The sequence below is a fragment of the Ambystoma mexicanum genome, chromosome 6q (genome assembly GCF_040938575.1).
Source record: "Ambystoma mexicanum isolate Mex_15411 chromosome 6q, UKY_AmexF1_1, whole genome shotgun sequence".
NCBI lineage: Eukaryota > Metazoa > Chordata > Amphibia > Caudata > Ambystomatidae > Ambystoma > Ambystoma mexicanum.
The window spans coordinates 1285622005-1285766183 of record NC_090937.1 but is presented as its reverse complement, the minus strand read 5'-3'; the positions used below and the strand labels follow the sequence as shown (position 1 = coordinate 1285766183).

Genomic DNA, 144179 nt, shown 5'->3' with positions numbered 1-144179 from the left:
CTGGTCTTTTATTCCACACCTCCTCATGTTATCCCACGGTGAAAAGACCTTTAATTCTCAATGGATCTTAATCCATCTAATCATATTTTGCATGGAGTTTACTTCTGCCCCTTCTCAGAATAATACATATGTGGGCCCTTATTGCATACATTTTGCACAGATGCAAGTGCAAATGTGCAAGGTAGTATTAGGTCAGATAGTGTCCTAGTGAAAACAACCTAGACATACAATGATTATTTTGCACTAGGGCAATGTTTACTCCAGTGCAAATGGCACATTATTATCACTAAGTCAAACATTGATCTGGTGTAAAAACACTTTGAAAGAATGCAGATTTGCATAAGGGAAACGCTTCCTCTAGTACATGTTCCAGTACAACATTTATTTAAGGAGGCCTCTGCAATTTGTAGACCAGAATGCCTCATATAGATTCTATGATGCAATCGGGCAGTACACCATGCTCTCCACCATCCTCCTCGGAGGACGTTGAAGACTAAGGTCCTGATTTACAAAATAATTTTACAATGGCACAAACCCACGTGTGTTGCCATCCATCGACAGGGGTACACCCACCCCCTTACCCTATTTCAGTTTTGGTGTTGTAAGACTCCTTTTAGGACGTTATTCCTTGCACCAACCTGAGCTGATGTCAACGATACATTCGGGTGTGATAAACCATCCAGTTGTAAGTCAATGCGCTTTAGAAACAGGTAACATTGCATACGTGCTAATTTGCTAATTTAGTAAGCAAAAACTCGATGAGAAAAGCTGGTTCTTCTTTCAAAGCTAAATTCTTCTATCACAGGACCTGCAACCAATCATGTGGGACTTGATTTCTATCACGGAAAAATATGCACCTTTCAGTGAAGAGAGTCAACTGTAGACAGCCAAGCATAACAAACCAAAGGTATCTCGTCCACGGGGTCACTAACTAGCTATATGAAAATGTGTATCCAATAAGGTCAATCTATTCTTTAAAAAGATATAAAGCAAATGACAGCAATTTAATGTGTACTCTTCAGGGGTAATATTAAGTTTAATCAAGAAATGGGCAATTTCAGAACACACAGCTGTGCCATGCATGTCATGAGCCCGACTCTCATCAAACTGCATTGGTTCCCGCTTCAAGCACGTATCATATTCAAATCCTGCTGTATCATCTATAAGGCCATTGGTCTGAAGGCCCCAAGCTACGTCACTGAGAAACTCAGCATCCCCGGAGGCATATGATCCACTAGAAGTAAGGACATGTGAAGGCTTGAACTCCGACAGTGCAGGAAGGAAAGAAGAACAAGACAGGCCTTCTCTGTCTAGGCCCCCAGACTCTGGAACCTCCTCAATGTCAACAACACACTCTCCCCCTCACTTCTATATTTCAGGAAGGAAAACAAGACATTCCTCATCAGGAAATAGCTTCTCCCTAACTCCTAAGTCCACACACTCACGACTCCCCACCTTACATGTTACAGGGAGATCTACTCCTCCCTGTTTCCTCCCTAGTCCTCCCTGTTTCCTCCCTAGGTTGCTTGTCAATCTCTTGCTGCCAAATTGGCTGATCTCCCCTTCCCCAATGTTATCTCCCCATCCCTTGTATCTCTGCTCCCCTTACCATGTCCTTGCCCCATGACTTGTAAAGGGCTCAGCTGCTTCACAAAGCTAGGTCCACACTCAAGAAATACCCTAATAATAATAAATCATAATCAGAATTGCACATGTGTGACAATCATGTGCTTCATATTCTTAAGAATCTCTTGCACATCTCTGATTTGCAACTAACATGTTTTATGAGAATATGGCCTAAAAGTTCTGGCAACACAGAAATGCAGGGCAGCTGGACATGACAATGCTCTAGACCATCCACCAGAATACCCCCATTGTTGAGATAATGGGGAATATGGAGTAACTGGAAACTTTTTGTAACCCACGAAAAAATTTTGTGTGGGACTCGACTGCTGAAATTAGTTCAGGAGGCAGCCCAACTAACTTTCTTAAAGTGGAAAACCAAAACAATCTGTGGTACAGTTTGCTCCCCCAGTCTGGCATGCTGTATGAATCGCAGTCTCCATAAGAATACGGGGGGCCATTGCAGACCAGATGGTTGATGCCTATGTTCTTATCTTGGTAGTGATGAAGAACAACTGAAATTCTGGCCTGTCAAGCAGTCAGTCTGACCAGCTGTTATTGTTTGGTTACGTGTTGAAAGCTTAATCTGCTCCCATAGCCTGCATTGTGAATAGCTGACTAGCACTGTTGGGTCTGTGAGCAGCTAATTAGCTCTGTTGGGTCTATTGTGTTACATCAAAGGAGATGCCTCAACAGCACACAAATGAGGGCTTACTTTCATAAAAATTAATGTGCATTGTATCACTGAAGACTATGGCAGGAGGAAGCATTCAGCTTATCATCTGAAGAACATTCTTCAGATAATTACTTGTTTCTAGGTCAGTTACGGTAATGCAGACCGGAACACCAAGAAAGGATGTGGTGAATTTTACTGTGACAGCAAATGTTCACAATCGAGCAACTCTCTTATCAAATGTTCTCAAGCACTTAAGTATGTTGCACAAGTTAACATTTAGTTTTACCTTCTCCCCTTTCTTTCTGGTCCCAACTAGCAGAGCCACTGTCTTGCTCAATAGCTAGAAGCTCTCTCTCAATAAATGTAGTTCTAACACGTGACATAGAGTATGAAACACCTTTGGACAGTTCACTGAACTCTGTTCTTATTTTAATGCAATGTTTTACCATAGAAGGACAATTTATCTTCCTCTACCGGCCAGCATTATACTTTGCCCTACCAGAAGGAGCACACATCTATAATTATAGTACACAGGGCCCATGTGGGGCAGGAGTTAGAGATACATCGTGTGTGCTAATTCTTCACCACTGTCTAAGCCCTACTACTCCACTTATAAACTGGAGTGTCTGCACAAACTATTTGGGTAAACCAGCAAGCAGTGCCATTATCTATATCCTAGCACCTCCATCACAAACTATTGTTCGTGCCTCTATATAATTTTTTTGACAAACCAGCAGAGCCACTATTCCATGTTTAATGGACTTTCCTAGTCTTCCATGTCTCCCTTTTTTAAGACCACCTTTGCCCCATCGCTCACAAGTAGTTAGGGAAGTGCTTGAGCATGTGCAACCACCACTGTCATAGAATCAGTATCCCCTTACTGACTGAAGACAGGCAACTCTCACAGTTCCTCATCAATGTGCATCTCCTTTCCTGTCTAAATAGTGCCACACCCTGAATTCTACAACCACCAACAGGTGGCACTGCTATTGGTGGGTGGTAAAGTTACCCTTCTAGATGATGCCAGTTGATCAGGCTGTGCTGGTCGAGGTACACAGGATCAAGAAGATGTTTGGGCTAGCCCACAGTTGAGTGCCTGGGCGTCACTTAATAGAGCATGCCCAGCAATGAGCTGGAGTGTCATCCAACACTCCAGTGCTACCATTATCAGTTCTGGAAGAGGTTGCTGCAGGAGCAGGATCTGTGCCACCTGATGTGTGTTCCTGTAACACAATCCTGTTCCACAGGGTTCAGTGGTGGATCATCTAGGAGGTGGGTAGGTTGATCCTGTTTGGGCTAAGCAGATGCACTGCCTTCTAGCACAGGTTGCATATTACACTGTCTGCCTCCCTGTCCTGACAGTCACAACATCCAGCATGCTGAATTAGTGCCAGAACATGTCAGATATGCAGTGCTGTCATGGGCATGCAATGATGCAGTGACTCCAGTCTCCTCCTGGTCCATCTGATGGGCCCCATCTCTGGCTCCTCTACCTTGTGCTCTTCAGTCTCCTGTTGCGCCAACCAGCATCTGCTCTCCCATATCCCGATTGTCATCCTGCTCTCCCTGCAGCTGCTGGGGTCCAACCTCACCTAGAGCAAGACGAATACAGTTGTCCACATTATGCAACAGTTGTGTGAACGTGTCTGCAGTTACCACATCCTTATCCTCATTGGTATGAACATTCCCCCCTGCATCTCACTAACATCTTAAACCATTGAGTCTCCATCTAAAATAAATGCCACAATGCTTAAGGTGTCAATTTGCAAAACAAAAAACAATTAATTGCCTACAAGGAGATTCACACAAGACACAATGAGAAAGGGTAGTCAGAGCACACACACAGTAGGCAAGGTAATTTATTAATAAATGTTTCAGACAAAGGCTTCGCACAGGAATGGAAAGGTGGTAGGAAAAATGTTTTGGTTTTGTAGAAGTTTATGTTGACACAAAGGGAAAGTACAAGAGAAACATTTTTCTTTTAAAGTTTTTGTGGTGAGGAAAAGGTTCGAAAGAAGCTACAAGGGGAACTTTAGAAAAATAAGTTATATGGGAGAAAAGGTAAAAAGTGAATATTAGTTGGAGACCTTAAAATGCACACAAACATAATAAGGGTATAAAACATGTACACCAAACACCAAAAATATCAACATTTAACATGCAGCATATATATTGTGTAATAACGCTTATGGTTCTCTATGAATAATAACTGCAATTTAAAAACTGGACCTGCAACTTCATACCTAAATGATTTAGACCATTAAATGTTAGGTGCCAAAAGTGTAAGCAAATTTTAAAAATGATCAAATTTAGATCATATCATATTCCCTGAGACTACTGACTACAATTGAAATGGAAAAGAAAACACCGGCAAAGTCCTGAACCTGATTAATTCTAACATCATCTCCTTCAACATCAAAGGTTGAAGCATCCCGTGACAATGATTAATGTGATGAAACAGAGCCATCCACATTTGTAACTATGTCAAATGCACCAGCCACCATGTTAGCTTTGTAAGAAGTGCGACCGTCACTGTCAAGGTGCAACACACATGAGTAACCTTCAAGGATATGAAATTTACTATAACACGCTGAGACACAAAATGCAGGAGGGAAACACATCAGAAAAAAGTCAGGTAAGAACATAAGACAGCATGAAGAAAGAATTAGTAGATGAATGCGACAAGGACATGTGGTTAATATTAATTATTTGATGCCTGGGTCTTTCCTCTCATTGCAGGCACACAGGTCAGCAATTTTGAAGGTACCAGTGGCAGTGATGTAGCGCCTCAACATGCTGTGCCTATCAACGCAGCAGAAGACCCCGCAACACCAAGCACCTCTTCTGCCAATCATGCACTCCATGCATCAGTGAGTCACCGCAAACCCTCAACCAAAAAGACAGGATTAAAGGTGTTCCCCGAAGCAGCTGCCACCTCTACCGGCATTGTCACCACCATAGGAATCTCTGCACTGGCCACTACCATGAAGTTGCCTGACCCCACATCTGCTGCTGCACCTCAGTTACAAATCTGTCAATTCCCTTCCTGGTTGTACCATCCGTAACCTCAAATACACCAGCAGTGTCACTGGCGCAATTCAAGCAGGAATACCACTGGTGACCACTACGACCAGGCACCCTTTATCAGTCTCCAGCATAGGCTCTTTTGTCACCCATCAGTGGTGGTGCTGGAGTTGACCTGCCCTCGCCTAGGCCACCTCCTCCAGGCCTTGGTTCTCCTGTGATCAGTCCTCCCCAATCCCATGTTGCTGATGATGGTGATGATGCTTCAGAATGTGACGATGCAGCAATGTTTGAGAGTGATGGTACACCCACCACCTAGCCTGTTCACACAACTGTTGCCCTGAGTCCCAGTGATGCCTCTGCTGGTATCTGGGAGAGGCTCACAGGCATGGAGGAGTGGCACGAGAGGATGCACAGGCAATGTGGAATGCTGTGCAAGGGATCAATAGGAGAATAGCCAGGAAAATGGCACAACAGTTCCCGACACCTATCTGAGGCTACAGTGGCAAATACTGTAGTTGGCCAGACGGTGCAGTAGCTTGCTGAGGCACTGTCAGCCGGGAAGGAGAATATTCAGAGAGCACTATTCCTCATGATACAACACATGCTTGGCCTGGAGTCAGCCAGTTCACCTATGTTACCCCCACAGAAAGGTCACAAACAGGAGATCATTGTGCTACTCACACACCAAAGGTGCCTTCAGACTAAGAGAAACACCATAACAAATAATTACCCTACTCCAAGAAGACATTGGGTATTGAGGGAGGTAGGAGGACATAGGTGTTGGGGATTGAAGGAGGTGGGAGGGCATGGGTTTTGGGGATTGAGGGAGATGGTAGGGCTAGGGTTTTGGGGATTGAGAGAGGTGAGAGTGAATGGATGTTGGTTTTTTAGTGAGGTGGGAGGCCATGGGTGTTTGCACTGTACAAAATAAATCCCATGTATACTTTCACATGCATGGACAATAATATTTGAGTGAGAGTGAACTCTTTCATATGTGGCTATGTACAAATGAGTGGCCTTGATGCAGTGAAATGTGTCTAAAAGAAATTGTCTATGAGTTCCTGCCACACCAGAGGACCATCCCTACCTACAACATGCTCACTTTCTGGCAGTACTTCACCAGCATCATGTTTGTTATTGTCCTCTGGAGGAGGCATGTCCACATCTGTGTGGGAGCGGGACATATCGCCTGATGCACATGCACATGGCACATACTGCAAACATTTTCCCCACCTTCTATAGCCTCTACATTAAGGACCTTGCGATTAGGAGAAAACACCGGAAATGTCCCTTCAGTAGGCAGAATGTCCACTCGATGCACAGCCTGGTCCCGATGTGTGCCTCATTGTAGGCCACCTCCTGTGCTGCACGTGGATTGTGCACATTTGTCATCAGCCACGGAAGCTGTGGGTATCCAGAGGAAGCCGTAAGGGCAGGGTCACAGGTGTCAGTAAACATGAGGATGTGTTGCATTTTTGCATGGCATGTTTATGAACACTCTCTTGATGAAGCTAGGGAGCATTGGAGAACGACATGGTTGTACATCCCTACATTACTTGATGTTTCATGTTCTACGGGGTACGCACAAAATGTCACTTTGGGATTTCCTGTTCACCCATCTCTCAACAACCAGTTGTAACATTCATGCCTTGTGACAGGTTTAGCAATGGACATGTTGTCTGTGGATGGCCCTGTGCTGTGCTTTTATGCAGGTGCCCTGAGGGTTGTATGGCTGTCAGAGTGCATTCATATGGTTTCACCCTTCCTCTTCTTATGGAATGACATTCATGGTTTACAGCATACATGACATCACTGTCTGGTAGTGTTTTGTTATCATTGTGCAGCTTTAAACTGTGTCATTGCGTGTATAGGTATGGTTTCCGTATGCATTGTGGTATCTCTTATACTCTCTTAGTAGATTACTTACTTGCTGGAGCAATATGCTTTTCTGTCATGCTACTGCATGGTCCTGCAGGTTGGTATCTGCAATGTGTTGGGTGAGAGGCAGTTCCTGACTGCATAGGGCATGCCATTATTAGTCATTGGAAGGCTCCCCCCACCTTCACAAAACATTGCACCCGTGATGCAAGTTTGTGATGTGGGATGGCACTTGTGCTTACCTAGTAGCTATGTCAATTGCCCTTAGTGGCTCTCCACAGGATCATGGCATAGTGGGTGGAACCAGGACAGTGGGTACAGCAGTATGTGATGGTTAGGTCAGCATTACAGTTCAACTGTACATTCAGTGAATGGTACTGCTCTCTGATGCTGTATATCTCTTCTACTCCCGGGGGGAGGGGTGGGGCACCGAGGCCACATGAGTGCAGTCTAGGGCTGCTATTATGTTTGGCACTTGGGCTGTCGAGTACAATCATGCCTTGGTGGCATTTATCTGTGCTGGAGTGGTGAGCTGGGAGATGTGCTGAAGTGCATGCCGTAAGGGTGTATCAGCACCTTTCGAAGCACAATTGAAAATCTGGACTGTGACATGCCATGCAGCATGCCCGCAGTGTGCTGTTAAGTGCCTGTGGCTAGGGAATGAGCACCAACATGAGCTTGAGCAGCAGCGATAAGGCAGTTTGGATGCGAATCGTGCTCTGCTGTCATCCAGGATCAGGTACAGTAGCTCAGCAATGGTCTTCCTGTTGAGCTGGCACAGAGTAATGAGCCGTTAATGCCTAGGGTGATGGCCTGATGCAGGGAATGGGTGCTCGCCTTGCACAGCATCCCCTTTGCCTCTCCCCACCATGTGGTCTGTGGTACTGTTCCTGCCTGTGCACTTCAATGTACAGCAGGAGTGTTGGATTTCCAAGTTGGCAACTGTTTGTGGCAGCAAGGTGTAGGAAAGTGTGTTTGGGGGAGGAGTGGGCCTAATTAACCCTTTCGGAGTCCATTGGGTTTATGTCTATCACCTGTATGCATTTATCACCACCTTTTAGGTGGAGCTAACTGTACTATGTTTTTGGCTAAATTTACTGCTGATTTTTGGCTGTACATCAGCGGTATTTCCGCTAGTAATAAGATGGAATTACCATTTTTTATTTCTGGTGCTAATTTCGCTGGCTGAATTAACACTGGGTCTAGTTTTCAGCAATAATTTGGCCAGTGCTAATTCCGGAGGTGCTAATTCTGCTGGTGGAATTAGCACCCATATTCTGAAATGCCAAATTTGGCAGAGTGGTAAAAGTGGTGGTAATTTAATTACTGCCACTTTCTCCACTTACTGCTATACTCGTAATGTGGCCCAATGAACTCCATTGACTCTGGTTGAATAATATTGAGGGGATTACAGACCAAGAAGGTCAGCTCAAAATTGTGGCGCGGAAGCGCTTTGGTCAAGGCCAAGTAACGCCTTATAAGATTCTTATAAGTAGCTTATCAGAATTTATGAGAAACTAAGTTTGAAGTGGGATTTATGTAAGATATTGTAAGATTCTGATAATATAAATATTTTAGTTTATATTTTTATGTTGTTTATGATCAAAAGTATATATGGTAAAAACCCTATCACATGTTTCTACTATCATAATGTCTAATCTATGTTAAATACACCACTTATATTTTCATGGAACAAGAGAGATACATTGAAGATGCTATCTAAGTGTGTGACATCAAAAGAAGTTTATCTACTTCTAACCTAACGTAATATGCTGCTGTAGTCATAACCAATGACTTGGCTGCTAGCACATGCACCCAGAACTGATCCGTTTATATCTGAGAATGCTTACAGACAAACGTCATGTATCTTGCCAAAAACACATTTTCAATGTTTCCACAAAGAAATAAACCATGTTGAGGCATTTCTAGTTCGATATGACATAGTGAGCATATTCTAGATTCATGCATGATGTTATGCCAAGTGCCATTATGTGAGGATGTAGGAAGCACATTGTCTTGCTCAGACAGGATTTTCATGTAAAGGCTGCTGCAAGCTATTTTCCACAAGGCTAGCTCGGATCAGATAGCTTCTATGGGAACCGACCCAAAAAGACCAAGTGCCGGGTGCTACGTTTACTCTCTATTTGGTAAGCCAGGCAACATGCTTCTCTGGGAACCTTTCTAAATCTTAAAGTATACCTGGGATAATACTACACTTATAAATCTTCAAAATGCCCTTGATGGAGAAGCCACTCTTAGAGACAATGTAACTTTTAATGGTTCTGAACTTTGTCAGTGCCTTAGGGACCATGTTATTTTCCAAGCACTCTTGACTAGGATTCCTGTTGAGGGTGGCACCAAGATAAACATAAGATCTTACACCCTCAATCGGCATGCCCACGAGCTTCCAGATGAAGTTGTTGATATTCTTTTTTCTGCATCCATGATCAGTATTTTCTTTTTAAGTTTAACTTAAAGCTAGTCTCTTTCGAGTAGTGATACAGTGCTTGTAGGGTTCTCTGAAGGCCGAGAGGGTGTCAGTCCATGATGACAATATCATCTGCATACGAGAGCCACGAGATATGATGGGTATCAATGTCCGGGGGAAGTTATTACAAATCTGTAGAGCATCATGCTTGTAAGATACATGTAGGTTATATAACAAGGGTGCAGAGACATACCCCTGTTTGAGACCATGGTTAGTTGCATTGGTGGAGGAAAGAAGGCCTAGATGATTAAGTCAGATGGAAACAATGGTATCTTGGTATATCTGCTTAATAAGGTGAAGTAAAGAAGGATCAAGTCCCCACTTTCCAACTTCTGCGAATAACGCCATCGAAGCTCCCCGATAATCAATGGAACAGAGATACAGCCTCGTACCCACATTGGCTAAAGTTGATCAAATAAGGTATTGCAGGGACCATATATTATGGAATTTTCAAGAACCCATGCATTCAATGTTTCTAATAAAAGAAGAGTTGGTTATGGTCAACAATCAGTTATTCGATGGGTCCTCAGGCGCATCCTTTTTATAAACCAGAATTAGGATTGATTTGTTTCCAGCTTACTGGTATATAACCTTCTTGGGCCACTTTAACAAAAACAAATTGCAATAAATTCGCCAATAAATCCAGCAATTATTAAAACAGATTTTTTTATTTGTAATATGATATGGTTGTACACAGCAACCTTTCATATGCAGTACACAAGTTCATAACAAGACCAAAAACTATCACCAATCAATTAATTCAAAAATCAATATGAAGAAAAAACACACATCAACAGAATAAAATAAGAGAATTAAAATTACCATTCTAAAGTGACCAAATCCAATTTACATAAAAATGTTAAGACTGCAATAGTCAAAGAAGGGTCATGCCGACTGGAAAGTCCATTCCAAAAATCCTCTGTTAATAACCACTCGGGATTCGACACAAATGTACCCAAATATTGCAGTCTGTCATTCGGTACCGCTGCGCACTCAATTAATAAGTGCTTCAGGGACTGAATCACTCTGATTGGTTCACACAGAGGACAAATGTTTGAAATGTCATTATTGGATGATTACACTGATGGTACTTCTGCTGTTGCTAAAATATTAAGTCTAACTCATAAAAACATAGGCATTCAATATGCATTTGGAAACTTGCAAAGGTATGGCAGCATAATCCCCAATTTTGTATGAACTTTAAAAAACTCTGATATAGGGAATAGCTTTGCATCCCCTCTATGGTAGCTATCCAAATGGCTCAGAACAAAAGTTTTTTGGAGAGAGTAGGGGAATCCATCAGTACAGCCCTAGCCTAATTACTATTGGCTAAGATCCCGTCAGCAAAGTATCTAAATTCCTTGACCTTGTATGACTTATCACAGCTCATAATCTCATTTAATTCTAAGAAAAATCTAAGAAAAGAGATGCTCCAGGAGGAACATCTTCAAAACCTGCGATAGAAAGAGAGCACCTTCCAATGATAAATAATAAATAATAATAAATAATGATACCACCCTCTGAATTGAAAGAGAAGGTGGAAGATTCAGGGAATTTTTCCAGATCACCCTTCAATTCAATTCCAATCAAAGATTCTCATCAGGAGGTTATTTCCAAGGTATCCATAGAATAGTTCAAAAATAAAAAACTTAATGGTACATATGTTCGAATTTCGGCTGTATGAAAATTACATAAAATTGAACATTTTGAACAAATCTACTTTTCGGTGTGATTTAAGCAAACAAGGGGCAAGAGCTTGTGGGGGCTTCCCCTACACCCTTGTACACTGTAATCGCATCACAGTAGTCAGTGACGGCGTTTCCCATGCACATAAGTGAAGGGAACTGGTTTCGCAGAGGGATGGCGGAGGTGGCTGCACACAGTGAGTGTGCCGCCCGGAGGTAAGTAAGAGGTTGGGGGCAGCGGGTTGTTGGAACTGTCATTCTAATAACTTTGTTTTTTTCTCCTTTGTCGTTTCATATTCGATCATTTCATGGACATCCTATTTCCAAACCATTTAAACTCAAGAAGTGGAAGAATGGTAAAGCTACAATATTTGTTGTTAATCTTCTTCATACAGTGCTTGTTTATCACAATATTTGCAATGCTATCCGGCCCTGGTGCCTGAGATTGTTTGAGCCTTTGTATGATGTCTAGAATATCTGCCATAATTATGGTATACACGTTTGGTGTCTACAGGTTCTTGCAATTTACTGCCAGAGGCTCAGGAGGGTCTGGAGGATAGTGCAAAGTTCTGATGTTATTTACTCACATCGCCTCTGGAATGGGCTTCATTTCTTTGGGACCCACCCCAGTCATGTGTTTATGATGCAGATGCCAAATCTTTTTTATCATCATTAGAATGGAGAGCACCAAAAACCAGTTGCCATTTGGTGTTCTGAGTGGAATATCTATGTGAGGTGATCCAGTTTTTGAAATGAGTATGACATTTGGCTACCATAGTGATCATTTTAGATGGGGTATGTGAGAATTTAAGCTTAATCCATCTAATGGAAAATTTGAATTCATCATCATATAGAGTATTAGAATCAATTTTAGATGTAATAATCCCCTTCTTGAGCCCGGATCCTGCAACAAATAGTTTGTTGCTCTCCTCCTGCATAGAATACACATTCAACCTGTTCACATCACCAAATGATATGAAATTTCTTAACAGCTGCTTATTAAATTTCTCTATATTCACCTCACTCCACACAATACTATTTCCCTATGCATATACCTCACTTTTAGCAGGCAGATACAGAGACTCACCACTGCCAATGGTGCCAATGGTGAATCTCAGTATGGAGTGATCACTAAGATCATTAGGCAGGGTCTCAAAAATGGCAATGCATTCCCGCATAAATGGTGCTGCAAAGCTGTACTATATCCTGCTAAAGACCCTGCCATTTGACCAGGTGTACTTTGAGTAGGGACTTTCCATATCAGTATGGTTAAGAAATTCGAGCCCATATCCCTCCAAAAAGGAGAGCCATGCAGCACCTGTGAATATCAGAGTGGTGATAGCTCCCATATGTGATGGAAAATCTTCTACCATTGCAACCTAGGGAAGTTACATTAATAAGTGCTTCCACCCTCTGTGGCATATGTATTCTCCAACTCTTTTTTTCTAAATCACAATAAGAATTAAGATCACCAAAGACGATGAATTGAGTCTTGGGATATTGCCAATTCCATTCAGCAAGGATCTAAGCTATGTAATTCATAATGGAAGAAGTCTTGTACCCGCCTGGGCGATAATAAACATTATTGACAAGAGGCATTGGATGACAATGATTCAAAAACGACAAAATACTGCACATAACACATTGGGGCACATAAACCAAGGCAAATATTCTGATAGCGCAATATGGATTTGGCTCCAATGATAAATTCACCGGAAGGTCTGCCAATACGTTTTCTCGCAGCATATCTACATATTATATTATATCCATCAAACGGAAGTGCAAGCATGTCAGAGTTATCAAGAATACTGTTACCCAAGGTATTATTTATGAAAGAACGAAAGCCTCTAGTGTTCCACTCAACAAAATTAAAAGTAGAAAGGGCATGGCTATGAAAAGGTCAATGATGTTTACTCAACAAGGCTGATGGTAAACAAGACCAATCGGACCCTGCCTCAATTGATCATGCTCCAAAGGTACTCCAGTTTGATGTACCGTACTTCCATGTACATCCATAGTGATTTTTAAATTGCTTAATGCTTGTCTTGGCCATGTTGTCAAAATGTCGGCTGGAATACTATGCTGGTTAGGAATGGTCATTTCAAACCGCATCTTTAAGAAATCTGGGAAAAAATTCATAGTTGGTTAACAAACACAGCTGAAACAAAATGGACCAATGCCAAGTTACTCATGCTGTTAAGAGTCAGTAGTTCCACTAGGGCAAGATAATTTGTGCTGATGGTACACATTCTCTCTGCATAAAAAAGTACAATCATCTGTTGCAAATAATTTGATAATTTTGATCGATCATCTTCCATTATCATTCATTATTAGGTGCAGATCTGAAGAGTTTTTATTCCAACTATCTCAAGGGTGCTGCATGTAAACTATATTAGCTTTGGGTTTGGCACTCAAAGTTCCCTACAACGCTGCCTGACTCTTCACTGTGAATATTATTGGACAGGTTGTGAACCAAGAGAGACATGGGAGACTAATCTCCAGCAGATTCAAGGGATACAATAGAATCTTCCCTAGCTATAGTGGCTCTGGTTTGATGTGCCCGGGGTCCAATGTGCCTGTAGGGTTCTTTTTCCCAGGACAATTGCACTTTCTCTTGGGAGCCAAAGTTCGTTTTGCAAGGACCCCGTTTATCGTTGGCCTTAGAAGCTGTTTCCAAGGACTTTCTTCTTTCGTCTGAATTTGTTTTCCGGATGCCATTGCGTATCGTAAAGGTAGTATCATTCTGGTCATCATTAACATCTGCAACATTACTGGGCACTAAAGTAGTTAGTGCCATATCCCGATCCATGATGTCACTTACAGCTTTCTCAGAATGTACAGATTCCACTTGCATCTCATCTTCCGTTGACTGCTTGTTTTTGTTGCTAATAGAAGATTTGAGACTATTAGAATAAGGCCTGTATTTTCCATTGAGTGTGCTGTTATTTAAAATAGTATCTGCAATTTTTCCAACAGTTCTGCAAAGCTCCTTAGAAATATCAGTGTACAGGTTAAACAATGCTTTAAGTATTATAAGCATGGAGCTCGTCCCTTTCGAGGCATCAGAGGATTCAGATATGCTGGTATTATGAGCGTCATTGAAGGAGTCATCTGCTATTTTTCCCAGATCCAAGGATTCGGACAGATCAAAGCCTATGATCTTGCTAGAAGCTTCCGTACATGGTATAGGTGAGACCCGTAAAGGGAATCCAGTATATTCACGTTGCAGGCTGAAACACATCTTCAACAGGGACATTTTTGAAGTTTAGAAACGCAAAGTAAGGACACCACATAGCTCAGGACTGCACTTGCCAGTGCAATTTGCCACACACAATCTTAGAATATCCTTGTTAGAAAATCAATAAGAAATTGCGATGGGCCATTTTTCATGATCAAAATTGAAGAGGGTTGGAATTAAAGATTGATAGAGCAGCCCACATAAGCACTGATAACTCAATCAGCACCTGGGAAAGTCACCTTGCCGGCCTCGGTTGCTTGTTAGCCAAGTAAAGTAACAGCGCAGTTTGGGCTTCATCAGGAGTTGGGCAGAGCTGTAAAAATGCAGCAGTAACGCTAATACCACTGCATTACCACTCCAACCAATTCCCAGTTGGGGGAAACTCTGATCATTCACCTCCAGCTCCGAGCTGGAGGTGAATGTGCTGACTTTCCAACCATTTTCGGCGCAATTAGCACTGCAGTATTTGTGCTGAAAATGCCCCATTGAGTCCCATGGACTTAATAAAATGGTGATTTACCACAGTACCCCAACTTGTGATCCAGCGCTAATAGAGTCGGAACAAGTTGTGCTAAAGCTAATTGTGTTGGCTGGTATCCCAGCGGATTTACCGCCAGGATTACCTCCCACGCATGCTTAGGCCGCTTCTGTGCATTTCATGTAAGGAGTCACTATGTATATTAAGGTGAGGCACAGCACAGCGCTAATTGCTATTTGGAAGAGTTATGCAATTTTATCAACAGTCAGTACAATCTTTCTCTTCCCCTTTCTGTACTCAGGACCCCTTGTTACTATGGAAGGAAAAGGAAGAGGTTGGCAAGCTTTTTTCAGCCCAAAATGAAGAATGCTTTGCACTGCTTTCATGATGAACAGACCATAAAACAATCATTCGTGATGACTGGATCATTAACCCACTTCCCCTCGGGCTGAGCATGCAGCATTTGGAAGCACCAGAGTGCAGCTGGGGGCACCTGTCTAGATGCAGTAAAACATTGGAGACACACCAAACACTTCATCAACATTTCATCTGCTGAGGACTGAAGCTAATAGCACCATAAAACAACTAAAAGCAGTTTTTTAATGTTTATAGAACAGTTGATCAAGCATGGCGTTCTCTGTTTAGTTGGAACAAATTCAGTCTTTATAAAATGCTCTAAAGTGCTTTCCTATATCTGCTTTTAATAAACCCTTCAGCGTTAAAATGGACTGTAACCTGCAATATATTTTACTGATACCAGCCTCTGCCAAAAGTAATTCAACTGACTGTGCCTTCCACTGTATACCACAGTACTAAAATGCCTGCCAAATGCCTGCCAAAAATCATCAAATGATGTACTGTACAACAGCTCTAAAATGAATCATGTCACATTAATGGGCAATTACAATTGTTCACAGTTACCCGTTAAACATCCGCTACATTGCAATATTCGTTCATGGAAAACTTTGTCTTCTTAACAATAGATTCAAATCTTTATTTTGTATGTCAGTTTTTGAGCATCAAAATGTATTTTTCACTTACGTCAAGTATTAGAAACATGTGAATCCTGCCTAATTTAACAAAGACATGAGAGCAATACAAATGAATCATGCTATTACAATACACTGTACACAAACAACTGGTTTGAAGATACTAGCTCCGAGGTCTTTAGCAGCCATATTAAAGTTTTTGGCACAAACGGCTGCGTCCGATTTTTTCCGCCTGTTTTTGATAAACCAGTACTGGGGCATGATGAAGCAGTGTGCAAAAATAGGAAGAAAGTCTGCATGGAGCAGAACAAGTGCGCAAGCACAGATTCAGGTAATAGTTGTGGGGTTTTCTAAGTGCATGTGTTGTGCAGTGTATTAACGCAGTCTGAATTAATGTGTGCTTTAGGATTGGATAATATGACAAACCTTGTTTTATGATGGCGCTGGCGGGTTGCTCTTAACCATTGGTTGTAGCCATGAGTTACTTTAGTTGCTGGATATTTGAAATAATGGAGAAAGAACTCCAGTCTTGTTGTCATCAAAAAGGGTTTAAAGTTGTAAAACACATAGATCGCAGGCCTAGCAAGGGATGCTAGGTACAGGATTTGGCTACTCTTTTCACCTGTACCTAGCATGCCTTGCTAGCCCTGTGATATATGTGTGTTACAACATTATACCCTTTTTGATGAGAACAAATCAGGAGTTGTTAAGAACCACCCGCCAGCGCCATCATAAAACAAGGTTTGTCATATTATCCAGTAACTAACCCTTTGGGAACGTTGGAGTTTTGGTTCTCCAACAAACCATGTGCTAGGACGCAGGTCTTATAATAGCTACCAACTAACTCCTTCCGTTAGCGCAGGGGACAGCCATCCTTCCAACTCCAACCAACTGAACGTGCTTTAGGATTGGGCTTGCGTGGTATTATGAGTGCATGATTTGTAAGTTTGTTGTTATGAGTCGATGCAATGGAGCCTTGTATAAAGGGGTGTATTGGTATTGCGGTATAGGAAAGGCACAATATTGTAAGATAGTCACAGACTTCACAACTTTTAGATACTCGCGGGTGATCCGCGAGTCAGGCAACCCACGCGTATGCACTCACACATACAGGCATACTAAGAACACACGCCGGAGACGTGCGATGGCTCCGGTCTCCGGCTGCAACTGCCGGGCACCGCCTTTATTCTTTTACCGCGCATGCGCGAGCTCCTTGAGCCTCGCGCATGCGCACTACGTGTACGTAGTACACAACACTCCTCCCTTTTCCCCAGAAACAGAACAGTTCAACATGAACACAACATTAACACAAAACTTGCTTGTCATCATGAACAGGATATGTCCTCGCCTTGTATGCTAGGGAGCCGGGTCCATGATGAAGTCCCTGAACCTCTGAGGTATTCTTCGCCCTGCCCTGCTCGGGTATCGTGGCGACGTCTCCTCAGGAACTTCTGGCGCCGGCATGTCAGCTACTGGAGGGCCCTCTGCCGGTTCTGGCACACTTTCTTGTGCCGGAGCACGATCCGCCGTCGCATCATCCTCTGCTGTCTGGATGCGCTTGAAGAAAGACACATTCCGTGTAATCGTGCCTCTGGCATTGGCTGCAGTGATCATGGTGCCCTTTACATGAGTTACACCTAGCGGTTGGGTCTCGTATGTTGTCGATAATTTACCCTCCGACCTTCGGTTTCGTACTAAGACAGTGTCCCCTACTGCTAATTGCTTCTCGGGTAACCGTCTCCGTATCGTTTCTCTCTCGTTCCTGGCCACTCTTTCCAACTGCACCTGCTCGTTGTTTATCACGCCAGGTTCTCGCCCTTCGGTCTCGGGTATGAGCCCTCGCGGTATTCTTCTGAAGAGTGCCTCGGCCGGGGCAACTCCCGTGGATCGGTGCGGGGTTGTCCGATACTCCCGGAGAAATTCAAACAGGTTCCTTCGGAGGTCTTCCCCTCCATTTTCGGAAATCCGAAAGACCTTGTTTAGGGTGCGCATGAAGCGCTCTACCTCACCGTTAGCCCTTGGCCATAACGGGGTGACTTTCCGATGCTTTATCCCCTTTTCTTCGCAGTATCGTGCAAAAACTTGCCCCTGGAAGGGTGACCCATTGTCCGAACACAACTCCACCGGAAAACCATGGGTGGCAAAGATCTTGTCCAGTGCTGCGATGGTGTGATCGCTGGCCGTGGATTCTACAAGTTCCACCTCCGGGTACCGTGACCACTGGTCGGTCACAACCAGGAAGTACAGTCCTCGACCGGTGGAGCCGAAGTCGGCATGGACCGTCCCCCAGGGTAGTTCACTTCTCGCCATGGATTGCACTGGCGGCCCTCTGTCAGCTGGGCTGGTGGCTTGGCATGGGATGCACGCCCTCACAAACTCTTCGACTCTTTTCTCTAAGTCCGGGAACCAGACCTTCAGTCGGAGACGTGCCTTCATCCTGGTCATTCCCTGGTGTCCATTGTGAGCCAAGTGAAGGACCTTCCCGATGAGAGATCTGGGGATCACAATCCTGTGTCCTCTCAACAGTAGTCCGTCGGTCGTCACGGACAGATCATGACGTGCACTCCACAAGGCCTGCAGGTCCTTTTGCACTTCCACGTTTCTCCTGGCGTTGTTCAAGAGGAGGTCCTTCCAGGCGCCTGATGTTACTGCTTCTTTCGCCCTCAGAAACGCCTCGTCAGAGTTGGACTCATTGGCGATCGCTTCCCTTGATAGTGCCACAGGTAGTGCCGATTCAACAACCAGATGAATGGAGTCCGCGCAACTCGCAACTTCTGTGGTCACCCCTGACTGCCCTGAACAGGGATGGCGGGACAGGTAGTCAGCGGGGTTGTGGGTCCCTGGGCGGTAGATTAGTTTAACCCCATATTCCATGAGGGATAACATCCATCTTTCGATCCTCGGTGGTGGTTTGGACGATGCCCCAGCCAGGATGGGCAGTAGTGGTTTGTGGTCTGTCACAACGACGACTGGCTTCCCCAGGATGTACAAACGGAAATGCTTGCAGCCCCATAATATTGCGAGGGCCTCCCGTTCAATTTGGGAATACCTCCTCTCGGTGCTGGTTAGTGCCTTGCTGGCATACGCGATGGGTCTCATCGCTCCCTGTTGATCTGCCTGTAAGAGAACTGCCCCCAGCCCCACGGGACTGGCATCCACCACTATCTCCGATTCCCGGGTTGGGTTAAAGTATGCCATGGTATCAAGTTCGGACAGGGCTTCTTTGATGGCCGTGAACGCCCTTTGTTCTTTTCCAGTCCATGCCCAAGCCACGTCCTTCCTGGTGAGGGCACGCAACGGTTCGGAGATGGAGGCCAAGTCCCGGATGAACCGACCGCAATACGTCACCATGCCTAAAAAACTGCGAACTTCCGCCGGGGACGTGGGTGACGAAGCCTCTCTGATGTCCTTCACCTTCCTCGGATCAGGGGAAATGCCTCCTGCGTGAAAAATGAATCCAAAGAACTCCAGGCTGTCCCTCATAAACTCGCACTTCTCCTGGTGCAGCGTTAGGCCAAGGTCGTGCAATCTGCGAAAAGTGTCTTCCAGGCGCTTGATGTGTTCCGCTTCTGACCTGGCGAATACAAGGATGTCATCCGACATGTTTATGACCCCTTTTAGCCCCGACAGGGCCCCTCTGATGGAGTTTTGAAAAACCTCAGCCGCGGAGGATATCCCAAAACTGAGCCTCTTGTATTGGTATAGTCCTTCATGGGTTGTGAAGGTCGTTATATACCTGGACTCCGGGTGGAGTTCCAGCTGGTGGTACCCGGCTCTTAAGTCCAGCTTGGAGAAGACTCTAGCTCCTTGGAGCTCGCCCACAATGTCGTCCAGAGTTGGTGTGATGTGACGCTCCCTTTTTATCGCCAAATTGGGCAGTCGCATGTCAACACAAATTCGCACCGCCTCCGGTTGCTTTGGCTTTGGGGCGACAACGATCGGGGAAACCCAGGGCGTCGGCCCTTCAACCTTCTCGATAATGTCCCGTTCTATTAGGAGTTGAAGTTCCTTTTCCACCTGGGCCCTCAGGTGAAAAGGGATGCGGCGATGCTTTAGCGCCGTTGGCCTGACCGACTTGTCGATGTGGAGCCGCACAGGATCAGCCTTAAGTTTCCCTATCCCTCTGAAGAGTTCATGAAAACGTGCCAGTAGGCCATTCAGGTCCGACAGATATACAGCAAATGTGAAGTGCACCAAGTTAAGCGCTTCCGATGCTGCACAGCTCAGCAATGAATGCGGGCTCACACTTGTGACGAAGAATCTCGCCTTGATGCTGTTCCCGCCGTGGGACACCGGGGCTATGAACACTCCTTGGATAGGTAGGGGTTCATCCTCGCCAAACGCATATATTTGGGCTCTTGATTGAGAGAGTTTCGGTGGGCCCGCAAGGGCCTTATAGTGTCTGTCCGCGAGCACACACACCGATGCCCCCGTGTCGATGAGGACTGGGGTGGGGACTTCTCCAATATTCACGGTGCATGTGGGTTTTCGTCTAGTTCCGGGGCCACTTGCAATGCTGGAGATACAGAAAATTTCACCTTCTTCTTCCTCTTCCTCTTCTTCGGCGATGTTCATGTCCTGTATCTCTTGTTCCAGAGAAGATACGCCCTTCACATTACGGGCACCATACCTCATGAACCTCTCTGGTCCCCTGTTGGCTGCCACGGGCACAGTGGCCCTACACATCCTGGCATAGTGTCCGGGGGCCCCACATCTGCCACACGTCCTCGACTTAGCTGGGCACTCACCCCTGTGAGGGAGATCGTACCCACAGTCCGAGCAAGATTGAGACGAGTGCGATCTCGTGGTCCTTTCCTCCGTCTTTGGTGTCCATCTGGCCTTTCCCGGCATGAAACGCCTGACAGCGAGCGCTTCTTCCTCCCCTTTTGGGGTGCTGGCCGCGTCCATCTTTGATCCTCTGGCCTCCGCCAGTTCGTGCGCCCTTCCCATGTCTAGGATCTGCCGGAGGGTTAGTCCAGGTTCTCTGAGGACTTGCCTCCTGAGTTTGCCAGAGCAGCATCCTTGCAGTAGTTGGTTTCTGACCATTTCCTCCTCATCGGCCCACCTGCAGGAGCTCGCCAGACGTCTCAGACGGGCACAGAACTGGTCTAACGATTCTTCGCTGCGTTGTCTTTCCGCCCCCATAACGAATCTGTCAAAATCGACATTCGCAAGTGGTAGGAAGTGATCCCTTAACGCTTGCTTAACTGCGTCATACGTTGCCACCGGAATGTCGAGGGAGTCGTATATCTTCTGGACCTCCGTGCCTGCCGAGTACATCATGATGGCAATTTTCGCCTCATCCTCTGTTTCCCCTGAGGCCCTGAACATCATTTCTAGTCTTTTAACCCATGTGAGCCGTTTGGGGCCGAGTTTAGATGGTGGGCCTGTCGTGTCGAACTCGGGCATGGGCGCTAGGGTGGTGCGTACCCTGCGTGTTTCTGGGGCGGCGGCACCCTCTTCATCACCCATCTCCCTGGGTACTCACGGTAAGGTCTTGACAGAAGATTGGTGATCCGACTCCTGGCTGTAACAAGGATCACCTGTGTTGTCCTTTGTCACTTCTTTTATCACAGCCCTGCTCCTGCTGGGCTGTGAAGTGTCCAAAAATTGTTCTATGTGGTTGCTGGTGACTCACAGATGGCGCACGAGCACCCAGAACGGGCCGCTACCACTGTGAGTGACGACTTCACTCAAGCGCTCAAAATGGCCGCCGGCTGTTTTCGAGCGGTCCGCGACTGCTTCGCGCTCCGTTCGTTCCTGCGGTGGCGTTGGAACGAGGTCGTGGTTCGTATTTCCGCCTCGTCGCCAGTTTTAGATACTCGCGGGTGATCCGCGAGTCAGGCAACCCACGCGTATGCACTCACACATACAGGCATACTAAGAACACACGCCGGAGACGTGCGATGGCTCCGGTCTCCGGCTGCAACTGCCGGGCACCGCCTTTATTCTTTTACCGCGCATGCGCGAGCTCCTTGAGCCTCGCGCATGCGCACTACGTGTACGTAGTACACAACAACAACTACATATTGCATGTTATTTATGGCCATCTTATATACTACTACTAACACCAACTGGTATCGCCATCAGCCAATGTATGTCAAGGTATTTTCACCATATGCCCAGGGGCTTCCTCAGATGCCAGACATCGCCATGATATTCTGATGTTATGCCCATAAATGCCAACCATACACATGCATTCTTAATGACACACCACACACTCACTTCCAGAAACGTCCCCACACACATGCAGGCTCATTCTGACAAATTCCGTCTCGCACAATATTTATCTCTCTGTCTCTCTCTTTCACACACCATCACACGCATACAGTCATTAGCACGTGTACATTGCGCTCATGAACTGACTTATTCTCACAGACTCACACGTTCATCATCCTGAGTTCACACATAGAGGCATGCACAAAATTAACACACCATGAAGCATGCATAGAAGGATACATTGCCAATCATGATTGTAAACACAAGTGAGAAAGCCATTCATAGGCACATACCACTATGCATTAACACACAGCACTAACACACACCTTTTCACTAACATATGCTAACAACCATGCAGTATGGCTATTTAATGGTGGCTGAGTGTGTTAGTTCATGCATCTATGTGTGCAAATGTTTGCCTGCATGTTTGCCATATGTGTGTGTTTGTATGTGCATGTTTGCATCTGCATGTGTAGACATAACAAACCTCTTTCTAGTGACTTCTATAACAGGAAAAGTCAAAGCCTCAAGGCAGGGATCATACTGTAGGAGAAAAGACAGAGCTGGAAAATAATTGTTCTGGATGGAAACAAAACTATATGGAGATTAATCGAGCAACTGATGAACACCAAGAAATTACCAACTGCCTTAGGTAGACTAGTAGTTGCGGTATTGGTGGTTGCAATTCAATGAAGCTAAACGCCAGTTCAACATTACACGATCGTGGAATAACCATCGAGCGCCAGTTTACAGAAACCTTGTGCTGGTGCATGCACAATTATGCACATTATTAATTATATTAATTAGCTCTAAGGCAAAACTCGCTGTAGTGCAGAAACCTATTCAGCATGCACCGTGATGATATCTTCACATGTATTTATGGGGGTGGGGGAGGGTGGGGGCATGCTGGCACTGATCTGTGACATTCATCTGACCTGTTAGACAGATGGATGTGACAACTACACCAGGAATAAACTATGCACAGCCTCGTGGCCGTTTGGTCTCTACTGCTCTTTTCCTGCATTTAAAGGAATGTATCTCTGTCACAGTGTGCTCTGGTCCAAAATAGATCTGCTGCAAATAGGGCATACCTATAACTGAGCGTGATTCTGCATTTTGACTCAGAAATCTTTCTTTTTTTGTTTATTGTTTTTATTCATATTCAAGGCATAATATAGTATTTGATAATAGTAGCCCATCACAACCGTTCGGAACCATACCTTAAAACAGGATCTAAAAGAAAGGAAGGGTAGAAAGACAAATACGGGGGGAGGGAGATATATAACCAACTAAATCACTGCAAATTATACATCAAATTACTGTCAGAATCATATACCAACATTCTTGAAATCAGATTAGAGGAAATTGATTGCTTAACATACTACATATTGCAAACATGACATATTATGTTCTGGTGTATCTAAATAACTAATAAAGACACACCATTTCTTATCATATTTGGCCAGTAGAGTTGGTGTATTTGTGGCAGGTACTTTTCCATTCTATGAATGGTACAAATGTTATTCCACCATCCCAAAATTGAAATTCTTTTCAGTCCTTTCAATTAGAAGTAATAAAACGTGATGCAAGTAATATAAATAAGTCAAAAATCATGTATAATGAAGTAATCTTCAAGGAAGTAAATACCAGACGTCCTTATAATATATTGGCAAGTGCTAGTGGGATGGAGATTGTAAATATATGCTGCTTGTGTATGTGTGTAGAACCGCAGGGACCTCACGTCACAAGGGTCTGCTGCTCTATGCAGCTTAATGACTTCTCTATTGTCCTTAAGGTATGCTTTGGTTTGATAAGTCAGAGATTTCTGAAGAAAATCTATATTGTCCAGTTGCTTCTAAAGGTCCTTGAGGTCATGAAGTGAGGGACCCACGGCTCTAAGTACTTCTGAAATACACAAGAACTTCACTGATCCAGCAAGTAGACCAAATGTCTCTCTCTGTGGTTCCATTTTATAACCAATTGGACAATATAGAGATTTTCTTTTAAAACCTCTCACCAAACCAAAGCATACCCCAAGTAAACTAGAGAAGCCATTAAGGTCATTCATAACCGTCCTTTTCAACCACAGTCTAATATATTGGTCACATTGGATATTACAGCATTATACCCAAATATCCCACAGGAGGAGGCTCTTGAAGTGGCTGAAGAGTCACTCAACTCATGTGACATGTCACATACAGTACTGACTGAGTTAATGATTGGTAGGAATGTCTTTATGTTTGGTCAAACACGTTTTCTCCATAGGAGAAGAGCAAGGGCTGCTAGCCAATCTATATACAGCAGCGTTTGAAGAAAAATGTGTTTAACACCATCATAATTTCATTCAATAAATTGTTCGTTGACATCGTTATATTGATGACCTGGTTAAACAGTTTCAACTCGAATTTAGAATTTACCATGCACCTTAACACACATGAGATCCCCTTCATTAGACCTTACAGTTCGACATGCCAACAACACACTACATACAACCTTATGTAAAAAAAAACATGGATAGAAACACTCTTCTCTACTACTCAAGTCAACATCCCAAACATCTAAGAGATGATCTACTGTGCAGCCAGTTTCTAGGATTATGCCTAACTGTACTCTTCAGTCTGACTACCAAGAGAAAGCCAATGAGCTTGTTTCCTAATTCCTGGAAAGGGATACCCATTGCGTCTTCTGAAAAGAACAGCCAAACGAGTTTGGTACATAGATAGAGACAGACTGTTCAGTTCCACCCAAACTACCTACGCCACATCAATTTGTGCATAAATTACAACATTTTCCAGATGCACTCCTGCCTTGAAACAACGTGTCTGTAGATATTGAGTGAAAACTGGAACTGTTAACACTGTCAGAGTCTCAACTACTCTTTGCCCTCAAGAGAAGCAACAAACTAAAGGACAAATTAGTAAGTTTTTCACACCAAGATAGAAGTCTAACACACAATATCATCAACTCATTGGGGTGTACAACAACGGTCCATAAGGGACATTGTCAATGTGGCCCCTGCTCCTCTTGTCATCTCCCTCCCCAAGAGTACACAATGCTATCAAAAACATTGGCGCATGAAACAATATACCACATGCCAAACCAAAAACACTGTGTATGTCATCATTTGCTATAGTACATAGGCATGACAACCAGAACTATTTGAACACACATTACAGAACACAGATCCAAAATCCAAAATCAACCGATTTTTTCCGCCTGTTTTTGATAAACCAGTACTGGGGCATGATGAAGCAGTGTGCAAAAATAGGAAGAAAGTCTGCATGGAGCAGAACAAGTGCGCAAGCACAGATTCAGGTAATAGTTGTGGGCTTTTCTAAGTGCATGTGTTGTGCAGTGTATTAACGCAGTCTGAATTAATGTGTGCTTTAGGATTGGATAATATGACAAACCTTGTCTTATGATGGCGCTGGCGGGTTGTTCTTAACCATTGGTTATAGCCATGAGTTACTTTAGTTGCTGGATATTTGAAATAATGGAGAAAGAACTCCAGTCTTGTTGTCCCAGGAACCACTTGTCAAACATTACCAAGAATATGCCCACAATTAAAACGTTCTTAGTTGGTTTATCATTTAAACCATGCACCCAGACACATAATTTCTCTGCAACTAACAGATTATTTAAGTTGGAACAAAATTGGATACACAAACTCATTACATCCACCACGGATCTTAACAAACAGAGTCACTAGGCAATGCTGCTCTGGCGATACTGAACCATACTGCAGCCAGACTGATTTTCTTCACATGCCCTGATTACAACATAGCATTCACAAACACATGCTTCAACAACAACTATGAGTGTTGTGATTGCTATATTTAAACCAACGTGGCTATAGGTGTGCATTCTTCACAGGTGCTTACGTTAGCCAGGCACCCTATAAGCTTCTATGAGGTCTTACACCATTGCTTTCAAGAGGGCTGCCCTATTAGCGGTATTGTCTTACACAGCCTGGATGGACTAATGCTTTGTTAAGGCCTCATTAGCATCCAATAGGCCTTCTACCATTCCATCCTAGATGGCTGCTCTGTTTGCAGTACTTCCATACATAGCCCTGATGAGTACTGTTGCAATGCCTCATTAGCACCTTCAGAGGCCATACAACACTCCTCCAAGATGGTGACCACATTTGCGACAATTCCCCATACACAGTCTGGATGGACCAATGTCGTACACATTGTGACGAACTTGCATTCACTTATAAAGCTTGTGGAATCACATGACCCTCACGCGGTCAGAACCGAATTTCATGATGATAGCGGTATATGCAAGACTATCCATACGATAAGGTATTGTCTCTCAGCACAATAGAAGTAGTGGTTAGTGCACACCTATGTATATAAATCTCCTACAAAGTAAGATAACAATTATGAAAAGAATGTAGGTGCAGGGGAGGAAAACTGACCCTGACACGAGATCACAATACTAAAATGTGAAAGAAAAGTGTCCTGTCTATGGACTCTCCCATCCCCCACACACTTGGATGCTGGTAAACAGCCAGATTTGTAAAGGAAAGTATATTTGTCACATTCAAAATTCAATAAAATGGTAAAGTACAAATAATACAATTAGTGAAGGCAATTTGTTTACTTCTATTTCTTGTGAAGGCCATACAATCTGGGTTGTGCTCAACACGTTTTGGAGTAAGCACCCCTTCTTCAAGAGCAAAACATACTGTAAAAAATCCAAAACAAACTTCAAGAACACACATTCTAATTCATGTACAACACTTACAACGTTTCAAGTAAAAGTATATGAATAATACTAAATCTCAATGTTGTACAACAATCTTGTTCAATCATCACTCGCATTCCCTTATTCTAGATACTACAGAGAGTACAGGAAATTCCACTGATATACCAAAGAATCAACAGGTTGTGACCCTGTGATTATCCAAAAGGATTTGTCTAATTCAACATCATACCATTGACTCCTCAATCTTGAAGCATGCCTAAGCCATGCACCTTGTGAATAGCCATATTTAAAACCTGACTAGCAGGGACCTACCTGGAAATGCCTACAATATGATGGATTGAATAAACACTTCTACTAAAGTGTGGTAAAGAAGAAAAATAATAGTGGCTAAAGTTAAACAGAAGTAGTGCAGAAAACTAGGACATGTATGTACAAATCAGCAAAAACGTTAACTGAAGCTACTTGTGTTCAGCTTAAAGGGTCTTGGTTTAGAAAAAACAGCGCAGCCTTCCTCAGAACATAATATGTAGGGAAGGAAGCACCTTCTATTCATTGTTGATGGATGGTCTGGTCAGTGTAATGTAGAAACACTCTCTGTAATAACATAACATTTTCATAAATCAAACTCAGATTCTGATACTATTTAAAGTTAAAGTTAAAAGTGCCCCATTCACTACAGATGGGGTGAGACTTGGTAAGTACCTGTTCAGTGGTCTTGGTGAGTATATTGATTGTTGAAATTGCAACCACCAGCTGTATCATTGGGATAATCTAATTTAATGGAATCACAGTTCTATGAGACGCATATCAGCTACCTAGGGTTGGTTTCTATATGGTGTGCAGGTAAAGTATCCTAAATACAAGCAGACGGATGGGTCATTTGTGGTAATACAATAGTTAGAACTCTATAGTTCGTAAGTGCATGAATACAAGTATGTTATAGAATGCGCAGAAGTGACATTAGGAACCATTGTGTACCGAGAAACACTGCAACACGTTTGGCGGACCTATTGTAGTAATGTACTTCAGAATGTATAGAGGGGCATAGGTACTCCCACGCGCCTTGAGGTAGTGCCATCTACCATAGTTCATGATGATTTTTTTATATCATGGGGCCGGAATTGTGTTTCCAGCTATTAGTGTTGTATGTGAGTATGGCCTAATGAGACATTGGCAATTATGTTTCCTCTACATTTATAGTGTCATAGACCTTGTTAAGGTCTGTGTATTGGTCCACAGTTGGATGAACTGGATATATCAAATCGAACCAAATCACAGGTCGGTGGACTGCGCAGAAGGCATGTGAATTTTTTATCACATGAATCGGCAGTGACTGTGAGTGTACTTGGTTTTTTATTGGTTTTTAAGTGGAATTTAGCGTGGATGGTTGTTTTACTCTTACCCACCTTGGTTGATTATAGGAAGACTTAGTGGTGTCTTTGTTTAATCCACAGGATGCCTATAGTATAATAGATTCCTGTGGAGGATTGATTCCGACATTCTACTTGCTTACCCTAGAGTTGGAACTTGGGGGTGAGTAGACCCTGGTGACTCTATGGTTTAGAAACACTTTTGTGACAATATAAGTCACTGCTTAAAAGAAATAGGGATGACACAATTTTGATGAATGTTTATGTATGTCTTTTTTAGAGTGAACATTGGCCTATACCTTTCCAAAAAGGGCAGAGTAGTTAGCCTGTGCCCAACGTCCTGAAGAAGGTCTTTTGTGACTGAAACACATGTCGACGACTTGCTGTGTGCAATCTGGACTAACAAAATACCAGATACCTGACACCTGATATTATGGACCGGGTCATCAATAGATGCAAAAGCGAAAGGAGACTGTATTAATAGTAGAAGTTTACACTGTCTTGATAAGCCAAACTGGTTTTATTCATGATTGTTTGAATGTGGTAGTATGGGACTACGAGTGATTGTTTGAGATACGAATGCTAAACTGATGGAATGAATTTATTGCTTTTATGGTTTTATATCATACATACATTAATTATGTGAAATCAGTATTGATTAAAATGTATGTTTGAGTAAAGATTCTATGTGTCATCCTGTTCCACTGGTTCACCCTTCTCTAATATAATGATTGTCAAAGGGGAAGGAGTCTGTTGACTGACCGGATGAGATTATAAAACACACTCCTCATTATGAGTATGCCGTTCCAGTAACAACGGTGATACCAGACCGGCATACTCACTGTTCTGTGTTCAGGGGCCTTTCTGCCCACCAGGTATCACCTGGCAGGCGGAAAGGCACCCATTTGCAGACCTTGACAGATGCACCGGTACTGTATGCAACAGTGCTGGTGAATCCGTCCTCTCCATTCCCATTGAGTACAATTGGACTCGAATTTGGAATGGTGAGTAATTTCTTCCAGCGCCTGAATATCAGGAATTACCAGGACCGCTGGGGCTGTAAGGCCCCGGTAATTCCCCATTGCCAGGTGCTGGAAAAAAATGACTCCGGTGGCAGCCATGCCGTTATTACCAGCATGGCTACCGCCAGGTCGTAATGATGCCCACTGTAAGTGCAGAGGTTCAAAAACGTCCTGGCGGACGGCATGCTGAGTTCGAGGAGACGGGCGACAGACTGAGGAAGCAGAGATCCTGGCATCCAAGTCGTGTCCTTCTTGTTGGCTGCCCGGGTGTGCTGAGGTCACAATATATCGGGAGAAAGGATGGTTATAACACAGAAAGGATGGTTATTCAAGAGATAGTAGCACAGGAATCTCGCCAACTTCCAAGGTGAATCTAGCCAGTTATAAGTGAGGTGGATGCCTGAATGTATGCGTTTATACTTAGTCAGGGCCAGTAGGTTTCTTTCATGTGTAATGTTACTTGATGTGAAATGAACTCCGCTTTGAAAATTCAGAAAAAGTGTTTGTTTTGCAGGCAATTTTTTTTTCATTCCGTTTCTTTTTCTCAAACTGCGTCTGCTGCCAAGTGCATCGGAGTAAAAGGTTGGCGATAAGATAAAAACCAAGGGTGTCTATTGATGAATGCAAATTGTATCATGTAGTATAATCTAGATCAGGGTTGTCCAACCTTTTTGAATGTGGGGCCGAAGCATTCACTTTTTGTCACCCAGAGGGCCGGCGAGCCAAAAGTGAACACCCTGACCCAAAGCAGTATATTCAAAAGCGATGGTGTGTGACCTTTGACACAATAGCATCACAGGCATAGCCATGCAGTCCCAAAGATAGCTTTTGGTGTCGGGGGCAGTGATCAAAGGTTAGTTTCTTGTGATTTCTTCCAGTGTGTATGTGTTGATATTTCTCGTAAATAGTGGGGGCGACCGAGCATAGCGAGAGAGCTATAACAATCTAGGGAGGGTTTATGGGGTCTCCCCCCCCCCAAGACTTTTTTCCCAAATATGGGGCTGAAATTGGGCATTTTACCGCAGGAAAAGTGACCAAAAAGCCATAAGTTTACAATCAGTTGTAAAGGGGAACATGTACATTCCATGTCAATAAAAGCAGACAAGAACATTGTAGAACACAACACATTTTAATGATCAATGTGTCCACAGTGTAAGACAGCACTGTCACTGATGTAACACATTGATATGCTGGTTGTGCCCAAAATATGCCTCTGTAGCAACATGTCTATGCTGGATGTTCCCAATTTAGGCCAGCATTGCCCTCTACAAAGCATGATTGATGCTGCCTAAGCATGTGCAGTGTGCCCAATACATATGCCAGCTTATCTCTGTAATACACATTCATTACTTCTGTGGTAATGAAAGAAGCATAATCCAATTCCAGGGGGCACCTGAGGCAGTAAAAGTCCTCCACCATGGCCCGGTTTATTGGTCGGACCCAACATTGCAGAAATAAATTAATTAATCATGTTCACGGACCCGACAAAAATTGAACAAATAAATAAATCGGGCAGAGGAGCCGATTTATGAATTTCCCAGGGGGTGCCCAAATATAGGAAGTGACATAACTAGCACTTATATGACCGCATTTGCACGTAGTCGCCAACTTGGTGCAAGGGGAACGGGGGGTGCAGAACGGTGGAAACATTGGGTCGCATGTATTGCATATACTAAAGGCAAGTAAGAAGGAGGTTTAAGCCTTCCAGTTGCATTCCAGTAGGCCAATACTGCCCCTACTCCACCCCTCTATAACCATCCAGGTTGTAGTAGCTCTCAAAAGGCAGAGCAACAGAACTAGGATAGGAGAACGAAATTACATCCCATGCTGTGAGTGTGCCAAACCTCAGAGCAAAGACTGTGCGTGCGCCTTGGAGCACAATCTCACTAATTTGGTGCAAATCATGCATGTGGGTGCATGGGAATGCCATGCGTGTGTGTGGACTGCATACCCCGGATCACTTGCTCACTTCTTCACTGTGAAACTCTGTCAAAGGCAGTACTGTCCCAATGGTGAGAAGTGTCATATTTTCACATTAACTATGCTTAAGCACTTTGGATTATTGAATAGGACTGCTACATTAGGAGTAATTCCATCCCTTTAAATATATTAGCTCTTGTATAACCACAACAGTGTTGATTTATTCTGAAGATGCTGAAGATGATGTTAGACTTGCTCAATAGTTCTGGTTCTGTATCATTAAATGTACTTCAGATCTTCAGAGTCTCGGGAGGATAGCTCAGGGGCAACATGCTCGCCTTGGAAGCAAGACGACAAGGAGCAACACAGGTTCGATCCCTCTGGGTATATTATACCTCTACATCTGTGAACCCCTCTTGCCACCATGTCTCTTGCCAAGAGGGGTGCACAGAGGGGTGCACAGATGTACAAATACACCCAACCGAAAACGATTTTTAGAAATTGAGGGACAGACTTGCTTTGCATCTGTGCCTCCATTTCTAAAAATCGTTTTGGGTTGGGTGTACCTCTACATCTGCGCACCCCTCTTTCCAAGAGGGGTGCACAGATGTACAAATACACCCAACCCAAAACGATTTTTTAGAAATTGGGGGACAGACTTGCTTTGCATCTATGCCTCCATTTCTAAAAATCGTTTTGGGTTGGGTGTACTTCTACATCTGTGCACCCCTCTTGCCAAGCGGGGTGCACAGATGTACAAATACATCCAACCCAAAACGATTTTTAGAAATTGGGGGACAGACTTGCTTTGCATCTATGCCTCCATTTCTAAAAATCGTTTTGGGTTGGGTGTACTTCTACATCTGTGCACCCCTCTTGCCAAGCGGGGTGCACAGATGTACAAATACATCCAACCCAAAACGATTTTTAGAAATTGGGGGACAGACTTGCTTTGCATCTATGCCTCCATTTCTAAAAATCGTTTTGGTTTGGGTGTACCTTTACATCCGTGCACATAGAACCAAAACGATTTTTAGAAATTGAGGGACAGATGCAAAACAAGAGCATCTTGCTTTGCATCCGTCCCACAATTTTTAAACATTGTGTTTTACCCGGCTTTTACCCAGGCCACCAGAGAGAGACACGGTATGGATGGAACAAAGGACCATCCATACTGCGTCTCTTCTCTCCGTCCTGGGGGGATGGTGGGGGCCGGTGCACCCGCATACTCTGCGCCCCTGAAACCGGGACCTGACAAACATTGAACAAATAAATAAATAAACTGGGCCGTGGCCTGTTACTGCCTCTGGTGCCCCCCCCCCCACTTTTAGGGGGCAGCAGAGGCAGTAACAGTCCTCCACCACGGCCCGGTTTATTTCTTTATTTGTTCAATGTTGTCTGTACAGCTTCGCGGGCCACATGGAATGGCTTGGAGGGCTGCATTGTGGCCCGCGGGCCGTATGTTGGACAACCTTGATCTAGATGTTCTCTTTTGTACCCAAGTTTATACTACATGACATGTTTTCTGAATAGATCCAAATAACAGTGTATATAAAAGCTTTTTTAAAACTAAGTGAGACTAGGTTGAGTTTTCTGTGCATAAATGCGCTCACTGGCACAGAGAGTGTGAGGTTACAGGGAAGGGCCCCCATTTACTGCAGGTGGTAATTAGTTTTACCAAACGTGGTAAAAAATCTTGAAGTCAATTTTGGTGTTCATAGTACGGAAGTTTAAAAGTGTGTGATGCATGTGTATCCGATGACTCATTCATAATGAAAAATGTTTTGTGGTTTGGCTACTAGAGCATAGGAAGGGCCCCCATTTACTGCAGGTGGTAATTAGTTTTACCACACGTGGTAAAAAATCTTGAAGTCAATTTTGGTGTTCATAGTACGGAAGTTTAAAAGTGTGTGATGCATGTGTATCAAATGACTCATTCATAATGAAAAATGTTTTGTGGTTTGGCTACTAGAGCATAGCTCAGCATCATAGATAAGTTATTGAGGGAAAACAGTAACACTGTCAAATATAAGTGTAATAAGTCTGGTAACTTTTACTTTGGGAGGTCCAAGCATGAACTACAGGCTTAAGGGTATATTCTAAGGGGAGCATTCACACTCTAAATAGGGAAGACACCCATGTGTTACAATAAAATATACCACAATTTTACCACAATAACAAAATGCCACAAAATTAGGTGCATCTCCTCCAGACAATATCTCTAACATATTTTGGTGTGTTGGTCTGTGGGAACTTTAAAGCAGTTACTGGGCATGGCAGTGCTTTAGGCACAGCCATTTTGTGCACTCAAACAGGAATTTATTATGTGAAGTGATAGTGCAGAATTGTGCGCAGTGTCACCATGTCTCAAGTTGGAGCGATTTTTCTGAGCTGGCGAACTACCTTGATGCAAAACACTATGCCCATTGGGTGTGGTCATCAGAAAATGCTATTTTATGGAGGCACCATGGAGAAGTGCAGAAGGAACCATTGCAGGGCATTTTTGAAGAAGGGAGCATTGTACAAGTTTGGCTGCTGAGACTTTTTAGAGATGCAGACTGGAATGGGGAAAAGGATTGCATAATACGATTGTGCGCTAAATTATGGTTTCTTCTAAACTGTTCTTTATAAATGCAGGGGAATGATTCTGAAGTAATTAATATGTTGAAGGGCAATTTGAATGATGTAGTTGCATAAATAAAGTGCCTAAAATCGGAATTAGAGCAATCTAACACATTAATGCAGTCTAGAGGCAGTTATATGGATAATCAGTTAGCTCAGAATGAAAAACAATTTAAGCAGAGTGAACAAGAATTGATACACTTAAAAGGGGTCTGAGATGCAATAAGACAAGACAAGGATGATACAATTTTAGAACTGCAAACACTTAAAAAGAATAATATTGAGAAAGATAAGGAATTTTATGCTATAGAACAAGAAATGGTTAAAATGTTGGAGGAGAATGCCAAGAAAGACAGAGAATTTGACCAGTGTCAAATGCAAATAAGAGAACTGCAGGCCGTGATCAATACAATTAGTGATGAAAACACTATCTTTTGTGAGGAGGCAGAACAACTTCATAGGCAATGCAAGGATTTGAAACAGCAAATATTTAGTTTTAAAATTCAGGAAAAACGACAAGGCACTACATGTAATGAAGTTAAGATTAACCCCAGCTTTGTCTGAGGGAACAGTGTACCAATAGCTATCCCTGTGGCTAGCCCTGATTATAGCCAGTTGGGAGGGTTTGATTCACCCACCGGTGGTTACAGTCAGTCATGCCCAACAGAGAAAAGGAAGGAACGACAGAATGCATCAAGTAAACCTATCAAAATCATGTAATCAGTTAAAGCTTTGATTAAACCATTCAAAAAGGCAGGTGATTGTTGCATGGAAGATCATTTAGAGACATTCCATGATTTTTGCATTTATTTACAGCGCACATCACCCATAGGTGTCTAGGCACTAGTTTCATTGTGGATGGGTAGGTTATTTATAACAAATGTTTTCCCCCAAGCGTGGGTCCGGGATTCAAACATGTGTTTGCTCAGCGTGGTCTTGCTTCCAAGAACCTCACGTTGCCACAGAGCTATCCTCCCGTCCCAATATATTTAAAGTTCTCCAGATACCTAGGGAAAAGTATAGAAAGTACTAACGTTTTTATTATAAAAATAAAATGCAATACAAAAAAATAAGTGGGCCTGGAGAGGACTGTTGCTAGTGGTGGAGGCTAATGTGGTGCAGAGGGAGGACTATGGCTGTCAATGTCCCAGTGCAGGAACATGTAGACCAGGTGACTAGGCTGGAAAGAGGAAGGGTTTGTTTTGGGGCAGGTGGGAAGATAGGGAGTAAACAGGGAGATGCTCCCTGTTGCCTCCCGCATAAAATAGAAGACAAAATGTGCCACGCCATTTACATGCACATGTGATGTCATGGTGGTGGCACGAGTTATGGTGGCTTAGCTTACCATAACTGGTGAATTTCAGGGGTTTTTCGGTTTTACATGGAACCATAACGTCCCTTTAACAACGTTTTTTTCACTGAATTTCATAGGTTTTTAGTAGCACAACTTAACCATAAGGTTAGGCTAGGATAGAAGAATATTCCACCACCCAATCATGCAGGTCCGTCAAGTCTAATCCCAACAAAAGGAAACTCGTCACTGAAGACAACAGCAATTTCTCTACCACAATTGAGCGCAGATGAACGTACATGACGTCCATATCGTCTTCTCCCGTAAACTCAATTATGGAGCAGTGTAAGGAACTCATGGTGGCAACAGTAAAGACAGACACAAGTGATCACAGTTCAAGGGTGTTTACTAAACTGTAAATGTAAAGTGGAAAAACCTAAATCTAAGATGGTAGCAAGCGTCGACCATCAAATGAAAAATAAGGCAGTCCTTGTGGCGTTGTGTCAAAATAAAAGGGCCTATACTAAGAAAAAACAATTCCTTACTCCAGCATGTGATTGCCAGCTGTCTCCCTCACCACGTTTTCAGCACTGGACAAGGTGGGACCTTGGAACACAGCACTCGCTCATGCTTTCTCAGCACAAGCTGACAGTTAGTTCCTGCTATCAGGTTCTTCTATGGATAAGTCTTTTTTCAACAAAAAACATACCTTGTCTACGAGGGCCTGATGATTTCAACAACAAACAAACAAAAAGTTCCTTTGCAAATGGACTTTGGGTGAGGACTTTTCACCCTTGGATTTTCGTCTTAACGTCTTTTTAAATAGTGCTTCAGACTTCATCCCTTATTGTCGGCTTCCCTCTGCCGGGTTCACGCTATACTGTTCCTATTTATTTATTTATTTATTTATTTATTTATTTATTTCATTTATAAAGTGCACATAAACCCTCGGTCATCGCAGGGCTGTTACAAATCAGTTACATACACATGAAAGTCAAGATATACAGATGTTCAATTAGTTGAACAGCCAGGTTTTTAGGGCCTTTCTGAATGCCCAGTAGGATAGTTCAGCTCTTAGGCAAGGTGGTAGCAAATTCCATTGTCTGCTCTGTAAATGCGTTTAGAGCTTTTCCTTAACACCGCCCTCTCCTTATCTAAGGATAACATTTCCAGTTGCAATGAATCCGGATTTCATGAAGCACTTTGCCTTTTGCAGCACACTCTCTTTGCTTATCAGTTTGGGCTTCATTGCATCTGAACCAAAATGATATGAAGCGCATTCAACATGGTTCTTTTTACAGGAATTCAAAGCAAGCAATAATGTTCTAATATGTTCACGAAGCCAATCGGATTGATGAATGGAACTGGTGCTGGTGGAAAGCAGTATACATTGAGGACTGCAGAGACTACTACACATTCATATGAAATAATGCCTTTCAATGTAAAAACAAAATGTCTGTCAATCAAAGTGATGGTTTGGACAGACATATCACGAATATTTCTCTAGTTCTCTTCGTTTGCTGTTGTTTCCCATTCATGCTCGCCTGACATAATTCATTTCCTCATGAATGGTCCATGTGTCACTAGACTGGCAACACCATTAATTCGGGAGTGGTGCTATGAACTCGGATGGCTTGCTTTTGTGAACTACATTTTGTATTTAGAATTAATCCCGGATCTCCCGTGGGAATTGTACAAGACAAATTGGAAGTTAATTTTAGATATATTAGTATGCACAGGATCTGTTCCATGAGCATCGTTATTATACCTCTACTGGAGATGGAAAGGAAGTGCTGTAATGTATTACACTTATACGCAATCATGGGCTGTGTATAAACGTCAGAAAAGCAAAAAATACAGGCGTATGTTTACATCATCAAAATGTAGTCGTAGAAAGCGGTGCTTCATCTCTGAAGCTATGTGCTGTAGAGTTCGGTTAGCAGTGCTGTGCTAAATGCATGGGATGTTTGTATTAACATTTATTTATTTATTCTGTTATTAACAGATTTCGTTAAGGTAGGCATGAATAAGTGCAGGCGCTTCAGCATGCAAAGGTACCATTGAAGACGACGGATTCCATTGTTTTGTGAACTCTGCATTCAATACACAGAGTCGAGTCAGTGTCCTGCTACCAATATTGGTTCTACACTAGGGACGCATTAGATAGAGAGTTGGCTGGATTTATTGTACTAATCAGATGATAGGCTGGTGATACGAGCTATGATCCATGGAGTATGGGCAGAGGATTCTTACACCAGATAACCAAGGTCTATTTCAACAGGAAGTTAATTGTGTTATTCCTGAACCAATGATAATTATGTTCTGATCGCAATTAGGAAATTATTTGTGTTATTCCAAAATCTGGCCCCATGCAATTGATGAAACCCTTGGATTAATCAGGAAGGAGTCACTGGAGCATTTAATACAGAGAAAGGATAACATTGTCGTTTGCCATTTTCTTCTGCTTTTTTTAGACCACGCTTGCTCCAGAAGGCCATATGGTGAATACATATGTCCTTGAAGTGAATCCTTTCTCATGGTATCCAGTGGATGGTCTTTGAGGCTGGTGCCATATGTTCCTGTTTCTTGATGTTATAGCAGACACTAGCTTCAATGTTTTGGAGTCTTTGTCTTTTTTTAGAATTTGTAACATTGAGGTTGCTCAATACGCTGTGTTGCTATGGGCTAGAGAGTATACATGATCTTACAAATTCTATTAAATGGCAAGAACTAAGTAGTTGGAAAACCTAACTTTTTTCTATGAGACTTCGATTTTTAAAATGTATCTGACTGGTGAAGCAATGCAAAGGACGCAGTTGAATCAAGATTACCTTATCCTATCAGCGTCTGATTCCTCAGATTTCTCTGTTTCCTTCTCATTCTTGGCAGCCTCATGAGGAGCAGCAGTCACAAAGGCAATGGGGTCCTCCATGAAAGACTTGACCTTATCTGTCAGTGGAAAGTTGTGGTTGTTGTCCACGGTCAGAAACAGAACCCCCTTGTATCAATTGATAGCTGAATGTAGTGCAGATGTAATGGTCGGATAAAAATCTACTGGCAGAAACTAGCAAATCTAGTGAATGTAGTGCAGATGTAATGGCGGGATAACCAATCTACTGGCGTAAACTAGCAAATCTATGAAGACGTTCCAAAAAATGGACTTGCAAGGATTCTTCTTTGATGTGCAGCACTGCATGCTAGTAGATCCTGCCATTATCATACAGCAGTTGGATGACCAGCCAGAAGTAAAATGGGGGGATGCTCAGAATATTTAGCAGAGTGGCTTCAGTGGCGCCCTCTTTTATCTGCAGTTTTCAAGAGCTGCATATCTCTCAAGATATCCAGGGTCCCTCTGGAGAGCCTGGTGGTGATGCCCAAACCATAGAAGAAAGACGTCTTCTCAAATCCTAGCCTGGGGTGTGAGTAGATGCAGGTTCATTACAGGCAACGGTTGCGCCTTTATGAGCTGAAGCAGGCACCTTATTGGCCAGCAGCATGCCCCTGAGTTCTGTTAAGCAGATGCCTAGGTTTTTGCTTTTTTTCACTGGTGGCAGAGCATTGTACAGTGATTGTGCCAACTTTAATTGAAGATTGTTTATAATGGCTCTTCTGTCTTTGATCCAGAAAGTCTGAGACATCTTTTTGTCAAAGCTGGATCTTGGTGTCATCAGCTTAAATCTGGAACTGAAGGTTGAATAATTCAATAATTTAAGCCACTGGAAAGAAGCACGGCTAGAGAGGATCTCTGAGTGACCCCACACATGACTCATGATGTGTTAGAAGGCCCAGATCTCTTACTGAATTGTCAACGTTGTCAAAGACAGCAGGTAGTTCGAGGAGCAGTAGTGCTGTGGCATGGTCCTCATGAGAAGGCAGTGACATGATCCTCACTATTTTAGAATAGCAGGAAACAAAGATATTGAGAACAAGTTTGTTTTCTAAATGTGTGTCTAACCATTGCACACCGCTTCACATTGTTTCTCGCATCAATGTATGTGTGCAAAACACATCTCTCGTTGATTAGGTTATTTTTTGTACCACATTGTCCTTTTGTGGAAATTTCATTAATAACAAATATGAAGTTATAATTAATGGCTTTTAGGATTGCTGTATATATCATAGTTTCTGTGCCATCTGGAATATGAATTGAACATTTTAAATGTTCAATTTCGATGTGAAAGGTTTATAACAAAACTGTGTTACGTTAAATAAATAATGATAAACCAGAAGAGTCAGTAGCTACGACAAAAATATTGCCTGTCCTGTTTTAATTTGCTAAAGCACCTTCAATGAAATTCTTTTCATGTTCTTACCTAGACCTACCTAAATCTATTCCTTATGACAGCCTCCTGTGCACAACTGATTCCTATTAATGCTATTTTTGTCAGATTCATTTCTCCTAAAGGGATCGAAATGACGCTGTTGGTTGTGGACAGTTTTTCAGGACGCCACATTAACTTAATTTTGCTTGGAAGTGGCTGGTTTTAAATTGTACAGAACTTGGCACAGCCCTTCAGGTCTGCGAGCAGCCTTTTCAACCAAAGTTCAATAGTAGCATGTTTTGCAATGTCTTGCACTTTGCCCTGGGGAGAGAGGCATTTAGGAGTGATACCAAATATTTGTAGCAAGTGTGAACTTTTTGATCCGGGAAGCTGTGAATGGGTCACCAGGCTGCTTTGGTTCTGTTGATTTTAGTCACTATATCATGAGTTGTGCAGCACTTACAGATTTTAATGTTTTGAACAGGAGTGTAAGCGCAGGGGTGCGATTTGGGTAAACAATGAAACTTTCAAATTTTCGATGTTAAAAGTGTGATTTTTTCACTGGTTTTGAAATGAAGAATGATTGAAGGTGTTCACAATTTTGATGACATACAATCGGATTCATGGCAGGGTCCATTATATAATGGTTGATTATTAAAATTCAAAAGAGCAGTTAGACACTTTCAAATTTCATGTGGTGGAGTGTTTATTCTTATCTAGTTTCATCACTGCATTATATCTGTTCACATGCAATTTACAGATAGGTCTGTGTGCCTCTTTGATAGATTTTCCAAAGTCTGTTCCTCTCATTTCAGATTAGCCAATTTTATAGATTACCATCTGTTGGTCACTATCAGACAGATGTCCCTTTCCTCTTTCATAGGGGCCTGCTCCTGTCTAATCTTCTCTAGCCTACCAGAAATATGAGCCATTTTCTCTGCAACTAATATATAGCATGGTGACTAAAATACTAAGCATTCAGTTACAGACAATGGGCCTCATTCCGGGTTTGGAGCTAAACATGGAGTAATTAGCTCCATGGTTGCCTCCGAAACCGTCCCAAATCCGGCATGGTGAATGGAGTAATTACCGGTCCATTCCAGGGTTGGAGGGACCGATAATTCCCCATTCACCTTTTGCCCTTCCCCATTCCCATTTCTGCCCCATAGGGCTCAATGGGAATGGGGAAGTAGGCAATTACGGCACCGTAAATTACGGTACTGTAATTACCTCCGAAGTACCTTTGCGGGTCCCGTACTTAACTCCTGCTAAAAGCAGGAGGTAAGGAAGGAACCGCAAAGGGACCTCGGAATACGGAGGTAAGGGATTACCGGCATCGGCACCCTTAGCGGTGCCAGTAATTCCTTACCTCCAACCTCAGAATGAATATCATCCGGTCTTCCAATAAATAAAGGGTCTGTCTCTGCAGCCAGTATTTGGCCTAGCCAATAAAAGGTGGCAGAGCCAAGTACAGTCTCTTATGGAAGGGTTGATTATGGTAATCTAATACCCTGCCTGCTTCAAAAACATCTAATGCTGTTTTTCTCTCACTGATAAGAACATTGAATCCCATTCATGTGGTGCACGGTGGTCACTGTGATGTGGTAGAGTTACGGGAAAAGAGTGAATGGTGTAGCACTCTGCCTTCAGGGTTTTGAAAGCTTACTAAGGATTGTCTTCTCGCACGCAGTCTACATCAGCAGCCCTTTTTGTATAAATTGGTGTTTCTGCATTGTGTATTCAGCAGCACAGGGATAGGAAGGAGGATCTACTTATTCACAAACACAGTGTGAGGCGTGACTTCAAGAGCAGTTGTCAAAGTTTGTGCCGCAGTGAACAAGCAAACTAGCGTACAAGTAAGAATTCGTGGGGAGAAGCCAGTGAACCATTCCGGACAATTTGTTTGTGGGAAACAAATCAGTCAGACACTCAGAAGTGGCGATAGGCGGACGTGAAAGGTAAGGAGGGGGGCTGGGGTTAGTTGTGTGTGTGTTGTGGTATGTATGTGTGAGCGTGATTGGGGGTAGGAGGGTGGGGAGGAGGGAGAATGGGACAGAGAGCGTAGAAGACAAGGTAAGTAGTGGGGGGACAGCAGGGATAATGGGGGTTGTGGCAGTGTCCCTGGCATAGAAGGAGGATGGTGAGTACGGGGCACACAAGGGAAATGATGTTTCCCCACAGCGCTGAGATTGGACATGGTCAACCAGGATTCTATCAAGTCAGCCTGTGGGGAAACATCGTAGAACCTAGTAAACACCTCTAAACCAGATGAGGCACCTTCTGTCTTAAGCTACGTTACACCATATTTCCCCTCATAATAATATACACAGTGGCAATATGAGACTTGATAACACCGGGAAACCTGTGATTGTAATAATTGACTATGAGAATCGGGGAAGGGGAAAGATGTGTCCAGTTAATGGAAGAAATACCTGAAATTCCTTGTCAGATTGTATGACAATATTAGTATGGAAGTCAAACTCCGCTCTACCCTTTTAAAATCAAGTCTATAATGCACTAGACTCATGGGGCCCAGTCACTAAATCCTCAGAGTTAAACTTTCAAAGTCCATCACTTGTCAATGATGCATTGCTGAGTAAGGCTTCTATTGTGGAGGATGTACCTAAATCAAATATGCATTTAGACAATTCAGTGGCATTTGTAGAAGGTCTGCAAGAACCACCTAATACGAACAGAGAGCTGTTATACAAAAGTCTGACACAGCCACGCCAGTCAACTCAGGCAATCATTGGAGTGTATGCAAGTGCTGCCTTTGATTTAAAATCCTAAAAAGCTTGTGCCCAACACCAAATAAAAGTGTTTGAATAGTAAACACAGATCAAGAATATTCCTGTGGCAAATTCAATAATGACTCTTCATGGGTAAGTGAAGTCTTCATGAAGTGACATTCCCACATTTAAGCAGAAAATGTCTAAAGACCCTGCAGCAGAATGTAAGATTGTGGCATTTTACCCTATCTCAACAAGGATAAGCCACCTAATAAGGACAAAGCAGAAGCAATAAAAGAAGTTGAATGCGTGAAGGCTCACAGCTCCTGTGCTAAGGAGAACCTTGAGAAAGGAAAAGCTGTCCATCTTTATGTACACAAAGGAACGACAGATGCCTCTGGGACATCTAGAGCCACCAGAGTAAACATAATCCAGTCTGACCTCTCCAGGTCAGCAGCATTGAATTGCATGGACTTCAGTAGACGCCTGGTGAATGCCCTGGGTGATGCCACAAGATTTGGGAAGTATTAAACCGATAAAAAAAGTTTGGACTTTCCTCAAGGAAACTGATAATTGGCTTTGAAAAGATTTTAAAGTATCTGAGTTTATAGTTTAAAATCGCTCAAACATTTTTGCATTTTTTGTGATGAAACCATATTTGCGTCCTTCGGAGTATAACTATATAATGATATACTTCAGGTTGAATTTGTGGACACGAGAGTGGATTTTGTAGTTCTGCATATGGATTTTGTAGTTCTGCATATGAATTCCAAAGTGGGTTTTAATGAAGTTAGGACAGGTATAGAGGCCTTTTTGTCATTGATGCATTTCCTTATAATCCATTAGCAGATTCCCCGGTTGTTAAGCACAGAATCCGTGGACTAGAAAATATGTTCATAATATTCTAATATTATGATTCAATCATAAAATGTAAATGTATTGTAGGAGAAAAGGGAAAAAGAAAGCATTATTTGTTTGGAAACGTCGCTTCTACCCAAAAAATGTATGGAGAGTGGTCATGATTTGTCTTGTAAGCGTGAGGGGGCCTTCCATGAGCAAGCATGTTATTTAGTAAACATTACATTTAAGTCTTATCCCTGGAATTCAAGAGGCCACACACATGCTTTAAATTGTCAGTCTTCATTTACTGACTTATGTACTTTTAACTTAATCGTTTGTCTTTTAGAAACGGCTTGTCTATATGGCTATTCCATTTTTCTGAAGAAAGAAGCGAAAGCTTCTGAAGGTCATCCCGGTGGAAGGTTAATAATAAAAGTTGATAACTCCTTAGGTGCCATGGAGTATAGGTGTGACTTGGCATCTGGAAGTGCTCTGATATGGTTCTTTCTTGAGACATTGGCTCAAAGACCAATAACATCTTACTTGTGTATATATATCGGAACCCTAAACACACCGATGAACACAGATTGTTACAAGTTTTAAGGGGGATTTAAGTCCCCTGCCTCAACAACACAATCTGAACCAGGTTGAGTGTACCAGGAAGACCAAATTGCTTTTGTACTGATGATAATCTAATGGCAATCTATGCAAGCGAGAAGAATAGTCTAGGAGATTACTTTGAAATGTACCTGTAGGTATCCCCAGCCATCTGACTTGGCAGCAGTATCACAGCTATGTGTAAATGCTTCTTTGATACAATTGTGTTTTCTTGCTGTGCCTAATTTGCAGCAGCATAGCATAACAGAAATAGTAATACCCATGTGTTAGTTCAAGAGATCTTTCTGAAAAAGAAAAAATATCGTAGAGCAAATAGGAATTTGGTGAGACAATTTTTACTTCTCTCAGTCACTATGAAATTTCCGAACAAAAATGAAAGCAACAACATACAAACTCGCTAAAAAATTCGTAAAAGTTTACTTGGTCTATGGAACAGTCAAACTATTTAAGAATAATATGGAAGAAAAAAATCAGCAGATCTTAGGAAATGTATGAATGTCATTGATGTTGACCAGCCACATTTCCAAAGAAATGCAATTTCTGTGTGCTCTTGGGCAGCCCACATTCCCAAGCATACGGGGGTGTTGTAGGGACAGAATAGCATATCAAATGTATAGAGCTATCCTCCTGGGAGGGCCCACCTTCAGCATCTGACATTGAAAACAGTATGCATACATTGAAAAGATCCAGAGCAGTTAACGTGGATGGGCTTTCACGTGTCACCTTGAAAGGGAAGCCTAAACTTGGAATAATATAAAAATCGATACATGCAATAAATGCTCAGAGAAATACTTTTGAAGTTTCTATCTAGATCTACCTAAATCTACTCCCTCAGCTTTTATAGCAGCATCCTGTGCACAACAAGCCTGAGCTCAATTGATGCTATTTTTGTGCAAACCACACAGAAACACTTTTCCAAAACACCTGATAATAACCAATCACATTTGATTTGTTAAATAATTCAAAATATTCAGCATTTCAATTCATGTCTCAATAGTTTTCCTCAGCTTCTGATGAGCAACGCAACATAAACTTTTTGTGTAACACATGCCGATGAGAATTGACAAAGATAACTGCATTATCGGCAGGTGAAGGGGATGAGCTGTCCTCTTGAGCAGAGAAGATCCCAAGGACTTGGGTAAAGCACAGATGCACAATGCTCAGGAGACCAAGACATGGAATAGAGACGCTGAAATAACTTCAAACTCTACCACAGATTCTTATGTGGTTTATCTGATAAACGTATTAGTAACAAAGTAGAAACTGGCATAGGAGCGGACGCTGAACAAGACAGCTTCAGACACCCCACTCTCTGAGCATTTCTCCCTCCTCTGTGTTTGACCTTATATAGATATTCATTACATTGAGGTCTATGCATGATGCAAGGAATTTAGGAATTTGCAGCTCGGGTTAAGGAGAATTCTGCCAGCGTTACAGTAATCTTCAATGGGTCTCCACGTACAAGCTATTAATTCAAGCTAGGCTGTGTAAGCACCTGTCAGTCTAAACCAAACCAGCACATCTGTGTGTAGCCATTATAAATGAATTTCCAACTTCTGTCAAGACTCTGAAGCAGAGCCATCCCCTACTAGGCTGTAGATTAAGCATTATGTGCTGGGTTCAAAGTGATCGTGCATTTAATAAGGAGCGAGTGTACAGATATAGGGTTCTGTGTGACAAGCAGGAATCCAACTTATTGCTGATATTTACAAGATGTGCACCTCTAACTAAGCAATCACAGAATAATGCAGCCTAGTCTAGGAGTGACACACTATTTTTGCCATTTTATATTTTGCATCACTGTATACAACATTACATTCTAACATGCACCGGTTCCATTGTTTTCAACATAGATTTTTCCACCAAAATAGACAACTTTCAGGAGGAACAAAAGATACACTGTTAGTATTAAAACAATGGCTAGGGTATATTCCTGACCTAATTTATTGAAGAAACTGAATATCAGAGGAAAGAGCTCACAATTAACAGAAGAATAAGTGAACTCATTGATCGTCAGATACCCAAGTAAAGTGAATTTAACTGTGGAAATTGTACTCACAAATGAATACAGAACAATTTCAAGTACAGTACATGTTATTGTAGGTCTCGCTGCCTCACAAATGACAACCAAGAGATTACAAGTAAAGTGAATTGCATTGTGGGAATAGTATCCTGCTGCCTCACAAAAGAATTTCAAGAGATTACAAGTAAAGTGAAGTGTGGGAATCATTGTCTCCTGCCTCACATAACTTCATGGATATTTGAATTAATGTGAACTGCATTATGGAAGTTATAGTTTGCTGTCTCAAAAGTGACTACAGGGCCTTTTCAAGTAAAGTGAATACCAAAGTTATATCACCATTTTTTGTACTTACATTTTGACACTTTATAAAAAATAAAAGACAGTACAGATTTGCAAAACCATGCTTTGAGGTCCTTGCTGATACTCCTCGTGAATGTTTGCTGCAATCCTGTCCAGCACTTTGTGCTGTAGCCATGATCAGAATTGGTGTCCCACGGTAAGGATTTTAATTTGCACTCTTGCCTCAACAGGAAGCCAGTGGAGCTCAGTGGAGCTCATAAGTAGGCCTTAAAGAAACCTATTGGTGCAATGTGGATAGGGGTCCTGTTTTAGGGGTTTATTTTATTTTACGCTTGCAGGGTTTTTCCCAGTGTTTTCAAAGCATTTTAGAATCTGTTTTTATCAGTGTTTTGCTGTGTGCCCCCTTCAGAAAATCGTGGATAACTGTTTTATTGTTTCATTGTGCGCATAAGTAGAGTAATATCTCTCAGGACTGGCTGCAAGTATAATATATGCCTAGGTATGAGAGATTAACCTTGAAATCCACCCTAATTCAACCATCGCTCAAAGATCATCATCAATCACAGAGTGATGTTGACCTGTTCTGACACTGGTATTGTTATGTTTAAAAGATGGTAGTCTTTGGGAAGTCACAATTGCTTTAGGCAATGCGCAGTAAGATTAAATGGTTTGCCAAGGATCATACACTTTGGTTAAGCAATGTGCTAGAAGCCCCTTGTTTTATGGCTGGTCTCTTGGTGACTGTTGTGATGCATCACAGGACCCCAACTAACCGCATTTAAGCAGCACTGAAAAGGGAAAAAAAATGTGGGTTGCAAAAATAACCTATGCCCATGTACTTTTTCTGCAATGCGAAAATCAAAAGCTGGCACCCTGTATATACGCAACATATCTTAAAGTCAAAGATACAAATGTAGTTCAATTGACAATTGAACACCAGAAGAATAACCTGAGAGACGAAATATTCCAATAAATATGCTGGCAACGTATAAATGGTGCTCACTTTTAAACCAGCAATCTGTTGTGAAATATTCCCTGCAAAACAAAATCCCAATGCGAGACAAGTGCTTGTGGTCTCGTGGGTAACCATCTACACTGGGAACATAACAACCTGCATAAAATCCTGGTAGTCAAATACTTCAGTAAGCTTGCCAACCTAAAAATAATCCAAGGGGTTATGTTCGCCCTCTGAAAATAAGTTACACTGTCCACCCAAATGTATCATTTAATTGTGCCCTGAAAAGCAGCCACAATCAGGGAAAAATAACTGCACCAGTCTCCAGGATTGTAACCTCTCTTGCCACATGCTGGGTAAAAAATCATGACTCAGTTCCCCTTCTCTGGCTTTCAACAATACTCTTCTTTATCAAGATAACTTGAAAAGTAGACATACCATAGTAAAGTACTCACACAAATATCTAAATCCTTATAGAACTATGTTTGGCAAAAAGTGTACAATTGTGGCATAATTGCCTTTTTGTTTTTAAATGCTTTGAAAAAAATGTAATGTGTGAAAGGTTTACCTGTTTGTTTTACAGTGTTTGAGAAATGGAGGGTCCATCTCTCATGTGATGAAAATGTTACATTCTACCAACAAAAAAAACATTTTGGTGTTAAATATGAATATCTGTTAATAATGTAGTTAGTTTAAAACTGTTCTGTGTGATATTTGCTGGGAAGGGGGTGTAGATTTAGGCAACTAACTTGTGCTTTCTGTGTGCTTTCAGAATGATATGTCCATTTACATTTTTCACACGGAAATGTTACGAGCCTCTTGTCCAAAACATAAATGAGCCATCATTTATAAATTGCTCCTAATTTACAAAACCCTCCTTGAAGAAAGACATTGCTAAGCAGCAATTTGGGATCTGCAACTTCTGATGGGCCGCTGGATGTGGGAGGTATAGCGTGCCACAGGGGGTTGGGAGGTGACCGTGACACTGTGGCCTCACGCAAGCCTCATACATGGAAGTTGCACATGGCTTTCCTTTTAAAGCCGTCAGGTAGCCTATACTTTTCACTCCTCCAGACAGATACACATACACAGAGGGTCTGTGGGCACAAACAGAGACACTTAAACATCCATGTTAAACCATTTCTTTTAAATACAAATATTTGTCAGTGGTCAATGAATTGGCAACCGCAAAAATGGCTCAAGTGTGCTCAAATGGTCTAGAATTCCCCAATTGATCACTGATGAATACAAATATTTATTTTTTACACGGAAACGATGTAACATTGAATGTGCAGTGTTTTTTAATAAAATCAGGGGACAGGAGGGGAAGCAATGGGAGAAAGCAAACAAGCATACATGTGGAGGAGTGGGGCCCTTTTCCTATCATCTGCCATGCCCCCTATCCTGCCACCCCTTCATTCTGCAAACATACTCCAATCCTTACTCACACTAAGGCACCACTTGCATAGGGGAAACAGTGTTTCTCAGTTCGAAACCTCGGCGGCACCTCTTAACTCTTTCTTAACCATGTGTTTTTCACTGAATTTCAAGGGTTTTGTTATACTATGGTTTCTTCTGGGTACACTAGCCATGGCCTTCGGCCGTGGCCACTGTACATGTTACACCAATAGGTTTTTTTGCGGTACACTAGCTTATCCCATGGCCATATGCCCACTTTATATGTTGCACCAATATGTTTCTTTGGGGCACACTGTCCATGACCTTCGGCCACGGCCATTGGCCTCAAGTTTCAGCCATGCCCAATGTACGTGTTGCACCAATAGGTTTCTTCGGGGCCCACTAGCCATGGCATTCGGTTGTGGCCGTGGCACGTGTTGCAGATATAGGTTTTTTTGGCGCCCAATTGCTATGGCCTTTGGCCATTGCCAGTGGCCAAGGCATTCAGACGTGGAAACTGTACATGTTGCATCAACAGGTTTCTTTGGGACCCTCTAGCCATGGCCTTTAGCCATGGGCACTGTACATGTTGCACCAATAGGTTTCATATGGCCAATTAATCATGGCCTTTGGCTGTGGATTCTGTACGTGGGGCACCAATAGGTTTCTTTGGGGCCCACTGGCCATGACCTTTGACACAGAGGCCCATTACCCCCTGACGAGGAGATGTGATCACTGCAGGTGTACGTTTTTCTCTCTCTTCCCATTCCCATGAGATTCCCTGGATATTCCCCAGATAATTTCAAAGAACTACACATGCAGTGGCATTGAACTACCCATGCCCGTGGGATTTCCCCGGTATTCCCCCGATAACACTCAACAATCCAAAACTCTTCCCTGTCCTCAAAGGCACTCACCAAGTGCCCCCTCCTCTTTCCATGGCTGTCCCACTGCCCTCAATTACTTATTTGCTCCCTGGCCACCTCCTGTAGTTTGTTGCCATTATTGGGGGAATTTCAGGGGGAATTCTGCAGGAATGGGTTTCAAATACCGGAAATTGAATTACTAGAATCAGCATATTTCCCTGAAATGAAGTATTGTAATTGTTTACTAATACATGAAATTCAAACCACTTGTATGAAGTTACATATTTTTATTTTAAAGTGTATAAGTTGATAAGTACGACAATTATATTCAGTGAATAATCCTGGGTTAAGAAAGAGTTAAGGTGAGTCGATTTAACGCAACAAAACTTCTGAACTTCAGCAATTGCATTTTGAGCAAGTGCACCTTAACTTTGGGCACCCTGTTGCACAGCATTTGAAGATAATGATGACATCACAGATGATATAACTGATGACACCATTGGCTGCATCACCAATTACATTACATCATACCAATTAGATCAATAATTGCATCAAATGTGACATTACTGATTAAATGAGTTAACATGTTTTGATACATATTTTATGTTATTATATTTAACAACAATAACAACATGACATGACACAAAACAAGGATACAGAAGTATGATAAGATTAAGTGTGAAGCAGTCATTTGTAGTACTTATCAACTTACATGCACCAATGTTGTTTGGAGGAGAAAAAAAGTGCATGCACCATTGCTATTTGGTGGAGGAAATAGGATGCAAAGGAAATTAAAGTATAACAAAACACTTGAAATTCAGTGAAAAACTTTAGTTAAGAGACAGTTATGGTGGTTAGATTTAATGCTACAAATACATAGCAACAAAACCTTTCAAATTCACTGAAAAAACCTTAAGTTTGAAAACAGTTAAGGTGAACAATACATTGCAACAAAGCTTTTCAAATTCAGTGAAAAAACGTAGTTAAAGAGACGTTAGGAGAAAATTTATTACAACAAAACCCTTGAAATTCAGCAGACAATTCAGGCAAAGCCACCTTTTATACTCACCCGCTGTTACTCAGCGTATGACCACAATGATGACATAAGAGGTTACATCACTGATAGCATCACTGGTGACATCACTAATTACATCCTATTGGTGCAATATGTACAATGATTATTTAGTTTATTAAACTTTTCATTTGGAAAATCTATTCATGTAATATTACAGTTAGGAGAATTGTACATTTAAATGTGTACATCTATTAGTTTCATAACACTTACTATTACACATGTTCAACTTCTATCTATTCTTATATCTGTTTTTACTGCTACATATACTTATTATAATATGTTTGAAATACCTGAAAACAAATTTGCTGAATCAGGTATTTTCCCTGCAATTAAGTATTGTAATTGCTTACTAAAACATGAAATTCAAACCCTTTGTATTGTTTTACATATTTTTATTTTACATTTTATAGGTTGATAAGAACTACAAATGAATGTTCCACACAAAATCATATGATACTTCTTTATCAGTGTATTGTTCCATGTTATGTTGTTATTATGTATCAAATGTGGTGAACAAAGATATAACGTATATAATCAATAAACATATATGATGTAATTATTGATTTTACCAAATATCTCATGTGTAATGTAATTAGTGACACCATCAGTGATGTCATAAGTGATGTCAAGTGTGATGTAATGAGTGACATCACCAGTGATGCCATCTGTGATGTTATCATTGTGGTCATAGGCTGTGCATCAGTGGGCGCATAGTTTAGGTGGACTCGCTTGATATGCGAGGGCTGAATTTCAGAGGTTTTGTTGCATTAAATCCGATCACCATAACTCTGTCTTAGCTAATGATTTTTCACTGACTTTCATGGGTTTTGTTCTACTATAGTTTCCTCAGGGCCAAATAGCCATGGTCTTCGGATGCGCAAACTGTACATGTTGTACCAATAGGTTTCATTTGGGCACAGAAGCCTTCAGCCAGGGCAAGGGCATTAAAATTATATATATAAGAACAGTATATTGTGAGGTGCCGGCTTTCACATTCATGGGAGTTCGAGAAGCCCACAGATCTAAAATGTATAGTTATACTAAAGTTCAGAATTCCCTAGCAAGATGGCCGACTTGGTACGCCACATTCGCATGCACGCATGTGTGCGGTGTCCAAGGCAACTGAGTGTTTATTTTGGCAACGTGAAGGACAGTTTGGCTTCCCCACTGACTGATCCTGCACGCGGAAGGTACACCACACAGAGCGAGACCGAGGTAAAATGATATGCATGATTAGACTTCGTTAAATTATGAGATTAGAAATGAGGGGCTTTTATTTGTGATGGCCAGTTCAGAATATCTTTACACTTACGTAGCGTGAATAGAAGTCTGAAGTTCTGAATGGATGGCGCACTCATGCACTTCTGTATAATAATTGGAGTTACACTAACGGAGCATTAACAGAAGGCTGAAGTCACAATGTACGGTGTACTCGTGCATATCTTTAAAAAATTGGAGGTATTGACATCTGTGAGCAGACATTACCGTGTGAATGTGGAAGTTATATTTTTCTTAAATGAAGCTGGTATCCTTCGTTTAATTAAAAATCAGAAGGGTGAAGTTCAGAATGTACAGTGCACCCCTGCATATTCTAATAAAATTGGAGGTATTGGTATCCATGTGAAGACACTACCGTGTGAATGCGGAAGTAATTATTCTTTAAAACAAGCTAGTATCCTTATGTTAATAACCAAAATCAGTGGTTGAATATGACACTGATCAGACACCCATCGTCATCTCTCCTAGGTATTTACCTAGTGCGAGGCATGGATTTGTGCCCACCACACCTACCGAAGCTGGACATCGGAGTGTGACAAGCAAAGACCACAGGCAGGATACCTGCGATATAAACACCCAAGTAAACTATGAAAATTAGATGGACCACAGAGTCTTTTGCTTTTTAAACCAAATGGAATAGGACCATTGATTAGGCTATGATAGTGATGTATGTTACTGTTTTTATGTAGGTCACTCAACAGTATGAGCTAGGAAGAGACTGTGTCACAGAAGGACCAGCGAACCTGTTACGCACTGAGGAGCCCGCAAGGCAGAGGACTGCTGGACCAGAAGCGAGGAGGAGCACGGTATGCCAGATCGTCATCCCACTGAGCGAGAAAGGCTATAGCACAGCAAAGGAGCCATACGTCCCGAGAGCTGGAACCAGGCCAAGTACATGCCAAGGTCATTGTGTGAACAAGTGTTTGTTCCCCTGGAGTAAAGAGAGCTCAGGCGTCAGAGGGGCTCTGAGAGTGAGCCCTGAGCTCAAGACTGAAGGAAGGAAATTGTTACAGTGCCATGGGGCAGCTGATCGCTGGACTCCTCATCTTATCTCCACTCTCTTTCCTCTCACATCTTCACCCATTAATGGTGGCACTAGATGGGCTACCCTCAGTCTATGAGAGGCCATCGCTCACTACTACTGGCACTAGCCATGAAGTTACACCTAGACCATTACAGCTCAACCTACTAGAACACTTTTTCCAGCAGCCAGATTAGTAGTAGCTGACATTATGGCTCACCTGTATCAAGACTCTTCTTGGACTACACTGTTTACTATGAACACATACTAGATTGCAACTGGGCTGTCCATAACTACGCAATTACAGCACATCTTCCCCTCCTCCACCCACAGCCCGGATCTACAAGCACAAGGCTGTCACAATCCAACTGGCCCAGAGGAAGGCTTTACATCTGAAAGCCGAAACGTCCCTGTAGCAGGCTCTACCATCAACCTGCTGACAGTTAAATATCCGGGAAGCTTCTTTCAGATGTAGACCAAGGACTGGCCATTACCAAACTTGTGTGCACATCTTTCTTCAACTCCCCCTGTCCACCCTTTATACTAATAAAGTTCTTTCTCCTTCTAGAAATCAATTAAGTTGATGTTTATTTTGGACAGTGAACTTTAAGTACCTCCTATATTAAATACTTTGACATGCTCTAGAATCACTACTAGACAGCAACTGTTCACTCTCTAACTTACACATTTTTAATTGTTGCTTTGTTTGCTCTACCTTTTTCTTATTTACTTTCATAATATTGTTTTCATTGAAGTCCATCAATGCACCGCAAGAATTGTAAGTCAATGAATTTTTTCATGATTTGTTTGAATGTAAGGATTGGTTCCTCTCATGGCAAGGGTAATGTCCTTTCTATGAAAATAATGTACGCCACATAACTCTAAGACTATTGTTTAGTTTTGTTGTGGGTCCTTATGTATATGCATACTGTTTTTATTTTTTTGTTTGCATACTTAAAATATGTGCTACCTTAGTTGTTCTAATATCATTTTATTCTATCTCTACAACATGTAAATAAACACATGAACCTTTTTTGAGAGATTTTTGGGTCCCGAAACAGATTTGTGATTCATTCCAAACCCAGCCTTATTATCTCGCTGCATGTGAGCACTATTAAGAAAACTTGCATGTTGGGTTCTTGGTGATTGTTACTAACACCAATTTAGCTACATTAGAATATTACAACATACTACACTCAAGATATGTTCCAATTATAAATCGGCGGCTACCACACCCCCAGTTATACACAGAAGGACCAGAGCAACTACTTCTTTTTTAATTGAGGAATCACCTTATGAGGTAAGTCATTTCTGGACTTACTTCATAAGTTTAAAATGGAGAATATCATAATACTAGAGAAGTGAGGATAGAAGTGGGCACTAGTGAGCGATTTGATCAACTTTCAATTTTTCTTGATTATTGCATTCAGTTTCTTGATAAATATAAGGTTTGTACCAGGAGCTATCAGACTTAACTGGTCCTATGACACAAGGACTGCATCTAACCTACATAACCAAAAAACCCAGTGAAATTACCTAGTAGTGTTTGATGCTCTTAAAGTGCTCAAATGGTTTTCAAGTGTTTCTTGTTTCTCTCCATTCATTCTCAAACAGATATGTATACATTACTTCCTTTTTAAATCAGACTGTTGTATCATATATTGATGACAGTGTCCCGTCTAAAAAGTTGTAGGAAGTATTTATTCCAAATTCTTCAGCCTCTGGGGGCTGTGATTTTATGGCAGACAAAGACTCCAGGATCTATATTTCACAATTTAGCCAATGCATTTCGGTGGCTAAAGAAGAGGAGTTGGCAATACTAGACACAGTGGATTATAACAAAGAGTGCAAGAGGCAATTAAGGGATATCAACACATATGCTGCATTGGACAGGTATCCGACCAGCCTTATCAAAAAGAATTTGGAAGAACTTTTAACCAAAGCAGAACAACTAGGCTGGATAAAGCATCACACCCGGAAATTCTTAACCAACAATCACCCTCACATACCACATTTTTACATCTTGCCAAAAGTACATAAGGACCCAAACAAATCACCAGGCAGACCCATTATGCCTGGGATCAACAGTATTTTACAACCGCTAGGAAAATATATTGATTTCTTCCTCCAACCACTGGTCCAAAAAACATGTACATACATCAAGGACACGACTCACTTTTTACAACATCTGAATGGAGTCATGTACAATTCTAATAACATATTGTTCAAAGTAGATGTGAGAAGCTTGTAGACTTCAATACCACACGATCTTGGAAGAGAGGCAGTGGAATGGTTTCTGCTGAAAGAAGGCGATATTCCGGCACAAAAGGAATTCATACTGGAACTCCTACAGTTTATAAGAGAAAACTCATACTTTCGATATCAAGAACAATTCTATCTAAAGGTGGCGGGTACCTCTATGGGTGCCACCATAGCACCAGCCTATTCAAACACTTATGCACAAGTTCGAGATGGGCCATGTGTTACAACACCCTACATGGCAAAACCACCTGAAAATATGGATCCGTTATATAGATGATACTTTTGGCATTTGGACTAGTACAGAGAACAAGCTACAAGAATTATTTGAATATTTCAACACAGTCAACCAGAGAATATAGTTCACTTATGAATATTCTAAAACAACAATACATTTCCTGGATGTTAAAATTACAGCTACGGACACAGGATACAGAACCAACATTTATCGAAAAGCTACTGACAGAAACAACTTTCTACACAAACTCAGTTTCCACTAGCCGAGTCTTATCAAAAACTTGCTGCATAGCCAAATGTTGCGTGTGAAAAGAATAGTAAGTGACAGTGAAAACTATGCACAAGAGGTTACAGAGATGGGCAACAAATTCATCAACAGGGGATACTCTGTGGAAGAGGTAAAATAGCCAAAACACGGATGGATCACAGAAGAGAGAGGATCTACTTAAAATCAAGGTTAAACCAGTCACAGAGCAACCATTCGTTTTTTTATCTAAGCAGATTAATAGGATAAAAGGTATCAACAAGAAGAATTGGAGGTATCAACAAGAAGAATTGGAGAACACTCACATGCGACCAGCGAGTAGAACATTTGTTCAGAGACTTTCCCACCTTTGCCTATCAAATGTAAGAAGATTCAATTCAACACTACAGCTAAGTCAATGCCTAGTCTGGGATACTGAATGGAAACCCTTATTGATATATCTTTATGTCCAGTTCATGAGTTTTGGATGACTACCCCTATATAACACCCCCTCTCTTAGAATCCCCCTGACCCCACTGAGCCAAGAAGTAGTTCTGTTTTGCAAGTTTAAATGGTTTATTTGAGAAATAAGACAAAATATAGATACCACGCTTTTATAATAAATTAATAATCGATATCGCCCTTATAAATATAATGTTAATCAACAATGGGTAATCTGACACTAGCACACTTCTTTATAATCAATGAGGAGTTAGTATAGGATGGATCAAGTAGCAAAAATACTTTTATGATTTCAAGGGAAAAGCAATGAGGAATAAAAGGCAGTACAGAAATACTTGAGATGATTTTAGCAAAGATAATATAATCACTTTTTCTCTGGCAATTCACCCCCCTCCCCTATTCAATGTAAGACATGGAAGTAGATGGAAAGAGGAGCACACTGTTCTCAGGAATGCAATCAAATACAATACGAAATTCAGTTCCCCCCCAGCAAGCTTAGAGAAAACCGGTATGAGTTTTAAAACACAGGCCCAAGTGCTTTGAATGTGGTGGCAATGAAGTGAGAAATATGCTGAAAATGCTTTTAATTCCCTTTAGGAGGTTCAGGGTGAGTGAGAGATACTTGGGATGAGTTCAGGCTCACTTTAGCAATGATTCAGAGATGGTGATTAAGAGGCAAACAAATTTTTAGCAAGGAAAGAAATGACTGCTGATGGTTACACGTGGCTGGATTTTTAACCAAATCGCAAATTGCGGTAAAATTCGCAAGTGCGTGAATCGTGATTGCGGAAAAAGTATAAGGAGTAGGAAGTAGATTCTAAGCTTTCAGAGGAAATTTAAACCAAGTTCCTAGCCCAAACGGTTCCACAGATACGGACGATTAAATAAAGGTAGTTTTTCGGATTTTAAGTAAACTCAAAATGACAGGTGACAGCTTTGCAGCTGCAGAATTGACAAATGACAGTTGTGCAGCTTTACAAATGACAGATGACACAATTTCTAGGAGGCTGTTCTACTTAGGTTAAAATAGTTTGGATTAGATTATTTTAACTAAGAGATTGGTTCTGCACAGTTCTGCTAGGTACTCACAATATAAATTTGAAATAGGCCTCGCCACGGATCTGGTCAGGTTTTGGACTGGACTCCGGTTCTGGTCTCGGCACTTCACAGTGATCTGGTGTCTGGGTCTGCGGTTCTGCACGGTCTGGTCTGGTCTGGCACTGGTCTGGTCTGTCCGGATACAGCGGTCTCTGCACGGCTCCTGGATCTCTGCACTGGACCTGGTGAAAGATCTTGGCAAGGGATTCAAGCAGCTCGCCCGGCTGTGAGTAGCTTGCAATGATTTGAGGCCTGCTGCAGAGAACTCAGCTTGTGGTTTTAGGCCTCTGATTTAGGTTCTAAAGTATAAGTTCTAGGTTCTGGAGTATGTAGCTGGAGTCAGTCTGGAACTGGTATCTTCTGGATGTTGTGTGGTCCTGCAAAACGCTCCGCAGCAACTGGATTTGAATGTCTCTACCTGTCCCAGCAGTCTCTTTTTATGTGTTTTGGAAATGGGTGTGTGCCTGGGCCTAGCTAAGCCTGCCCCTCTCTACTTGTCATTGGCCCAATTCTCCCCTCTCCCATGATTGGGGGAAGGAAATGTGAGTCAGAGTGATGCTGTTGGTTTTATGGGTCAGAGGATCCTCCCCCTGGTCAGTTTGCCCACAAATCTATATTTGATTCAAATACATCCTTCCCAGATATACAATTTGTTGAAATTACATGTGCACATTATATATTCCTTATGGTCCATGCTTGTCCGCCTCTGATCTTCCTGGGGGCTTGCATTCAGAAATGGCAACATTTTACGCTTTTTAACTGGTTTTGCAATATCGGACACTTACCCAAAATTACACACATGTGCGCAAGGAGTATGGACATTAATTAATGAAGTGTCAGATTTTTAACATGCAGACATTTGGAGTGAGACCCTATTTTCCGCTAGCAACCCCCCAGATCATACCACCGGGTCCTAAAACCTCTTAAAATGTGGGCAGAAAAATCACAAGAATTATGGTATCATTTAGATAATTGTGACAAGTCTGCACTATGAGTTATACATCTTTTTTTAAAATCATATTCTGGCCAACAGGGGTGTGTCTTCCCAGGTCACATGGTGGAGAAAACAGTCTATCCACTTTCTTTAAGCTCAGCCTGTCCTCAGAGGGGCTGCCCCTCCCCGTTTCTGCCAAGAGGAAGCCACTTTTATGACGCCCCCAATATAACATTTGCCTGAGTACAGGACAGGCCTTTGTTCAACTCCCTGTAGCTGCTCCACCCCTAATCTAATCAGAGAGGTGACAACTCCTTTTGGCAAGGGGAAGAGTGGCTGAGCAGGTTTTAACTCCTGTGGGGGTAGATGTCAGGCAGAATTGGAATCTCTTTAAGCCAGTTTTTAGCTACATGTCATTTTTTTGTTCCCAGTTTAAATCACTTACGATTTTTACATACACATTAAATAATTACTTCCTTCAAGTCATTTCAGAATATAGTTTTACATTGTATCCACCTCTTAGCAAGTCTTTCCTTGGTCTGGTTTTGTTTCATTTGTTCAGTTTTACACAAAAGTCTGGTGGTTTTAAAACGCCGGCTTTCTGATAGTGGTGAGTACTGGTAATGCAACCATTTTTGGGATTTAAGAAAATGAATTCCCCACAGTTCTAGGTTGCTTTTGGCAATCAGCATTGCCATTCTCAATGGTTTCAGGCTACTGTGTGGGTAGCCCAATGGTGGTTTTAGGCAGTGCCCTCCTGTGCTCACAACATAGGCAAAAATGGGTGGCAGCCTATTCTTCATGCATTTCCCTGTGCATTTTCTGGGAAGTTCTGGCCATCATGATGTTTTCCATGCCAGTACTGCACAGTTTTCCTATTCTGGCGTACATGTGGGCTTTTTGGCCATCTTGGATTTTCTAAGCCCACAGCACCAAATGTTGCAGCATGATAGCTCAAACGTGGGTCAGGACACCCAACACAAAGGAGCAGAAACTTCAGGGACAGGTTGGTCAGAATGAAACCCACAACAGAGACGAGGAGAACAGAAGGTATTGGGACATTTCCTTGTCTCAACTGCAGTAATTGTGGGTGTGTACTCAAAGGAGAAACAATCAACCATCCACATACAGGTGAGTGAATCAAATTGCGGAACTATGCAACGTGTGATACTCAGAGCATTAATTACGCAATTTAAGCAATTAAATGTCCTTGTGGACTTTGTGATCTCTAGCTATTCAGCCTTTGCCAGTTGCTACAGCCGTGACCTCTATACATGTTGCATTTTTCCTTGGGGTCTCACCAGCTATGCCCTTCAGCCATAGCCACCGTATATGTTGCACCAATAGCTTTCATGTGCGACCACTAGCGATGGCCACTGGCCATATCACACCATTAACTTATTAGAAAACACTCATTGCCCACTGCCCAGTAGATGTAGGAGCTGCAGATGTTAAAACTTGTTATTTTCTAACTCTTTATTCCCACAATCATTATTTTACAGTGATCATTTCCAGTAATGCTAGAATGGCAGTTTGCCGATTCACGCGATAAAGGAAAAAAATGCTCAGAATTAAAAAGTCTTCCATATCCTCACAGGCACTCAACATGTATCCCCTTCTTTTTTCCAGGTCCCCTCACTCCACTCAATTCCTTTTTCCCACATTAACCCTCTCCCATTACCTCTATCACTCATCGGTCACTGGCGTAACGGGGGCCCCCATCCCCCACAACCCCTGTGGTGTGGGGGGCCCCGCTAGCACATGTCCTGGAGGGGGCCCCACATGGAGAAAAAAAATGAAAAAAAATCTTTGTTCATTTTCTTTTTTTTATCTCTCTTTTTGATTTTGCTCTGTATTCAAAAAGAACTTATTTCTGTAACAGAAACAATTTCTTTATGAAGGCCGAGTGACTACAAAAAGAAACTTTCTTTTTTAAGCCTGAGGGCTCCCCCCACCTAATGACATGGAAGACCCCAGGCTGGAGGCCTCCATGTCATGGGGTGGGTGAGCCTTATGCCTTCAAATAGAAATAGTTTATTTTTGAAGTCACTCTGCCTTCATAAACAAATTATTTCCATTATGGTTCTGTCCTTAACTGAAATAATTTCTTTATGAAGTCAGAGTGACTTCAAAAAGAAACAATTTCTTTTTGAAGTAATAGGGCTCTGCTTAACCCTGTGACGTGTGTGTGTGTGAGTGTATTTTGAAAGGGTGTACACTTAAATGTGTAGATGGCTGCCTGTTTGAGTGTATGGTGCAAGGGTGCACACAAATGTATGGATGGCTGGATGTGCGTGTGTGCGTGTATGGTGGAAGCGTGCACACTTAAATGCATGGGTGGCTGTCTGGGTGTGCCTGCATGGTGAAAGGGAGCATACTTAAATGTATAAGTGAGTGCCTGGGTGTGTGTGCTTCTCTGGTGAAAGGGTGCACACTTAAATGTACGGGTGGCTGCTTGGGTGTGCCTGTATGGTGAAAGGGTGCACACTTAAATGTATGGGTGGATGCCTGTGTGAGTGTATGGTGAAACGGTGATCACTTAAATGTATGGGTGACTGCTTGGGTGTGCCTGTATGGTGAAAGGGTGCACACTTAAATGTATGTATGGCTGGGTGTGCGTGTGTGTATATGGTGAATGGTGTGTGTGCTTGCGTTCAGGGGGCAACAAAACTTACATTTTGGGGGGCTAATCCTTCAATTGGTGGATAGGCACTGACTCCATGGGCGGTGGAGGAGGGGCAAACTTATTTGTGTGGCGGCATCTAACTTCTTTACACATTTTAATTAGACTATTCTAGTGCCACTTCAATGAGCGGTCTCCTGTTCCCTCTCTACCCTTCCAATCACTCCCCTGGCATGCTAGACCCACATCCCGATTTAACTTGCCTAAAAAATGTGTCATTTGAATGCAGGTACTAACCGTGAAATGCTTTACGCTATTAATTGCCGGCCCCTTGTTAACAGCGAAACACGGGTGCCGTTTAACATGTGTCCTGTTCTGTCCGGCAACTGTTCTGAAGGTCAGCCAGGTTGAGTCAACATAGCCCAAAATTTCAGGGGGGAAGTGCTGAAGCCCAGTCAACTCAATGGTGTTATGCCACTACTTGTGTTTAATGCCTTGATTACTTACTGGCAATCGTCATTACTCTAGTCCTATTCTTCCTCATCCCTGTACTTATGTATGAGGCAGTACTTGTGTATGTAGCAATCTGCCTCATACACAAGTACTGGGATGAGGTAGAGGTACATGGAGGTAATGCCTGATTTAGCTACCTGTAATCTTCATTACTCTTCCTCATCTCAGTACATACCTATGAGACAAGGAGTCTCATACATAAGCTCTGGAACAAGCAAGAGGGACATGAAGAAAATTCTGGGCCAAGGAGCTGATTTTGGAGGTTGGGGTAGGGTGTGGGATGCAGAGAGGATGTGTGGGGGGCAAGATTGTGTAATAAATCATAATTGTTGCCTATGTCGAGACTAAGTAGGCATGATATGTGGTATTACTGGCTAGAGATGCATTTTGGTGCAGCCAGTCTGGTCATTCCTCAGTTTGGTATGACTGTTTTTTAACGACTGTTTTGTAACTACGTATTTCTGATAAAGCAGTCCTGCTAAGTGTAATTACCTGGCTAGACTGGCATTTGGGTGCTGCCATCTAGCCGTTTCTTACTGTAGCATTGTATATTTTTCTGGGCAACTGTGATAAAATGATATGATATAAGTCATTTATAACACGCCTGTACACAAGTGTTTCTAGGCACGACAAGACAAGGGAGGGAAGACAGCGGGAGGACAAGACAAACGATCTTACTAGGCCTTGTGTCATTCAGATAGTGCAAGTGCGAGAACGAGAAATGCAAGGTGAAAGGGAGGGGGGAAGTGCAAGGAAGAGGTAAGGGGAAAACAGGGCAGTAATGCTCTGAGTAATTGCAGCCATGGCAGCGCGGCTCTGGGTAGTGCAAGGAGAACAAGGGACTGTAGGGTTACAGTTACAGCCCCTAAGTGCATGGTAGGCCCGGTGGCAGTGCAAGGGTGGCTGATCAAGAAAGAGCCTGGACTCTGTGAGACTCTGATAGTAGCCAAGCAACCAGTCGGTACAGCAGACAGATAGGTCAGCAGGGGAGGGAGAGAGAGAAAGCAGAGGAGAAGAGGAACGTTTTCAGTTGCTTCCGGAACTTCAGGTGGTCTGCTCAAGTTTGAGAGGGGCAGGAAGGCCATTCCAGAGGGAGGCATCTGCAGACGAGAGATCTACCCCCCACTCTCTGCCTGGAGAGGTGTCTAACCCTTAGAGAGTTGGAGGTAGCTGGGAGAAGCGCTCGAGAAGGAAGGTATTTTGGAAGAGAGCGTTTGATGTAGTGTGGGCCCTGACCCCAGAAAGCCTTGGGGACAATGCAAATGGTCTTGAACTTGATCCTTGCAGCCACCGGGAGCCAGTGGAGAGAGAGATTTCAGGCCTGGAGAGATATGATCCCTTAGCTTGAGGCCAAGTATAAGTCTCACAGTCATGTTCTGGACTAGTTTCAGAGGGCGGAGAGTAGAGGAAGGTAGATTGAGAAAAAGGCTGTTGCAGTAGTCCAGCCTAGAGAGAAACAGGGCTCTGGAGACATTGAACCTCTGGGGGAAAGTGAGAAAGTGAAGAGTCCCTTTGAGGAGGTGCAGCTGATAGTCGATGTCCGAAAAGTGAAGAGAGAAAGAGAGAGTGGAGTCAAAGATCACACCAATGTTTTTTGCCTCGCAGGAAGGCGAAGGAAGAGGGTCCAAAGTGGCCGGCCAGAGTGAGAGAGGGAATTCAGGGGCAGGGGATCTCTGTTTTATTGGCCTTAAGGCATAGATCGTTGGAGGCGCATCAATCCTGAATTTGCGGATAGACAGTCAGGAATGAGAGAGAGGAGCCTGAAGAAAAGTTTCATCCACATAACAATGAAAGTTAGAGGAGAAGGTAGAGATCAGGTGGGCCAAAGAGGCCAAGTAGAAGTTGAAAAATCAGGGTGAGAGGATAGATTTAGGACTACAGGTGTTAGCAGTAAACCCACTTGGTAGCAGTCTGTACCACCCAGATGTACCTGGTAGCTGTGGCTGAGCGGTCAGACTTCCATCAAGAAGAGTTAGGCAGTATGCAAAGTATACACAATATGCACTCAGACACAATAGCACAAACAAACACTGACCAGAGCATTGGTATCAAGGTATATAATTATTTATTTAAAAAACACACTGATTGAAACACTCCAGTAATATTATTGTAAATCACTCTCAACACAGTTACTATTATTATATATACATCCCCTATTCCTCATCAGACAAGTCTTAGTTAACACCACTTATTTCCAGACAGAGGTGAGTGCTTAACTATAGATGGCACTCCAATAAGTTAACAAAAAAGGGAGGGAAAAAGGCAGAATGTAGGAAAATACACCACACTAACTCTTAAGCAAGGCAGGAAAGTCAACAGTTACTTGTGAGCCAAAGTTCATAGGACGGGCCCACTCTTGGAGAGAGCAGAGCACAAATGCACCCAAGATCACACAATGACAACAGGCTTAAAAAGTCTTGCAGGGAGTTCAGACAGGTTTTAGTTAGGCTCGGAAAAGTTTAGCCAGGGTGTCCCAGGCTAACCCAGGTTTGAAAGCCGGGGGCTAAATCTACCCCGTACAGTCGGTTGCAAAGGAAGCCAGGCGGAACACGGTACCTTATGTGGAAAGGATCCTCCAGCGGGGGCAGTTGTTCCTGGCAGCGGGTGCAAGTTGCAGCGTCGTCCAGAAGAAGAGAAGATCTCAACGTGGAGGAAAGCTGAAGGTCGTTGCACTGCCAGGGAAGAAACCAGCCGCAGAGTTTTGCGGTTAAAGGTACTACCCTTTGATTTGCGGTAGTGGTAAAACATGGTATCCCGGTTGCCGGGATGCTTGGCACAGGCAAGACGGCCACGAGATGCTCCAGGAAGCGAAAAAGGAAGCAGACTGGTTATCCCCACCTGTCGAAGGAAGAAGACTCTCCGGGCTGGAGATCTCCTCTGTCGTTGGGAAAAGTGGTGAGACGGTTCAGCAGGGCTCCACCGGTGGTGTCATCATAGCAGGTTGGCTCAGCTTCTCCCTCGTCGGATTCTTAGGTCCTGTGGTGACTTCTAAAGTTCCAGTCCCCAAAGCCCTGCTTTTATGCAGCATACCCCCATTCACTCAGCCTAGCTGTCAATCAAACATGCTAAGTGGTGAGCCGGCCGGCTCACCACTTGGGCCAATCACACAAGAGTGCGACTTGAGTTACCAAGGTAACTCAGTCCAGGTGCCTAAACCCCTTCCTATACCCCCTGTGGTACCCAGACAGAGTGGCACCACTTTTGGAGGCTTCTGTGGAGAAGCCCGCCAAAAAGTGGAACAAAGGGCTCAACTTGGGTTGGAGTCACAGAAGCGAACACAAACGCCATTTTAGAACCGAGTTCTGGCAAAAAAATACCAACCGGAGAATTAATATTAAATAAATAAACCGGCGCTATGTTCGAGGCTATAGGAATTAAATAATTAAAGTTGGTAGCTTCGAACAATGGGAAAATCCCATAGGAAAATATTTGCGGTCAAATATAAAAAGTAGTTTCCACTGCCACCAGCCAAAACTTGATCAGGGGGGACGGAGACGTGCCCCCTCGACTAAAAGACCCTGGGGCAATCAAATTGCCCCGACCAGTACGTCCACAATATGATGGTTTGTACTGGTTTCTGTTAATAATTTGGGACTAGTAAAGCCAATGGTGACTTTACATGCCCTGGGAGACAGTAGCCAGTCCCAGGGTATGGAGTCTATAGTGGGGGGTCACTATGACACCCCTATGTTACTGCACTGAGGGTGCTGTGTAACACACAACACAAAAGCACATGAAGCCCTATGGAGTAAAAGACCCCATAGCCCATTAAACACATCTATGGTCAAAGAAACACACTCAAATCATGCTCAAGAGTGAGGGTAAAAGAGTCTCACTCTTGGCAGGAGAAAAAAAAAATAATCCAGCAAAGCTGCTGGGGGACTTACTAGGTTAGGCAATTCAGCCTAAACAGAGAATTCTTCCTAACAACTGTGTCGAAAGTAGAGGAAAGATCAAGGAGGGTTAGGACAGAAGGAATGCTGGAATTAAAGTTAGAGAGCAGATCTTCACGGGTGGTCAGGAAAACAGTTTCCATGCCTCTGGCAGCTCTGTAGCCAGACCGATGGTCATGGAGACAACAGATTCAGTGTGGAGATTAAGCTGGGAGATGGCCAGCTTGTCCAAGAGTTTGCTCAGGAAAGGGGTGATGGAGATTGGGCAATAGTTTGCTGGGCTGGTAGGATCGGCACACGGCTAATTGAGGAGTGGGTGGACAAGGGAGTGCTTAAGCGAAGAGGGGAACGTTCCAGTGGCGAAAGAGTGATTACAGAAATCGGCCAAGGCTGGAGCAAGGGTGTCAATATGGTCCTTGATGGTTCTGGAGGAGCAAGGGAGCACCTTGTTGGACGACACTTTCATAGATCAGAGTTCTATAGAAACCTTGTCAGGTGTTGTCAGATAGAAAGAGGAGAAATGAGGAGGATAGGTAGAGATGGCCAAAGGGGGGCCGAGAGAGGAAAAGTGAGAGTAAGAGGAGATAGAGGACAGGATGTCCTGAGTTTTAGCGGAGAACTGAGGGGTCAGAGCCATACAGAGGGCCTGTGAGGGACCAGGAGAGGTAGAGACTGCAACAAGATTGACCAGTTCCTTGCAGATTTTAAAGAGTTTTGTCCGTGTTGTTAGAGGCCACAGAGACGCGGGCATGAATGTGTGCTCTCTTCTTGATGGGTGTTATTGCTTCGACTGGCATTTTGGTGCAACCAGTCTAGGTATGTCTAAATCTGGCCTGGCATGCTTTACTGTAATGTTATTACGTGTCTACACTGGTCTACATTGTGCAGCCAGTGGAACATGTTTTCAATGTGGCATGGCATTTTTAATAGCAAAGTATTCATGTTCCTGTGCACTGTTGGTGACTTGCATGTATTGAATTGGTGTTACCCTACAAAACAATTGCAAACACTCTGGCTTTTTAGGCAATTCTTCTCAGAAACTGTGCTGTATATTGCATTAAAACACATATTTATATCTTTCTCCTAGTACAGTGTGCGGCATACCCCCTCAGCAGCACGTTCGTGCGTATTGTGTAAGCATGATAATCTAGGCCAGCCCACAGTGTGACACATTCTGTGTTATGCCACTGTCATCGGTTCATGTGACACACATTTTCTTTCGAGCACGTCTTGCAGGTGTGCTGTGTAAATCTCCTGAGATTCTCCAGATACTCCCTAACCCACCTCCAAATCCCCAACTTTACATGGTGTCTTCTTTCCCATTCCTAGTCTCTAGCTTGATGTGATTGCTATTGCTATTTGTATTGATTTTATGCAGGTCTCAAGGAGCATTTCCTTGATCTACATTTGCTTCATGGCATAACTCAATTCCTGATTCTTAGTAGTACTTGGATGATATGATACTTTGTCTAGGACTTTGTTAACACCCAGCACGTCCCTTCTCTGGCCATACACTGGAGGGTACTGAAGTATGTCAAATTCTCTGGTACCGAAATACCATAAAGGTCTCAGCAAAGCACGCTTCCATGTGCCCGGTACTCACCGCTGTTCAGGGACTAGCGGGTCTTCTTGGTCGCAGCAAGTTTCCTCATGGCTGTCCCCTCAATGAGGTCTCTTGGGCGCGCTCCTCTGGACACACTGCCTGACTTCTTGTTGTGCTACAGCACATTCCGCTCATTGCTACTTGAAAGAGCTGGTATGAAGGAGTGAGCAACACACGGTTTTATTAAATATAAGGTAACAATACCAATAGGATCCTAGCTATGAACTTACCAGGCACCAGCTGGCTGGGATGTATGGAACCTCCCAGCATTGTGTGCCAGGGGACTCCAAAAGCTTATATAAAACTTATCAGCAGCAGTAGTCATAGCAGCAATACTATTGCTATTTTTAGTCATTTTAAACGGAATGGTCTGTTGGCAATGTATGTGTACGAGATAATGCTAACTTCACTAATTTGTCATTGCATTAAAATTGGAGATGCGAAATCAGTGACTGGCTCAGTGCGGATTAGCGCCTGTTATGTTCAGGTTAAACACTCATCTGTACAGTAATTCGCTGAGGTGTGGCTCCGGTTCCCAGAACCTGGCTCCAGGATTAGGTGGGCGAAATAAGCGATAGCGGGATAACATGACTAAAAAACAAGGTGGGTGTAGAAACATTTGCTTCAAAATGGGAAAACAATGACAGACGGTTCATATACACTTCGGCACTGCAGGCACAATAAAAAACAGCAATCCTAATTCAATTTTAGATTATCTACCGAAACATTTAGCTCCAGCTAAAAAATTCAATTTGAGAAAGAAACATATGTTTCTTACCAGCTGAACACAGCGTGTTCGTGACAACAGATAATTTTATATTAAACTGTATAAACTGTCAATGTCTGTCAAATATAACAAGCATTGCTAAAGCCAATGTGTATGGATTTGCAAACGTACAAAAAAGGCTTTTTCGGCTACGTGTTTTTTTTTTTTTTTTTTTTACAAATAATGTGTTCTCTGTGTTTTCTTTGCCAATGCTCGTTTAATGTTGTTTTTCACTGTTCTCAATACCTGAGCACAACCTTCAAATCTAGGGATTTAATTTACGAAACTAAAGCATTTACTAATGGTATGTTTTCATGCAATACAAAATTATGAATTTCTCCTTTTGCAACTGTGTTTAAACAGGTTGCATTATTGCCAGTCTCTGGGAGCTGAGTTGACGATGAGGTGAACCAGTGATTGCCTACCGAGGTTACAGTCTTGGTTAACTAAATTTAACAACTTGGACTGAAGCACTTGATAACCATGATTTTGAAAAGGAAATTTGCCCACAGACATTTGGTCTTGTTTACCTCTAGCAGTGGCACGATATGCTAATATGCCAAGGGCAAGCCTTGTACAGTAAGACCACTACGTTTGTGATTGTCGTGGTACACAAGCTTATTAACATAATACTGAATTTAAGTGCTGATTACAACAACCAACTTGTTATGCCCGGCGACCGGTTTTCTTATTGTTGCTTGTAGAGAGTGTCGCATATGTGGGGGACACAGAAGTCAAAGCCTCAGCTCCAATAAGTGTAGCGAGTGTTGAGTCCTCACCAAAAAGCGGAGTCACAAATCAAGTTTGATTATAAACTATTTATTTTGTTCAAATATTACTACTCTCTTTAGGCCGCGTGTTTCGGCACGCCTAGTGCCTTTTTCAAATCAGGACATTTCTTTTAACAAACTTTGCATTGCTTTTTAAAAGTGATTTTAGCATCTCAATGTGTATTCAAAATGAGACAGACAAATAGGAGTGGTGAAGGAGAGGAGTGTTAGGGTTAGAGATACATTTAACAAACAAAATACATAACAATGAAACAGAAAAGAAAAAGGCAAAACAGAAAAAATATATAAGTTCGTTGGTTTGTGCTCTGTGAATACATAATCTGTTCAATGGCATTCTGGTGATTACATATTTGTCCTATCAACTTTCACTATCTTTTTGAGTTCTTAAACCCCACATCATGAGTATAATTTTTAGTCCCAAACCATTTCATTGAATTAATATTTTCATTCTCGAGGTCTTAATATGGATGATGCATATAGATATATCAATACACACTGGGTCCCCATTTGGTTTGCATGAGCAGCAGACAATGTGTGTGCAAAAGGTTCTTGACCTATTAGTCACCCAATTACTATTATTTGAAAACAATCTCAAGCATTCTTATTTACAAAAATAGTCTTGTCTTACCATAAATGTATGTTGCTCTCTCGCATGCTGTTTGCTGTGAATTTAACAGGTTAATTCCTTATCATTGTTATATAACAAGAAAACGTATGATTACATTTTTAGAATTCGTTTTGCTAAGTATTACTTATCTTATTTAAGACCTCGCAGTGCTTCTATTGTCTTGTGTGTTTCATTTATTCGAATTCTACAGGCTGTTAATGTTCCTGGATGCCGTATTTGCAATGAAGACGGGTAGCGCCCTCTCGTATATTGGCAGGCTAATCATATTACCTTGGAAACCTTGTGTACCAATGCTTTAATGCGCGCTGATGTACATGTAAGTTCTATATCTATCCATCCCATGTTGCATATTCCCATGTGAGTTTCATTGTAGTGTTTCTTCACATCTATGGTCTTAAACTCGCTCATTTAAAAAAAAATACACATTCTCCTTTGTATGCCGCGTTCGCAATGGAACATGCAGTGTCTATTTGTATATTTCCATATGAAATCAATATCTATCTTTCCCATATTGTATATTCCCATGTACGTTTCCTCTTGGTGTCTATCCACATCTGCGGTCTTAACCTCGCTCATTTTTGAGAAATACCTTCTCCTCTGTACGCCACATTCATAATGGAGCACACAGTGTCTATTCGTATATTTCAACTGTGTTTAAGCCTTGAAATCCTACTACCTCCTAGTATCTTGATTCCTATCTTTGACTTACCAATCAAGTATCCAGTCCCTCGTGTCGCGCCGGCTCTCCGGATTACGGGAGAATTCCGGCCTAAGTAAATAATGTTTCCTTTGGTTTCCATGGTTTCCTGGCACGGCCGTCTTCACTATCCAGGGACTGACGTTAACAGCCGCCATATTTTGGGAACCACACATCATTCCGACTCATTTTGGGTATACTCTTTCCCAATCTCATGTGCTCATGAAAGCTCTAGGGGAATAGTGAAGTTATGGTTCAAGGTCTGATGCACACTAAAAAATAAAAAATAATAGTATTAAATAGAAAACGAGTAAGTATTGTTAACTTGTGCTTGAACCAAATAATTTTGCATTCAATTCTTGTTCATCCTGAGCATACCGTTAATTGATAATATTCTGTGCTTTCAGGTGACCAAACTGCCTCACAACTTAAGTCTACTCGATTCCTTTTTGAAATGGACCTGCTCTTCATGTATGTGTTAAACCTGCTTGGTTGTCCCTAAAGAGACCCTGTCATAGGGTTATGACCTGTGATCTGCCCATTACATTGTTAGTTTGTTATATCTCATAGTTCCGCTAGTACTGATCATATACCCCATGTAGGCCGAAGACTACCTGTAGAGGAGGTCCCAAGCACGACCCGCATTCCAACCGTCCATTTTGAAGTACCAGGAATGTTCACACTGAAATATGTGACGTATGATGGACAAATAAACCAGCAGAGAGCTGCAGTGGGTCTCTGTCCAATACCTATTAGATGAACAGCACCTGTTGAAGTACCGACACTTAAGAAAACTTGGACAGTAAGTTACCCATTGAGGAAAACTTATTGACAAATGAAACAGAATGAAGAATGTCAGAATGCAATGCCTGAAGAAGCCGAAAAAGTCCTAAAGGAAGACGGATGGTGACGTCACACGAATCGGACTGACGCACATATAGAAGATATGATGACCTGTGAATTACGAAAAGAGATGAAACACCATAGATAAGGGACATCATGAACCTTAAGTAAAATAACAATGTCAAATGTAAGAAGCTTATACCATAAACACGATGAAGATAGTCAGCCAGTTTACACGTGTACGTATGCTTGGAACTGCAAGAAGGCTAAGAAATGTGTGCGGCTTGCTATGCTTAGTAGTAAGATAGATTGCAGCAAGCGCCACCTATACATATCTACCTCAAAAGGAGCATTTTATATAAGTATACTTCCACTATGCACACAAGCAGAATCTACCAAAGGTTACTAAAAGTCTCAGGAAAGGAGCCCCTCAGCACATAACTCGAAAACTAAAGACAGAGAGAAACTCAGACGCATGCAAATCATGGCAAAAATCCATGGTCGTATCAGCTGAAACAGACCAACAGTTGATATAATTCTATAATCCTGTTCAGAGAGTTCAAGTTAAGCTGCAGAAGGCAGGTGGTGGGCAAACCTAAAATCAAATACACAAATTGCATGAAGAATGAGACGATTTGACAGTGTCTGAATCACGTGACCAGCCAAGCAAGAAGAAATGGAACTTTCACACCTATGCGTGGCTGAGTGCCATCGACAGATATCTCAACTTTTCCAGACAGAGATGCAGTCTCGAGGCGAACCACAAAGAAATAATTGACACATGGCCACTGAGGTGATGATTGATTGTAGCAATAATTGGAGAAAGGCTGGGGAAGCAGGCGAGCACCCTGCACCTGGCCGGCTATTCTGTATGTTGCTAAGCTAGTAGAAAAGTGTAAGTGGGGTTGGTGCCAACTCAATCATAGTGGATCAAGTAATCTAGGGTCCTATAGTTAGTAGAACCAATGAGACGTCGTACTTTTAGTGATCGCTACAGTACCCATTTTGAAGGAAGGGCCTAGATGCCTCACCTGACACTGTTCATCCAATCCCCTCACTCCGTTACCATATACAGATATAGTACCTATATTAAAGTTACCTTCCTAGAACCAATAGAATTGCATGCAACTTTTCAAGCGTTACGCGTCAGTGATGACAGGTTTTTAGTATAAATTATGTGTTTTTCATGAAGTTCGTTGGAGTTGTTGAAGCGAGAAGGAAGATCAAGCAATAACTGATGTTCATGAACTCCCCGATTTTTGTACTTGTCATTGAGCGGACTCCCTTTGCCAAACCATTGAGTTGTAATCCTTGATTTGATGCTAGAGTATTAATATGCTTCGTCATCCATCTCACGGGTGCTGCTACTCATCTTAAAGTGCTATTGGAAAACCCCCAACTTTATGGGCTGGTTGGGGTCCTAGTGCACACATGGTAGCAGAGAGAAGGATGGTTTGTCGAGTATCGATTAGATAAGACATCCATTGACCATCGATATAAAGTAACTCTAGGACCTTGGCAATATCACAAGTCCTTTTACCATCCGGCTAAGTAGACCGACAAGCTCCCTGTAGATAGTGGTTAGTTAAGTAAAAACCTTGCAGGTCAAGGTCTGAAGGAACATGTGTTTCACCCACAAACCTCTTCCCAATTCTACGAGCAGCCGATCGAGTGAACAGCAGGAGAGGCATGGACGAAGCCGTTGATCCCGAGGATCCAGAGAGGAAAACATGCGAACGGTGAGTGAAAAAGACTGAACGCTTTGGCAAAAAAGCGCATGCCTTGGAACAAGTAAGCAAAGGTAACGGTGGGAGGCGAGACAAAAATAAAGTTAGAGATAGAGTATAATATATATATATATATTGCTTAAAGTAAAGTCACGCTTCAATCCAGTATTCAATCCTGGAGGTCATGTCGAGGCCTTTCAGGATTTGGTCATTGATGACCTAAAAAACATTAGGAAGCAACGAGAGACTTATAAATGTAATCTTACAGAATCACAACAAGACACCATGGAGCGTTTGAGTATGATGACGGACCTTATTATTAAACCATCGGATAAAGGTATGAACATTGTCCTCATGAATCGCATAGACTATGTCAAAGAGGCACATAGACAATTGTTAAACAAGGACTGTTACGCTATCTTGCCCATCAGAAAACATGAGCGACTCACTAGGTCATCTTTTACAAACTTGGAAGGAGAAGGATTTACTAGACGAGGATATTTGTTTATATTTACATCCTAAATTCCCAGTGATACCGACTATTTATTTTTTGCCAAAAATTCATAAGAGTCTCATTAGACCTCCTGGAAGACCAATTGTCACACTATGTGGGGCCTTACTAGAACACACTTCTAGGTTCATAGACGAGACTCTGGTATCATTTGTTACCTCTCTGCCCTCTTACTTGAGGGATACCAAAGACTTTTTGAGTCATATAGATGGCATTCCATGGGAATCTACCTTCCTACTTACAACACTAGATGTGGTTTCTTTATACACGTCCATAAGACACAGTGATGGCTTGAAGGCGTGCAAATATTTTTTACATACACACTCCCTGAATTATCTTCAACATTCCAAGATGATTCTTGAGATGATCGATTTCTGTCTTACTAATAATTGTTTCCTCTTTGATAAACAGTTCTACATGCAACTTCAGGGGACTGCGATGGGCTCCACCTTTGCGCCCTCCTATGCAAACTTGTTGATGGGGTGGTGGGAGAAATTTGTAGTTTGGAATCCAAACAACAGTCACTTTACATCTAAAATTGCCCTTTGGCTTAGATATATCGATGATTTGTTTATAATCTGGGCGGGCACCAGTGCTGACTGGTTAGATTTTGTTAATATTCTTAACATTAATGATTTGAACCTGCAGTTCACCGAGAGCCACAGCAAGACTTCTATCACTTATCTTGATATTCTTGTTACTGTGGCTCAGGGTGAACTTATCACCAGTCTATATAGAAAGCCCACCAGTTCAAATATTCCACTACATGCTTTGAGCAATCACGCCACCGCCCTCAAATGGAATATCCCCTATGGTGAGTTCATTCGTATACGCAGAAATTGTACAAAGATTGAAACCTTTGATTACGAATGCGCTCTCAAAGCTAATAGTTTCAAACAACGGGGTTACCCTAAAAAAATCCTGGAGAGATCTTTTTTGAAAGCTAGTATGGACCGCTCACAGCTATTGCTGCAGGAAGGTACTGAACATACTACCACTGATTTGAATGAGACACGTCTCATTTTAACTTTTGGAGCAAAAGCACATAGTATACGCAAAGTCATGCAACATCACTGGCATATTCTAAAATCTGCTGAACATTTGAACACCATTTTGGGAGACCACATTAATATTACTTTTCGACGGTCTACCTCAGTCAAAGAAACTTTAGTTCCTAGTTTTATGCTTGGCTTAATATTAAACCTTGCAGCTTTTACAAGTACTCCAAGTGTAAAGCATGTATTCATGCTGCCAACAAGACACACTATACCCATCCCATCTTGGGTACTAAAATTAAGATCGCATCCAGAATTACTTGCGATACTGATCATGTGGTATATGTTCTTAACTGTCCTTGCAACATGTGGTATGTGGGCAGTACCAAAGGCAAATTGAAACTAAGGATACTTCAACATATTTGAGCCATCAGAAACACTGATTCTAACTATCCGATGGCTTTCCACTTTCAGTCCCAACATGATAGCAAACTCGAGGGTTTTTCCTTCTTTGGGATTCTTACAGTGCCTAAGTCACCAAGAGGAGGCAATCGAGAATTATTGCTGAGGCAACTGGAGACTAAATCTATTTTGGACCTTGAGACCAAGAAACCCAGGGGTCACAATCTAGATGAAGAATTATATACTTTTTTGGGAACCTAATAGTACACATTTTTACGTAATTTTCGTATGTATTATTGCTGCATTTCTGGGTTCCCTGACATCTAAATCTTCACTTGCCTGATGTTAATATTAATATCTTTATTTTATCCTGGCTTGGACATTTCTTTGATACTTTTTTGATACTTTTTTGGTTTTTTCATAAATTATGTTGGCCTGTGTTGGCCTGCTTTACATTATCATCTGGTTTTAACTTGTATTTTAGTAGGGAGTATATTTATCTTGTTAGATTGATAATCATGATTTATACTGTTCTTCACACAGTGCTCTCTGGACTCTTTTAGACGCAGTCTACTCGTGTTGCATTTGTCTCGTATTTTTAAATGATTAACTATATGTTTAGGGTACTATGAACTTTTATGCATATTGCATTTTCATTTTCTTTTCTATTCATTTCTCATATGTGGATTTTTTAATTTATGAATCAATGGGCCTTTATTACATGTATGCATTATTCAGGTGAAATTTAAGGAATATCAGGAATGGTGGTTTGCCCTTAAATTCGGGCATTTTATGGTTTATGCACTTTGCACTTTACTGTGGATCCATATTTTTATCATTCTCTAGCTGTCCATGGCTGCACTCCCTTTTGCCATCCTCCTTGTATTTTTATGGGAGTTAAGGCTGGTTTTCAAATTTCGTGATTACACGATCAGTGCACCCATGGACGTAGAGCACTGTGCGTATTATCTTTGCTATAAAGAATGAAATTGTGATCCCAATGCATTTTTCCTTCCCTCCCCTCCCTCTTTTCCCTGTACCCTGTTTACCTCTTCCCTCCGTACCATTGCTGCTATGTATTTTGCACTTTGCACTTTGTTCTTGGCACTTTACACTACTGTGCATGCACTAAGCACTTTATCCCTTTCCTAATATTGCTACATGTGTTTGATTCGACCCGTTTTGTACCCTATCTTATACACGATGTTCACTCAATGTATAGGTTAGATTGAGATTACTAATGATTTAGGCGTTTACATTGATGTCTTTTTATTAGAGCACGTGTACACCTTATTTAGAGGGACCTTAGATGAGAGACGGCAATATACCTATGCGCCTGCCCCATTATTATGTTTTCTTGGGGCATGTTTCATTTTATCTTTGATTATGGAAGGCATGTTATTGATATTGTACCAGACCTTTTTTAGCACACTACATATTCATGTTTTATACATTATAGTAAGGTGCTATGCAGCCCACCATTGCTCTTTGTATTTTGCATTTGCAAGGCGTACCTTACTTCGTGCTAGTGCTGTTCCTTCCCTCGGTTCAACGGGTATTATTATTATTTTTTAATAATACTTTAACTTGCATTCTGACCACGTTAGGGTTTTGTGAGGTATTTGTCGTCTCTTTGATCTGTTCCCTCTAAGGTGTACTTTGTGGCGTTAGCGGCAATAATCTAATCTACAAATTGCCGCCTTAAGCTCAGCATTCTATTTAATGTTTTCATTTGAGACCATTAGGGTCGATATGAGGCAATACTTGGACACTACAATATGGCCGATTGTTTTTCTCCTTACATTTGAGTTACGTGCTTACGAGACATTCTACACATTGCAACTATAGAGTTTGAATTGTGTTCTTATGAGTCCATTTTCTGTGTTTACCCTACTATCGTGAACAAGCGGTCAGTTGATCGCGAACGCGTCGTAACCTTCAGGTTCTCCTTTACTATGCACTTTTTATTAATAAAGAACATTTGGTGCTACCTGATTTTTGCCGTGCAGGCCTTTATTTGCTAAGGACTGGATTCACTGGACCTGGCTGCTCTCTTGGGAGTGCATTCCACAGATTTGGCCCTCTTTTAGGCTCAATTTTCAATTTTATTTTAGGCTCAAGCGGTGAGGAAACCGCAAAGCGCGTCATTTCTGCTATGCAAGGGCCATATATTTTGGGAGGACCACAATGTTGGTGGATTTTTTTGAGCCATATGCTGCGCAATTTTAATCAATAAAGAACATTTGTTTGGACACAAAACACCGGCTTCCTGGAGTAATATTTTGCGAATGGGGGAGTGCTTTCCATGGACTGCAGAGAAAACAGTATTTTCTGACATATTATATATATATATATATATATATATATATATATATATATATATATATATATATATATATCGGATAGAAATAGTGACTCGAGGGTGACCAAGCAATATATAGAGGATACTGCGAGGATACCCGAGCATAGAGGAGGATACCAGGAGGATACCTGAGCAGAGAGAGGATACGCCCGAATACCTACGCTTTAATATAGCGGTTAGAAGAAGCCTGCATTCAAAGTCCTGAATAAAATAGAACAAAATAGGAGACCAAAGCGGTTAAAGACACTTTTGAAAGGGATGGGCTTTACTCCATGTCAGGGTAAATCACAGGGGCTGAGATCTTTGTAGCGGCTGGAGTCTGTCTAGTCTGTCTAGTCTGTCTAGTCTGTCACGTCTGTTTTATGTTTTTGTTTTATCTCTTTAGTCTTTCTTCTCTCTGTTTGACGTCATAAAAAATAGGACATTTTTTAAGGAATTAGTACGCAAATTACACAATTGTTTAGCTAAAACACTGTATAAAATGAATCGATGATTGTTGTTTGAAAAAAAATAGAAAAAAATAATTTTTGTGGAAAAACAGGATTGCAGCTTGAGACGATTGGTGCTCACTCATATTGTTGGAGTTGGTTAACAAACATAAACGCATAACAAAGTGTTATATATAAAGAGAAGGTGAACAGATTTAGACATGGAAAATGTTACACCATTAATACACTTGTGCAAGCAGTTGCCAAAACATGCACCTGAGCTGAAAAAGTACAGTGCAGAATGGGTTAAGGCAACCGCCAACAAAATGTTTATGCCATGCCCCCAGGGTGGATCGCTGTCTAAAACGGTCCTGCAACACATGACGACATATTTGCGCACACCACGTACATGGGCAAAATGTTAGACAAACGCCTAGCTAGTTTAGAACTTTGGAAGATGTACCAAGAGGATAAGGAGGAGGAGCCACCCTTAGATTGGATACTTAATGTATGCACAGAGGGGGGTGATGCCTTCCGCGCCACTTGCCCTCTGAAACAAAAAGTGAAGTCAGTAAAGACGAAGGATTAAACCCGCTAAGGGAACTTAAAGCTGCCATGGGATATAGCAACCCGGCGTATGAGTCACCTATGCAAAGTAGTGACGAAAATCCAGACAAAGACAGAGATAGAGATAGAGATATCACCTCCAAGGTCCCGAGGGACAAGGAGAGATGTGAGAAAAAAAGAGGAAATCAAGCACAAGCAAGTACATCTCTAGATACGAATAGAGAGGGCAAAAGATGGAAAGGAATGAGGATAGAACTGATGAGATAGCATTCACGTCGAAAGAAAAGAGAAGGAAAAGGAAAAAGGATTGAGAGACGAAAGGATCAGGAAAAAAGATAGGCAGAGAGGAGAGCAGTTGTATCGCAAGGAGCAAGAAAGCAGAGAATATAAGCAGAGAGCAGCTAACGATCAGAGCAGGCAGGAACAGCAGAGAATAGAAGAAGAACAAAAGATAAGGGAAAAGAGAATGAAAAGATGAAGGGATGAGGAAATACAAAGGGCAAATGAACGTAGTGATGCAAAGAAACGGGAAGAAGATGGGGTCAGGGAAGAAGCGAGGAAGCGCAGAGAGTTTGATGACGACATAGAACGTAAGCGAAGACAGAGGGCACGCGATCTTGAATATCTGGAAAGAGAGGTTAAACAAACGATGTAGTAGTAGATTGGAAAGACATAGAAGAATTATTTCCTGAGTACAATTCAGTACCAGGCACGTCTAGGGCAAATATCGAGGATGGCTTTCACACCAGAAGCATCAGAGAGACGATCGATAGGATATATGATGAAATGGGGCTAGAACAAGTACTCCAAGGGAAAGGCGAGGACGAGTGTCTTGAGAGCACTCAGTTGTACGATACTGAGGATGCCTCTCGAAGTAGTAGAACGAGAGAGCTATCCCTAGATAGGTTGACACTAAATAGGAACGAGGAAGATGAGAGGAGTTGCACAAATTGGGCACAGACAATATCAGACGCAGAAAGAGAGGAATATGAGGAAAAGGAAGAAGAGAGAAGAAGCGAAAAATGCTTCTCCAGAGGAAAAGGGATAAGATGGTCAGATTCTAGCAAGTCTGTATTTAAAGGCATCAGAATCAGCCACGCTGTCAGGCCAACGCGAAGGAGTATCTTACGGTCAGAGGGGGGTGTCTCCACAACCCTATATGAGCCGACTAAGGACATTGCCAGGTAGACGGCGAGGCGAGAATATTACCGATGCGATAGACAGAAATATGATGAGAGAAGAGACGAGGGCTATGCGTCACGATTCCCGTTGCTCGAGAAAGGAGGAACAAGGCCACAGTATATTCCATGGCCACACATGGATCGAGAAAACCTGAAAAATAGGCTTCCAATGTTAACATTGGGAGCTGGAAAATGGATAAATGAGATACATGAGCTAGAAAAAATGACGGGAGGGAACACATTGGCTATTGGAGATTCTAAGGGTCTTTTAATTGCCATACTTGGTGATCGAACGGACGATATGTGGACATGTGTAGGTTACTCTGGCGTGACTACATCTAATACTGCACACAATGGAGTTCCATTTAACAATTGCAGAACCGCGGTATGTTAAGCATTACGATTGCTATACCCGGATACATCTGACATGGGAGCCATAAGGACACAAAAAAATGAAGGCGTCAGAGGATCCTTTGCTTTACATTCAGAATTTACAAGACTCATGGGTGCTCGAAACCCGTGAATCTTGGGGGAAATCTATACCTGTGTTTTACCATATATTATGCCAAGGGCTGCCAGATCAGGTACAGAAGCAGATCAAGAAATTGGTCGGAATTGAGGCCAAACCGTGGTCTGAAATACAGTTGACCATAGCTCACTTTTACAGATTGCTGCAGGAGAAGAAGTGTAAAAAAGAGGATGCGCGAAAAAGTGAAGAGGCAAGATTAGTGCAGAAAAAATTGTCAAAGTATGCCATAGAAGGGGCAATGATAACACGCACAGACGGATTGAACATACAGCAGGTCAATAATCAACAGCAGGGTAATCAGGGCAGTAATGGGTACTACCCCAGAAGGAGAGGCTTTCGAGGAAGAGGATGGCAGAGTAATCAGGGAGGCTTTAAAAACATTCTTGGAGGTTTTCAAAACATGCAAAAGGGCAATCAGGATATGACAAATGGGCAAATAATCAGACCACCGCCAATATGTTGGACGTGTGGGATGACAGGGCATCTAGCACACAAATGCAGAAGTCAAGGCATGGTGCAAAATGACCAAGGAACAAGAGCAGGTATGGGGAATCCACCTGTGTTTTACAGAAAGGAGGAAATGGAGTTGCACAGAATCACATGGTGCAACAGCAAGCACAAGGAGCACAACAAAGTTTTCAACCTCAGAACTGGATATGTTTTCCACAGGGACCGTCCCAACAATCACTGATGCAACTGTCACAGACAACAAGTGCAGGACAGGCATTGAACTCTGGAATAAGAGCTAACACTGGTGATGGAGAAAGTCCATTCACGCAGCATGGGACAAAGTTGTATATGGACTAGGACAGCTCACTGGGAAACCTGATGTGTTCTATCATATCAGTGACACCTAACCCTCACGAGGAACCAAGGGTGGATGTCGTTATAGGGGATACAGAATATTTCTTCCTAGTAGACACAGGTGCAACATGCTTGTGTATATGTGAAAGCAAGTTTTCCTTGTCCGGCCATGCTATAAATACTCAGGTCTTCACAGAAGCAACAAGTCATGTTCCTTTACAAATTTACTTCCAGTCTCTATAGGAGAATGTGATATGAATGTGCCACTGCTATATTCAAGGCAAACCCCAGTAACTATCTTGGGACGAGACCTAATGACAAAGTTAAACATGACAATCTCGTTCACAGAAAAGGGCACTGTATGTTCAAACTCCAGGAATGCATTATTTGAACATATGCAGGGTGATTAGAGCATACGCAGGACAAACAGCTATGAGAGCTATCCCATTGGAGCAAGAAATATTTGCGTATGGAATGTGTGTGTTATAGCAGGGCTACCAGGCCTTGCAGGCAAAACCATGAGAACCCTCGATGAGTTTCTATTTAGGCCAAGAATACCTATGCATGAGGAAAAAGGACAAGTATTTCCCTTGGCAATGCACACTGCAATAGTGCGAGGAAAGATGGCACTGACCGATGGTTGCGATGATGAAGTCCGTCAATGGTGCACAGTAATCACCATTGAGGAAGGATTCAGATTGACTGACGTCACAGTTGTTGATCTGTTTGATGAACAAAGAAATGGGGAAGAAACAACAGTTGAGGTAAATCTCATCTTTTGGGTGAGGATGATCAAAAGAGAAGTGGCCCAGAGAATGATGCTAGCACAGAACCGTCCTGAATATTTTGATGACGACATGGCCCAGGTACTTGTCTCAGTGTGGACCACAGGCCCCTATGAAGTAGGCTTGCTGAAAGGAGTCGGAGAAGTAAGGATTAAATTGAAGCCAGGAGCAATTTTACCGAAAGCATGGCAATATCCCATGGCTAGGGAAGCAGATGAAGGAATTTTCAAAACACTTTTTGCCATGATGAAACTGAGTATCTAAGTGACGTCAGAGTCGTCATGCAATACTGCAGTGTACCCTATCAAAAAATCAAAGGGACGGTCTTGGAGAATAATTCAAGATTTACGTCTGATAAAAGATATTGTGGAGGCCGAATTCCCTCTAGTCCCTAACCCGGCCACAATCCTATGTAATATACCCGTTGACGCCAGATATTTCATGGTGATTGACTTGAAAAATGCATTTTTCTAATCCCATTGCACACACAAGAGTTGATGTAATTTACATTAATACAGATGCGTCTGAAAAGCACAAGGTTACCCCAGGGGTACTGTGAGTCTCCGTCAATTTTCAACAGAGTTGTGCAGATGGACTTAAGCAATGTTGCATTAGAGAGTGTTGTCTTGCAGTAGGTGGACGACATCTTAATTTGCAGCATGACAGAGGAAAGATGCATACATGATTCTATTCAGCTATTGACTATATTGGCTGAGAAAGGATATGAAGTTGACAAAGAGAAATTACAATATTGTCAGCAAGAAGTGCTGTACATAGGCCAGCTGATCTCACATGAGGGGAAAAGGGTCACCCCTGAAAGGGCTGAGGCCATACTGAAAACAGCCAAGCCACACAGGATAAAACAGATTCAGAGTTTTCTAGGTCTTTGCAATTCGGTCAGGGCATGGGTCTTTGACTACAGCTCATGTACCAAGCCCTTGTTACAGGTCCTAAGGAAGGCGCAGGTGACGAAAGAAAAAATGGAATGGTCTGATACCATGGAAGAAGGGTTTACTGAACTCAAGAGAGACATTTGCACCGCACCAGTTTTAGGGATTCCCAATTATGCAGAGGAATTCTACTTGTTCATACACACAAATGACAGCGTTATGACGGCAGTACTCACACACAGAACCACATTGGGGTACAAGAATCTGGCATACTACAGTGGGAATTTGGACCCAGTGATGAGAGGTCACTTTCCTTGTGAACAAAGTTTAGCTGCTGCAGCGTTCACCATACAGAAAGCTACAACCATTGTGATGGGATGCTCCATGACATTGTACGTCGAGCACACACTATTTGCCATTCTAGAGAAACCAAAGGGCAAATTGACATCTCAGAGAGCTTCTGCTTATGAAGTGATCATATCGAATCCATCGATTAAGATAGCACGATGTAAGATAGTAAACCCAGCTATGTTCATAGCAGAGCCAGTCACTGAAGGAGAGCCAATACATGACTGTGCAAATTACGAAGAATTTTATGATGAGATTCCCAAAGTGAAAGAAAATGCATTGGCAGAAATAGAAATTGTCTTCGTTGACGGTTCTTCGAGAATCGACCAAAATGATGGGCAATGATACACATGCACTGCTGTGGTGAAGCACATGTCAAATGGAGAATTTCGAGTACTCATTAGTGCACGATTACCATCTCACTATTCAGCACAGGCCGCAGAATTTTTCGCATTGATACTCGCCATCGAGCATCACGCAGACCAGGAGGTGACGGTGTACAGTGACTCCGCCTATGTGATGTCTACAGTGCACGCAGGCCTAGCACGATGGAAAAGGAGGGGCTACCTACGAGCGGACGGCACGCCAGTGCAGCACGCAGCCCTATTGGATAGGCACATTAAGGCACTACAGCTCCCAGTGGGCATAGCGGTCGTGAAATGCGGCCGCCCACACAAAGGGGACAGATTTTATCTCACGAGGAAATCAAGCAGAAGACACAGAGGCCAAGCGTATGGCATCCAAGGGCGAAACCATAATGGATGTGGAAATAACTGATGTAAATGAAAAAATGATTGTTGCACAAAGTGAACCTGAGGGTTATAATAACATGGGGCAAACCCAGTTAATGGAACTCCAAGGGGAAGCACCACAGGAGGAGAAGAACCTCTGCACGCGGCGAGGGTGATCTTTAAACCCCTCCGAAAGCTTGTTGCGACAAGACAGCACTGGTAAACCAGTAATACCTATAGCCCTGCTAAAGTTAATTTCAGGACAGCTGCAGCGACATCAAAAAGTTCAGAGTTTATGTGTACCATCAATCTTCCCTGGAGACACAGAAAAAGAAGTGAGATGAGCCAAGGTTTAATGGACCCCTTGCAGTGGAAGACGCCACTCCATCTGCAGCCAAGCTACAAGGAAGAAGAGCTTGTATCTTCCTGGGTGACATCAAGCCATACATCGGAGAAGGCCCCCTGCCCGCACCCCAATGCGTAGAGACTACAGACAATGGGGAAGAAGTGCAGCACGTGCAGATGAGATCCATGACGAGGAAGAAGGATGCATTACCAGCAAAGCAGAGACAAAGAACGTTTGTGCAAGGTTATGGCTTAAATTTAGACATTTCCACTATGCAAAAAAGGGGATAAGGACATAAAAAGGACATAAAAAAAGACACTTTGTGCATCCTAGTTGCATGGTGAAGAAGAGAACTGCATGCATAAGCAACAACATAGGTTATTGACTTTGAGTTTTGGATTGAGGCACACTAAAGCCTTGATAAGAAAACGATATGCCAAATTTTGATTGGGAATATACAGTATCCAGACTCATTCCATACAGGAGCATTGTTTCGATTCACTTATGGTGTCCCACAGCAGCGACATCACTAAAGACGTTCTGAACTATTTTGACCTAGTCTTGAGGTCATACCCATCACTAGTGGGAAGGCTCACTAGCATCACTGAATTTCTTCAAGACCCTAAAAACGAAAAGACAATAAAGAGGCGGCTCACCGTGATCGGCGAGCAGTTCCTCCTACTTCTGGAATATAGAGAGGAAAAAACAAATGTCCCAAGCAGAAGAAGAAGCGAATAGGCTTGTCAGCGTGCTATTCTTTCGCTTAATTGAACACTGTCCAGATCTTGTCGGGAGACACACTGACGTCTTGGCATTTCTTCGAGATCCAGCAAACACAGAATGCTTGAGTATAATCCTGAACGGAATTATAATTAGGGTTTCTTGTTTTAGGGTTTTTTTCTTTTTTTTTTACTTCAGGGGTGTTTTTCCAGTGTTATCAAAAATGTCAGAATCTTTGTTTATCAGTGTTTTCCCGTTTGCCCCTTTCAAAATATCACAGACAACTGTTTTTATAGGTGTAAACACAGAAATGTTATTTTATTGCTTCATTGTGTGCATATGTAGGGTAATCTCTCAATACAAAATGTTCTAAACAATTTCATATTAATCCAGTAATCTGTTGCATTCCTACAAGTCAAAATTATTGTAATAAATCATGCAATACTTCTTCAAGGACTCCTTGCCCATCCATGCCCTTTCTTTTCTTCCCATAAAGACTTTTATTTGGGAAAAAGACCTTTCCACATTGGCACGGGACACGGGCATCGGCGCAGGAGACAATTGGGCGTGCGGGCACAAGGGCACTTTGGTCTTTTGGTTAAGTTCCAAGCCTCACAATCTTGCAGGCCATGGTTCGTGGCTGAGGTAAAGCTTTTTATTTTATTGTATTTGCAAAATATCCCATGACCTACAAGACTGTGGGGTAGAGAAGTTAACCCAATTAATGTATTTATTTCTGCAACGTTGGTCCGGACCAACATTGCATAAGTAAATAAATTAATCGGATCCACGGCCCTGACAAACATTGTCCAAATAAATCAATAAACAAGGCCGTGGCTGAGGCGTGTCACTGCCTTTGGTGCCCCCTTGCAGGGGGCACCAGAGGCTGTAACACTCCTGCCCACGTCCTGCTCCTAATCCATGGCCTTGTTTATTTATTTATTTAGACAATATTTTTCTGGTCTGTGGACCCAATTAATTTATTTATTTCCGTGATGTTGGTTGGGACCAACATTGCAGACATAAATAAATTAATCGGGTCCACGGACCCGACAAACATTATCCAAATAAATAAATAAACCAGGCCGTGGCTGAGGCCTATAACTGCCTCTAGTGCCCCCTTGCAGGGGGGAACAAGTGGCAGTAACAGACCTGCACACGTCCTGCTCCTCTGCCACGGCCTTGTTTATTTATTTATTTGGACAATATTTTTCGGGTCTGTGGACCCGATTAATTTATTTATTTCTGCGATGTTGGTCGGGATCAACATTGCATAAATAAAAAAATTAATCGGATCCACTGACCTGACAAACATTGTCCAAATAAATAAATAAACAAGGCTGTGGCTGAGGCCTGTCACTGCCTCTGGTGCCCCCTTCCAGGGGGCACCAGAGGATGTAACAGTCCTGCGCACATCCTGCTCCTCTGCCACAGCCTTCTTTATTTATTTATTTGGACAATGTTTTTCAGGTCCATGGACCCGATTAATTTATTTATTTCCACGATGTTGGTCGGGACCAACATTGCAGATATAAATACATTTATCGGATCTACGGACCCGACAAACATTTTCCAAATAAATAAATAAACAAGGCCGTGGCTGAGGCCTTTCACTGCCTCTGGTGCCCCCTTGCAGAGGGCACCAGTGGCAGTAACAGTCCTGCACACGCCCTGCTCCTCTGCCACATTCTTGTTTATTTATTTATTTGGACAATGTTTTACGGGTCCGTGGACCCGATTAATTTATTTATTTCCGCGATGTTGGTCGGGATCCCTCAGGAGGAGAGACGTGATCATTGCTCCAGAACTAAGTGCTTCCACCTAACCTACAGGGGCATAATGTATTTATGCATTGTATTCATCGTTGTTTTACTGTCACTAATGATTCGAACTGCATTTTTCATTGGTGCACAAAGTGTTCTGATTCCAGTGCACCCACCTAATGATGTACGCATGACACCCACAAAAGCACCCAGACCCTTTATAGTGATCCCAGTTTCTAGAAGGTCTGACAAAGGAGTGAGTGAACTTGAAATGGATGTGATTAGCAATGACACACATGCAGTGACAACCAAGTTGAAAAGCCGGAGACAGGGTTGGCAAAGTAAGAATGAAATAAGGTTACTGACAACCGCGCGCATGCAAACGATGAGTGCACACACACCAGGTCTAGTGTCAATGACCGCAGAACCACAGGCCAAAGAAGGGGAGAAGGTTGGACAACCAACGACAAGAAGCTATCCTTCAAAATAAATGAAAAGACACATGGAGAAAGCTGAACTATTAAAGAGACAAAAGGAGTTGAAGAAGAAACCAACTGAGACAGCATTGATAAGCACACCTGATCCGACACTGAAAAGGGCAAGTGCAAGCCCATCTAAAATCTCACGAGTACAGATGATAGCAGAATCAATATGGCTGTCCAGCTATGGACAGCCATAGCCAGAGCTAGGAAAAGACAAGAGGAAAAAGGAAGAATTGCCAGACTTTTGCCTACTCAATTGGTACAAATGAAGAGGCCCGCGCCATGGATTGAGGTACCTGAGAATCATCCAGCAAGAAGAAGCCATACGGATGTGTTCAAGGACGTAGTTATAGCAAACTACATGAAAACCATGAGAATCAAGAGAAGCATACAAGGAGATGACAGTGAACTAAACGACTACTTGGACAGCACAGCACACTTGGGAAATAACATTTGGTACCAGCATATGAAAGAAGTTGGAAGACAGAATTCAGAGGAGGAATGCTATGTTTGTGCACTCCAACCTTACAGCATGAAAAAGTCAAAGATCTTCATAGATGTGGAAATTGATGTCCAGACAGCACACTGTCTATCACACGTAGCAATGTGCAAGACCAGAGGCCAGTTCATGGGTAGTGATGCCTCACTGAAATGGGCAACCGAAGCAACTGATCCAAATGAAGACGATTATGTCCAGGACATAAAGACAGGAACAATGGAAAATCAAAGCACAATGTGATCAGATACGAGAACCCTGGAGTTAAAGGAGCAGAAATTAGAAGAGAAATGACCCATAAACTAAACATTCAAGGACAAACTTGAGAAGAAGCTTGAAGCTGGAAGAATTGAGGGCAAATGCAGATATGGGGAACAGTGCTTTCACCAGACCGATGGGAGAAAGGAGTAGTGATCTGCAGAGTATGGATGGTCATTGGTCGTTACCAAGGTACCATTGACATAGTACAAAATGGATGCAAGCCATTATGGCCAAAGCTTGCCAAGCTACTGACATGGGTCGAAGACATGGGAGGACCCTTGCTAATAGTGCCATTGGAAAGCCCAAAATTCTGCTTCAGGAATAATGGTACAAGAAAAATGGGAGGAAACCAGAATTGTGGATGATTGTTTGATGTACCAGGAATGGCATATGGTACTGCAGTGATCATGGATCATTATTGGGCACGTGGATCCAAAGCATATATCAGACTGCTGAGAAACTGGGGAGGTACATGTACAATAGTAAATGTCCATGTTCCAGCATTAGTGATTCCAAAAAGTTATCTGAATATTGCCAGTTTCACATGAGGAAAAGGAGATCTGTGGAACTGATGAATAGAATAAAGAGAGAGAATTTCTTTTTGGCTAAATCAGAAGAAGCTTTTCATGCAATCCTGTATGAACATTTTTCAGCCTGACCTCATCAGTGTTCATGACAATTTTTATGCCACAAGTTCAAGTTGGAGCAAATACTAAATGGGTGCAGATAACCAGATGGGAGTTACTGCAAACCATCAACACGACCATAAAAAGATTCAACACAATCAAAGAAGAGTTAGGGCAATCCGACTAATGACTCTCCAAAATAGATATGTCCTTGACATGATCACAGCTATGGATGGAGGTGTTTGTGCAAAAATCGGAGAATCATGTTGCACATTTACACCATCTCACGACGAAGAAAATGGAACTCTAACAGAGGCCATATTTATGCTGATGAACTACAGAATCAAATGATTGATGAAACTGACGAAGTGGACGACGACAGTTGGTTTGGATAACTATTCTCATGGGATCCGCAATGGATGGCCGATGCATTCAAATTCCTAGGAGCCCTGCTACTGATGATACTGCTCGGATTCTGTGTTATCAAGATAATAATCTCTCAGTGCCAGAAAGCTACAAAAAAGGCCATATAAATGAAGATCATGATTGATGTCGAACCAGGATGGAAGCCCAAAGACTTGACTGATGAAGAAATAAGAGACTTTGTGAAAGCTAGCATTCATGCGCCAGACGGAACAAAGTTTCAGTATCCAAGGAAACACAGAAATGTAGGAAGATGGATCTATTGCAGCCCAAATGGACAATGCCAACTAATGACATGGAACAAAGACGAACACGTAAGAACAGCAGGAAGCTTGAAGGGAGTCATACAAATATGGTCCCCAAAGAGACATTTCTTCAGACCTTGATGTGTGGACACTGCCGACGAAGTAAAAGTGGACCCAGAAGATGAAGTGAAAGTGAACACAGAGGATGCAGGAAAGATGGATACAAAAGAAAAAGTGAAAGTGGTTGATGAATCGCCCAGAGGGGGGAGTGTAGAGGATGTCCCAAGCATGACCTGCACTCCAACCGTCTATTTTGAAGTACTAGGAATGTTCACACCGAAATATGTGATGTATGATGAACAAATAAACCAGCAGAGAGCCCCAGTGGGGCTCTGTCCAGTACCTATCCACCTGTTGAAGTACCGACACTTAAGATAACCTGGACAGTAAGGTACCCATTGAGGAAACCCTATTGACAAATGAAACAGAATGAAGATTGTCAGAATGCAATGCCTGAAGAAGCTGAGAAAGTCCTAAAGGAAGATGAATGGTGATGTCACACGAACCCGGACTGAAGCACATATAGAGGATATGATAACCTGCGAATTACGAAAAGAGACGAAACACCATGGATAAGGGACATCATGAACCTAAACTAAAATAATGATGTCAAATGTAAGAAGCGTATACCATAAACAGGATGAAGATAGTCGGCCAGTTTAAACGTGTACATATGCTTGGAACTGCAAAAGGCTAAGAAAATCATGCAGCTTGCTATGCTTAGTAGTAAAATAGATTGCGGCAAGCGCCACCTATTCATATCTACTTCAAAAGGAGCATTTTATATAAGTATACTTCCACTATGCACAAGAGCAGAATCTACCAAAGGTTACTAAAGGTCTCAGGAAAGGAGCCCCTCAGCAAGTAACTCGAAACCTAAAGACAGAGAGAAACAGAGAGACGGTTTGTGGGCAAAACTAAAATCAAATACATGAATTGCATGGAGAATGAGACAATTTCGCGGTGTCTGAATCACGTTACAAGCCAAGCAACAATAAATAGAACCATCACACCTACGCGTGGCTGAGCATCATACACAGATATCTGAACTTTTCCAGACAGAGATGAAGTCTCGAGGCCAACCACAAAAAAATAATTGACACATGACAACTGAGGTGATGATTGATTGTAGCAATAATTGGAGAAAGGCTGGGGGAGCAGGCGAGCACCCTGCACCTGGCTGGCTATTCTGCACGCTGCTAAGCTAGTGGAAAAGTATGAGTGGGGTTGGTGCCAACCCAATCATAGAGGACCAAGTAATCTAGGGTCATATAGTTAGTAGAACCAATGAGACATTGTACTTTTATTGACATCTACAGTAGCCATTTTGAGGGAAGGGCTTAGATGCCCCACCTGATACTGTTTATCCAATCCCCTCACTCTGTTACCATATACAGATAAAGTACCTACATTAAAGTTACCTTCCTAGATTAATACCTATATTAAAGTTACCTTCCTAGATACAATAGAATTGCATGCAACATTTTAAGCGTTACGCGTCAGTGATGACGGGTTTTTAGTATAAATGATGTGCTTTTTATGAAGTTTGTTGGAGTTTTTGAAGCGAGAAGGAAGATCAAGCAATAGCTGACGTTCATGAACTCCCCGTTTTTTGTACTTGTCATTAAAGTTGAGTATTAATCTGCATCCCTATCCATGCTGCTACTCATCTTAAAGTGCTATTGGGCAACCCCCAGCTTTATGGGCCAGTTGGGTTCCTAGTGCACACTTGTCCCTCTACTCCTGATTATCCTATTGGTATGGTATCTCCTTTCCTGTTAATGAAATTACCTGAGTTACCTCTTAATATTTACAAAGGAGTTGCCATTTATGTTCCAAAATCCCTGTTGACCTTATAGACTGTATTGTTTCTAGGCTCTAGTTTGTTGGAGTTGTGCCACTGATAATTACACATTAATTCCCGTATATGTTCTCAAAAACAATAACAATAAAACCCTTGTATTTAGTACAGGTCCTTTCACTTTGGTTTGGTGGAGTGGTGACGATGGCTAACAGCATATGTTGGATTCCACCTGTTTACGCTACTACTGAAAAGAGGATGTGTCTTTATTTAAACCATGGTCCAGAGCCCTGAATTTATAGATAAGTTTAGCTTCCGTTTGTCTAAGTAAGTTCTCTCTGTTTCCACCTCTCCTTCCAAGGGTATCTTTTTGTAGGCCAATACATTTGATGTCCTGCTGTCTGTCCATCTGATGTTCCTTTTGCCAATGGTGTGTAAGCAGCAAGGTGGGGTTCTGGCTCCCAATTTCAGCCAGATGCTCTCTTATTCTTGTTCGTAACTCTCTTATTGTACTTTCTATCTAGATAAGTTTACACACGCATATTATAGTGTAGACCACTTACTTTGTTCTACAATTAATGTTCTCCTTTATTCTCATTTTGATGCCTTGTCTGTCTTGAAATGTATTTGTTCTCTCGTAAGCATGTTTGCATAATGTGCAAGTGCCACATTTCCTGAAACCTAAAGTGTCCACTCCTATTCTTCTGTCTCATTTTGAATGCACATTGAAATGCTAAAATCACCTTTAAAAAGCAATGCAAAGTTTGTTAAAATAAATGCCCTGATTTGAAAATGGCACTAGGCGTGCTGAAACAAGTGTCATCAGAGGGCCTCTCCTAAAGGGACTAGTAATATTTGAACAAAATAAATAGCTTGAAATCAAACTTGATTACTAACATAATACAACTAGAAAAGTTGTTCCTGATTGAGCCCTTTGGTCAATTCACATTGTGTGTCAGTTACCAACCACGACATGTTGTCAGGTTTTTTTTAGATTCGATCACTCCATATCACCTGGGACACCATGTTAGAGTTCTGGACCTTCATTCACCATCACTTTGTCATGTATACTAGATCAGATCACGCTGCATCATCTCTGACACCATGTTAGAGTTCTGGACCTTCATTCACCATCACTTTGTCATCTATACTAGATCAGATCACGCTGCATCATCTGGGACACCATGTTAGAATTCTGGACCTTCATTCACTATCATTTTGTCAAGCCTACTAGTTCAGACCACGCTGCATCATCTGGGACACCACATTAGTTTTCTAGACCTTCACCATGTATTGCAATCTGTGAGATGTAGTCTTGGTTTACTTACATTGAACAACTTTGACTACACTAACACATTGCAATGATTTGTGAAAGGAAAGCCTATTGTTGGAACAAAATGTACTTGGGACATAGGGTCACCGGGTTAATTTAATTAAAACCTGGTTGCTTTGCTTTGATGACATGAAATGTAATAGGATATATACATATCATTCATTCGTATTGGAACAGGATGATGTTGTGCACATTTTATTAAATCCCCAGTGAAGCGATTTGAAACTGGAGTAGTCTGCCATGATGCGATATATATATATATATAATCAACTATAAAAAGAATAATGCGCACATTAATATATTACTTCATTATATTTCAGGTTGAACATGAGATGTCTCTAACTTTTCAGGTTGAATGTTATTACAATGGGGGTTTCTTCATAGATAGCAATAATCCATTTCCCCTTCATTTGCGACTCAATTAGGTAACTTCATAAAGCACCTTGCACCAAAGGGGCGCTATAAAGGTCTTTTGTCCAAGGTGCACAGACACATTTGGGATCCCAAATAAATGAAAAGATACAGAATCTCTGGTTCGTAGCCTCCCTAGCTCCACTCCTCCAAGCCACAAACCATAGCTTGATATGCCACCCTGTCAGCGATCAAATTAAGCATGTTTACCACTTCATCCGTAATCAACAATTGGCACTTCAAAGGCAGCACACAATTCATAATCAGGGTGCAGGAGACGGATTACAAGCAACAAGAAAGGTACACACCATAGCATCAATAGATAGTTGATATGGATTAGAAGCAACCAGGTAGGCTCACATATCCAAACATAGACTGGCATTAGAAGAGGGCTTTCTTTTTAAGTGGCAGTGCAATTAGTGGACAAAATTCAAATGACTTTGTGGTGGTGTCCAATTGAGATGTATTGCCACCTTCAAGCATTAAATAGTCCAAGCTTTTTTGATTTGTATTAATAACATTATGTGGGTAATTCTGTCTCTGAAAGGGAGGTCTTCTAATCAGACCCCCCCTTTCATAATGCTCCATGTCAAAACCATAGTGCACTCATTTGCCTTTCCTGTGAGCAGAAGCTTACATCTCCAGCAACTGCCCTGCAGTGGGAGCAGAGCATGGTCAAATGTTACAGGTGCATTTCTGACTGCTGCTGGAGCACAATGTTCCAGCAGGCAGCCCTTGATTTTTAATTATTGGCATGCCTGGTGCAAACTATAATATTGGTGTGCGCTAGTTATCCTAGTGTCATGATACTCTGTAACAATAAGCATGTCTGGGTAGGACATGGAGGTTACTGGGATCATACATTTATGCAATCACAGCATTTTGATTTCATATTAGTGTCAGCTCCCAGAGCTGACTTAGGTATGACAGGAATGGTGTGTATTAGTGGTATGACGACGTTACATTGCCAGGATTTGTTTGATGGAGTTTGTTGCCGAACATTTTTGGCTGAAAAAACCCTTGACAAATATGTGGTTTGGTGGGTGTTTAAGGGGATGTAAGGGGTAGGGATGTGTGGGGAATAGGGGTTAGACAATAGCTAAGGGGGGAGTTTGGAGGGTAACCCCACCAAATAACTACAAAATAAGATTTGTTCTGGCTGAAACATTTTGGCAAAAAACTCAGCGGAAAGAAACCTGGTGATGTAAAAACATATAACCATATTAGCTGTCTGGTCTGGGCATACCCACAACAACCATGTGGGACCCTGCCTTGAAGCTGATCCCTTTGATTCCATTGAGGAAGGCTGGCACCTTTAAGTGGTGCTTCAAAGACAGTGCTGGAATAACAAAAACACTCTCACACCAGCGCTCTGATTACACAAGCACTTCACTTTTGAAGTAGGCTGGTGGTGCAGTAATAGTAGGCCAGAGCAGAGGGTTAGGCCACCTGGGATTCTGCTAGGGCTTTCAACCCTGTCTTGCCCGTCCTGCTTCCTGCAGACAAACCACCTGGAGTGTGACATCAGAAGGCAAGGAACAATTGTTACAGAAGTCTAAATTGGATCCCTGATAATAGGCTTGCTTTGGGTCAGGCTGCCCTGCTATAGCATGTTTCCTTTATAGAGGAGTGGGGAGGGGTAAACCCTGCCCTATGCTGACTCAACTTTGGACATCAAGACAAGAAGGATTCACTTGGAACTCTGGTGTTGATACAGTCTATGCCATAGTCTACTGCAATAGAGGTGAAGACAGAAGTTTCCAAGGAAGAAGACGTATCTTCTCTTTACCTACGTCAGAGGCACTTTTTGGATGGCAATTCTGTGGATCAAGGCCCCTCTACTTCCTGTGTATTGGAACCAGTATCTGGCTCATTGGAGGTGAAGGGCTCCTGTCGGTGACAGACAATCTTCCTGGAGTAGAGTTGTGAAAGAAAGGACTCATCTTGTTCCTAGAAGTACTGTATTGGGCCTCCCAGCAACTCAGACAACCAGAAGTAGTGCAGCACCCTGTTTACACCTCGAAACATCTTTAAGATGGCTTGACCATGCTTGACTCACTTCGAGATGTTACAGGACCCGAACTTTGTGCCATCTAGAAACTGTTTGAACCGACTCAATAGCTGGCTGAACTCATTGGAAGAAAACAACTCAAATGCTGAATCAACATGCTAGAAGCCACTAATTTGTACATCGCAAATAATGAGCAGCAGAAGCATCAGTAAGCAGACAACTCGACTGCCGACTTGAACAGCTTGAAGCCATTGACTCGAGCTGTATCAAATGCTCACTCTATACATCAGAAGCCCGCACCTCGAACCGACGTGACACCGCCTTGCCATTCAAAAAGCACAAACTGACCATCTTGACACTCGTTGACTGCAGTAAAGCATCCTGAAAGCTTGCTTCTTGAAGTTGATGCCGCAAAGACACAAAATCAAAGGTAGATTTAGAGGCCTTGTCCCCCTGGTCCACCTTAAAAGACTTAAATGGCTTTAAAGCCTCCTTTCTTTGCCTTTCCAAGACATATCGCTATGACTTTCCCTTCTTCATCCAGACGTTGTCCTCTCCCTTCCCTGACTGTGCTGCCATGCTACACTTCCACTACCCTACCTGTAAAGTGCATGCAATGCTCCCGTCTTGGACTCTCAGCCTAACACCTAACCTGCAACATGTCTGGAAATACAACGACTTTGTTTTATAGCCCATTGCTAATTCTTGTAATATGTCCCTAACGAACCTGATCTGACTTTTTAGCCCAGCACTAAACCTGAAACATTGATGGAAACATACTGATTTTGACTTTATTGCAAATTGCTTATCTTGTAAGATGTCTGTAACACCTTATTGTTTTCTCTTAGACTATGCTAAACCTGTAAAATACCTGCAACGTACCTTACTCTATCTCTTTGCCCTGCCATTCATGTTGCCTGCATACCTGAATTAGCCCCAGTACCATGAGGTGGGGCTATGCCAGCATGTACACTCATACTTATGTGTCACTTGTGTTTGCTTACTTACCTGAAGGAGCCCCCATACCATGAGGCGAGACTCAGGTAGATTGTGCACTCACACTTATTTGTCACTCATGTTTGCTTTTTTACCTGAAGTATCTCCCATACCATGAGACGAGGCTTTGCCAGAATGTGCAGTCATACCTTTTTTGTCAGTCGTGTTTGCTTACATTCCTGAAGATACCACCCGTACCTTGATGTGAGGAGAGGCTTTACCATGTTGTGTTTTCAAGATATTCCCTCATGCTTGTGACCCTTTGCATGGTCTTACACCTTGTGGACTATGCTATTGCACTTACTGTAAATTGCAATGTAAGTAGCGCCCAGAGGGCTTGGTGAGCTACTATAAATGCATAAATTAAATAAATGACCTTCAACATTGACATTGTTGCTGAAATCATTTCCCTGAACACCCCTGCCTATCAACCCATAGTGCCCTTTATTATTAAAGTCTACATACTATGGGTTTCCTTTACAGGGATGGTTCTTTAGTGTTTTTAATTAGCATTGGTTGTTTCCATTAAAGTTGCTATATTTCTAGATCCTTGGTTGGACATTCTTTTATGTTATTGCAGCCATACTATTGTTGCTTGTGTTGCAACTGTATTTGCTCACATGATAATAGCCTGATAATAGCCTGCCCTCTACCCACGTTACCAAAAGAGGCAGAGGAGGTATAGCTGAAGGGCTGTGCCTATTTGACCTTTATGATTGGGATTGCTGCTGGTTTAGTAGCATGGTGCAGAATACGCATTTTAGACATTAATCTTCCCTGTACTTGACCACATTGTTTCCCAGTTGTTAGTTGTTGTCCTACAGCAAGGTGCAAAGTGAATGATTGACTTTCGTGAACTAAAATGATACCCTGTGTAGTAGACCTGACAACATCATATGATAATATCTTTAGAAAACCTTATAGAAACATATTATGCAAACAGAATCATTCTAGCTTCCTTTTTTCCATCACTGTGGGAACTATACAAGTTCCAGAATACTAATTAATGATATGATATGATATGAAATGGCATTTATAACACGCCTATACACGTGTTTCAAGGTGCGACAAGGCAAGGGGGGGAACAGAGGGAAGACAAAGACAACCATTGTACTAGGCCTGGTGACATTGAGATTGTGCAAGTGCAGGGGAGTGGGAAGGGAAAAGTGCAATCGGGAAGAGGCAGTGCAATACATAGGATCAACAGTACAATAAGTACAATAAATAAAATAAATAAGGACAATAGGTAAAAGTGCAGCCAGCTTGTGGCAAGTTCAGGGGTAAGTGCAGACAACAAGTGTCAAGAGCTGGTAGGGGACTGTCGGGATACAGATACAGCCCCCAAGTGCAGGAGTTGCCTGGATGCAGTGCAGGTGTGCAACTGGTGGGGAGGGGACCTCAGCCTGAGATCAGAGGGTAGCAAGGTGACCCGGGCATTTACAGTCAGGAGTTCAGCAGGGGAGAGGAGGAGAGAAAGCAGAAGCAAAGAGGAAGGTCTTGAGGTGCTCTGGAACCGGAGATGGTTCTCAAGTTTCAGGGAGGCAGGGAGGTCCAGAGGGAGGGCCTGTCTGTAGAGACTTGCCGGGCAGCGGCTAAGGTAACTTCTTGTGCATAAGTAGTTGATGATAGTGTAAGATGGCATTGTGTGATACGATATTGGAGGTAGGCATTACGTGCTTCTGTTGTAGGGGGGAGCGCAAAGGTAGTGGGGGGTACAGATTGAGAAGCCAGAAGGGAATTACGTTCTTGAAACGGGCACAGGCACGTAGTGTGAGGGGGCAAGTTATGGGTTTGTCTGTAGGATTAGTGAGTGAAGAACATGGTAGGTGGCTCCTATCCATTACATGGGGAGCTGTGCAACTCAGAAAGGCCAGGTAAGAACATGGTAGATGGGGGGTGTAGGTATAGGGACAAGAGGCACAGTGTACACTGTGTATTGGGGCTGCAGGGGTGCCATGCAACTCAGAAAGACCAAGTAAGAACCTCGTAGGCGGGGCAGGGAGCAGTGGGGAGAGGGACAGGAGGTGCGTCAGCCCTATTAGGAGGCACAAGGGTTGAGTATGGCTCCAGGACTGCAGATATGAGCACAGATGGAGACAGGGAGGGTGCCACAGGTGTTATGGGAGATGCCTAGGCCACATTCTGAAGCACGCAACATCAAGAGCCTGGATAGAAATGAGGTGGGTAGGTAGGTTGTTGGATGGGGGGGGCATGCAGGCCAGTGTATGAGCATCAAATGTGGTGCACAGTTCAGAGAGTACAGGTACAGTGAGAGGTGGCCGGGATGTACCGATCAGATCCTGTATGTCTAGAGGAAGAATATGGATGGTAGAAGTGCTAACATTTGCCAGAGAGTGGGGAGGAATGATGTGGATAGTGGTGAGTAGGTATAGGCAAAACGATTGCAGGTAGTGACATGGTGAATACATGGACAAGCCTGATCGCACATTTGATAAGGTCCGGCAGGCTTACCTTGTGAGTTACAAGCAGCAATGAGGCATCAGTTTGAGGGAAGACAGCAGGGGTCTGGTAGGTATTTGTCACTTCGTCAGTTGAGACTGGCTGAGACTGCTGCAGCAGGCCTTTTGCCTCAGCCTTCTGCTGAGACCAGCTTCACCTTCCAGCTCGGACGCTGGGATATGCAGGGCAACAGTCCAATCAGAGATTGGTATGCCTGGGGTACACTGGGAGTCAAGTGGTGTGCTCTCCTCATGGTCTGCCATCTTGAGAGGTAGTTGCAGGTCCGCAGACCGGCTCTTGCTGTCAATTGTAATAATGCAGTTGGAGGTGCCGAGTTCTGTGATGTTACTGGCTGAGACTGCGGGAGAAGGCCTATTGCCTTAGCCATCTGTCGAGGCTGGCTATAATCTGTTAGCATTGCAAAACTGGATGACCAGATGTAACACCAAAACACTCCCACGTACGCATGTAGTCTTGTTCGGTAATAATAATAATTAAGAATGTGTATATTTATAGTAACCTTGAACTTACAATTGAAATTGGAACATAATATTTTTAATTTCTGTGGTAAGGCTGAAAACGAAACCTAAGTGGCCCTTTGGCACACAGTTAATATTTTACTTCTCCAAGCCTCAAGAGTTATGGCATTCATTCAGCCCTACCTTTACGAACCAGAATATACCAAAGAGGAAATGGTTGAGAGAGAAAGTAGATGAAAAGATAGTGAATCTAATGAAAGTCGTGACAATCTCTCCCAGGATCCTGATCCTGATCGTATGGAAGATGTGTCCACTTGATGTACCTGCCATCGATGTGTGGTAATGCCACCTATGGTGAATAACTATTGTTGCCAAGTAAACTCTGGCTGCTTGGCCTAGGTAGCTGAAGAAGAACCTCCACCACTATGTGTTAGCCAGCTGCATGACTTCAGGGCAGCCTGCCTTACAAGATCTGTATTGAGAATGCTGATGTTGCCGATGCATCTGATCACCCTCATTTTCCAAGAAATTAGTAAGTGTTGTGTTTATTTGTTTTATTTGTGACAACCATGCACTATAGCCTTTTATGTTGTTCCAGTCTCCCCCTAAACCTGTAGCCCACACCATCTGTCTGTATGCCTGTCTGTCTCTCTGTATGTATATAGTATTGTGTCTTTCACCAACAGAAGATACATGCTTACTTTAATATTGCTGCATGCAATTTACACTTGAAATAAAATGAGGCCTATATTTTTGGTTGATTACTGTGCATACAAAACAAAAGGAGAAATGTGAATGCCAAATGTACATATGAAATGCCATGAAATGAGTTACAAAGTGAGTAATGAACTCCCGTGCATAAGGCGTTACAAAGGAGGCCATACTTATTGGCACAGTGAAAACTGAAGGTACTTTAGGCAGTAAGAGTACAAAACAGCAAAGCAAATAAGGCACTGCAGTGAGGGGACTGCAGAAGAAATAATAGCATGTGATAAGAAGATATGTATATGCAGAATGAAGAATAACATGATAACATGTCACCAAATTAGGTAGGAATGTACAAGCTAGACATGGCAGGAGATGGCACTTCATTGATAGAATGATACTTTTCACAAATGTATAACAACCACTATCCCGATACTCCCTGTTCTTGTGAAAAAGCCTATATAGAGAGTCTATCCTGTCTGACTCTGGGTTTATATGTTATAATGGGTATGCTATGACAGGTTGTTTCCTTACATTGCAACGGAAATAAACTAACTCTGTTATCTGTTGCAAACTGAAGTTGCACAATAGATTTTCCTCTTTGACTGCGCTTAGGCTCATATCCTGGCGTTGCCACCAGACATACAGTGATTCTGGACAAATCATCTCATCTAACTGCATAGTACTGTCTTCTGGTGGAATTGATAAGCATATCGCCTACTCTTTCATTTCATTTAGGCCTTCTGTGGGGAAGTGTTCCTAGATCACATGTCACCAACCTCTGTACCTATTTGACATAAACAATGTGTTATTTGATTTTTTATACAATTTCAAATGTTCCCCTGCACATGCATGAATAACAATCCCCAATGGGTATATTCAAAGCTTTAAAATACACCAATACAACCCAGATTAGAGATTTTAGGTGTCCTGCTCAACAGGCCCTGGCTTGGCTGACCTCTTTCCTCTCCAATCAACGCTCCCAGGTCCAACTTGGGTCCTTCCTCTCCTCTATCTCTGTCTCTACCTGTGGTGTTCCCCAGGGGTCTAACTAGGCTGGACTACTTCAACAGCCTCTTTCTAAATCTGCCTGCTTCTACTCTCGGCCCTCTGCAACTCATCCAGAACTGGACTGCGAGACTTGTCCTTGGCCTCAAGCCCAGGGATCGTATCTCTCCAGGATGGAAATATCTGCACTGGCTCCCAGTGGCTACGAGGATTAAGTTCAAAACCCTCTGCATTGTCCACAAGACCTTCTAGGGACTTGGGCATCAATACCTTCAACTCTCACTTCCCTTTCTAAATATCTTCCTACTTGAGCTCTTTGCTCATCCGCCTCCAACTCCCTCAGGGTCAGTCACTTCTCCAAGCAAAGAGTTGGTGGTAGATCTCTATCTTCAGCTGGGACCTCCCTCTGGAACAGCCTTCCTGCCTCCCTGAAACTTGTGGAGAACCACCTCCGGTTCCGGAAGCACCTCAAAACCTTCCTCTTTGCCTCTGCTTTCTCTCCCTCTCTCCCCTGCTAAAATCACTGAACCTGCACTGAATCTGCAACTGGCCACTCACCGATCTCGGTCGTTGGCCCTGCCACTCTTCCCTGCACTGCCTACCTGCACTACAGGACTGTCTCTGTATCCTGCAGCCCCTTCTCCCGGCACTTACCTTGCACTTGCCACCAGCTGGCCCTATTATTTATCTTGTATTCTACTAACCATGTACTGCACTCTCCTTGCACTTGCCACCAGCTGGCCCTATTACTTATCTTGTATTCTAATAACCATGTACTGCACTTCCCCTCTCCCCTTCCCCTTGCACTTTTCCCAGTCCCCCTACCCTTGCACTTGCGCGATCTGAATGACACCTGGCCTAGTAGGATCGTTGTCTGTTCTCCCCTTGTCCCCCCCGCCTGGTTGCGACTTGAAACACTTGTGTATAGGCGCGTTACAAATGCCATATCATATCATATCATATAATAACTGCTTCAGGGAGAACCTTAAAACACATTTGTTCAACTGATATTCTGCATCTGTGGAACTCCCTCCCCGAAAGCCTACCTGTCACCTTCCCCACACTTTTCTTCTTTCTGTAACCAGTGCCCAGATGCCTATGGGCTTTGTGCGCTGCTTTATAAATGTACAAATAGATAAAATAAATTAATTAACTTCTGCTCAAAGTCAGATTTATTTGGGTAAAATGAATAACGACTAACTTCTTTCAACCCAATTAAAACAGTGTCCAACACTAATAATAAAAATTAAATACAATGTTTACTGTGAGTTGAATAAAATAGTAAGGGTTCAACATAATACAACCACCGCCCACCCACACCCAGGTGGCAGGTGTGTGCCTATGTTTCCATGCTTAAATCCTCTCTATGAAGAAAGTCAGCATCCAACAGGAGGGGAATGCACTTACGTGCACTAATAGGTGCCCAGTACTGTGTTTCTGCTCTGGCTGTTAGGTGGAGGGGCAGGGACACATGTGTGTGGTTCACAGTCTTGGTGATAGTTCTGAAGGATGCCATGTACAGGTCTTGTGCTCTGGATGGTGGGGATGCTGGATACGAAGTAGGCTGTTTGTCCTCTTAGTCTTGGCAGTGTTGGGTCATTTGAATTTGTCCTTTTTTGGGCTTTTCCCTACATACTGTGACTCTATCAAACATATAATGACATTATTGTGGCAAGAAATGTCCCAACCACCTGTCAGTCTTTCTTCACTGGAAAGTCAATCACGTCATCACAACGAATCATAACCCTATCCCACCCAGGCATGGTCTACCCACCTTCACACTTCTCAATAAACACTACTAAATTACACACATCCAAAACACGCGTCACAACCTCCAATGCAATATAGCTGAGACACACATAAAATGTTGACCAGTAGTCCACATAATCTGATCCGTTTGACTGTCCCACCACCTTGACATTTTTTTACAGCACTCATTCTCTCACCTGATAACTATGGGTTGCTGCTAGTTATCTAGCCACACCTACCCACCTTCTGTGCAGGTTACAAATGCACAGACACATTTTAGAAATCCTCTCTTTGCCTCTCACATCTTTGACTATGGTCTTCAAAAGTCGTTCATCTGCACAGCGCTTCTTGGACACCCCAATGGCATATTATAGCAGTAGGCATACAGAGAGACAGACAGACATACAGACACAGGGTGTGGGCAACAGGTTTAGGGGTTACTGGAACAACATTAAAGGCTATAGTGCAAGGTTGTCACAAATAAAACGTATAGACACAACACTTACACATTACTTGGAGAGCAAGGGCAAATAGTTGCTATAAGTTCATGCATCTGCACCATCAGCATTCTCAACATGGATCTTGTAAGGCTGGCTGCCATAAAGTCATGCAGATGGGTAACACATAGTGGTGGAGGCTCTTCTTCAGCTATCTAGGCCAAGCAACCTGAGTTTACTTGGCAATAACAGTTTGCAACTGCCCATTGTTTTTTCCTGTACAGGTTGGCCTTTCACTCTGGGGTGCGAGGCAGAACTGAACTTGGTTTAAGGGATAGGCATACCACTGTTTTGATGAACTTCAAATGATGATTACTCCAATCATTTTGTTTAAAAAGTGGTGAGAAATTCACCACATTGCACTGAGATTTGCAACTCATTGTTCTGTTTATATTGCCATGAAATATTGACCGCCATCTTTCCAATGAAGTTGCATTGTAACAAAAAAAGACATGTGCGAATGCATTAATAACTGCATGGATGAACTTCATACTTAACAAGAGAGTCTCCTTGGTCATTGCCGCTGTGCTCTAGAAGCATATTTTGGGAAACCTTTTTATTAAAATGGTCACATGGTAGCGCACCAAGTGACTTAGCACGAGACCGCGACCCAGGCTCTGGCACAACATCCCATGTCAGGGGTATAAAATAAAACAACGACCAAACAATGACATATCGCTACATTCTCTTCAGCACTGAAAACATACACTTGTTTCTTGGCCCACCTAAAATTGTAACCACATGAGGGTCATGCAGTTGGTTTGTTGGGTGATAGGCGCTAAATACATATGTTTAAAACACCCAGCCAGTGGGAAATGGGCACTACACACATGTGACACAATGTATTAGTCCATTATCTCATGGTGGCGGGGCAGGAAAAGCCACACCCAGATACACCGTAGGCCATCGTACACCTGGGTATAGTCATTGACCCGCTTAAACTGAGAAAGCCGCACCCCAGTTACTCTGGGTGCCACATCAGCTTCAGTTTATTGGTAGTGAAGTTATTCTGGTGACTTGATGGTTAACAGGCTCACCTGATGTGGAATCTTCCTTGCTCCTCCGGCGGGAGTTCTTCTTGATGTGGCCGAGTCTTAGCCGTGTCTTTTTCACTCCCAGGTGGGAGACATTGATGTTTATGGCCAGGTGCCACGCGGGAACCTCTCAGATAGTGGTCCGGCCCGCACCACCTGCTTTCTCCCGCCCAGGCGAAAAGTACTTATTAACACCCCATCTTCTCTCCTCCAGGCAGGGATTAAAGAAGCAAACTTTAGGCAGCAGTAATGGGCCGATTGCATTCACTGCCCAAAGAAGGAGCGGCCGGGCAGCAACCCATGTCATCCTGAGGGCAGGCATCAGGCGTGGCTGCACCACGCACTGGCTAACTTTCAAGGAGGAGCTCAGTTTCATCCGACACTGGTGGAGGTTTCTCCGTGTCCTCACTTCCCAGGCGGGAGCAATTCAAATGAGTGAGGGAGGAGTTTCCTTCCTTGCTGCTGTGACAATGTAGACAGGGCATCTGACTTGGATGTGCCCCTTCAGGGATCTCCCTGGCAGGAGCCCGCTCAGACAGTGGTGCGGGCCGCACCACTGGCAGGCTTCCCTAGGTGGGAGTGGCAAATGTTTGGGGTAGGAGGCCCGCTGCAGGCAGTGGTTGTCTCTGATGAAGGGTAGATTAAAGGCGGCAGTCAAAGCCACGACAGGGTAGCAGACTTGCAGGCAAGCCCCGTCCAAGCTCCCCCAGGAAGGAGCCGTTGCAGGCAGTGGACTGGGCCATGCTAGGGGCAGGTTACCCCAGTAATTTGTTGCTTGTATGCCAGGGAGGAAGGTAGATCTCTGGTACACTGAGAAGGCTGGCATATCTGTTGCACACTATGGAGGTCAGCAGGTCAGATGCATGCCAGGGGCATCTCACACATCGGGGAGGCCAATGATGGGTGGGCCTCACTGGTCGCATTGTGCCATGCTCCAGCTCCAGGCAGGGGCAATCTTCATCTGGTGCCGGTGAGGCTGGCATCTTGGCAGACACCAAATCCAAATTATGGATGTTGTAAAAATGTATATCTTCAAATATATACATCTCCTATCGAATCTCGTATTCATCCTGCACAGATTATAATATTCTTTATCATCAACAGTTATAATACACGAAAAAATGTATCTCCGAATGATTAGGTACATGTTTACCACTGCCTTCGAGTCACAAGACTGGGGTGGATAGCCCCAGCTTGCCAGTCCCAAGCCGAGAAGTGAAAAATAACCCACACCACTTAGTCACAAGATTAGGGGAGGAGTTTTGATTTTAAAATACCTTGCAAACTGATAGATATGGGTTCATCATCATTAGTTGGGTAATCACTGGAAGGAGATTGTGGCTGGGAGAGTACATAGCTCAACTGTAGTGCTGGTGTTCCATGAAGACTGCAGAGATGATCCCCATTTGAATGCAGATGAGCAGTCTATACTGGCAGAGTGAGAAATTACAAAGAGTCCATGATGGTCTCCAAAAACAAGAAGCCCCATTTAAATTGTAAGTAGTCATCCCTAAAATTACTCCAGAGTACCCTATAGTCTATGGTACCTCCAGGGGAATAAGAGTGGCCTGGGATAAACAAAGCAATATAAGTTTTAACAGGGACACAGTGATAGTGCAAGATAACATGGCATTATGTTCTCTATTTGAAATTGAATGCAAATGAGATGCCATTTGCATAAAGTATACAATTTATTTTTGTGTTGAAAAGCACAGTTCAAAACTTGAAGCATTGTTTGCAACCGAAATGCACCTTAATTCTGTGGAATTATAACAAGTTAAAACAGAAGTTGTGTTGTTGATGCACTCGATTGCCTGACATAATATTATTTGTGATTTGTCACCTGTGGGAGACGTAGGCCGTCATTATGAGATTCCTGAAAAAATGTCAGCAATCCCAGCATGCCAGTAGTACTGTTACCAGCAGGCTGACCACTGGAATCCCTGTCATATTCAAGGTCTGCAGTGCATTATTTCCCCCCTGCCGTATTATATAAGTCATTTATAACACACATGTACACAAGTGTTTCGAAAACATTATTACCGTCATACCAAAATTACTGGCAAAGACAATAAATTGCCAATGTTTCAAGCAGGAACAATTATACCAGACTGCCACCATCACCAGTGCCAGTATTTTTGAAAAACACTATCCACTCAAAATCAGCCACTTCCTGCTGCCATTCACCCCGTCCAACACAGCAGACATGCCAGCAAGTGGCAAATGAAGAGTGCCAAAAGTCCGGCTATGCAATCCACGTTTTAAGGAGCCCGAACTGACTGCCCTCTCTGAAAATGTGGTGGCAAATGCAGAGGCACTTATTGAGGCTGGCAATCGCCAACCAAGTCAAAAGACGGCCATCAGGCAGGAGGTGGCCAACAAGTTGACTGCAGTGGGGCCCATCCCACGCATGCCATGTGACTGCCACAAGCACTGGGACAACTTGCAGCTGTGGGTCAGGAACATCCTGGCCACCCAACAGATGGAATCTGCTACCACAGCAGAAGGGACGGTCCCACCCCTGACCTTGATGCCCTAGGATGAGAGGTGCAGCTGCATCCTGCACATGAGGGAGTCAGGGCAGCAGAGGCCAGAACCGAGACCCAAGGCAAACCCCATATAAATTCCAACTTTGTGTACACATAAATTAATCCCTAGGCTGAGAAAAACTAAAAGCACAAGGGAACAGGTCCAACACATGTCAGTCACAGCAAATAGGGCAATCTCGCCTACATGCCAGGGGTTGCGGCAGACAAAGCCTTTCACAAGCACCATAGATAAAATTCACTGTCCCACCATTGGACACATGATGAGTGCCCAAGTGTGCCAAGGGAGAACAGGACAGGAATCACAGGCCCACTACACACACAACAACAAACCACCTTGGCAGACCAACAGTCAATGTTCACTCCCACCACTCTCATGTAGAAGCACAAATCAGAGCAAACTGACCAAATAAACTAAACAGCATAACAAGAGGAGGACACACACAATGTAGCATGGGTTAAATGCAGTACGTCATCTGGCTAGGCACATGCAGGTGTGAAGGCCGCACCACCATCACCTCCTGCAGCCCAACCACCTCCACCTCCTGAAGTTCAACCCCCACCACCTGTCATGAGTGCAGCAGAGCCAGCCCAAACACCACCAACACCACCATCTGTCATGACTGCTGCACAGCTGGCCCAGCCACCACCACCTGTTGTGACGCCGTCACCACCACTGCCAGCAGCACCTCAGCTATTTCCAGTGGCCCACCCATCCCTCCTGTGGCCTACACTCTACCAATGCCACTCCAGCCACTGCCCTATCATGGCAGCTATAGCACGGAGGAGGAGTATGAGGATGAGCACACCATTATCTGACCCCATCATTTAGCTACACCACTCTGAACATTTGAATACAAATGAGATGCTATTTCCATAAAGTACAATGCATTTTTGTATTTAAAAGCACAGTTCGAAACTAACAGCATTGTTTGCAACTGAAACGCACTTTAATTCTGTAGAATTATAGCACGTTAAAACAGATGTTGTGTTGTTGATGCTGTCCATGTCTCAGTCATGAAGCTCTATTGCCTGACAAACATTATGAGTTACCAGGAAAAATGTCAGCAATTCCAGCGTACCGGTAGTACCGTTACCAGCAGGCTGACCACTGGAATCACTGGCATATTCAAGTTCTGCGGTGCGTTATTTCCCCCCTGCCTTATGATATAATAAGTCATTTATAACACACCTGAACACAAGTGTTTCGTAAACATTATTACCATCATGCCAGAATTACTGGCAAAAATAATACATTGACAGTGTTTCCGGTAGAAACAATGATACCGGTAGCCAGACTGCCAGAATCACCAGTGCCGGTATTTTTGAAAAACACAATCAACTCAAAATCAACCACTTCCTGCTGCTTCCACCCAGTCTGAGACATGCCAGCAAGTGGCAAATGAAGAGTGCCAGAGGTCCGTCTATGCAAGCCATGTTTTAAGGAGCCCGAACTGACTGCCCTCACTGACAATGTGGTGGCAATTGCAGAGGCACTACTTGGGACTGTCAATGGCCGGACCAGTCAGAAAACAGCCATCTGGCAGGAGGTGGCTAACAAGGTAACTGCAGTGGGGCCCATCCCACGCATGCCATGTGACTGCCACAAGTGCTGGGACAACTTGCGGCTGTGGTTCAGGAACATCCTGGCCAACCAACAGATAGATCTGCTACCAAAGTAGGAGGGACGGTCCCACCCCTGACCTTGAGGCCCTTGGAGGAGATGTGCAGATGCATCCTGCACATGGAGGGCATTGAAGGAGTCGGGGCAGCAGAGGCCAGAACCGGGACTCAATGTGATGGTGGTAAGTACAACAAACCCCATATAAATGCCAATTTTGTGTACACATAAATGAATCCCCAGGCTGAGAAACACTAAAAGGGCAAGGGAACAGGTCCAACACGTGTCAGTCACAGCGAATGGAGCAATCTCACCCACATGCCAGGAGTTGTGGGCAGACAAAGTCATGCACAAGCACCATAGACAAAATGCACTGTCCCACCATTGGACACATGAGTGCCCAAGTGTGCCATGGGAGAACCGGACAGGAATCATAGGCCCACTACACACTCAACAACAAGCCACCTTGGCAGACCAACAGTCAATGTGCACTTCCACCAAACACATGTAGAAGAGCATATCGACCAAATAAACTAAACAGCATGACAAGAGCAGGACACACACACAATGTAGCATGAGTTTAATGCAGTATGTCATCTGGCTAGGCACATGCAGGTGTGAAGGCTGCACCACCAACACCTCCTGCAGCCCAACCACCTCCACAATCATGGCAGGTATATCACAGAGGAGGAGGAGTATGAGGATGAGCACACCCTTATCTGACCCCATCGTTTAGTCCAGCCACTCTGAACAGCCCCCCTCCACCTCCCATGCCCAACATCTGGGACATGGTTGTGCGGATACGTGCTATGGAGGGCCGTCATAGGGCAATGGATGAAATGGTACAGCGATAGCTGAATGAGCTGCAGCTCCTGTGGGAGTGCATTCAGACCGGCAGCCACAGGAGCACACAAGCCCAGGAAAGCCCCTCTGCATCCCTTGTCATTTATGCCCAAACCGTCAGGGATGGAAATGAGGGGGTCTCAGCAATGGCTGAGTCCCTCTCCCACACCCTACAGGTCGCTCTGGAGGACATGAGGGCTCAGGGGTCTGACCCACTCCCAACCGTCACCACCACAGGGAGCTCACAGCAGGGTTGACCGAGGTGCCACTCCCAACGAATAGCAACCACACCTGGGCCATGCAAGGGCCCTGTGGCCAAAAGGGAGAGAAAAAGACTCCTGGAGTGACACTTTCGTGTTTGACACTGTGACATTTGGGTGTTTTGGGTGTGTGGGGAGGGGTAGGGGCTGTGGGGACAGGGTGTATGGGGCAGGGGTATGAGGACAGGGTGTGTGGGGAGTTAGGAGTGGGTACAGGGTGTGTGAGGAGGGGAAAGGGCGCACAGGGTGTTGTAGTTGCAATTGATTATAGTTTACACTTGAAGCAATGTGTGGACATTCCTTATTTTGGTGCAAGTATTTATTGTGTGCCCACATCATATGCAGCAAGGTGCAAGGGAAGTGCAGAGTAAAAGGGGTACCCAGAAACATTTATTGATGAGATGTTGATGGGCCATGCACCCATTCCTGGCCTCCATGCACATGTGCCTGGGTCTGGCTGGCGCTGAATCATCATCACCATCATCTTCATCCTCTGGTGAGGAATATCCAGCTCTGGGCGCAGGGGTATGTTGCATCTGACGCAGATGGTATGCAACATTGCACAGGCAAGGACTATCTGCCCCAACTTCTCTGACCTGTACATGAGTGCACCCCTAGACCTGTGTAGGCATCTGAAACATGCCTTTAAGAGCCTGAAGGTCCCTTGATTGTCAACCTGGTCCTCAGAAGCGCCCTGTTGTATGCCATGCCCTCATTCATCTGGGGATTCCTCAGAGGGGTCATCAGCCATGGAAGCAGCAGGTATTCTGAGTCACCTGCAAGGGGTAAGGACACAAGGGCAGCCTTATCTTTGATGTATCAGAACTGTGTGAATTAGCCATATATTACACTTAGCCTGTATGTGTAGGTTAGCCATGTCATGCATCTGGTCTAATGTTATAGCTGTGCCTCATGCTCCCTGCTGCTCCCTGAGGCAGGCACTGTGTGTATCGTGCTGGGCTCTGTTCCTTGAGATGGATTGATGGGTTTAGGTAATGTATTGCCACTAACTGACCCTAGTGGAAACTCACATTTCTGCATGCACACCCTAAATGTTTGCACTGAACACAACCATGTCTCTACCGCACCACTGGCTGCCTGCACTTCATGACACCTGACATGGGAACCAACCATGCACAATCATCCATCAATACCACATGACGACTACCAAGCAGAAAAAGCCCCAACGTTCAGTCACCAGTTTCTCCAAAATCAAACTGCAAACAGCACATCAAAGCCCTCTTTTTCTTCTCCCTCTCAATCCTACTAACAATCTACCCAACACTTATTCCACTGCAGACCCACCAGAGCACCAAGAGACTTTGCAAGTGGCAACAGTGTGTGCTACAAGACCCCTTGACATTGACAGAAACTTGTGTGAATAATGATGCTTGGCAGAGGTGTTGACTGTGACAGTGGAATCTTAATGGTCAGTCTGTGTATGCATGCCCCATGTCGCACCAGGACATACATCTCATGTCGTAGGTGGCCTACGCAACTCATTCACTTGCATTGGAGTTTTGGTGGTGTTACATTTTGGTACCTATAGTGCATTGCATGTGTATGTCCTTTTGGGCTTCAAATGGCTTGATCAATCAGTGACACATCTCCAGTCGTATGCTACTCCTGTGTCGTTTGGCCTGTCAATTGAGGCATGTGCTGGTTGGTCCTGCATATGCAGGGTGCTTGCCAGACATGAATTTGTGACATTCCTCCCCCCTTTGTCTGTTACCCATGCTGCAATGTAGGTGTAAATGTACATGTACTCACCCAACATCCAGGTCCTTCGTCCCAGTGATGTGCCATATAATCTGGCAGTCCTGGGTTGATCCTGGGAACCGAGCACAGCAGTGCGTGATGGTCAGGTCGGCATCACAGGTCACTTGGACATTGAGGGAGTGGTACCGTTTCTGGTTCATTAAGACCTTCTATGAGGTGTGGGGGCACCAGCTCTACGTGCATTCAGTCCAATGTTGCCAACACATTGGGCATGCCCACAATCGCACAGTAGCAGGCCTTGGAGGTGTTTATCTGTGCCTTGGTGGTTGGAAGTGTGATGTGCTGGCCCACATATCGGAAGAGGGCCTCCAGTACCTGCACCATCACTCTGGAGATGGCAGGATGCGGAATGCCATCCAGATGGCTCACAGAGTGCTGGAACGTGCCAGTGCCCAGGAGGTGTAGGTCCAACAGCAGCTTCAAAAGTGGTGGTATGGCTGTCCTGATGCCAATCCTGCTCCCATTGTCAATCTTGATAATGGTCAGGAGGTCATTAATGGTCCCCCTGTTTAGGCAGTACAGGCTGTGTATCTGGCTGTCCGTGAGGGCTCATTGAGTGGCCCTTGTGCCAGGTATCATGGCATGCCTCTGCCTCACTACCTAAATCACCTGTATCCCCATCCTCAACCTCCTCCTCCTTCTTCTTGTGGGGTTTAATCAAATGCCCAAACTGAAAAAATGACCTGCCAACCTTAACAAGAAAAACCTTCACACTAACAATGGGCCTATTAAAGCAGATTACTGGGTTTCTGCAAGTAAAACAAGGAATAGCTATTTGAATGGCAAAGCATTTGAAATCAAAAGGCCTATCTTGCATTACAAAAGGAAAGGTCGAACTGAAAATCAACCTTTAAGTCAAATGTGAAGAAGAAATTCAAAGGCCCCTTTTACATGATATGCAGGATTTTCAACCATTGAAACTAAAACGGCTTCACATGTGCATGTTGCAGTCATTAAAGCAAGAAATTAGAAAAGTAATGTTGCCCTTGTAAAATAAAGATATCATGGAAAAGACTGGGTGTGTGTCGACAAGATGCCAGGAATCTTATGCTATTATGATAATATGCTTCACATGTAAAATATTTTTAGTTGTCGGGCAGAATTCACAAATGAGGCACCACTGCAGGCATGTTGGCCTTCTGGTCTGGAAAGGGGATCGCTTTGAAGCTAATGCATACCAGCTATTTACAACTGTAGTAAAGGGACTACCAGCCCTGAATGGGGAAAAATACAATGAAATTCTTAGTTAGATCAGAATTGTGGTAAACTTTAGATAACAGGACGAAGTGACAGATAGCAGTATGGCCTAGTAGCATTACAGGGCAGAGGTGAACAGTCTGTTGCTTGATAAGGATCTCCTCAACCCATCAAAGTTTAAGAACAAAGAGACTAATGGCTTTTACTGCACCTTAGAAAAACATTCAGCCCAGAAGGCTCTGGTTACATGCTTGCAGAGAAATGAGAGCTGTGATGTGAAATTAAATGTTATATACATTAATGATGCAGACATATACTTACATTGGACATGTGATTTTATTCAGCAATGGATGAATGGTTATAGTTACAGACTTGTGGAGGATTTTATGTTAAAGATAATTTCAAGGCTCCGTTGAAATAAAAATGTGGTTTATGGTATTTTAATAGCATGCAAAAATGTGTTCATGGATGCTCTGAAAATGTCCCAAATGTAATAATTAGCGAGCTGATGGAGGGTAACATTAGGTATCTGGAGGTTAAATTGCATGTTCATAACTATTATACTTTTGATGAAACAGCAAAAAATTGCCATATGCATGGAAAATAATGTGCTGAAATGAAAGTAAGTTTTATTGATCCATCTTAAGGAAAGGAATATTCATATATATATATCATGGAAGTTATTAGGAAATTATGATGTTTTGCCATGCAGCTACTTTCTGGCTCATATGGACATAGAAAAACAAATGTGAATTTCAAATGGGAGTTGCTATATTGATATTCTAGACTCCTGAACCAATCCTTAGACAAGGGATGGGCTTGGGGGTTGGAGAGAAATGTGAATATACAATCCTTATTTCGAGATCATAAGTTAGCACCCCCAATGTTGGGAGGGGCTTTGAGGGTACCTAGGTATTGTACCATGGAAAAGGGAGAGAAATGCTAAAAATTACCAATGGGAGAGCTGCTAATTACCAAGGTAGGCCCACTGTGACTGTCCGTGCCAAGGAGGGCTCTCCCACTTGGGTGCTCCTCTGCATCTCCACATGGAACAACAGCCAGGCATGCAGCCTGTCACCCAGTGAGCTTGGGCCTCTGCAGCCTCACGCAACCTTCAGAATACCCGTAAGTGATGTCTGAACATTGTCACTTCCCACTAACCACAAGGACTATTGAACCAAGGTGTTTCTGCAACTCTCTGCATTGCGTGCCTTACTTAATCGAACTCATTCCATCTGTCATCACATTCTGGGTCACTTTTTTGCAATTTCAAAGCCTGGTGTTTTTTTTTATCATCCTTGCACCCTTTTTCTGCACTGCATTGTGTCTCTTTTTTGTAAATTTCGAATCCTGTTTTTTTTTTAACATCCTTGCACTCATCTGCAGTACTAAAGTATTCCCTGTACACCTGCTCTCTTGTTTGCCTTGCCTACTGGGGCAACTGGTGAGCTTGTGCCCTTCACTCTCTTCTTCCAAATATCTGTCACTGCCCCATGGCACTCACCACCTCCCCTCCTATCTTTAACTATAACACTATCTCCTATCCTTCCTCCCTCTCTCATGAAGTCTGGAAGAAAAAAGCTCAAAAAAGTCATTGTGACCACGAACCCTGGCCTACCTATCGCAGACACTTATGTCAGCGCAACATCCAGACAGGTCTTCACTGATATCCTTTTTTCTGTTTCCTCTCCTGATCTATGGACTCTTCACCTCATCTCTACTACCTCTCCTCTCTTCTCCTCACCTATTAATGGTGGCACTAAATGGGAAGTCCTCTTGGCAGGTTTCGCCAAATCCAAGTGTATCATTAATGTCTATCACACTGGCACAATCCCTGTTCAGGGTCCACAAGACAACCTCCTCCTCTTTGACTGGAATCTGCCATCCCTCATTAACTTCCTTTCCATACCTGCTACTCCCTCCTGCACTCTCTCGGTCCACCTCTCCGGATGGTGTACCACGCCCCTGTACCTCTCCCCAGAAAACCTTCAAGGGTGTAGACCTCTTGAATCTAGCCAGGCATAATGCTCGTTCTGCCATGAAACACTCTGCCAACATCTGCCTCCTCCTTGAACACGTTGACCTAGACAGCCTTGCTCTTACCGAGACGTAGTTCAATGCCAGTTCAGTCATTGCTTTTGAATCCCTTCTCCCTGATGGCTATAAAATCATCTCCTAGCCTCATCCTAACTGTGCTGGCAGTGGGGCTGCTCTGATCTTCCCTGAGTGGGTCCCTTCATCCCTCATAGCCACCCAGCCTTACACTTCCTTCGAGAGCTTGGTTTGCAAGATGGTCATCTCTCCCACCTCCTCTCTGACCATTGACACTATCTACATGCCACCTGGCTCTACCACCCTGTTCCTCTCTGAATGGGCCAATTTCTCCTCCTCTCACCTCTGAACCACCTCTAAAACTCCTTCTCGTAGGTGATTTCAATATCCACCTTGACTCCTCAATCACGGCATCCACTCTCTTCCGTGACGTTTGCTCCTCACTCTCCCTCTCCGTTCTCCCTTCTGGCCTGCATCTCTGATGCATCTAACAACAAGACTAAACTCTTTAAAATCTGCAGGGAATTAGCCAAGCCTTCTACAGTCTCCGCCTCACCTCTTCCCTCCAAGGCCCTCTGGAATGCACTGGCCACACACTTCACTAAAAAACTCAGGACATCCTGAGCACCCTTGTGTCCATCTCCCCACCTCTGCCCTCACCCCCTGCCTCCTATGGCCTCCCACCCTCCCTCTGCCTTTCTCTCCTCCTTCTCTCCTATCACACTTGATGAGGTCACCAGAGTTGTCCGCTCCATGAAGGTCTACTCCAAGCAGGTCTCCCCCTGCTCCTCCAGAACCATTAAGGACTAAATTGGCTCACTTGCCCTTGCACTTGCTGATTTCTGCAACCACTCTTTTGCTACTGGATCTTTACCATCCTCCCTCAGGCATTCCCTTGTGTGAACCCCTTCTGAAAAAACCTTCTTCAGACCTGTCTTGTCCAGCAAACTACCCCATATCTATCACCCCCTTCCTTGGGAAACTCTTGGAGAAGCTGGTCTTCCCCCAACTGACCCCTAATTGGACTGCAGCTCCCTCCTTTTCCCCTTCACTCTGCCCATCCCCTAAGGGCTCTGCCCCTTCTCCTTCAGCTAAAGCCAGAAACCTTGGAGTCATCTTTGACTTCTCTCTTTCCTTCCTCCCTCACATTCAGGACCTTGCTAAGAAGTCCCACTTTTAACTCCACCTCCTCAAAAGAATTCTTCCTTTCCTCACTTTCCCCTAGAAGCTGAATGTCTCAAGAGCTCTGGTTCTCTCTAGGTTAGACTACTGCAACAGCCTTTTCCTTAATCTACCCTCTTCTTCTCTATTATCCCTCCAGCTAATCCAGAATAGGGTTGCAAGTCTTATCCTTGGCCTCGAGCCCAGGGACTGCATCCTTCCAAACCCCAAAAATTCTCCACTAGCTCCTGATTTCTGCAGGGATCAAATTCAAATCTCTCTGCATCACCTACAAGGCTGTCTGGGGCCAGGGACCACGCTGTCTACAACTTGCTCTCACTAAATACTCCCCCTCCAGATCTTTACGTTCCTCTGGCAACAACTCTCTGTGTGTCAAGCGCTTCACTAAACAGCGAGCTGGTGGCCGACTTCATTCCTCAGCAATCTCCTCACTATGGAACGGCCTCCCCCTTCCGCTTCGTCTTGAGCCGGATCTCCTCAAATTCCAGAAGCTCCTCAAAACATTCCTTTTCATCTCCTCCTTCTTTTCCTCACTCCTCTGCTAAACCCCAGAGTTGCTGAGATTGGTTACCAGGGCCCTTATGTTTTCTCCTGGGGCCTGGCCTCCCACATCCAATCGTCCACAGCCTCTGCCCGCTCCCAGCACTTGTCTTGGCACCCTCTGGCCAATGTCACCACAGGCCTGCGGTTATTTATTGGCAGCTAGCCACTCCACCTAGGCACTTACACCTGCTCACACACCAGCACTTCCAATTTGATACACCTAGCACTTACCCCCACTCCCTCATCCCTTCTCTCTCTGCACTTGCACATTCTGAATTCTCACAAGGCCTAGTAGGTCTGCCTCTATCCTTCATTGTTATATTTGTTTTTCATTCCCATGTTCCCTCCCTGCTGCCCTGTGGATGGAAACTTTGAACCACAATTTACTTGATGTATAAGTGCCTTACAAATGAACACTAAATAAATATATAAATAAATAATAAACAAAGGAGATCTACTGAAATTTCATCTGGGGGAAATACTGCAAGAGTGGTAGAGATTTCTATTTCTGGGGAGCCTAGAAAGCAGAGGCTGGGATTCCTCACTGGAGCCAGAGAGAGAGAGAAGTGCTACGGGATGCAATTGACTGAAGTGCTGGCTAGAATCCTGTTTTTACCTACAAGTGAACTTTCAGCTCAGTCCCTGAGTGTTAAGCCCAAATGTAAGTAGATTGTCTAACAAAAGGTCAGCATGTGGCTCTATTTAATTAACACATTCCCTTTCATTGGTGGGTTCTTTTCCATTAGTGGGTGAGTGGGGCAAACTGTGTAGATCCTTAGCATATTTGACTGAATATTAATATCATTAATTCCCTTTTAGCAAAACACCCTGGGGTGATTTTTTTAACATCCGAAATTAACAAAGCTTATTCCCAGTGTACGCTAAACACTATAGCCTGTAATGTAATTGGGTAATCCAATTGTTCCTGTTAACCCTGATTTTATGGAAGAGGGGTGTCCTTGTCCCTAAACTTAAATCCATAAACTGTCTACATTCCCCAATATGGGCCTTTAAGTGAAGGTGGGGTCAGAAAAACAAAATTCCTAATCATCCCCATTTTTTCTGTCCAACTACCCCAACATGGGCCTTTCCGTGAGAAGGGTCTGAAGAAACAAACTTCAAAATTGTCCGCACTCCCTAGACCTAGCATTTGAATAGAAGGGTGCTGCATGTAATTGATCCTTAGGTTTTTGGGGCTGGGGGAGAAGTGCTTTGCAAAAGTGAGACCTCATGTATCCTGTTAGGTAAGATGTTCATTTTAGTGCTAACTCTCCCTCACTTGTGAAACTCCCAGAACCTTTTGCTGGATTTATGGATTATTTTCTCTTGTTCCCCAGTGAGTGGGAAACTTGTTGCCCATTCACCCTTTCTTTTATACTTTTTGCGCATGTGATTTTTTTGACTCTCCATCGTGTACTTTTGATTTGATTGTTTTGACAACTTTTTGGCATCTTTATTGCTGCAGCGCACAGTACCTTCTGTGCAGTGTTGCTGGGTTGCCCTATTTTTCTGGCTTACTTTGTGTGAACAAGTGTTCCCAATGGTGGATAGGATATTGTTATCCTCTCTATATTTTATTTTCTAAGACCAGCACACCCCACCTTACCTGAGTGCTGGGGAGATACAGTGTATCCCCTTTCTCACTACATCTGTAACATTTCTGTTACAGTGACAAGCTTAACCTAAATGGCTGGTGGCAGTGAACTTTTTTTACCAATTTGGTGCAACTTACTTGCATTCTTTTTCTACAGCAGTAGTAAGGCACCCATGGGTGCACATTTTTCATTTGCTTGTCCTTTCCTTGTCCTTCCCGTAACCTCCAGGGTGTGAAAGTCCTTTGTGCAAGTTTTGTCTTCTGCGAGAGACCTTGAGCAAGCCCGCCGAGGCTCCAGAGTGTCTGAGAAGACAGGAACCGATGGAGGAGTCCAAAACTCTACAGTCCTTTGTCTTCCAGCTTGCCTACTTGGAACCAGTTTCAACTGGGACGTTGGCTGTCCGGAAAGAACTGAGGGTAAAGGAGACCAAGGCTAGTTAGCCTGCGGTGTGGGCTGCACACCCTTGATACCCACCTGAGGTTACTTATATTATTCCAATTCTTGTGGTAACTATAAGTGAATAATTGCATTCAATTCCTTTTAAATTTCAAAGGATTGTAATATTTTAATATCACAGTAGTTCAAAGGGTATCCACATTTTTCTTTATCAAAATGCAACTGTTTGGCCATTGCATTTTGGACTATCTTCCTTCATCATGGCTTAGTCTGATACCATTTATTGTGTACACATCATATTCCAATTGTATTTCAAAAGCACAAACATACAAATGAAGCATTGTCATATTATTTGTCATGTTAATCATGTCATATCATCAAACAGGATACCCACATGGTAAAACATCTAACACATAATGAAACAACATGTAAAAAACCAAATGAGATAAGGCGTTGTTAGCTAATTTGTTGTTACAACCACACATGCAAAGCAACATTGATAAGTATTTCATGCACATCATTATCTTAATTGGGCTGCAGATATTGTCTGTGGGCCACTGTCTGCTAATGTTCTGGCTATTCAATGACTGTGATTGTTCCGTAAAACTGCACACTGTGCGTTTATCTAGTATTATTATGAACATTACAGTCACCTTCTAACAGTATAACACACTCTGTATAATTATTAAAGTGCTCTGTATGGTTAGCTTCTATGGTGAGAGTAACGGTTGTGAAAGGGTGTTGTTCCGCGCGTACATTACTGTTTTCTGTGCTCTGCGTGATTCAACTATGGTGAGGCCATGTATAGTTGTCTCAGTCACTCTCTGACCTGACTGGTGAAAGCTGTTCGCATACTTTGTAACGCAATGCGCTCTTTGATTGACCCTGGAAGCAACACGATCACTACGTTAAAAATGCAGATTTGAGATGCTATATCTCTAAGTGTAAGGAGCCTACGTTCTAATATGCGTACCTTCTGATGGATGGTCTATGATTCATGAGCATTAATGTTGTGATCGTTCCTAATGTAAAGTTGTTACCTGTCGTCATGGCAATGGTGCCTGACAAGATGGCAGTCATGATCAGAAACTAACGAGAAACTGAAGAGATATCCAGAGAGCAAAACACTATTACTTGCAAAAGTATCAAATTATTTTATTTATCATGATACAAAAATTTGAAAAAGTCAATTAATGGCATTCTACTTTGTAAAGCATCAATAAATCACGTAACACGACAGCATAGATGAACAAATTACTGTGACTAAAATACATCCATCTCAACAAACATTCATAGTGCAGCATCCAAACCATACATCATACATAGTGACATTCAACCAACCAACAATGGCTAAAAAAGTGACTGAATTAATTAACATTATTTGCCAATTGGGAGTGGGACAAACATTCATCACATCCCATTTGATTATTTTAATGTTTACAAATATATTGAACAAACAGCAATAGAATTCATTAAAAACAATCTATCACAAGGGCGGATCTGAGAGGAAAAGTGTTATGTAGATCACATCCCTAAAAGAATAAACTCAACCGGTTTCGACGTAGAGTGTGAAGTAAACAACGTCTTCATCAGGAGATACAAAGCGAGAAGCTGCAGGAAAAGAGCATTACTACATAAATATGCGGCAGTGTCCCATCTCATGAACTAAACTCAACAGTAGATTGTATATAGCCACCATGTGCCACCTGTTACGAACCAATAAAACTAAACATTTTTGCTGGGGAAGTATACCTAAATGAGGACAACCCCAGAAGCAGGGTTTTATTTAGAAAAGCCAGAGGCGAAGCACCGACCCTGAGAGTGTGAAAAATATTAATATTAAAATTAAAAACAAAAATAAGGTGCACCATAGGGGCCAAAAAGGTCGAAATAGCCCAAGCAGGAATCCACTAGACACCCCCACATGCGACATAAAAATATCATGGCTAAATAAATGCAATTTGCTGAACTGAACAAACCTTATATAAGTAGCCATTAATATGCAAATTGCAAAAGATGGATCGTATGCTGGAATCGTATCGCCAATGGAGCTGTGACTAGTGGGAAATGAAAGATTGATTGAAGCACACATAAGGTAAAAAAGTGACTACAGCAACCAAAGGAATCATATGAGAGCGGTCAATTGTTACCTGTAATTAACATGACACTGCTCTCAGTAGCCCCCTTCAGAGATTATGGTACGGTGGCTTTCTAGATGGTGATGCAGCGAAGCAAGTCGTGTCAGCAGATGTACGCCCAGTGTACTATCAAACAAAAAATGATATTAGCCTAAACCGCATACGACAAAATCAAACTAAAGACTTCCCAATAGAGTCATATACAATTAAAAAAGTTTAAAAAGTGGCTACTAATTGAAAAAATTAGCTAGCTACTGGCAGAAGTCTGACAGACGAACTGTATACACAGACTTAAGTATGTAAATAAGGAGTGTCTATGATACTGCAGGCTAAGTAAAGCACGAGTCTTCATATACAACTGCAGCCGAACTTGTATATTCATACAGACGACAAAACTACGTCTCAGAACAAGGATTGTACAATACTAAAGCGGCAGTGTGAAGAGCGGCAGATCATATTCGTGCTTACTTAAAGTTAACACCCGGAGTGGCGTGGGCGGCTGGAGTTAATAAGCACAGCCTAGCCGTAAATCTCAATGACCATGCTACATCGGCCGTGTGCCAGCAGCCGACTGAAGCCGTCGCTGCTGTGGACGTAAATCACGTGGAAGGTCACGTGTCCTCAGGGGGAACGTGTTGCGTATGCGTGACGCACCCAAAACACGCCCAATTTAAAAAAACAACAACCAAGGTGCCGTATCCCAGACAGGCGGTGTTAGCCAGTACAGCGGACCGCCAGATACCACTGTAGTGCGTAGGAAAAAACTTGCATTGCAAAATAGAGTGTGCAAGAGTAATTTGAAATGGCCTCATGACCATAAAGGCCATGATGTGAATGAGATTCGTCCAGGTACAGGGCTCAAAATAAATGAAAGAGACAGGGTGCCCAGTATGACCCAACGAAAAAATAATAAATAAAATGTAGGACTCCTGAGTTGGAATAGACTCCAGCAGATGGACCCAATTGACTCTAAACAAGAAGGAACTGTGTGAATCATAGAGGTGACATAGAACTAGAGTAGAAACTATGTACACCATACGATATCTGTACAAGGAAATTATCTATCTGCTATTGAACTCCCATGTTTCCATGGAGTTCAGGCCTTTGTGGAGGGTGCCTAAATTAAAAATCCACATTTGTTCTTTGTAGGCCAATTTGTTGGTAGTTTGCACATGGCCACTTGCTGTGATTTTTTCGATGCAAAACCATCTTAGTGAATCTGCATCATGCCCCATCTCGAAAAAATGGGAGACCAGGGGGGCAGTAAAACAACGCATCCTGATCTTGGAACGATGTTCATTGATGCGCACATGTACCTCCCTGGAAGTCTTACCTATGTAAAACAGGTTACATGGGCACTGAATGGCATACACAACATTCTTGCTTTTACAAGTGGTGAATGTACGCAAGTCCCATCTTCTGCCTGCATTCTCAAAGTGTGTAATTTTTTGGGAAAATCTGCAGGCCATACAAGAAGTACAAGGGTAATGACCTACCAGAGGTTGAAGGTTAACATCCCTAACCACGTTACCTTGTAATGGTAACCTGTTGGCTCTCGTGAGTTTCTGCGCCAGGCTCTTGCCCTTTTTGAAGGCAAAAAGAGGTTTGTGCAAGTTAATCTCAGCAGAATTCAGAATTCTCCAATTTTTAAGGATGATCCTCTTAATGGACTCACTGAATTTGTAGAATGTAGAAACACAGACAATTTGTTCTCTCTCTTTGTTTTTGGGGCGTACACTAAGTAGGGCATACCGGTTGGTATACCGCGCTCTTTTTCTGGAATGTTTGATTAATTTTTTGGGGTACCCCCGAAGTAACAATCTGGCTTGTAGTACATCTGCATGTTTGTTAAAATTGGAAATATTAGTGCAATTACGTCGTAACCGTAAAAACATACCATACGGTAAATTCCGCAGTAGGCTTTTTGGGTGTTGGCTCTTGAATTGCAAAGTTGTATTGCGTTCTGTAGGTTTTCTATATAATTCTGTTTGTAAGCATCCTTCATCCACAAAAATGGATAAATCAAGGAACGCAATCCTAGAAGTAGAAAATTCAAAAGTGAATTTAAGATTGGGATCTACCTGATTCAGCCAAACCATAAATGTATTCAATGTAGCAGAGTCGCCCTCCCACAGCATTAAGATGTCGTCTATGTAGCGGCGATACAACTTAATATGTTTGACAAAGGGGTTGGTGACGCTGAGCACATGATTTTCTTCAAACAAAAACATGAAAATGATGGCCAAGTTAGGAGCAAAAGTGCAACCCATCGCTGTGCCCTTAGTTTGCAAAAAGTAAGCATCCTTAAACTTAAAAAAACTGTTGGACAGCACTAATTCAACACAATTAATAAGGAATTCAGTAGGGACAGCATGAGGTAAAGGCCGTCTGTCTAGCATAATGCGTAGACTGGAGGCAGCTTTGTCTTGAGGGATGTTGGTATAAAGCGCCTCAATGTCCAAAGAGACCAAAATTTGTGTGAAGGAATCGAAAGGGCGTGCTTCAACCAGATTTATAACATCCCTAGAGTCCAAAAGAAACGTGGGAGTGGCCATAGCAAGTGGTTTAATAAAGGTGTCTATATATTTGGACAGAGGCTCTAAAATGGAACTACAGCCAGAAACAATGGGACGACCGGGAGGTTTCAGAGTGTCCTTGTGTACTTTTGGAATAATGTAAAAGAGCGGAATTCTCTCTTCAGACGAATTAATGAACTCATATTCCTTAGAGGACAAGAATCCTTCATGGAGACCACTTTCACTCAACGTAAGAATCTTCTTTTTTATAGATGTAGAAGGGTCACCAGTGATTTGTTGATAGTGGCCTGGTATGCTGAGAAGTCTGTAGACTTCTTGATCGTACAATTCTGCATCCCAGACCACTATCCCCCCGCCTTTGTCGGCGGCTTTAATCACTATAGTGGGATCCTGAGCTAGAGAGTCAATTGCATGAAATTCTGCAAGTTCTAAATTAGGTCTTAAATTGCTTCTGGGACGTGTCAAACATTTGTCTAACTCCTTAAGCACAATGGTTTCAAAAATGAGAACTTCAGGTGGGAGATCAGCTGAATTAGGTGTAAAAGACGAAGGTTTGGCCAAGCCCGAAATATTATTTTCACAAATATTCTCTTTGTCAGTGAAAAACACTTTCAATCTAATTTTCCTCAGAAACTTTTGGATTTCACTAGTGAGTTGCATCGCACTAGGTGTTTGTGTAGGAACAAACGAGAGGCCTTGTTTCAATATGGCTAATTCTGGTTCAGAAAGGGTGCGAGATGATAAATTAAAGATGGGTAATAGCTCATTTACCACCTGTAGGACCGGTTGCGGGTTTGAAATTCCCGGTGCCCTTAGCCCTGTGGAGGGGCATTCTGCAGTTGCATGTGAGGCTGTCTGTATAGGCCTCTGCTCTGCTGAAAATTCCTGCGGCCTCTGGGGCCGCCCCTTCTTTTGCATATTAATGGCTCCTTATATAAGGTTTGTTCAGTTCAGCATATTGCATTTATTTAGCCATGATATTTTTATGTCGCATGTGGGGGTGTCTAGTGGTTTCCTGCCTGGGCTATTTCGACCTTTTTGGCCCCTATGGTGCACCTTATTTTTGTTTTTAATTTTAATATTAATATTTTTCACACTCTCAGGGTCGGTGCTTCGCCTCTGGCTTTTCTAAATAAAACCCTGCTTCTGGGGTTGTCCTCATTTAGGTATACTTCCCCAGCACAAATGTTTAGTTTTATTGGTTCGTAACAGGTGGCACATGGTGGCTATATACAATCTACTGTTGAGTTTAGTTCATGAGATGGGACACTGCCGCATATTTATGTAGTAATGCTCTTTTCCTGCAGCTTCTCGATTTGTATCTCCTGATGAAGATGTTGTTTACTACACACTCTACGTCGAAACCGGTTGAGTTTATTCTTTTAGGGATGTGTTCTACATAACACTTTTCCTCTCAGATCCGCCCTTGTGATAGATTGTTTTTAATGAATTCTGTTGCTGTTTGTTCAATATATTTGTAAACATTAAAATAATCAAATGGGATGTGATGAATGTTTGTCCCACTCCCAATTGGCAAATAATGTTAATTAATTCAGTCACTTTTTTAGCCATTGTTGGTTGGTTGAATGTCACTATGTATGATGTATGGTTTGGATGCTGCACTATGAATGTTTGTTGAGATGGATGTATTTTAGTCACAGTAATTTGTTCATCTATGCTGTCGTGTTACGTGATTTATTGATGCTTTACAAAGTAGAATGCCATTAATTGACTTTTTCAAATTTTTGTATCATGATAAATAAAATAATTTGATACTTTTGCAAGTAATAGTGTTTTGCTCTCTGGATATCTCTTCAGTTTCTCGTTTTATGATAATACTCTGGTCCAGGGGATAGAGTTTTCCTGCATCTTTCCGCTTTTGCATGATCAGAAACTAGACATAAAAAAGAGAAGACAACAGAGAGAAGACTACTGGAATGACCGGTTGGACACTCTTCAGCCCAGCGGAATGAATGAAAAGTGGGATTTAAACTGTTTCCTCTGATCATAATTTATCCTACAAAAAGGTTCAGACTAACTGTCACACATAACCACTATGTACATTCGAGATAATGCATTGGAGTACCCTACTTAATGACACTCAGTAAACAAGACATCAGTTGCGCTACTAAAACAAATAGATGATGAGCAACCTCACATTCATTGCCGCACATAATGGCATACAAATAACTAGATATTAGTTGCACAAGTACAATTAATAGAATATGATCAACCTAGCGAACAGGAATATATTTTTGGGAGCAGATAACAACATGGAGGCAGACCTTTGACATACATATGATATGCTGGCAGCAGACCAGTCACACAAGTGATCAGCAGCCTTCGTAGGAAGATAAATGTCAAATTTGAGGAGGGCAGATACAACACGATGATAACCTATACAGTATCTTTACGCTGTGCAATACATCAGCAGGAATGTACGACAAGAGCAATGACAGCGTTCAATTTAGCAATGATTCTCTAAGAATCATTGCTATATTAGCTCAATAAAGTACACACTGATCATGTCCAGGTGTTCTTATAAGAAATCTGCATGACACAACCGCTATACTAGCACTTACTATATCTGCATATGAAGTATTAGCATGTGCTGATGTCCTGCACACACTGCACACGACATCACGCATTACTGGTAAAATAAGAAACTAGGGACAGCAAGGAGTTGAGTTATAGACCATTAATTCACAGCACTATATAGGTGTCCCAGTGCAATTGGATACATTATACCCTTATCCACTTTATGCCCCTCTGTATCCTCCCAGCTCCCACTGTCCTCATGACCTTCCCGAATGCCCATGGCGCTGATGATAGTCTGAATGGGAGACACTTGAATTGACAAGACTGCTCTCTCCAAATAAACTTAAAATAGGGACAATGTTCCTGCCCTACCAGAATGGTGAGATACGCATCTTTAAAATCTATCCTTGCCAACCACTCGTTCTTCCTGAGAAAGTCCCCTAAAAGAGGATACCCCTACATCCTGAAATGCCTGTACACATGCCTGTACTTCCTGAGAAAGTCCCCTAAAAGAGGATACCCCTACATTCTGAAATGCCTGTACAAATGCCTGTACACAATATGATCGTTCAGCCACCTAAGGTTGATGATTGGCCTCAATTTGTTCTTCTGATGTGCCAAGAACCTATTCCTGAAGAAACCCAGAGACTTTGGGTCACCATGCCTATGGCACCTTTTTCTGAACAATAGTTCTATCTCAGAGTCTAGAAGCCTCCTCTCCATCTGGGAGACCCAAATCTGCGAGGGAATGTGAGTGTAAGTGGGCTTTGTCATAAACTGTAGTCTCAACCCTTCTGTCACCTGAGTAGCCCATGCATCACCGGAGAACTGTGCCAATTATCCACAAACTGTGCTTCCCTTCCGTCTACTTGTGGGTATAACGGAACCACTTGGATTACCTGCAGGAATGCTCTGGTGTCTGTACAAGCTTCAACCCTTTTGCCCTCAATATCCTTTATCTCTGCTCAGGAAGAAGGCGTTTTGCTGCTGGGATTCTCAATACTGGGCCCTAGGCCCCTGAGGTCTTCTCTGGGAACTGAGGGCACCGGCAGATTAACCCCTGTATCTACTAGTACCTGGAAAAACTCTACCGGGAAAAATCTTTCTGATTGAAGCCCATGCTTTTTCAGCACAGTGTAGGTGCCTACAAATGTGTTCATTTCTTTTTGTCGCCACCTCACCTGTGACATATGAAGCAAGATCACCTAACTTGCTGTCTATTTTAAGGAGAACGCCCTCCTTCTTCCTGACGATAATGCACAATTTGCATTGTAAGGCATATTCACCACTCTCTGTGCCCGCAATTCGCTAGAATTTGTGGGTCTATTGGATCCCTGGTGTCGATAGCCCTCCCTGCGAGGTCCATTATCTTAGCAATCGACCCGCCAGAACTAGCACCATTTCCTGGCATACTTTTCATGTCCTATCAATGCCATTGCGAACATCCTTGGCAGACTTCATTATAAACAAAGTCACCTTCAGGTCTAATTCGGGGGTCTCCAGCACCTTGCCCAGCAGATTAGGCCTGGGACATTTAGACCTCATCCAAAACCTTGGCTCTTCTCCAATGCCTTCCTTATCTTTTGAGCCATATATAACGCCACCCTATGTGAGGGCATCTGGTCCATGTACCTTGGATGCTGAATACTGTCCAGCCCAAACATGTCTGACAGGTCCTGTGAGGACTCTGGTACTGTCCCCAACATGCTGGGATCTATCACTGGGTCGCCTGCACCCTTTGTATCCATGGCAAAATCCTGCCCATCATCATCCACATCACTATCATCATCATCCGTGGATGTCTGTATCGCCTATATTCCCCCCCCCCTGGGGAAGGGGCTCTGAGGCTGGGCATTGCAGACGGGAACACGGCAGCCACCTCCTGGGGTATTCGCTTCACCCCTTCGATATTGTCTGGGAAAGTCGAAGAGCGTGATCTGTTCTGGACCTTGATCTTCCCCTGTTTGTCAACCCCTTGCTTCGGGTATCTAGCGGACATTCCTTTGCCTGCACTGGCGTCTCGTAAGCTTTTGTTTTACCAGAAATCTTTATGGATGTCTTTTTTCCCAAAAGAGTTTCCAGGACCTCTGACCTGTCATGAACGGGTTTAACCCCTTGCGAAACTACCTGAACATTTTGCAAACTCCTAGTGAGGTTTCTCTCCTTCTCAGGAATCATCTCATCCTGACTCCCCTTGCTCCACTCTCCTTTCTCTGGACTGTCTTTGCTGACCATGGGAACCTACTTAATCAGGCTTGGGATGATTTTAAACCAGACTTTCTAACTCCAAGGCCCACAACCTTGTTGCAGCCTAATCCTACTTGCACGCTCTTAAAAGAGCTCTGTGTGCACTGCAGCTATTATTAAATCCTTCGCGTGGCAAAAGATATCTTGCACATGCTCACACAGTATGGCCACTCTCCTGTGTCTCCTGCCACCATGCACCAAATTAATACTCGGTTCAAGGCATGCAAAGCTCTGATGCTAGGTCCCTTCCTCTAATACTGCTGGGACTTGCGTCAGAGCTCTGAAGGGAACTCACACTGCATTAGCAGAGGACAGAGTCCTCATGCGAGCGAATTACGCACACAGAGCCGCCACAAGCATCGTCAGCAGCTCGATTCTCTCTCTGACATTTCGATGGTGCCCAGTGAAGCGCCAAGTGTAGAGGAGCGTTCACTGTTTGCTTAATATGACACGTGCAGAGTTCCTGCACCACCAACTAAAATTTCAATAATGCAACCCAAAAAATGAAGCGGGTGTCAAGGTCTTCACCACTAGTTTGTGCAACAATTAGTAATACTGCTGAAACTTGTAAACATCAGCAACAACTATACTGTACTGCACATCATTGTACTGCAGAAAAACATATTATAAGCACTTCAATAAAAAACGTGACTTATCTGCTGAGAAAGAGGAAAGGCCATGAACGGGAAGGTGCTTGTAACGAAGGAAGGGCCCTCATTGGATAAGACTGTTGGCAAGGAACTACTATAAAGGAGATACTTCTGTGAGGTGGTAGTTCTGTGTGTTTTTCTGGTAAAAAAAATTGAAATGGTTTAAGTTTTGAAAGGCTGTTGGAGAGGGGTATTAAAGAAAGATAAGCATAATTCTCGCCTCTGGTCTTGACACAGAATTGTACATGCTGGGCACATCACGAGGATGAATGGCTGTATCCCGGATGCTTGGCATGTGACAGACTCAGCAATAGAGGGCTTTCAGATGTAGATTTCTGTCATAAACTCTCATGAGAGTAATGTTAAACACCACAATCATACTAATGTTACAAATCCCATAAGGATAAGAAATTGACCAATTCAGAGAAGACGTACAATTTATGTTTACATTCATAAAGCGCACAGGGCAACCCTTGGGCATCGTGGCGCTGTTATAGGCAAGCTTACTTAGTTGCAGAGATGAAACAGACACACAAAAGATGAACATTGAGCAGTCCGAACAATTAATGTTTCCCAATGCCTATCAAGGTGCAGTCATGACATGTTACACCACACATATCTATTTCAACACTACCTTTCTTGTCAACTTCAATGAGATGAAAGGCTGAGACATTGCTACCCAGATTTGAGCTGTTGGTTACACAGAGATGGCAATACCAGGTGCATTACAATAACGGGACATTGTGAGCAATTGCCATTTGGTAATGGTCCGGTCTAACTAGCCTAACCCATCCCTACTCTTTTTCAGAGCTTCCAAAGCGAATGAGGACCATGCGAATTGCAGCCGTGCATAACTGCAAAAAGTGTCTTCAAAAATGTAAGATAGTTTTGCTGATGCAAAAACTTTGTAGTTATTTAATGCTATACATACAAGAATCAAACAAGAAAGTACAATATCTGCCAGTACTAAACCCGCACTCAAAGCACTCTATATTTTAAACAGCTGCTAATCCACTGATCACTTTCAATACCAGTATGATTATCTCAAATTAATATCCTCCCCAGAGAATATCCACTGTTGAACTAATCCTCAATTAATTCCCAGACATCTGTGATTGTTGGAAGCACATTTTATCTCCATACTTCTGCAGCATGAATGCAGCCAATTATTCTCCATTGCTCTAGACAAACCCCATTAACCCTTGTCGGGTAGTGATGAATATTGCCCCGAAGAGGTTATTAGTTTCAGTGGCTCTCTGGCTGCTTGACGTCATGTCACGGTGATAGGGTGGGGTGGGATGAAGTGGAAAGGCAAATTGCTTTAATCGCCCTTTCCGAACGTAGTTGTTCCTCGATATCAGATCTGTGTAATTTGTTTCGTTTTAGACTCGGCCTCTGTTGCCCAACTGTCCATTAAACGTTGGCTTGTAGCCTTCATTTTCAAAGCATGTAGACTATTTTCACTCTAATTAAGCACTAATGAGGGGTGCTACTCATCTCACCTAGAGAGCACACTGTGAGCGGTTACATTACCTAGATGCGCATTAGGTGTGCACAGATGCGAATAGCACGAGTTAATGAGCACGTTTTCTCTAGAGCTTTAGACTTTTGTCTAACTTTAATGGAAATGAGTCTACTTAAGGTTATTTTCAGGGTGTGGTTTCCATTAAAGACTGTTCTGTTTTCACACAACAATTTCCATCCCTTATACAATTCAGATAAGTTCCTGCACTGCAACCAACACGTGACTGTGCCCTGATGCTGGACAACACTGTTCTTTCGAAGCCTCCCCTCCTCTGATGTGTCTGTATGTCCTGTACACTCCCACACACCACAGAACAGCATTCTGCTGCTTTGGAGCAAAGTTTGCCCCTATGTAAAACCCTACTATAGTGGTGTATCTGGGGCCTGCTATGGGCATCCAGCCGGCCCCATGGTGCTATGGGGCATCAGCACCTGAGAGGCCCAGTGCCTCTGGGGCTTGCCGGAGGACACCCGCTCTTTAGTGGGGGCAGGTGCAAGCCATACCCATGACCATGCAGACCCTTGCCACCTTGCTGGCTCGAGGGTCCCACAGCATCATGGCCTGCAGGCCCATGCTCACACGGTGTGGGCTTGCAGGCCTTAATGAGAGACGGACCAGTCATTCCTTTTTGGGAGTCTGCAGCCGTTCAGGTGCACGTGGCTGCAGAGGTTCCTTTTATTAGATTGGGCAATGGCACAGTCATGGCCCATGTTAAAAAGGCAATACACATGGGAGGGACACATTCCCTTAAAGGTGCAACATACTTGGGAGGGTCACACACCACATATAGCACAAGATAAGCTAAATCCAGTCTTTAGTCTTAGCACATTCAAAAAGACAGCACTATTCCTGAAGGAATGGCCAGTTTTACAAAAGCGTGTTTCAATGTGAAATCCCATTGAAAAACGTGTTGTAAACCAGCCCCAATAAGGTTTAGACAAGTCAATACGTGGGCACTCATATGTTTGCAGTATTTTGGCCTGGCACATTTATATTTTTTATACCCTTATTGAAGAGATGCATGTTGTCAATAAATGTTAGTGCGTATTCTCAATAGGCTGAGATTTCCGATCAAACGATAATTCTTCTACGTTATTATTAAAGTTGTGTAGCTTATTTACTACACTCGCAGTTGTGTACATCCTTCAACTGCCGGAACAGGAAGTGGCATCAGTCATAAGAGGAAGGAACCTGCAGCCTGAGGATGCATTGGATTTGCAAATGTGGAAAGGTCAAGGTTTCATTCTGTTTTAATTTACATTGCAATACCCTGACCCTTCTTTAATAAAAATGTTAGAGTAGCAAAAATAAATGTCAAGGAAATTGTATATGCCTCCAATAATCACTGCTTGGCATGCATGCATGTGTGACTATATCCGGTATATGCAAGCTGGTGTTATCCCATGCAGTGTGTTTTCTTTGTTGGGGGTTCTTCAAAGAAATGTCATGTTGAGTTGATTTGCTTTGGCATTGGTGGTTGTTTTGTGCAACTGGGATAATTATATGAACCCTACACATTACCATTACATGCTTGGATTTTGGTGGTGTATTTGGGACTTCACTGGAGGACACCGGATTGACAGTGGGGATCCTCGTGAGTTGGGACTCTTAGAAGCTGTTTCATTGTGGGAGTGGATGGCTCTGAGAGGTGCTGGTGTGATACAGGTGTCTCAGAGTGGTGGGGGCTGGCACTGGAATCCTATCAAGACCATTGGGAGGCAGAATAGTTGGGATCGACTGTGTTTGGCACTTGTGTCTTTGGGAGTTTGCAGCTTCAAGGAGGGTGAGGTCAGAGGAGGGTAGATGATGTTGAGTGCATCAAGAGTTGGCATTAGACCTTGACCTCAGGGGCCATACATACATTAAGAGGGATCCCAGGTTTACATGCTGGCGAGAAGAATGTTGAGACAGGAGATTTAGAGGATGGTGTGTTTTGCTTTGGTTCCTGGTAAGGGGGCAGGTGGGACTCGGCAGCCTTTGTGCTTTGGAATAACATTTGCTCTTAGATATGGGAGGATGACACCCATGGTGGGAATTTTATACTTTTGGTGAGGCTGTCCATAGTGCTTGCCATTTCAGCTGAAGCAGTGGATGTCCTGGAAGCAGCTGTTGAAGTGCTGATCTCTCTCACCATGTCCTAACCCGACCGCTCCAGCATATTGGGAGCCACGCGGAGAGCTATGTCCCCTTCCAGAGAGACCTTGAGGAGGATTTACAGAAGAGCTAGGAGAGCCTTGGCTGTTTGGTATCTATTTTTATTATTTATTTATTGCATTTAGTTACACGCCCAAACCCTTGGGTATCATGGCTTACAGACATCTTATGAATGGAAATTACATCATGTGTTGCTAGGATTAGGTTACATGTGATAATGGTTCTCTTACATCTTATTCAAACATCTTAATCATAGGTTACAAGCAAAGTGGTTCAGTTGCACAGTACACACAAACTGTTAATTGTTGCTTGGGTGTTTAGTATTTGATGAATATCCAGGTTTTTAGTTGTTTCTGAAACATATGAAAGGAACTTTCGTTGGTGAGGTGGTTGGGGAGGGAGTTCCATATACGTGGGGCTGCTACTGGGAAGCTAGAGTTGCCTGCTCTAGAGGTGGTGAAGCGTGGTATGTGGAGATGTAAGTTGTCGCTAGATCTTTAGATTCTGGTTGTATTTTTGCGGGAGATCATGTGATTGAGGTAGGTGGGGGCTGTGTTGGAGATGCATTTGTGGGTGATTGTGAGTGTTTTGTGGATGATTCTCGCTTGTACTGGTAGCCAGTGGGCATCTCTTCTGTGTTGGGAAATAATTTTTCTTCTGTTTATTTCTAAAGCTGCTCTAAGGGCTTTGTTTTGTAGGAGTTGTAGTTTGGTTAGATTTTTTTTGAGGTGCCTAGCAGTAGGATTGCAATAGTCTAGTTTTGTGAGAATAAGGGCTCTGGCTAGTGTCAAGCAATTTTCAGTGGAGAGGAGGGGTCTACTGAGCGTTATTAGCTTAGCTGTGTAGGCCGTGGAAGAGGCTAGGGCACTCATGTGGTTTTTCATAGTGAGGGTGGAGTCGAGGTGGACTCCTAGGGTTTTGACTTTATGTGAGATGGTGATGGGCGTGTCATCTATTAGGGTGGAGGTGTAGTCGGGAGGGAGTTTGCTGAGTTTGGCTGGGGAGCCTACTTTGAGGATCTCAGTTTTTTCTCTGTTGTGGCAGAGACTGTTGTTCGCCATCCAGTTTTGGATAAGGGAATATATTTTGTTTATTTCAGCTGTGTCTTGTTCAAGGTTGCCTGAGATGGGGATAAGTATTTGTGTATCGTCGGCGAAGTTTGTGTAAATTCCTTCCATGGCATCTAGTTCCACGAAGAGTAGCTTTGTGTATGCATTGTATAGTGTTGCGGATAGGCAGGAACTTTGTGGTACTCCCAGAGGAACAGGGATGGGATTGGCTGCTTCTTCTCCTAGGGCCGCTCTTGAAGTACAGTCTGATAGGAAAGATTTCATCCAGTTGGTGGCTTCCTTTGAGAAGTGGAAATTGGTAGCTAGAGTGAGGCATAGTTTGTTGTGGTCCACTTAGTCTAATGCCACAGAGAGGTCCAACAGTAGTAAGATGCCAATTTTGCCCGAATCTCTGATGGAATCCATCTGGTTTTTTACGTCTAGAAGGGCTGTCTCCGTGCTGTAGCTGGGCCGGAATCCGTATTGCCTGTCAACTAGCACATGGGTTTGTTCTAGATGGGTTTGCACTTGGGAGTAGGCTATTTTATAGATGATTTTAAAGAGGAATGGTACTGTTGTTATGGGCCTATAGTTTGTCAGGTTGGTGGGGTCTAAAGTGGGTTTTTTAAGTAGGGGAGTAACCCATGAAGCCTTGATGGATGTTGGTATTTCACTGGGTTTACATGATTCATTCACAAAGTTAGTGATGGTGGGGGATAGAATATTGGCACAGTCTTTAACTACTTTGGCTGGGAAGTTGTCACCTTTACAGTTGGATGGCTTAAGGGAGGCTATGGTTGTAAGGACTTGATCATTTGTAACTTGTTGGAAGTGGAATTCTGGTGTGTCTGTTCTTGTGGTGGTGAACAGGGGATGTGAGGTAGCATTGGTGGACCTAAGTAGTTCTTTTTGTGCAGCTATTTTGCTTTGGAGAGTGTTCCCTTTGGTGGCTAGAGCATTCTGTATGGTAGTACACCATGCTTTGCTAATGGTAATAGGGCTGATGGGTTGGATGGGGGATTCAAGTTCTTTGATAATAGTAAATACTTCTTTAGTATTTCAGACTGTGTTTGCAATCCGATTGTTGTGAATTGGCTTTGTAGGAGAGTACTTTGGTTTGTAAGTTTTGGAGTGGTTTTGCAGTTTAGTTTTGAGTTCTGCAGAGTGGTCTTTCCTGATTAGGTGTTATAGAACACTTTTTTCAATCAAAATCAAAAATGATGCAGAGATTACACAACCTTTGATGAGGTTACTGAAGCAGGGTGTACCCTGGAAATGGGAAATGGATCAAAGTGAGGCAGTGGACAAGTTAAAAGGCTGTCTAATGAAAGCACCATGTTTGGCATATCCAATAAATAAAACAGGGTTTCTTTGTAGAAATAGGGTTCTCAGATCAATGTATGTCAGCAGTGTTATATCGTAGACATGATGCAAATAACAAAACCATTGCATATGCCAGTAAGGTTTTGTTACAGGTAGATACAGAATGTAGTGACTGTGAAACAACATTTCCATCTCATAATTCAAGGGGAGAGAGTGATTGTTGAAACAAATCACCAGCCTCTTCAATTTTTGCAAAGTAAAAGGATCAGATCAGGGAATTTAGCCCTATCAAGAATCACTTCATGGACATAAACACTTCAGGGATTTCCAGTGGAGGTGAGATATGGACAGAACAAAAAGAGCCCAGTTGGTCAAGGACTACTAAATTTACCTGACTGTGCAGCTGTTTGGGCACCTGAAGACAAAGAATTAGAAACAAATGTAGGTGAATTTGAACAATCCCACACAAGGCTTTCTATGAAGAAGCATGTAAGGATCTCCCAACCCTAGATGGATGTGCATATCACGTGGAAGGTGATTTTGAAAAAGAACTAGTGGCAGGAATAGGAAACTGGTGAATTAAATGCGATATAATCCTGTGAGTAAGCATGAGGCTAGGCCCCAAAAGCAGTCAAGTTGCAGAATTGGCTGCCATTTATAAGGCAATATCTACAGCAGTAGAATATAAACTTAAACAAGAGTTAGTCACTGATTCTGATTACGCACAGAATAGTTTTGTGGAGTATTTACCAGGCTGGAAAGTGATGGGAATGCTTGCATATAACAAGAAACCACTGAAACATGGCAACATGACCCAGGTCATAGGCAAAGTTGTTTCAGGAAATGACCTAATCATTCATTGGAGGAAGATACGTGGTAATTTGAAAACGCCAGGGGAAGACAGAGAAGGAAATGACAAAGCAGATCAATTAGCCAAAGTTGGGGCTGTGATGGGTGAGTTATTTCCCATTGAACACATGATGGGTAAAATCCAGGTTCATGCGATAACATGCTCCAAATGTCTGAAAACAATTGATCAACCTGTGGCACAGTGGAGTTTTGATACTCCTGAAGAAGATTTGATTAAGGCAGAAAAGGAGGATCTTATTTTAGGCCCATTTTATAACCACTTGCTAGAGGTAGAACAAAATCATCTGACTGAAGAGGACTGCAAAGGGAAAGAGGAGCTAAAGGTGCTGTTAACAAACAAAAAAATAATTAGTTTACAAGATGGGCTGATGGTTAGGGAATCTGTGTCAGGCCAAATCCAATGGGTAGTGCCTTTGTCATTTCAGGGATTGATGTTACATCATGCCCACAATGCCATAACTGCAGGCCATAGAGGTCCCAGAAAACTTTGAAAATCTTAAAAGATCATGCCTATTGCCACACTTGTCACAGGATGTAGTACTCTATGCCAGAGGATGCTTAGTGTGTGCACCTTTTCAGCCTGCTTCCCTAACTCACAGAGCACCATTAATAAAAAGAGGTTTGACATTCACATGGACCGATCTGCAAGTCCATTATGTAGGCATGTGCAAAAGTCAGCAAGGGGAAACAGGTATTGATGGTCATTTATTTAATGTACAAATGGGTGGAATGTATTCCAGCCCCAGACTGCAGTGCCCAAACCGGCAGCCACTTTGTTAGTCAATCATATCTTTTCAAGATTTGGTTTACCTCAGAGAATAGAATCAGACCATGGAAGTCATTTCACTAGTGCAATAATGACGAAAATGTAACAAATCTTGGGCGTAAAAAGAAAGTTGCACATTTCATACCGGCCCTCCTCTTCAGGGAGAATGGAACGGTGTAATAGATCAATAGTTCACATGTTAAAAAAGTTTGTAGCTGAAGCAGGATCTAGCTGGGATCTGCAAATTCCTTTGCTATTAATGGTTCTCAGGTTGACACCATCTAAATCAACAAATATCAGCCCCCATAAAATTCAGACAGGTAGGAACATTGTTTTATCACAACACATACTTTACATAACAAATGAACAGGTCCTTGTAACTGCATTTCCAAGCCTTGACTATGTAGAAGAACTGAGAAAGCATTTGTAATATGCTGTTGCATTTGCGCACCGAAATTTGGAAAAACCTGCTGACAATGCAAAATCATGCTACGATAGGAAAACATCTGCCAGAGAATATGAGGTAGGCAACCAGGTATACAAGTTTAATTTTGGAAAAAGTAAACATAAAAAGTCAAAATTCTTTGCATCACGGTGCAGCCCATTCGATATTGTAGATAATGTTTCTCCTGTAGTGTACAGAATCGACAAAAACGTGGGAGAGTTAACTGTGAAACAACTTGTCCATTTTTTTTAAAAAATTTTATATTTATTGGTTTTACAAATAACAGAAAAATGCAAACATTGCTCAAACACAGTTGTACATCCCTCAGGAGGGCAAGTCGGGCACGAGATGCAAATCAGAACAAGATGTCAATAGTCTCATTGACGTCCGACAGTCCCAGTTACCTGAGTATGTTTCGTTGGCTGTTTGCCATACTTTCCCCCCACCCTCCCCCCGCCCCCACTTGGTTTATTGTACATCACAAATACAATCATCAAACATTAGTATCGGTATCGTGCAGTTGGCACAGGGCTAAGCATTGCAAGATGTTAGCGGTCGGGCTTAGGTGGCTCGTTTTTTGTATTTTGTATTGTCCTTTGGACGTGGCATCATTCGGTCGGGTTCTGAGGCTCCTCTGATTGGGAGGCAATAGGGGGTGAGATATACGTGTTCTTGAAGTCCATCCATAGGGTTTCACATTTCGCAGATTTATTGTGCAAGGAGGCGGTGATCGTTTCCATCACGTAGATATTTGTAGCAATTTTGATCCACTCGGCCTTCCCTGGGATCAGGTGGGACTTCCATTTGGTCGCTATGAGAGCTCTTGCCGCCAACAACAGCTGGGGGGCCAGGCCTTTCACCCGGAGCCACTCTTCCTCATCTCTTTCAAGGTCAAACAAAACCAGGTGTGGGTCGGGTTCCCTGTGTATATCATCTATTTCCTTAATCCATCCCAAAACCTCAGTCCAGAACACCTTGATGTGCGGGCAGCTCCACCACATGTGCCAGTAGTTGGCATTTTCCCCACACCTCCTCCAGCATTTCGGGCTCGTGGATTGGGACATTTTAGAGAGGCGTAGTGGGTCATAATGCCATCTATGTAGGAGCTTTATTGCATGTAGTTTGTACTGGCTGGAGATGGAGGATTTGGGTGCGGCTTTGCACATCAGGTCCCAGTGGTCGGGGAGTATCTCTTCACCTAAGTCTTTTTCCCATCTAGCTTTGAGGGGTTCCGTGTTGCCACCTTCTGCTGCTAGGAGTGTTTGGTACATTACGGATATGAGGCCTTTCATCTCTGATCTGGAGTCCAGAAGTTTCTCAAAGGCGGTGAGGTCTCTTCTCAATTTCACTCTCCATTCAGGTTTTGTCAACACCCCTTTTAGCTGGATAAAGTGAAATGTTGATAAGGTACCTATCCCCAGCGCCGTTGTCAGGTCCGGTAGTGTAATGAACGAGTCTTTTCTCTGAAGTTGTCCTACCCTTTCAAGGCCCGCTTCATACCATGACTGGAATCGTTCCAGGTTCGGGATATGGTCATTTATGCCAGGAGACCATAGGTGACTGAGCGGGGATGGCCAGGTGGTGACTTCTCGCATCTCTTTCCCAGTGCGCCATATGTTCCATATAGTAATCAATATTGGGTGTTGTCTGATTTTCCTCTGCACCCGTTGGTATGGGGACCAAAGCCATTCTGCCACCGTGGCAGGGGACATATAGTGGTTATCCATCTGGACCCATTGCAGGTGTTTGTGGTCCCTAAGGTGTGGGATTAGGACGCGCAACTGGGCAGCTTTATAGTAATTCCTTAAGTCAGGAAGACCCACCCCTCCTTTTTCTGTGGGGAGAATGAGCGTGTTATATGAGATCCTCGGTCTCTTCCCCTGCCAGATGAACCGCAGCATGGTCTTCCGGACCTCGACAAAGAATTGTTTGTGTATCACGATCGGCAGCATCTGGAAGGGGTATAGAAAGCGAGGGAGGCACACCATCTTAACGGCATTAATACGCCCCAGCCATGAGATCGTCAGTTTACTCCATTTCTCGAGGTCTCTTTCAAAGCTTCGGAGAAGCGGGGGGAAGTTGGCCTCGTAGAGGTCATCTAGGGTTCTAGTAATCTTTATACCTAGGTATTGTAATGTCACGTGTTCTATTTTGAGCCCAAGGGAGAGGAACTTTGCTTCATTTTCAACCGGGGTGCCTTGGAGGGGGAAGAGGATGGACTTAGACATATTTACTTTGAATCCGGAGAACCTACCATATTCTTCTATTAGGGCTAAGGCATGAGGGATTGAGGTCATAGGTCTGGTTAGATGAAGGAGGATGTCATCAGCGTATAACGCTGCTTTGTATTCAGTCTCTCCCAACCGTATTCCCTCTATTCGGGGGTCGTCTCTGAGCTTTTGTGCCAGAGGTTCCAGGGAAAGTGCGAACAGGATCGCTGAAAGCGGGCATCCCTGTCTGGTTCCCCTTTGCAATTCGAACCACCTGGAGTATTCTCCATTAACGAAGACTGACGCTTTGGGAGAGGCATATAGTGCTCGTATCCCATCACAGAGTTTGGGGCCTATTCCTACTTTCTGGAGGACTGCACTCAGGAAGTCCCATTCCACTCTGTCGAAAGCCTTCTCGGCGTCAATCGAAAGGAGGGCCGGGTCGTCTGGAAGACTGTGTCCGGCGTGGACAAGGTGCAGAGTCTTACGCATGGTGTCAGCGCCCTGTCTGCCAAGAATGAATCCGACCTGGTCGGAATGGACTAGTTTGGGCATTAAGGTTTCTAGTCTGGCGGCCAATACCCTGGCATAGATCTTCGCGTCCAGATTGAGGAGGGAAATGGGGCGATACGATCCACACAATTTGGGGTCTCTACCTTCTTTAGGGATGACAGATATGAGGGCTTTCTTAAAGGAATCTGGGGCGGTCCCAGAGCTCACTATCTCGTTAAAGAGCTCCGTGAGGAATGGTGACAATTGGTCGGCGAAGGTCTTATAGAAACCGGCCGTGTAGCCATCTTCGCCCGGCGACTTTCCTAGTTTAAGTCGTTTGATTGCATCTCTCGTTTCGCTTTCAGTTATGGGACTATCAAGGAGTTCGGCTTCCGTTTGGGTTACTGTAGGGATGGTAATTGGGGACAGATAGGACGCTATGTCAGAATGAGCCGATAGCAGCTCGGAGGTATAAAGATTTTCGTAGAAGGTGGCAAAACGCTCGGGTATTGAGCAGGGTAGGTGAGTCGTGGGGCTAGTGGACTCTGATATCTCCTTAACCTTGCGTTCCTCTCTCCGTTCTCTGAGCCTGGTAGCTAAGAGTGCATCGGCCTTATCACCTTTTTCATAGTATGTCTGTTTCAGAAATTGCAATTTCCGCACCACCTGGCCATGTTCCACCAGTCGTAGTTCTTCCCTTTTGCGGTGGGCCATGTCCAGTTTGGCGGAGTCTATTTCTGTTTCATCTCTCAATTCGCTCTCCAGCTGGTGTATTTCACTGCGTAGCTTGTTTTCGACAATCCTCCGCTCTCTCTTTTTAGAGGAGCCCTCGCGTATTAGCACGCCTCTCCACGTAGCCTTCCCAGCTTCCCAGATCACTTGTTTGGAGACCTCTCCATTGTCATTTGTCCTGAAATATTCTTCAATTTCGGTCTCCATTTCTCCTCTGAACACCACATCAGTCCAAAGGGACTCGTTGCAGCGCCAAGATCCTCCGGCGACAGGCAGGTCAGCCCAATCGACGTCAGCCAGTACCATATCGTGGTCTGTCCACGTAACCGGGACTATATTGGAGTGGCTTGTGGACTTCGCAAGATCAGACGAGAGGAATATATAGTCTATGCGCGTGAATGTGCCATGAGGGTTCGAGTAGAAAGTGAATCCCTTTTCGTCATGGTGCTGCGTTCTCCATACATCACGTAGGTCGTACAGCTCCATCAGGGCTGCGAATTCGGTGCGGGCCCCTCTGTGCTGGTTCCGCGTATCGGGGTTACCTGGTCTCCAGTCTACAGATGGGTCCATCCACTGGTTGAAGTCACCTCCTAACACGAGATGGCCTGCAGTTTCCAGCACTATTTTGGGAATCGTTTTCCTGAGGAATGCGGTCTGTCCGGTATTGGGTGAATACACTGTGGCAATCGTGACCTGAATCCTTGCAATTTTCCCCACAATCAAGAGGGCTCGTCCGCTCACGTCAGACCAGGACTTCTCTAACTCAAACCCAACTCCTTTTTTAATGAGGATTCCAACTCCTCCTTTTCTAAGCGGGCCAGAGCCCCAAAATTCCGTGCCTCCCCTTGTCCCCAGAACTGTCCGCTCCTCACTCCTCGCAAATTTCGTCTCCTGAATGAGGAGAATGTCTATGCCAGACCTTCGGAATTCTCTATTTACCAGCGACCTCTTGGTAGGAGAGTTCAAACCCTTCACATTGATTGACCCAATTCTGAGAAGACCCTTGCCCTTGACCTTCTCATGTGATGCCATTGATGGTTTGTAGACTGGAATCCTTCGCCACCAGAGTCCGGAAAGATCTGCTGGTACCCTGTGTCATCACGCATGCGACAACCTGAAGCAAGTGCAGTGATATTTGTACATTTCCCAAGTGTTCGTTACCTCTCTCCCCTTCTCTCGTGTCCCACCATGGTTGGTGGCGTTCGTTTGAGCGTAGGAACAGGGTATGCTGCGTCGGCAGCTGTTGACGGCGTCCGGAACGGACTAGGTGGAAACGTATGGTCCGTTGGCGGACCATCAGTGGGGATCGTCATCCCACGGTCCCATTCAGGTTTCTCATCGCTACTTAAGGGTGAGCCCCCATCTCCTTCCCCCCCCCCCCAAACATTTTACAGTTTCAACAACAGTGACAAAAAGCAAGAGAGAAATTTCAACGTTACGTGTGGTGCACTGGTCTCTCCGCGGAAGTTCGCATCACTTTTCGGTCCAGAGGGATGCCCCGCCAGCGGCGGCATCCATTCGGCGGGGTCCGCCATGTGACGATCTCCGCGGGAGACAGCGTTGCTTACTGTGGCTATGGCTGTGGTCGGTTCAAATTTCGCCTGGGTCCCTTGGCTCAGGCCTGCTCTGGTGTGTTGTTGGGACGCCTATATTTTCTTGATCCCTTTACCCTCTTGCGCCTAGGGCCCTGGAGTTCCCACTGCGTTCTCGGGCGTTCGCCGTCGTCATCCTCTTTGCTTCCCTTATTCACTTCAAGGAGATCGGCGATACAATCTTTGATTTCTTCTTCGGAGCGTAGGGTCAATCTCCTGCTGCCATGTTCGAAGGTAAGCGAGAAAGGATATCCCCATCTGTACCTTATGTTTTGGTCTTTCAGCCATTTCGTCAGGGGGCTGCAGAGGCGTCGCAGGGCTAACGTCAGCGAAGACAAGTCTTGGAAGATGGTGATTTGCGCGCCTCCCATCGTGAGCGGGCCACCAGACCTGGCTTTTTCAAGAATTCTGGCTTTGTCTTGGTATCGGTGGAATTTGGCCAGTACAGAGCGTGGGCCACCGGGCGGTCCTCCAGCTCTGTGTATGCGCTCCGTCTTAGGTTCATCGATGTCTTCATCAGCTGTTAGTATTTTGATAATGTCGTGAATGGTGTCTCCGAGGTCTTTCTCAGTTTCACCATCTCGTTCCGGAATGCCGAAGAAGCGAAGGTTATTTCTCCTTTCCCTGTTTTCTAGATCATCCATCTTAAGCCTTGCCTCGACCTCCCTTCTTTCGATGTTGCGGATTCGTACATCCATCTGAGTTTCAAGGGTGCCAATTGAGGTCTGATTATTCTCCACGCTTTCCAATCGTTCCTCGAAGCTGTCCATTCTCTGGGTGATTTTGTCGATTTTGCCGCCAAGGTTGGCACCCATGTTTTTTATTTCGGACAATAGGGTGGCAATGTCTCCTTTGGTGGCCGCAGCACCTGCCTCCGTTGAGTCCGTGGGCATGGTATCTATGGTCCAAGAGGGTGCGGGGGATGATCCGTAGGCAAATTTGGCCAGTTTGTGGCGCGGGTCCATGCGCCGACTTCCGGTTTAGAGGAGGCACACGCCCCTGGATAGGGGGCCCTACCCTCTGGGAAGATGCACAGGTGGAAGGCTCAGTGGTGTTGTTTGTTCTCGGCACTTCGTGTGATGTGGGGGGTCACGGGGTAGGGTATTACTGCTATGCTCACCCAGAATTGGGGTCGCTTGTGCGTTCCAGGCGGTCTCTGTTGAGGCCTTCCCTGCCGGATTACTGGGAGTCTGCTGCACGTAGAGCGCGATGTTTAGGCGGTGTTTGGTGTCCCCAACGCAGGATTCACATGGTCCAGAAGCGTATCTAGGCGGGGGTTGCTCCGTATGTAGTGCTGGGCTAGCGGTTTACCCCTGTCTCTTCAGTGTGGCATTTGGCGCAGGGGGCGTATGGCTGGGCAGTCAGCAGTTATGGGCAATGATCATGTAAAGATCAGTCCTTTACACAGACTGTTATGGGTTGTGTCCTTCCTGGATGTGGTGTCTCGCGGGCTTCCAGCCTCCGGGGGGGTCATCCACACCTCAGCAGCAAAGAAGGAGGGTCTGGGGCCGTGTGCCGTGGTTCGGGGTTCACTGCCGGGATCTGGCGTAGCCCGGTGCGTAGAAACACCTCACTACCCCCGGTGGCGCCGGGAGCAGCAGCACCAGTACGGGGGGTCCGGGTCCAGCAGGCAGCAGCTGCAGAGGTCGGCGCCCTGCCTTCTCAAAAGCGTGCCCAGGAGCGTGTCCAGTCCCGGGGCACAACTCCCCGCACGCACCTCCAGCAGTGAGGAAGGTGCGCGTGTCATGCGGTGCCGCCGGGGCGCGGGCGCCGGCGCCGCGGAGTTTCGCGGTGGGGGTCCTCACTTACCCCGTGCTCATGTGCCGGTCCTGGGGGGTGTCACCTTACTGCGATCCCGCGGCTGGCCTTTTCCATAGGCCTGGGGTGCGAACCGTCGCCGGGAGAGAGGCCTGTCTCAGAGGCCGTCGCGTTCGAGACTCCTGTTGCGCAGCTGGCGGGCGCTCCTGGAAACACCCCGTTCTCGCTGAAAACGGGCCCGATTTTCGTCGGGTTTCGTCTCCGCGGCGGGGGGGTCTCCTTAGACCACGAGATTTCTCACTTTCGGAGTGGGGGGGGTCCGTTAGCGGGGGCTCATACCGCTATTTTGGGACCATGGGGGCGGTGCTCACACGGAGAGGACGTTCATCCGTGCGCCCCCTGGTGGCCAGTCAACTTGTCCATTTTAACCAGATTAAACCCTTCCACCCGAAACATGAAGTAAAAAGGCTCAAACAAATTGGAGAAACCAGGGTGTGAGAAATGTAGTTATGTTCTGGAACTAAAGTGCTTGCATATCTAATAGACTCACCATAGCAGGTAAGTAGGAGTAAATATTTTGAAAAATATCAACTTGAAGTGTGAAGGGGTCAAAAGGAGAGATAAATCAGGTAAGTAACTGCATATAACTTTATAATGATATGTGAGGAAAGGAGGGATGAAACAGGTGAGTACATGGAAATATGAGCACAAGGTGTTCAGAAAGTAGGTAAGTTGATCATTAACAGAAAGGGTTATTGTAAATAAGTACAATATTTCAAAGTATAAGAAAATAAATATTCAAAATGAGAAAGGTCTAATGTAGTATCACAGGGTGTGTATGATTATAAATTATTTTTTTATTAGATGCTAGAAGTATATATGTCATGGCCACAGGCCAAGGACCACTAGCTCCATCATCTAAAGGGTCCAGGTGGACCCAGTCCTGGCACCTTTGGCACCAGGCTCATGAGAAAGTGTGCTCTGCACACTTTATTTCTGTGGCATGTGTTTTTTCCTCCCCAGCAGGTTCCCCATGTGCGTCCAGACCGGGCGTGGCCATAGGGAAACATTGGGGTGCACGTGCAGCATCCTCTGGGTGTGGCAAGGTGGTGCCACAAGGCGAAGCCAAGGGCGTAGCTGGGATCTGGCTATTTAAGCCTGCCCAGCCGGCATGCAAGCGTTTCGCGTTAGTCTGCTTTTTGCAGCATAACGCTCACTGCCGCCTGAACCGCTCTTACCTGATTTCAGCAATACCATCGCTTGAAGCGCAGCTTACCTGACTCCAGCACATCATCTTCAGCGCGCACCTTACCTGATTCCAGCAATACCATCACTTGAAGTGCAGCTTACCTGACTCCAACAACACCATTGTTGGAAGCGCATCTTACCTGATTCCAGCCATACTATCGCCTGAAGCGCATCTTACCTGACTCCTGCAATCCCATTGCCTCCAGCACATCTTACCTGATTCCAACAGTCATCGCAGTCGAGGCACATCCTCACCTGTTCCGGGCGTCTAGCTACGTGGGCACCATCTCGCCCAGCATCCTGGCGTATCCATCCATCCAGTAACCACCGGCAGGTCTTCGGATAGCTGCCTCTCGTCAGACGTCGCCAAGCCATCCCTGCAGGAGAAAAGGCCAAACAAGGTTAGAAACTACATAAAGACTTAACGCTAGGTTGCGTGCTACACAATCTTTGTGCTTGACCTCAAAACCCAACAACTTACCTTCTACTGGGGACCTCGTAAATTCCTCTGGCACCCATTTGAACTCGCTCCAAACTTTGCTGGGCCTTCATCACACCTATTGGGGAGAAGGAAAGGCATTACAAGAGTTACGGATAATAATCACGGAAAAAAGACATTGCAAAACGATACGGACAGTAATCATTGTTAAGAAACACTTACCATTGAAGTGAATCAGCCACAGCCGGTCTGGGCTGCCACGCACATGGACCAGTGAAGGAACTAGATCCATTATAGGTGTCCCTGCAGTTGAGAAGCAGGACGGAGAGCTCATCCTCATAAATAACCAGGTGAGACTATATGAGGAGAAGCATGCTCACCTCATTCTGGGAAGAAGGGTTTGAGGGAAATCACAGTCCAACCACAGCATTCTCACTGCCTCTTGTATTCTATCAGAGGCAGTGTCAGCAACAGGTGCAGTCCACACTACAGAAGGTGGGGAAGAATTCTGATCCAGGGGAGCCAAGTCCAGGGAGGGCTACCACCGTGCCCCAACGCCCCCGTAGAGACCAGTTGAGCGTAACAATATCACTGGAAAAGTGCTGTGTTATATTTTTGTACTTAATCCATGTTGTTTTCAGATGTCCCTGAAGAGCTGGCCTCACTGTATTGTATTGTGTTTTGGTGCATAGTCATTTTTTATTTCAGATGTCCAAATGAAAAGGAAAAAAAATGAATGGATTGATGTACTTGATTTGTTATTTTTTTTTTCCTCTTTGCTCTAGAAATTAACTGAATCTCCCGATAGCATTCAGAGAGTTGGAGTTCACCGGATCTCCAGAGGAACGTTGGAGTTGAGCCCCCTAGAAAAGACCCCCTGGACTGAAAAAGGAGGTGAAGATCATACCCCAGAAGGAAGTCCCACCTGTAGAGGATGGAGGTTTACTTCACCAAAGACCATTTCCTAGACAAGATTCTGACCGGATATTCTGACTGAACTCTCGCTTTGGTCTGAAGAGATTTTAAACATCTTATTTTCTTTGTATTATTTTTATAACCATTGACTTTTCAGGATTAGACTGATGCCACTG

At 43.5% G+C, this 144179-nt stretch overlaps 1 pseudogene; it reads right to left on the bottom strand.

The window, feature by feature from the left end:
• Positions 1-38066: 38066 nt before the first annotated feature.
• Positions 38067-109550, bottom strand: LOC138515330 (large ribosomal subunit protein uL10-like; annotated as a pseudogene).
• Between the last annotated feature and the right edge of the window lie 34629 nt (positions 109551-144179).